The sequence below is a fragment of the Nicotiana tabacum genome, chromosome 17 (genome assembly GCF_000715075.1).
Source record: "Nicotiana tabacum cultivar K326 chromosome 17, ASM71507v2, whole genome shotgun sequence".
Taxonomy (NCBI): Eukaryota; Viridiplantae; Streptophyta; class Magnoliopsida; order Solanales; family Solanaceae; genus Nicotiana; species Nicotiana tabacum.
Genome location: NC_134096.1, coordinates 88151497 through 88267220, shown reverse-complemented (window position 1 = coordinate 88267220; position 115724 = coordinate 88151497). Strand labels below are relative to the sequence as shown.

General features: G+C 39.2%; 1 protein-coding gene across 5 annotated transcripts; it reads right to left on the bottom strand.

The window, feature by feature from the left end:
• Positions 1-7189: 7189 nt before the first annotated feature.
• On the bottom strand, positions 7190-104219 carry LOC107814933 (transportin MOS14). Of its 5 annotated transcripts, none has more exons than XM_075234556.1 (24): positions 103869-104219; positions 91763-91861; positions 91450-91671; positions 91215-91334; positions 82613-82696; positions 82441-82500; positions 81255-81383; positions 81043-81104; positions 77604-77660; positions 77337-77460; positions 54171-54305; positions 53372-53452; positions 47187-47300; positions 46869-46948; positions 43323-43458; positions 42578-42727; positions 41194-41279; positions 40209-40396; positions 27820-27912; positions 27304-27491; positions 24934-25045; positions 13733-13917; positions 13211-13331; positions 7190-7703 (listed from the first exon to the last, which is right to left on the bottom strand). In XM_075234556.1, exons 1-24 carry the CDS (start codon positions 104082-104084, stop codon positions 7684-7686), a joined length of 2862 nt encoding a protein of 953 aa, XP_075090657.1. In that variant the 5' UTR covers positions 104085-104219; the 3' UTR covers positions 7190-7683. The 5 variants fall into 5 exon arrangements, with proteins under 5 accessions (XP_075090657.1, XP_075090660.1, XP_075090659.1 ...); XM_075234559.1 differs by having other exon boundaries at positions 7190-7704; positions 13216-13331; XM_075234558.1 differs by having other exon boundaries at positions 77610-77660; positions 103869-104218.
• Positions 104220-115724: the final 11505 nt, after the last annotated feature.

Here is a 115724-nt window from a genome sequence, read left to right as displayed (position 1 = left end):
TATAATTTTGGATAGTTACCATTATTACTATTTTCGAATATGGTAAATTATACACATAATATGAGAAAGTTTATAAATGAGATTTTCTTTATTGTAAAAATAAAAGTTATTTTCTCACAAAAGAAGGTTATGTTTTTACCATTTTAAGAATTAAGCGTACGCAAATTTGTTCTCTTTATATGAGATTAGGAAAATTAGAAGTTGAGAAAATATATGTATTGTTATATGGATGTTTTAATAAAATAATAGCGTATGTATTGATTTTATATGGTACCACATGACCACGATAGTAGGGTACATATAAAGTGTATTAAAAGTGGGTAGTATTTTAAGTAATTTGAGACAATTCTTAACTATGCGGAAAATTAGTTAATTACTGGGTATCGAGATATTACCTAACTACCTAATAAGTGGATAAAGTTTAAATTTCCCACCCCCACCCCTACGTGGTAGCAAGCCACCTCTTGGGGGAAGTGACACTTAGTCAATTTTCATTAGGTGGCAACTAATGTGTTAGTTACACACTACTTCATTTCTAATAATTTCAATACTACAATCAGATGGGATCACTACTTCATTTCTAACATTTTCAATACTACAATCAGATGGGAGGTTTGGTACCTTAGCAACGAAAGTTCTTACAAAATTCCTACAACCAAAACGTTAGAGATTTCCTACAAACAAAATTCTTGCGATCAAATCGATTCCAACAAGAATTATTAGAACCTTAGCAACGTAAAATTTTGCGGTTCTAAAGGAGTACGGTGCAACCTTTTCCTAAAATATCATACGGAATTTTTTCCTACTCCAGGCATGTTAAGGCTATCCTTCTTTCTTTTGGCATGGTCCAAGTAACGATACGTAAACGTAATGCTATTCCATAAGTGGTTCTACTCTTAACAGTTAATAATGTCTATGTTATTATTCCTGTAAAGTTATATCCAAGTAACGATACGTAAACGAAATGCTATTTCATAAGTGTTTCTACTCTTAACAGTTAAGGATGTCTATGTTAGTTATTCCTGTAAAATGATATTCAAGCATGTCTAAGTATGTTCCTAAGTCCCTATTGAGGCATATGATAGAGATGTTAATGTTTATAATATAGCGATACATACATTTTCATGCATATTTATTTACCACCGTACTACGGTCGGTCGGGCAATTACCACCAGTCGGGCAATTATGTATCATTATTTACCTTCGGTTGGGAAGATATGCATATTCATTTGCCACCGAGCTACGGCCGGTAGGGCAGTTACGCATTTACCACCGAGTTACAGCCGGTTGGGCAGTTATACATCTACCACCGAGCTGCGGCTGGTCAGGCAGTTACCACCGGTTGGGCAGTTATGTATTATTATTTACCACCGGTTGGGAAGTTATGCATTTACCACCGAGCTACGGCCGGTCGGGCAGTTACCACTAATCAGTTGGGCAGTCATGCATCATACGATATGGATAATAGTCTAAAAAAGAAGCATTGTATATATATGAGTATACTAAGTATGTATACACGGTGGCACTTCAGAGATTCAGGTCGATTCTTATATGTCTTTAATTAATGTTGACTTATTGTTATGTTTCAGTTCTTCCTTACATACTTAGTACATTATTCGTACTGGCGTCCTTTTGTTGGGGACGCTGCATTCATGCCTGCAGGTATAGATAATCAGTTTGACGAGCCCTCATAGTAGACGAGATTGGCATTCAGCAAAGGATCAGTAAGACTCCACCTCATTCGGAGTGCAGCCGAGTCTATGAGTCATCGTGTCAGAGTTTTTCTACAGACTTATGGGTAGGCCGGTAACCTGTCCCATTTGATGTCAAATAATCTTAGAGGCTTTGAAGACAGAGGTTCATTTTGTACAGTATGTCAGAGGCCTTGACGGCCCATATGTATTCATATTTTATGAAAGATGATTCATTGATACATCGTTTGCCCACTTATAGTTATACATTATGAGTTGTGGCCATGTTGGCCCTTGATAGTTACAGAAGAAAAAAACAAATGAGTTACAGAGTGGTTTGCTCGGGCTAGTACGGCACCGGGTGCCAGCCACGCCTTCCCAAATTGGGGCGTGACAAAGTGGTATCAGAGCAAGTCGGGTCCTAGGGAGTCTACAAAGTCGTGCCTAGTAGAGTCTCACTTATGGGTGTGTTGCGCGCCACATTTATAACTGAGAGGCTATAGGGCATTTAGGAAATGTTATCCTTCTTCTGTTTCCAGATCGTGCCATAGAGCTAAGTTGTAAGAAGTCAGTATAAAGTTTTCACCGAATTTTGTATGCACTAGAGGTGCTATCACAATAGAGCTTTAAGGCGTAGATGTAATTTCTACTTATGTGGAAGGGAAGTTATGAAAGAAACAGAAGATACGATGCAAGATTAAAAGGTAATTAAGGTAAAGGTGAAGAAGATACGAGATACACAAGTACAAAAGGTTGTGAATAGTCCAGAGCTCAGATAGAGGTTGGGTTTTTAGTTTAGTATACAGAGGAGACGCTACGCGAAAGTTTTCAAAATCTCAAAGAGTTAACATTCGAGGACGAATGTTTCTAAAGGGGGGAAGGATGTTACATCCCGTACCTTAGCATTAGGATATGCCGTAGTAAATCCACATGAGTTCGAAGGGATTATGTCTATTAGGAGGTTATAGAGGGTTTAAGACATTTTTATTATGAGACCCTGTAAGTTTACAACGTTGATACCGTTAGATATTATGTTAGTGTGGTATTTTCTTTCAAGTGGAGTATTTTAGTAAGAGTTTTATAAGTATAATTTTGGATAGTTACCATTATTACTATTTTCGAATATGGTAAATTATACACATAATATGAAAAAGTTTATAAATGAGATTTTCTTTATTGTAAAAATAGAAGTTATTTTCTCACAAAAGAAAGTTATATTTTTACCATTTTAAGAATTAAGCGTACGCAAATTTGTACTCTTTATATGAGATTAGAAAAATTAGAAGTTGAGAAAATATATGTATTGTTACATGAATGTTTTAATAAAATAATAGTGTATGTATTGATTTTATATGGTACCACATGACCACGATAGTAGGGTATATATAAAGTGTATTAAAAGTGGGTAGTATTTTAAGTAATTTGAGACAATTCTTAATTATGCGGGTAATTGATTAATTACTGGGTAACGGAACATTACCTAATTACCTAATAAGTGGATAAAGATTAATAATTCCCACCCCACCCCACGTGGCAGCAAGCCACCTCTTGGAGAAGTGACTTTTAGTCAATTTTCAACTAATGTGTTAGTTACAGTACTTCATTTCTAACAATTTCAATACTACAATCAGATGGGATCACTATTTCATTTCTAACATTTTCAATACTACAATCAGATGGGAGGTTTGGTACTTTAGCAACGAAAGTTCTTACAAAATTCCTACAAAGTTCCTACAACCAGAACGTTAGAGATTTCCTACAAACAAAATTCTTGCGATCAAATCGATTCCAACAAGAATTATTAGAACCTTAGCAACGTAAAATTTTGCGATTCTAAAGGAGTACGGTGCAATATTTTCTAAGAATATCATACGAAATTTTTCCCTACTCCAGGTATGTTAAGGCTATCCCTTCTTTCTTTTGGCATGGTCCAAGTAACGACACGTAAACGTAATGCTATTCCATAAGTGGTTTTACTCTTAACAGTTAAATAATGTCTATGTTATTCATTCCTGTAAAGTTATATCCAAGTAACGATACGTAAACGAAATGCTATTTCATAAGTGTTTCTACTCTTAGCAGTTAAGGACGTCTATGTTAGTTATTCCTGTAAAAGGATATTCAAGCATGTCTAAGTATGTTCCTAAGTCCCTATTGAGGTATATGATAGAGATGTTAATATTTATAATATAGTGATACACGCATCTTCATGCATATTCATTTACCATCGTGCTATGGCCGGTCGGGCAATTACCACCGGTCGGGCAGTTATGTATCATTATTTACCACCGGTTGGCAGACATGCATATTCATTTATCACCGAGCTACGACCGGTAGGGAAGTTACGTATTTACCACCGAGCTACGGCCATCTACCACCGAGCTACGGCCGGTTAGGCAGTTACCACCGGTTGGCCGGTCAGGCAGTTACCACCGGTTGGGCAGTTATGCATTTACCAGCAAGTTACGACCGGTCGGGCAGTTACCACTAATCAGTTGGGCAGTCACGCATCATACGATATGGATAATAGTCTCAAAAAGAAGTATTGTATATATATGAGTATACTAAGTATGTATATACCGTGGCACTTCAGAGATTCAGGTTGATTCTTATATGTCTTTAATTAATGTTGACTTATTGTTATGTTTCAATTCTGCCTTACATACTTAGTACATTATTCGTACTGACGTCCTTTTGTTGGGGACGCTGCATTCATGCATGCAGGTATATATAATCAATTTGACGAGCCCTCATAGTAGACGAGATTGGCATTCAGTAAAGGATCGGTAAGATTCCACCTCATTCTGAGTGCAGCCGAGTCTATGAGTCATCGTGTTAAAATTTTTCTACAGACTTATGGTAGGCCGGTACCCTATCCCATTTGATGTCAAATAATATTAGAGGCTTTGTAGACAGAGGTTCATTTTGTACAGTATGTCAGAGGCCTTGACGGCCCATATGTATTCATATTTTATGAAAGATGATTCATTAATACATCGTTTGCCCACTTATAGTTATACATTATGAGTTGTGGCCATGTTGGCCCTTGATAGTTACAGAAGAAAAAAACAAATGAGTTACAGAGTGGTTCACTCGGGTTAGTATGGCACCGGGTGCCAGCCTCGCCTCCCCAGGTTGGGGCGTGACAGTCGGGTTAGGTCAGATATAGGTGAGTCGAAAATGGATAATGTAAAAACGAATAAAATATTCGGCCTGACTCATATTTAGTACGGATAGAAAATGTATTAACCGACGAATAATATGGATATTCATATTATTCACTTCTTGAATATGGATATTCATATTATTCACTTTTGGGAGAATTTTTAGTCTCTCAAACTTTAGGAATCCTCAATTTAAGTCTTTGCAAATGTAAAAGTTAAACCCATTGGTTATCCATATTTTTTCCATTTTTAAAAATTTCATTATTCAACCCATTTTTTAATAGATAACATGGAATAACTATTTTTTTAATCCATTTTTCCACCACTAAACAGAACGACCAGCTTCAAAGCTTACCTTATCTAATTATGTACTAACAAACCAAAATGTTATAGGGCTGATAAATTGTAGAGCAAAATTTATTTATAGCCACTCGAGCTAAATTTATATCACCTGGTAGCCACAAAATGACCCATACAAGTTATAGCCTAAAAACAATAACAACGGCTAGCAACTGAAAAACCTGAAAGTGGTGCCACTGAGGAAAATTGGAGCCGCCGCGGCGAGAATTATTAAACATAAAGATAATAGAGGCAAGAGAGAAGGAGAAGGAAGCAAATCGGAAGACGATAATCAAAATGTTGAAACGCCGGAGCTTGTGTACGGACACTGTGAGTGAAACTGTGACGGCGACGACGTATCACTATATTCAAGAAACAATGACAGATTGAGAGACTTCATAGTTATATGCAGGTAACAAAATCTTATCTAGTACTCCAAGAAAGATGCACACAACAAAAAAAGGATCTTTTTCTTCCGTTTCCCTTTTGGGATTAGTCTTTTGTTCCAGAAAAATGATGATCAGGCCACAAAAAAAGCTAAAGGAACAAAGAGTTCCTAATCTAATACCAAAGACTGCACCTTTTTCTTTACAAAATTAAAACTTTTTCAAATTTTCATCTTGTAATTCAGTATATGCATCTCAATCTAATTAGACAACAAAACACTCTTTGCCAAGTCCTATTATATAAACTGTACACATAATTCTGAACAAATAAAAATTTCCAAATACTAGGAAAAAAGGGAATTGAAATTTAAAGGGTTTTTTTCAAAAAGAAAATAGAAACTCATCATCTTTTTCTTTTCTTTTTTCTTTATCTTTTAGCAAATTAACGGTGCATTGATAAGTAACAGGAAGAAATGGGAAAGCAAGAATCTTTTAGTGTTGTGTTTCAATGGAGTTGTAGGGTTTTGAGTTGGGAGTTTGAAGTCACGGGAAATAACAGTTTTATGATTGTTCTTTCTTACATAACTATGCATAACATTGAAATATATACAAAATAGACTGTCACTATACAAAATATATACAAAATAGACTGTCACTATACAATTTATATAAAATAGACTGTTACTATACAATATATATACAAAATAGACCGTCACTATACAAAATATATACAAAATAGATTGTCACTATGCAAAATATATACGAAATAGACTGTCACTATATAATTTATATACAATAGACTGACACTATACAAAATAGACTATCACTGTATAATTTATATACAATAGTCTGTCACTATACAAAAAATATACTAAATAGTCTGTAACTATACAAAAAATATACAAAATAGACTGTCAGTTTGTCACTACACAAAAAATATACAAAATAAACTGTCATTATATAAAAAATATATAAAATAGACATTTCGGACTATTAGATGTAATATGTTTGGGCCGGAGGGTTATTTCGTGTCAATGGGGAAAAACATGGACTATCAAAATTTTGAGGGGCCAGGGTAACTTTCTCATAAATTGTTGGTTGCAGTTCATTTTCTTTTGTCAAATCGCTAACAGTCGGAGAAAATCATAAACTCTCTACATTGTTAACTTTTGCGTAGTGGATTATCTTCACATTCATTGGCTTTCTAGAGTTTGATTTAATAAAAATTGAACAAGTAAAAAAGGGGAAGTCATAGCAAAAAATTTACAGATGCAGAAATCATTAGCTGTCCGGTACATTGGCATATACAATATTAGTGACTGGCGCAAAATGCATTAATGTCATCCGAAGAACCAATTATAGTTGTGCCAAAGTCGACAACATTAACACCTGCTGGCTAGATTATGAATTATAACCAAGAAAAAAGGATTTCTTAATGCATACCAATTGTTCTAGACAGTAAAATTAAACTGGACAAAATTTTACCCTAAGTCACCCCTTTACTCTCTCCTCCCACCAATACACCCTTAAAAAGGTGGATCCTTTAGTGCAAATTCAGACATTAGATAAGAAAGTCTTAAAACCAAATAGTTGACCTTGGAAAGTAAAATTTGTGGAATAATTGTTATCCTCCATTTTATCTCTTTTTATGATTCTTTTACCCTACTATCCAATTACCATAAATGGGCCATCAGTGCCTTGTTGATATGTTATATATTACAAAATTAATCTCTATAGTTCAAAATTGGGGATACTGTACATTGGTACAAAGAATTCATAAATTTTCCAAGGACTTGAGACTCGTTGAGAAGGAAGATGGCTGCATTCCAGGACAAAACTCAACTTATATAGAATGAAGGTGCCGCAGTTTCAATATCTTTGACGCAATTGCTCAACTTTCAAGTAAAATTTGGTGAATTGCGATGTCCATCAGCAAATTCTCTGACTAAACGCTTCAGAATTCTCCCCCCTTTACCTTGCATATGCCCATAATCACTTGTTCCCCCAACATTACGTCTGCTCTCGATATAGTCTGAAGCAGCAGCAGCAAGTGCCTTCATCCAAAGAGGAACCAAAGACTCTAGTTCCCCCTGCTTTAGGTACTCAGCTGGTAAACTCTGTACCTGGAAAACGATTATGATCACACAAAAGAATGTCTTGATACAACTTTTCAAAAAACGAATATCTCAATGCAATTCTCCGAACTTACTGAAGTAGCTGGAAATAATACAATATATCTGGAGAAGGAAAAAGAATTAACCTACTAATGGAGTCAAAATAAGTGACAGACCAAGCACACACATATCAACAACAGCAACCTAGTGGAATTCCACATGTGGGGTTTGGGGAGGGTAGTGTGTAGGCAGACATTACCCTTACTCCGGAGGAGTAGAGAGGCTGTTTCTGATAGACCCTCGGTTCAAGAAGATGAAAAGAGACAGTGGAGCAGTAATAGCAGAGGAAGCAAGAAAGATAACACCAGCAACGCAATAACCAGAAAATAGAGAGAAGTAATAACAATAAGCAGTAACAATAACACAGTACTACAGAACACAATGGAGTAATATGGATACAACAAGAGCCACTAACATCCTAAGACACTACACTATCGGACTAGCCTACTACGACCTAGCCTGCAACCCTAATGAAGTAATATGGACGCAATTGAAAAGCCACTAGCAGCGTAAGACAAAACACATTCATGCCTCATACCTCCTAACCTACAACCTTAATGCTCGCCCTCCACAACTTCCTATAAAAGGGTATGTCCTCGGGAATCTGAAACCGCTCCAGGTCCATACTAAGCACACATAATAAAGCTAATATGTAAAATATCATAATAGTTATGGAAGGTCTGAACAATATGGTCAAAACTGCAAAAATCAATGGATGGATTAAAGGCTTTGAGGTATCAAGAATTGGAAACAACAACCTGGAGCTTACATATTAGCTTTATTCTGTGTGCTTAGTCTGGAAACAACAACCTGGAGATTACACATCTTCAATATGCTGGATAGACCCTAATTTTTTATGACGCAAAAGAGGAGCAGTTGAGATATTTGAGAATTATCCTGGTTTTGTTTGAAGGTATCTCAGGACTCCACATCAATTGGAAAAAGAGCCACCTTTTTCCAATTAATGTAGTACCTGAGATGGAGCAACTATCACTAATACTGGGAGGTGTAGTAGGATCCCTTCCTGCTATCTATCTTGGCATGCCTCTAGGTGCTAAGTCTAAGTCCAAGGAGATATGGATGTCATTGAAAAATGTAAGAAGAAGTTATCCAGATGGAAAGCACAATATCTATCTATGGGAGGGAGACTGATTTTGATCAATTCAGTACTTGACTCACTTCCTACATATATGGTGTCACTTTTTCCCATCCCTGAAAGTGTAATTCAGAGACCGAATAGACTCATAAGATCTTTTTTTTTGGCAAGGAAACCAAGAAAAGCTTATGGAGATCTAAGATTACAGAAGTGGTTACTAGTTGGGATGAAGTTGAAACTAGAGCTGGAAACAGAGATAGATGGAGGATTGTCCCTGCATGTATATGGTGGACAATCTGGAAGGAGAGGAACTCTAGGTGTTTTGAAGGCGATAGCAATTCAGTGCAGAAGATCAAACTGAATTGTGTTCTATTTTATTTTTGGTGTAAACAGAAGTGGCCAGAAGATACTGTATCAATCATAGAAGTTTTAGAATACTGCTAGGATTGTAGATCAGTTAGTCTTTCCTTTTGTTTTCTTGTAAGTATGGTTTCAGTACAACCTATGTACTGTTATATATTAATACACACAAATATTACCATCTCAAAAAAAAGAAGCATAAATTATAGAGGACATATTTTTTTCGGTTTCGGTTTTCCGGCTTATTCGGTCGGTTTGCGGTTAATGTTTTCTATAATTTCGGTGTTCGGTTCGGTGCTCGGTTTTACAACTTCGATTTTCGGTTAAACCGAAAAACCGAAGTTTTCATAGAGGACATAGTTTTCTCGATGGGCTACCCACAGATTGGGAGGGGCATATGGACAAAGTGAATCAGCTGCTTTCAAAGATTCCTCATTACAATAAGGAGTCAAGACATTATGAGTTAGATTTTAGAGATAGAGGAAGAGCAGGACTCAGAATCCAGAGCTCAGTTAAGAACTTTCAAAGCTGTGCTGTACACTGTAAATGGAATTTCTGGAGCCTTTTGTTGTTCAACCTCTGAACAGCAAGTCATTGAATTGACTAAGTGTGTTCAGCAAGGCATCACGTGAAGTGGAATAGGAATCATTATTCATTGTTCAAAACCGACCGAATTGAACCGAAAATCGACCAAACCGAATTAGCAAAAACCGAAGAAACCGAACTAATTTTGGTTCGGTTATTGGTGCACCAAATAGAAAACCAAAAATCGAACAAACCGAACCGAACTTCATAAAAACCGAACCGAACCGGCCGACGTCCACCCCTACTTCCTCCCTTCAAGATGGTTTGGGCATACGAAGAGGAGAAACACAGATGCTCCGGTGGGGAGGTATGAGAGGTCGACCTTGGTTGGTCTGAAGAGGGTTAGAGGTAGGCCAAATAAGTACTGTGGAGAGGTAATTAGGCAGGACTTGGCGTTGCTCCAACTCACCGAGGACATGACCCTTGATAGGAAGGTGTGGATGTCGAGAATTAGGGTATAAGTTAGTAGGCACTAGGTAGTCGAGTGTGTCTTCCTCATACCGGTAGTATTAGTAATTAGCCTTATATTCGGTTATTGACAATCTTTATTACTATACATTTTCTTATTATCTTGCTGTTGATACTGCTTGTTCCCTTATTATCTTGATGTTGTTAGTGCTTGTTTTCTTAGTAACACTCTGGAAAATTTCGAAGTACTTAAGTGTAAAGCCCGGTAAAATTTATAAAAAAAATAATGTTTCATGGTGCCGAACTAAGTTTAAGTGTTTGAGGATTATAGCGGCTCGGACGTTTTGGGTTGAACAATGCACCGGAAAGTAAAGGAAAAATTTTGGCGGAAAAACGCGTTTATGCGACCGCATAATCACTCTGCGGGCCGCATAATGGCCGCAGAAGTGAGCAGGAGAGGGCCATTCTGGAAGCAGCTATGCGGTCGACTATGCGACCGCATAACAGTTATGCGGACCGCATACACAGACAGATTTTTGATCATTTTTGTCAGCGATTATGCGACCATATGCAGTCCGCATATCCATTATGCGGTCGCATATGCAACCGCAGAATCGTTCCGGAGCTCCATTTTTTGGGTTTTTAAAACCCGACCCTATTTCGTTAAATACACTCTTTGGGCCATTTTTGAGCTATAATTTGATATTTTAGAGTGAGAGAGAGTGCCCTAGAGTGAGAAGGTGTTCCTCAATAATTGATTATTCAATTCTTGCTCAAGTTTTGGAAGATTAAGAAGGGAAACTCACTAGGTCTTCATCCTAGAGGTAAGATTCTACACCCTAACTCTCAATTTCGAATTTTGTCTAGAAATGGGTAATTAGCAAGAAAATTGTTGGGCATGAGAGTTGTTTATTTTACATGCATGTGATATCAAGGGGTGTAGGAAGATTGTTGAACTAAGCATGGTAAATATTGGGTTGTGGGATGATGGAATTCTTCATAATAGGACCTTGGAACCTTAATGCACACTTAGTGTTTGATAAAATGCTCAAATGAGCTAGAACCATGATCATCTTCCTAATTTTGGTACTATTTGTCATATTTCTAAAATAGATTGAAGTTGCTAAGAATTCTGGAATATTTCAAGTGTAAGGAAGTTCAAGGGAGGTATGTTGGCTAAACTCTTCTTTTAGAATTGGAATTCCCATTGTCCTTGTAAGTTACAAGATGTTGATTACAAATCGAGTATTCCGATAAGTTTTGTGATAAAGATATATGTTCAATTCGTGTTTCAAATGCTCTTTATCATATTGCATTATAAATTGAGGATGTGTTCCAAACTATGGATTGTGTATCCACATGTTATAATTTCAAGTCATGATTTATGTGAAAGTTATTATGCCAAGTTGTGTAGAGATTGTGGTACACCTCCACCCGCATATATTGGGGTGAGGCGGCATGACCGCTTTGTGTGGGGATTATGGTACAGAGATTGTAATTGTGATACATCTCCACCCGCATATATTGGGGTGAGGCGGCATGACCGCTTTGTGTAGGGATTATGGTATTGTGGGACTGCACCTCCACCCGCATACATTGGGGTGAGGCGGTACGACCGCTTTGTGTATAGTTTTGGTATTGTTATGGCACCACCACCCATACATATATATTGGGGTGAGGCGGCATAGCCGCTTTATGTTGGTATTGGTATATGCGATTCATTTCCACCCGCATACATTGGGGGTGAGGCGGTATAGCCGCTTTGTGTAGGTTCTTGGTACTGTGGTTATACATCCACCCGCATACATTGAGGTGAGGCGGCGGGGCCGCTTGAGTAGAGTTGTGGTATTGTACTTACACCTCCACCTGCATACATCGGGTGAGGCGGCGGGGCCGCTTTGTGTGAAGATGGTTACAGAGGATCTCATCTTAAATCATATAAATGATAGCTTGCTCTGGTTTAAACGGTTAGCTATATCATGCTATTGTCGCCCTGATTCATCATATTCATATTGTATTTCTAAATTCTTAAATTGGTGTTTGGTTTTCATACTATTCGACGGTACTAACGTCCCTTTTGCCGGGGGATATAGCCGGAGCCTTGTTGCCGGCATTATCATTGTACTCTTCCTTATCTATAGAGGCTCCGTAGACATAGTGTAGGTTGTATAATGGTGCTGGTGAAGTTAAACTCGTGTGTTGTGCTTGAATTACTATTTCCACTTCAGATTATGAAAAATGTGTTTGGAATTGAGACTTTAAAATAAAGTAACTGATGGTAAGAAATTGGTGTTGCAACATGATCACTATATTGGTTGATTAACGAAAACATATATATTCTCTTTATTCATGAATGAATTTGGGTAGAAGGAAATCTAATAGGCTTGCTCGGCCGGGTTCACTCGGTTGAGCGCCGGTCGCGCTCCTCGGTTTTGGGGCGTGACATTCTTATTATTTTGTTGTTGGTATTGCAGGTTGTTACTGCTTTCTTTTTCTTTCTTTGAGTCGGGGGTTTATCGAAAACAACCTCTCTACCCTCAAGGTATGGGTAAGGTCTGCGTACACACTACCTTCCCCAAACCCCACTCGTGAGATTATACTTGGTTTTTTGTTGTTGTTGTTGTTGCTTCCTTCAAGAAATTTTATTGAAGATCAATGCTCAATTATTGTAGAAGAAATAATTTATTGAGTGCATGAACAGCAGGATCAGTTTTAAGTAACAGACTAGCAAACAGAATAAAGCTAACATGTAGAATATGCATAAATTATAAAAGTAGCAAAAGTGGACCATTTCATTAGCTCATATAAGTGCTGCCAGAATAATAAGCTTCCTTCCTTCAAGGAAGTGTGCAGAAGATCAATGTCTCAATTATTGTAGAAGAAACAATTTATTGAGTGATTAACAGCAGGATCAGTTTTGACAAAATAAATGAGAAGGCACTTCGGGGGGGGGGGGGGAGGGAGTGGGGGGAAAGGGGGGAGGGAGAGGGAGAGAGAGAGAGAGGACTGAGAGAAGAATGAAGCCATCCATGTAAGGAATCCCAGCAAAGATGAGCCTTCCAGGTGGTTCTTTCACTTAAACTGCACATAGCAGCCAATTGCTGCAAAATGGTTGCAGACTTGTGAACCTGTTGAGGGAAACAATAGCGTCAGCAAAAAAGACCATAAAGATCTCCAGAATCATCCTACTGTAGTGTTCGAAGGAAAGTTGTTCATCACTCCTGCTTTCCTTTCAAAATGGCTTGGGATGCTTCACCAATAATACTGAGCTACTCGATCGTCATGATAATATTTCCTAGTAAGAATTAAGAAAGGATCCGATTCTAGCAAAATTGTTTCAATACTAATAAATATAAAGTTTCACTTGCGTATATGACAGCTAAAGATTAATTCAAAGATAAGACTCTAGCAGCCTACGACATACTTGCAAAATAAATGCTTTAGATACAAAGCAAACTGCACCAAACTTGATTGCTAGCACTTCTTTCTATAGTATCTCGAGGAAAAGACATGAGCTGTTTCAATTTACCCTTGACATCGCAGAAACGCCAAGTAAAGCATACATTAGGTTTGACACGAGGCCGTCACCACTGTGAGATATGACTTGTATTGCCATAGCATCAATTGAACTATCAGAAATACCAACTATGCTTTCCAGTTCAGAACCATGTGCAAGGGATTCAACCAAAGCATTTAAGCCTGTCTCCAGGAAACCTGAAGCACAATATCAAGTTAAGAGTTTCTCATTTAGAGTTAAATAACACATCATCAGATGTAAACCGTACTTTACTAAGGTCAGAATCAGAAGAGAACTTCGATATCATGAACAGACCAAGGACTAAAAAAATAGTCTTCAACAGCCGTAACAAATTATAGTTGCACAAGTAGTACATATTTCATGTAAAACAACAACAAACCCAGTAATTTCCCACAAGTGGGATTTGGGGAGGGTAAGATGTACGCAGCCTTACCCCTACCCTTAGAGGCTGTTTCCGATAGATCCTCGGTTGGAGAACGGATGAAAAACGTAATAGCAATAAGTAGGAATAACAACAAGATAAAAATAAAACCGAAGCCAAGAAAACATTTAAACTCTAGGTAGTAATAACAATCTATGAATAAAAGGATATCATACTAACACTAATGCTAGCGAACTGAGTAAGACAGAGAAACGCTCGACTACCTACTAGCCTTCTACCCTAATCTTCATTAAGGTGCACTATTAAATGGACTGCACAAGATTTGGATTACACATAAGGATCTGATCAAGCTATTGCCATGTTCTGTTATGGCTTGCGGTTCTCATTCATAGCAGATTGTATTGGACATACTTAATGTAGCTGTGAGAATGCACGAGAGAAAAATCTATTTTTATTTACAATGATACAATGAGCATTATGTATAAGACATATTACTACTCCTACTACATAAGGGACTAGGACATATTCTACTCCTACAATATATGGGACTAGGATTATTTATACATAACTATCTAACACTCCCCCTCAAGCCGGTGCATACAAATCATATGTACCGAGCTTGTTACATATGTAACTAATACGAGGATCAGTGAGGGTCTTGGTGAAAATATCTGCAAGCTGATCATTCAATTCACTACGAGTCATGCCAAACAACTGGATAACTGTGCTGAACTTACCAAATCAGACTCGGGGAGACTGCTCTAGACCATAAAGTGACCAACGCAAGCGATATACAAGGCCGCTAGACTCCTGCTGAGCAACAAACCAGGTGGTTGCTGATAAACAGAAGTTGGCCGAAAAGTCGCAGGAAAAATTTGAAAATAGTGAGACTAAGCTGAATTCCACACTACAAAATAGGTTCTAAAACACCACCAGAAAATAGAAGCTTTTCTGGAAATCACTGTTCACGTCAGAAAAAAAAAATTCACTGGAAAAAATAAAAGTTAGTCAAAATTTTATGTAATTTATATGGGTAGGCTCGGAATCACTGAACGAGTAAGTTGTCCCGAAGAAGTTGTCAAAAAAGTGGCAGGAAAGGTTACTGTAGCTCGCCGAAACCCTACTTCTGGCGGTGCGTGGATGCGCATGACTTTCTGCCGGAGCGATTGACTAGGGTTTTGTCGCCTGAACAAAATGGTAGTGTTGGTTTTCGCACAATACTTACGGATGAGGAGATAACGCAAATCAATCTTGAGTTCTTGAGTCGTCAACAAGAAAGACGCACGGTGACTGACTTTTCTATTCAGATGGGACTGGAATTTCTAGGGTTTCGGATCTCATGGTGGTACTGGTATATGCACAGTAATACTGTAGCAGTGATGAACCCCGGGAACAAGACAAAGTTGTCGGAAAATTGCACGGCAATGAGATCTTTCTTCCCGGATGTCGTTGGAATGACGCACAACAATAATTTTCTCACTGAAGCTTTGATACCATGTGAGAATGCACGGGAGAAAAATCTATTATTTTAACAATGATATAATGAGCCCTATATATAATACATATTCTACTCCTACTACATATGGGACTAGGACATATTCTACTCCCACTCCATATGAGACTAGGACATATTCTACTCCTTCTACATATGGGACTAGGATTATTTATACATAACTATCTAACAGTAGCAAGTTTCAACATTTAAAGTATTTTTTTGGATCGGTAAGTTTCAACATAGAGGGAGTGTTAGTTTACAGATATGTATAGTGTAGTCTTGTCCCACATTGGAAGAGGAGTAATATCTCCTTGTAGTGTATAGCTATAAATAGGGACCTCTTGTATTGTATTTATCATCTAATATCAATAACATATTTTCTCCCGTGCCGTCTCACATGGTATCAGAGCATTAGTGAGAAAAGATTACTGTGCGTCATTCCAACGTTAACCGGGAAGAAATAACTTAGTCATCGTGCAATTTTTCCGGTGACCTAGGCTTGTCTAAGTGAAAGTCACTTTATGTCGGTGTTGTGCTAAAATCAACAACACCACGAGGTAGATCACCCTCCGACGACCAACCCCTGAAATGTTATCCGGCAGAAAAGCCGCCACGCTCCTCCACGCATCGGCAACAACAACTTTTCCGGCGAGGGTTCCGGCACTTTCCGGCCATTTTTTGGCGAAGTTTCTTCAGGACAGTGTGCTCTCCTCAAAATTTCGAGCCTAACCATCTAATTCAAATCAAATTCTGACCACTTATATATTTTTCCGGCGTGAACAGTGACCTTTCCGGCCATTGTTTGAAAACATTTCTTCAGGACAGCTTGCTCGCAAAGAAATTCCGAGTCTATCCATCCTGGTTACGACAAATTACAACAACTTTGGAATTTTTCGACGAGCTACAGTGTTTCCGGCACAGACCAGTGTTTTATTTTGCAAATCACTTTCTGTTGGTGTTGTGCAAAACACAGAGTGATCAGCCTCGCTACGAGTCATGCCGAACTCCTGAATAATTGTGCTGAACTTACCAAACCAAGCTCGAGGGAATTGTTTCAAACCATATAGTGACCTGCGCAATCTGCACACACAACCATTAAACTTCCTGTGAGCAAAAAAATCAGGTGGTTGCTCCATATAAACTTCTTCCTCAAGATCACCGTGGAGAAAAGCATTCTTAATGTCTAACTGATAAAGAGGCCAATGACGTACAACAACCACGGATAAAAAGAGACGAACAGATGCTACTTTAGCCACGGGAGAGAAAGTATATCCTTTTGCAACAAGACGAGCCTTAAGCCGATCAACCTGGCCATTCGGGCCGACTTTAACTGCATAAACCCAACGACAACCAACAATAGACTTACCTGCAGGAAGAGGAACAAGCTCCCAAGTGCCACTCGCATGTAAATGAGACATTTCGTCAATCATAGCATGTCTCCATCCTGGATGAGATAGTGCCTCACCTGTAGACTTAGGGATAGAAACAGTGGACAAAGAAGATATAAAAGCAAAGTGAGGTGACGACAGACGATGATAACTTAAACCGACATAGTGGGGATTAGGATTAAGTGTGGATCGTACACCTTTGCGGAGTGCAATTGGTTGACTAAGAGGAGACAAGTCCGCAGTAGGTGCAGAAGCTGATGTGGGGCGTGAATCACCTGGTCCTGATGCTGGATGTGGACGACGATGATAAGTCAAGAGTGGTGGAGCTGCAAAAGGTTGAACTGGATTATGCGGAGGAACTGGAGCTATATGTGGTGGAGCTACAACTGGAGCTTTAGGTGGTGGTACTGGAGCTATAGGTGGTGGAGCTACAACTGGAGCTGTAGGTGGTGGCACTGGAGTTATAGGTGGTGGAGCTACAACTGGAGCTGTAGGTGGTGGAGCTGGAGTGACTGAATCTCCAAAAGATGAAACTGGTAGTACCTAAGAAATATCTAAGTGATGACCTGAACCTGTGAAGTATTATTGGGTTTCAAAGAAGGTAACATCAACGGACATAAGGTACCGCTGGAGGTCAGGAGAGTAGCATCGATACCCCTTTTGTGTTCTCGAGAAACCCAGAAATACGCACTTAAGAGCACGAGGAGCTAACTTATCTGTTCCTGGAGTAAGGTTATGGACAAAACAAGTGCTTCCAAAGATACAAGGTGGAAGAGAGAACAAAGGTAAGTGGGGAAACATGACAGAGAATCGAACTTGGTTCTGGATAGCTGAAGATGGCATACGATTAATAAGATAGCAAGATGTAAGAACTGCATCCCCCCAAAAACGCAACGGAGCATGAGATTGTATGAGTAGGGTACGAGCAGTTTCAATAAGATGTCTATTCTTTCTTTCAGTTATCCCATTTTGTTGAGATGTGTACGGACAAGATGTTTGATGAATGATCCCATGAGATTTCATAAACTGCTGAAATGGGGAAGACAAATACTCTCGGGCATTATCACAGAAACCCCAAATTGATTTTGAATTTCAGCGTGGAAGGTCTGGAAAATAGAAAACAGCTCAGATCGATTTTTTATCAAAAATATCCAAGTGCACCTGGAATAATCATCAATGAAACTGACAAAGTAGCGGAATCCCAAGGTGGAACTGACCCGACTAGGACCCCAAACATCTGAATGGAATAAAGTAAAAAGTGACTCTGCTCGATTATCAAGACGCCGAGGGAAATGGGAGCGAGTATGCTTACCGAGCTGACACGACTCACACTCTAGAGCTGACAAGTGAGATAAATCAGATACCATTTTCTGAAGTTTTGACAAACTGGGATGTCCCAACTGTTTATGTAATAAATCTGGTGAATCAGTAACAGGACAAGTTGTAGAAGGAAGACAAGATTTGAGTCCATGTGATTTAGCAAGGATAAGGTAATAAAGTCCGTTTGATTCACACCCGGTACCAATGATCCGCCCCGTACTGCGTTTCTGTATAAAAAACATGATCATCAAGAAATAAAACAGCGCATTTAAGTGATTTCGCTAAGCGACTAACAACTATGAGATTAAAAGGACTATTGGGAACATAAATGACTGAATCTAAAGGTAAGGAAGGAAGTGGGCTTGCTTGACCAATTGCAGTTGCCATGGTTTGAGACCCATTGGCCATTGTGACTTTTGGAAGAGATTGAGAATACGAAATAGTAGTGAAAAGAGATTTGTTCCCAAAAATATAATCTGATGCACCTGAATCAATGATCCAAGACTCAGAGGATGAAGATTGGGAGAAACAAGTCACGCTATTACCTGTGTCAACAACAGAAGCTATCTCAGAAGATGTCTGCTTACATGCTTTGTACTGAAGGAACTCAATATAATCTGCTAAAGAAATCATCCGACTATTCAAAGCATCGGTTCCTATGTCGCTACAATTTGTAGTAGTAGGGTTAACTTGAAATAGTGGAAATAACTCCTGTGAGAAAACTAAAAAAATAGCTTGAAAAACACTGTTTACAGCAGGGAAACACAACACTGTTCACGCCGGAAACACTATAGCTTGCCGGAAAATTCCAGAGTTGTCGGAATTTGTCGTAACAAGGATGGATAGACTCAAAATTCCCTTGCGAACAAGCTGTCCTGAAGAAATATTTTCAAAAAATGGCCGGAAAGGTCACTGTTCACGCCGGAAAAATACAAAAGTGGTCGGAATTTGATTTGAATTAGATGGGCAGGCTCGAAATTTTGAGAACACACTGTCTTGAAGAAGTTTCGCCAAAAAATGGCCGGAAAGTGGCCGGAACCCTCGCCGGAAAAGTTGTTGCCGGTGCGTGGAGGAACGTGGTGGCTATTCTGCCGGATTAAATTTCTGGGGTTGGTCGTCGGAGGGTGATTTACCTCGTGGTGGTGTTGGTTTTAGCACAACACCGACAGAAAGTGACCTTCACTTAGACAAGCCTTAGGTCACCGGAAAAATTGCACGATGACTAAGTTCTTTCTTCCCGGTTAACGCTGGAATGACACACAACGATCTTTTCTCACTAATGCTCTGATACCATGTGAGAAGGCACGGGAGAAAATATGTTATTGATATTGGATGATAAATACAATACAAGAGGTCCCTATTTATAGCTATACACTACAAGTAGATATTACTCCTCTTCCAATGTGGGACAAGACTACACTATACATATCTGTAAACTAACAGAGAGCAACATACTTTGGAGAGAGATGACGGGATGGTGGAATGATTATCCGGTTATGAGCAAGTATAAAGAGCTCCTCGCCAAGATATTGAAATTGTTGAAAGGGGAGGTAAGTGTGTGGAATAAGAAAGTGTTTAGGACGGTTGAGGTGAAAATGCGGGAGATCCTGAATGAACTAAGGGATTCGGAGACGGTTGGAGGGCGGGAAGAGTTGGAGGTAAGAGAGGAAGAGAGAGAAAAGGAATTAAAGAGGGTGTTAGCTACTTTGGCATAGCCCAAGAAACTAGTTGGAGACAAAATTGAGGGCGTTATGGTTGGAGGAGGGGGACCTTAATACTATTTCTTTCATAGGATAGAGGTGAAATAATAGGAGAAATTTTATGGAGACGACGGAGGTAGAGTGGGTGGTGTGAACAGGAGAGACAGTAAAAAAAGGCTATAGCAGGGTTCTACCTAAGTTTATTTAAAGAGATAGGTTGGAGACCAAAGCCAAGAGGAATACAGTTTAAGAAAATTTGGGATAAGAAAAGGGAGTGGCTGGAGAGGGAAAGTGGAAGGAGGAGGTGTGGGGGGCAGTAGAGAGTTATGCAGGTGATAAAGCCCTAGGTCCAGATAGTTTCACATTGGCTTTCTTCCAACAGTTTTGGAGCACGGCCAAGGGGGAGGTGTTGGAGAATGCGACGGTATTCTAAGAGGCCGAAGATTTTGAGAGAAATCTTAATGCATCTTTCATAGCCATCACCCCGAAAAACGAGGAGGTACGAGTATTATAGACCTAGTAGTCTAGTGGGAAGCATTTATAAGATCATTTCTAAGATGCTTTCCAGTAGACTAAAAAAGGTCTTGGATGAGACAGTGTCTACTTCATAGAAAGCTTTTGTGTAAGACATATTCTAGATGTAGCTTTGGTGGCAAATGATGCAGTGGACTCCAAGAAGGAAGCTAGTAGAACTGGGTTTGTTGTGCAAGCTAGATGTTAAGAAAGCATATGATCATATCAACTGGGATTCCTGGACTTCATTATGCTGAGTATGGGCTTCGAGGACAAAGGAGAAATGGATAAGATTTTGCATATCTACAGTCATATGCTTGATATTTGTGAATGACAGGCCTAGTAGATTTTTTGGTTACTCAAGGGGGTTGAGACGGAAATTCATTATCGCCGATGTTGTTCACATTAGTAATGGAAGCAACAAGCAGAATGATGTATTAAGCAGTGATGCAGGTACATTTGAGCGGCTTCTCGGCTATGTTTATAAGTCAAGGCATCATAACTCACCTTTTATTCACGAATGACACTAGTATTTTTTGATGCCGATAGGAATCAATTGGAATAGAGGAAACAACCAAAAATCTGAGAAGTTCTTCCATCTACATTCTTTTTGCAATATCTGCTCCGCCATACACCTAAACGGAACTAGAATAAAAACATATTTCCGGCCATCTCATACATGTTCACCCCCAAAAACAGCTTTTCAAGTAACAAAGGTCCATCTCCTGATGTCTGATAGAGTGGGTCTTTCTGCTACTTGTTGCCCAAAGTACCCAACTATGCACCTTTTTAGCAGACCAGTATCCTTCATGCCAGCTAGCTCCGAGATAACAATATCTCCTTTGACTGTAGTGGTAGCTGATTCTCTGAGAAAGTTTGACTGCCATTTACAGATTTACTCTCTCGTAATGCTTTGGCATAGGGGTAGTTCTCATCAGTAATCCTGGGAGGCTCTGCAATGCTCTGTTGTGAATAGCATTTAATGAACCTTTTTATCTTAAAGGCTATGTCACTCCACCCCGCATTTAAAGCTAATTCAGGAATTATTATAACCAACCTCTCATCTCCCAGAAGTGACAAAATACTCATTTTTCTTCCATGATTGTTGTCCTTCCTAGAGCAGAAATATTCTGTTAGGTGCTTCTTGGTTTTCCATCCCCTAACCATATTCCTCTGATTTTTCGAGGCCTCTTTAAGGATGTTGCAGATCCATTCCATAATCTTTCTGCTTAATGTTGAGCGTCTTATCATATTGCAGCTTCTTTTCACCCAGTCATACCATACGTCTTTGTTGAAAGCCCACCTGGTGACGTCAAAAGTATAAAACCCACATTGAAGTAAATTCTATTTTCCTCCATGGGATCTATAGTAGCAGCTTGGCTAAGTAGTGAAAGAGAAGATGATTTAATCAGTAATCACAGTGGGTGAAAACTGGGTTTCAGAACGAAAGGAAGGAATTCCGGTAAGGAGACACCGGAAAAGGTAGTTCTACAATCCTAAGAAGTAGGAAAGAGAGTTCTCGGGAAAAGTGCCCGGGAGCATTTTATATTATTTTCTTTTTCATTTTTTAAAGTTTATTGTTAAGTTCTCTACTTTTTATGACAATTGTATACTGAGATTTTCCCACAACCACAACAAGAGTATTATCCCACACCGTGGAGTCTGGGGAGGGTAGTGTGTACGCAGATCTTACCCCTACCTTGTGAGGATAGAGAGGCCGTTTTCAATAAACCCTCGGTTCAGGAAAGCATAAGCACCACATTAATGAAAATATAGAAAAGAAGGGGCAATACCAAAAGCCATATAAAAGCAGAATAGAAACAACAAGACAATAAGGTGATCAACAATGAAAGAAAACAACGGCTAGTCATAAAAACCTACTACCAATAGAAAGCGAGACTGCATGCCAATACTACTATTATGAACACTATAGACTACCTACTCTACTACCCTAATCCTCGACCTCCATACCTTCCTATCAAGGGTCATGTCCTCGGTCAGCTAAAGCTGCGCCATGTCTTGCCTAATCACCTCTCCTCACCTTTCTTTGGCCTACCTCTACCTCTCCGTAAGCCCTTCAATGTCAACCTCTCACACCTCCTCACCAGGGCGTCTGTGCTCCTCCACTTCACATGACCAAATCACCTAAGCCGCGCTTCCCGCATCTTGTCCTCAATAGGGGCCACACCCACTTTGTCGCGAATAACCGCATTTCTGATCCTATCTAACCTGGTGTGCCCGCACATCCATCTCAACATCCTATCTCTGCTACCTTCATTTTCTGGACATGAGCGATCTTGACTGGCCAACACTCAACCCCATACAAGATCGTTGGTCTGACCACCACTCTATAGAACTTACCCTTAAGTTTCGGTGGCACCTTCTTGTCACACAAAACACCGGAAGCGAGTCATCCCGCCCCAATACGACGCGTGACATCTTCATCAATCCCCCCATCCCCCCTGAATAATAGACCCAAGGTACTTAAAACTCCCTCTCCTAGGGATGACCTGCGAGTCCAGCCTCACCTCCGCTTCCCCTCCTTGAGTCTCGCCACTGAACTTATACTCCAAGTATTCTGTCGTGGTCCTGCTCAACTTGAAACCTTTAGATTCCAGGGTCTGCCTCCATACCTCTAATTGCACATTCACCCCGTCTTGCGTCTCGTCAATCAATACAATATCATCTGCAAATAGCATGCACCACAACACCTCCCCTTAGATGTGGAGCGTCAGTACGTCCATCACCAGAGCAAACAAAAAGGGCTGAGTGCCGGCCCCTGATGCAACCCCATCATAACCGGAAAATGGTCCGAGTCCCCACCCACCGTCCTCACTCGGGTCTTTACCCCATCATACATGTCCTTAATCAACCTAACGTAGGCAACAAGTACACCTCTAGCCTTCAAACATCTCCACAAAACCTCCAGCGGAACTTTATCGTACGTCTTTTCTAAGTCGATGAACACCATATGCAAGCCCTTCTTTCTCTCCCTATACTGCTCCATCAATCTCCTAACAAGGTGGATGGCTTCTGTAGTCAAACGCCCCGGCATAAACCCAAACTGGTTCTCAAAAATATACTCCTCACCCTAAGCTCTAGCACTCTCTCCCAGACTTTCATAGAATGGCTAAGCAACTTGATACCCCGATAGTTATTGCAATTTTGGATATCACCCTTGTTCTTGTATACAGGAACCATCGTGCTCCACCTCCACTCTTCGGGCATGTTCTTCGTTCTAAAAATAACATTAAGTAACCCATATCAAAATTATTACTTTATTAAAAAAAGGCATTATGTTTGTATAAGTTCTCTACTTTTTATGACATTTTTATACTGAGATGTTTTGACAATATTAACAAAATTATTACTTTGTCAGAAAGAGGTTCATCTATCTTGAGGAAGGGTCATCCCATGATATTATATCACAATAATATGATAAACTAAAATAAGCAGGAACGGTCGCTATGAGTATTGCTGAAGAGATGAGTAAAAAAGAAAATAACATATTAGCTAGGCGGCAACATACACTGGTCGCCATCGCCTACTGGTAGTGAAAGCTAATTTGTGAAAATAGATTCTACGCTAATAAAGTAAGTTAACACTCTATAATTAAATAAAATTATTCGAATATAAATGTTTACTTAAGGTAAAAGTCCTCAAGGGTCAATGACGCACGGTTCGAAACTCGGTGGATAATAGCCCGTCCTCTAACGTGTCCGCTTATAAACCAGTGAGATGTGTCTAACCCACACATCACAAGCTATGCTCTTACTACTGGACCAAAGCCCAGGGTTTCCCAAGATCAATGTTTTTAAAAGCAAAAATTGGAAGGAAAAAAACAAGGTCCATGGGGCTTAAAGCAAAAAGCAAGAAGTGAAGTGCACCATTTACTAGAACTAAAGAATATTAAACATCCATGATTTAGTACAATTAAAATGAAATTGTAATAAAATAACTAATTTTAACATCCAATATACCATAATCGCGATATCCAACCCTCAAAGTTGAAATTCAAAGAAGCGACAAGTTCTCATTAGAGTAACTTTGTGCACCATTGTTTGAGGTACAAACTTCTCTATAGCACATGGCTTTACCCATGAAGCAATAATTCTTCGCTTCGCATCCCTTTATTGCTTTAAGTGACAAAGTGATAGATTTCAGCAATACTGCCCAAGATATCCTATAAAATATTCTATAAACTTTTTCTTATTCAAGTACAACAAATCTAGACATATATGAATCTAAGCACATATTCTCTTGATATTCTAACAAACATCAATAGCATGTAGAAAATCGGGTGCCACAAAATGCAAAAAGTTAATGAATTGTGAGACAAAGTTAAAGCAGGATATCTGATGGGTGGGGGGCTTCAACTCATTTTCCTGACTTACATGACATAAAAGACATTGCTGCTAGTGCTGCGCCACGATGCATAGCAGTGCAACATATAGCTGCCTTTTGAAATGATAATTCGAGGATGGAGCCAGAAACTACTAACACTTCCTGAGCACATCCAGAAAGAAGGTGTCAAATTCACAAGTTGTTTTTTCAATTATGAAAACAAAATAACAAAGTTCGTGCTCTCTCATCTTTTTAATTTTAATTTTTTTGAAATAAGCACCTGCATGCAGGTAAACAATAATGGAAAGACCACAAATATTGCTGCCATATTGGCATGAATAGGAAGAGAAGAAAAACAGATAAGATAGACGAAGAATTTTCAAATAGCTAGTAATCATTAGGTTTAATCAAAATTTGTGGTTTTCTCTAAGCTAGTACGTCTTGTGCTTGATCAATTTGGACAAATAAAGTTTACTTTGGTTTGCCATGGTAAGGAAGCAGCACAGCTGGGTAAACAAGTGGAAGAAGGAAAAAGGACTTTCATAAAAAACCAAGACATTAGCATTGCAATCATAACTAGACATAATACAAGATCCTGCGGATTCCAGGAAAAATAATTGGGTCTGGAGACTAGCCAAGGAGTTGGAACACGCTGGTTTGCCTACATCTACAGGAATTATATCCGTCAAATGGATAACACAACTGCACCGTAAAAGCTGCCTAGATTCCTAAATGGCTGATAATCATACTCAATATCCATCAGGTGAAGGAGGTGACATGGGGCATAGAGAGAAAGGATACAATGTTCCACCTACAAAGACGTACTAATTTGACTAACGTTATACCTAGATTGGGAATACCCTAGTAGAAGAGAACACGGATATAATCGAGTGCGGTTCAATTTGAAGTGTGCACTTTGCTTCTTCACTTAAGGCCCAGTTTTATCCTTGTTTTTCTCCTTTATTCAGCTTTTAAGTCAAATTTAAAAGTGACTGCTGCTTACTCGGAGCGCTTTGAGCCTTTACTGAACGAAACAGACGCTGCTCTGAAGCTGTTCCGTTGACACCTATGTGAAGCGAGGACCCGTTGCTCTTATTTGCAGAATAGCTGTATACAACAGCGAGATTGCTTTTAATAACACAGTTTGATATCAAAGGTCCAGGCTCCTCCCCTGAATTATCCAGTAACTTTTGACACTTTTATCGATGGCGAATATGAAGTTGAAGCATCTGATCAAGGGGGAACAATTCCGGCAAGAACAATGGTAGTTGCTTTGCCTCAATATAACAGGAAGCACGATCATTTGACGAGAAAGAAAGGGGCGGATGAAGAGGAAAACGATCTGGAGCATATGCATGAAGTGCAAAACTCGAGATTGAAGAAAATGAAACCCCAGTAAACAGAATTATGCAATGTCTCGAATATGAAACTGCATGTACCAGGTCAAATAAGTGGGAAATGGTCCATATGTTTAATCTTAATCTATATTGATAAGCAAACTGGAGTTACCTGGAACTACCTAGAAGGGTCCAGTAGGGAGCTTTAATCACGTGGGAAGGTTGTTCTCAAAGCCAGAAAGAGTCTGAATTAGATGGAGTCTTGGGAAATAGTTTCTGTTTGCGGGGAGGAAGTTGGGAAGTGGAAATTTGCTTTTACAAGGTGTTAGAGACTGGAAATTGGAGGAATGTCAAAGTGGACGAGGAAGGAAATTCTCGAATTTGTATTACTTTTTAGAGTGTCTTTCATAGGTTTGCGGAAAGAGTTATTGAGGTACTGTAGGACATAGAACAAAAATAAATGTAAGCAATGATGAGAAAGGAAGACATTTTTGGGAGGCGAGAAACACGAAGCACAAAACAAGCAACGGACCTACAGTTAAGGTTAAATGACTTGTTTGAAAAAGATCATGGGCAAAGGTAAAAATGGGTTGAATTTCCCTTGCACTTTGTGACTGAAGTCTAAGTTTGTTCTTTAGCTGCTGCAGTAAGCCCATAAAGGCAAAAACGAGTCACTTTGGTAAAGACGGGGTCGGAACGAGACACTTAACCGAGGACAAACTTGTTCCATTTTGCATAGTCGAGGGACACTTTTGACTCTTTACCCATTAATAAAAGTATAAGGGTGATATAGGAATAAAAAACTAAAACACTAAAATGTTAAATCATCAGATATTAACATGTAACAAAAACATGCAGGTGGTTGGGATCTTTTAACCCGAAGGAATGATTTTTCTCATATTTCAGTGTTATGTGAGAACTAACTTTTTAATTAAACCTAGATTTTTCAAAGAGCATGTCTGGTTTCATTATGTTCCTGATTTAAGCATTTTTCCTATATATGTTTAAACCTTGAACAAATATGATTTTTTCATTAATTTTGTTATCATATCTATACAAACATAGGAAAGAGGTAACCAAAACCTTTGGAGAGCAGCGGACAAAAATAGATGTGAAATTAGCAAAGGCCTCGACCATATCAGGCTCTTGATCACATATATATGAGGAAGTAAGAGCCATAATTGATGTCGACTTGGAAAATCTTTCAAAGATGCTGACAAAAAGATGTCTGTATTCTTCTCTACTGCCAAATTCCTCAATGAGAACAGAAGCTGCAAAAGTTATTGATCAGCTGAAACAAAGGTAGTTGTATTGGAACTCAGCTAAGTTGCCAGTTGGCAACTCTTACGACTATCAAAAGAAGAAAAACAGATTCAAGCAGACAAAGCCACAATGACCTAAAACCATTTCCTGGTATAAATTTCCGCAGCAAAAAGACTAGTTAAAGCCATTGCTTCATTATTGAAATTGAGACTTGTTTTAAGAAAATTTCAGAGATACAATGATACTGCTTCTGCAGAAGGGCACAAGGGAAGTAAATACATCTAAGAACGAAGAATTGTACATGTCAAAGCTTTGAAGCAATTAATAACACTCTACCTGCTCTTATGTAGCAATCATGACTTTGGAATGATACAAAGTTAGTCGACAAACAATTTAGCACTCTTGGCAAAACAAACGTGAAGTGCTGACCTGCAAATGTAATGCACTCAAGCAGTAAGGAATTATGTGATCAAGGTCTCAAAGTTCTCTAGAAAAGTACTACCTACAAGAGAATACTTCAGTAAATAACTTGTCCTTGTATAGGTTCGGAAACCTATAATACACCCCCCCCCCCCCCCCAAAATTTAAATTGCTTATATGTGTACTTGTTAATATGTGCGGATGTGTGATAGAGTGGGGGTGGGGGATTTTTGAGGTTTTGGTGGTTGGAACTTATATTTCTTGACTAGAATTAATTGGTTATCTCGTACTGATGTTAAATTGACAAGATACTACCGTGGGTGACGACACTTGACGTTTTGATGCCGTAACTGAGGTTTAAGGTGAGTGGGAACCCTCTCTTTGGGTTGTTTTTCTGGGATTAATTGTGCTATATGTAAATATGATCCTATTTGTTGTGTGGGGACATGCTTGTATATGCATTTGACTAGTTTTAAATGTACATGAGACTAAACATATGTGGTAATTATATCACCAATTACTTTTGAAAGAATGTGGCTTGGCAATTGTAGTTCTCAACAAGTTTCTAATGGAGGAAATCACATAGGATTTTGGCACATAAGAAGGATATATAGAGATGAAAACATGGCTCCGGAAGTGTTCATGTCTTTTATTTTTTTTGATAAGGTAAATTGTATTAATCAAAAGGGAGAAAAAAACTCCCGCATACAAGAAGTATACAAAAAGTAGAGAATTTACATCAGAACATGATTCCCTACAAATGACGCCCAATCTTCTACACAAGTAGGGGCTACATGTGTGCACCAAAAAGCGATCAGAGATAAAAGACTATTCTTAAGATGTGAAAAAGGAGACTCAATCCCATCAAAAGCTCTCCTATTTCTCTCCCCCCAAACTATCCACATGAGAGCTAGCGGGGCGAACTTCCACGCCTTTTGCTTTCTTCTTCTGCGAGAACCGGCCCAGCTATGTAGCATTTCCTTTACAGTGCTTGGCATCACCCATTGAACACCAAAAAGATTCAGGATTGCCCTCCACAAGCCCGAGGACACAGGGCAATGCAACAAAAGATGATTAACTTCTTCCCCTGAGCTTTTACACATGTAGCACCAACTAACAAGTGTAATTCCTCGCTTTCGCAGATTTTCCGCAGTTAAAGATCACTCCCCTCGCCGCTAACCATGCAAAGAAACGCACCATCGCGGGCGCTTTAGGAATCCAGATCGAGGAGTATGGAAAAGTGGCCTCCTCTCTCACCAACATACTCTGGTAAAAGGACTTTACGGTGAACAAACCATCGCCACGTAGCCCCCATCTCCAAGAATCACAAGGTGGCTGGGGCTTGTCTTGCCCATATAGCAGTAACAACAAATCTTGGAGCTTCGCAATCTCCCAATCTTGCATGTTCCTTCTAAATGAGAGGTCCAATACTACCCCCCTTCGTGCTCCTTGCGAATCTGTTGGACCATCAGTTCCTTCTGATTTGAAACTCTGAATACGTAGGGAAAGAGACTCTCAGAGTAACCTCTCCACACCACCTGTAATTCCAGAAGCTGATTCTCCGTCCATCTCCCACCCTGTAAGTGATGTTGCCATTAAAGGCTTCCCAATTCTTCATGATGCTCCTCCACATGCCACACCCAAAAGGAGCTGTTATTGCCTTAGTCCTCCAACCCCCTCCTGTGGAATCGTACTTTTCTACTATGACCTCCCTCCATACAGTATGCTCTTCTACCCCGAATCTCCATAGCCACTTCCCCAACAACGCTCTGTTGAATACCCTAAGAGCTTTTACTCCAAGTCCACCCCACTTCTTTGGGGAAGTGATTGTGTGTCAATTCACTAGATGAAACTTTCTAGTTCCATCCACCGCATCCCAAAGGAAATTCCTTTGTAGCCGCTCCAGTTTTTCTGTGATGATCGCGGGAGCTTGCAACAGGGACATGTAATAGGTGGGCATACTCAATAAAGTGCTTTTAATAAGCACTTCCTTGCCGCCTTTTGACAAGTACCGTTTCTGCCAGCCTGCTAATCGTTTTTCAACCCTTTCGATCACTGGGTTCCAAACCGTAGTATCCTTATGCGACGCGCCCAATGGGAGACCCAGGTAAGTAGTGGGAAGAGAGCCCGTCTTACATCTGAGAACATAAGACAAATCATCAATGTTAGCAACCTCACCCACCGGGAAAACCTCACACTTGCCGAGGTTGATTTTGAGCCCTGATATTATCTTAAACCACTGCATGACCTGCTTCAGGTAGGTCAACTGATCCATATCGGCATCACAGAAAACTAGGGTGTCATCCGCAAATAGCAAATGGGACTCTTTGGGCACTGAACACTCCGATCGGAGCTGCGAATCCTCTCAAGAAGCCTCCGCCCGCCGCACGATCCATCATTTTACTGTTAGTTTACATATATGTATAGTGTAGTCTTGTCTCACATTGGAAGGGGAGTAATATCTCCTTGTAGTGTATAGCTATAAATAGGGACCTTTTGTATTATATTTATTATCTAATATCAATAACATATTTTTTCCCGTGCCTTCTCACATGGTATCAGAGCATTAGTGAGATATCCGTCGTTGTGCATCATTCCAGCGACTTCCGGGAAGAAAGACCTCTTCGCCGTGCAATTTTCTGGCGACTTAGAAGGCTGTCCGTAAGCAAATCACTTTTTGTTGGTGTTGTGCAAAAACCAACACCACCACAAGACTCCTCAGGCTCCAACGACCAAACCCCAGTCAACCCCACCGGAAAACACACGTCCACACGCCCTCACGGGCCTGGAAAAGAAAAAAATTTCCGGCGGGATATGACCAATGCGCCGGCGCGTGAGCACTGTTCCGGCCAGATTTTGAAAACGTTCCAGTTGAACAGTAGGATTGCCCGGTAATTCCGATCCTACCCTCACTGGTTTTGTTTCATTCCGACCACTTTGAGTTTTTTCCGTCAGCTACAGTAATTCCGGCGCAGAACAATGTTCTGTTTTCCTGCTGTAATCAGTGTTTTTCAAGGTATTTCTTCAGTTTTCTCACCGAAGTTACTTATTTTCACTATTTCAAGCTAAACCTACTACTACAAATTATAGCGACATGGGAACCGATGCTTTGAATAGTCGGATGGTTTCTTTAGCAGATTATATTAAGTTCCTTCAGTACAAAGCATGTAAGCAGACATCTTCTGAGATAGCTTCTGTTGTTCAAACAGGTAATAGCGTGACTTGCTTCTCCCAATCTTCATCCTCTGAGTCTTGGGTCATTGATTCAGGTATATCAGATCATATTTTTGGTAACAAATCTTTTTTCACTACTATTTCGTATTCTCAATCTCTTCCAAATGTTACAATGGCCAATGGGTCTCAAACCATGGCAACTGCAATAGGTCAAGCAAGCCCACTTCCTTCCTTACCTTTAGATTCAGTCCTTTATGTTCCCAATAGTCCTTTTAATCTCATAGTTGTTAGTCGCTTAGTCAAATCATTTAAATGCGCTGTTTTATTTCTTGATGACCATGTTTTTATACAGGAACACAGTACGGGGCGGATCATTGGTACCGGGTGTGAATCAAACGGACTTTATTACCTTATCCTTGCTAAATCACATGGACTCACATCTTGTCTTCCTTCTACAACTTGTCCTGTTACTGATTCACCAGATTTATTACATAAACGGTTGGGACATCCCAGTTTGTCAAAACTTAAGAAAATGATATTCGGTTTATCTCACTTGTCAGCTCTAGAGTGTGAGTCATGTCAGCTTGGTAAGTATACCCGCTCCCATTTCCCTCGGCGTCTTGATAATCGAGCAGAGTCACCTTTTACTTTAGTCCATTCAGATGTTTGGGTTCTTAGTCGGGTCAGTTCCACCTTGGGATTCCGCTACTTTGTCAGTTTCATTGATAATTATTCCAGGTGCACTTGGATATTTTTGATAAAAAATCGATCTGAGTTGTTTTCTATTTTCAAGACTTTCCACGCTGAAATTCAAAATCAATTTGGGGTTTCTATTCGCACATTTCGTAGTGATAATGCCCGGGAGTATTTGTCTTCCCCATTTCATCAGTTTATGAAATCTCATGGGATTATTCATCAAACATCTTGTCCGTACACATCTCAACAAAATGGGGTAGCTGAAAGAAAGAATAGACATCTTATTGAAACTGCTCGTACCCTACTCATACAATCTCATGCTCCGTTGCGTTTTTGGGGGATGCAGTTCTTACATCTTGCTATCTTATTAATCGTATGCCATCTTCAGCTATCCAGAACCAAGTTCCATTCTCTGTCATGTTTCCCCACTTACCTTTGTTCTCTCTTCCACCTTGTATCTTTGGAAGCACTTGTTTTGTCCATAACCTTATTCCAGGAACAGATAAGTTCGCTCCTCGTGCTCTTAAGTGCGTATTTCTGGGTTTCTCGAGAACACAAAAGGGGTATCGATGCTACTCTCCTGACCTCCAGCGGTACCTTATGTCCGCTGATGTTACCTTCTTTGAAACCCAATCATACTTCACATGTTCAGGTCATCACTTAGATATTTCTAAGGTACTACCAGTTTCATCTTTTGGAGATTCAGTCACTCCAGCTCCACCACTTATAGCTCCAGTTGTAGCTCCACCACCTACAGCTCCAGTTGCAGCTCCACCACCTATGGCTCCAGTTCCTCCACATAATCCAGTGCAACCTTCTGCAGCTCCACTACTCTTGACTTATCATCGTCGTCCACATCCAGCATCAGGCCCAGGTGATTCACGCCCCGCATCAGATTCTGCACCTACTGCGGACTTGTCTCCTCTTAGTCAACAAATTGCACTCCGCAAAGGTGTACGATCCACACTTAATCCTAATCCCCACTATGTCGGTTTAAGTTATCATCGCCTGCCGTCACCTCATTATGCTTTTATATCTTCTTTGTCTACTGTTTCTATCCCTAAGTCTACAGGTGAGGCACTATCTCATCCAGGATGGCGACATGCTATGATTGACGAGATGTCTGCTTTACATGCGAGTGACACTTGGGAGCTTGTTCCTCTTCCTGCAGGTAAGTCTACTGTTGGTTGTCGTTGGGTTTATGCAGTCAAAGTCGGCCCGGATGGCCAGGTTGATCGGCTTAAGGCTCGTCTTGTTGCAAAAGGATATACTCAGATTTTTGGGCTTGATTATAGTGATACTTTCTCTCCCGTGGCTAAAGTAGCATCTGTTCGTCTCTTTTTGTCCATGGCTGTTGTACGTCATTGGCCTCTTTATCAGTTAGACATTAAGAATGTTTTTCTCCACGGTGATCTTGAGGAAGAAGTTTATATGGAGCAACCACCTGGTTTTGTTGCTCAGGGGGAGTTTAATGGTTGTGTGTGCAGATTGCGCAGGTCACTATATGGTTTGAAACAGTCCCCTCGAGCTTGGTTTGGTAAGTTCAGCACAATTATTCAGGAGTTCGGCATGACTCGTAGTGAGGCTGATCACTCTGTGTTTTATCGGCATTCTGCTCCTAATCTGTGTATTTATCTAGTGGTTTATGTTGATGATATTGTTATTACTGGTAATGATCAAGATGATATTACTAATCTGAAGCAACATCTCTTTCAGCACTTTCAGACTAAGGATCTGGGCAGATTGAAGTATTATCTAGGTATTAAGGTCGCTCAGTCTAGCTCAAGTATTGTTATTTCACAGCGGAAGTATGCCTTAGACATTCTTGAGGAGACTGGAATGATGGGTTGCAGACCTATTGACTCTCCTATGCAGTTGCTCAAGGAGTTAACGTTCGGAGAAATCAGTAAGATGGAACTAGTGTGTGATAACCAAGCTGCTCTTTATATTGCGTCAAATTCGGTGTTCCATGAGAGGACTAAACACATTGAGATCGACTGTCACTTTGTCAGAGAAAAAATACTTTCAGGAGATATTGTTACAAAGTTTGTAAAGTCGAATGATCAACTAGCAGATATTTTCACTAAGTCTCTTACTGGTTCTCGTATTAGCTACATGTGTAACAAGCTCGGTATATATGATCTGTATGTACCGGCTTGAAGGGGAGTGTTAGTTTACAGATATGTATAGTGTAGTCTTGTCCCACATTGGAAGAGGAGTAATATCTCCTTGTAGTGTATAGCTATAAATAGGGACATCTTGTATTGTATTTATTATCTAATATCAATAACATATTTTCTTCCGTGCCTTCTCACAACTTAGAGCATCCATCACTAGAATGAATAGCATGGGGGATAGGGGGTCACCTTGCCTGAGACCCCTGGAGCTGCCAAAGAAACCACACGAGCTACCATTAACCAGGACAGAGAATCTGACTGAGGAAATATAGAACTTGATCCACCCCCTCCATCTTACCCCAAACCCCATCCGCATCATAATGAAATCCAGGAACTCCCAATTTACATAGTCGAAAGCCTTCGCAAGGTCCAACTTGCATAGTAAGCCAGATTCCCTATTTTTTCTTCTGGAGTCTACAAGTTCATTTGCCACCAAAGCAGCGTCCAGGATTTGCCTACCTTCCACAAACGCATTCTGGGAGGACGAAATAGACACGTCAAGAACCTTCTTGAGTCTAATGGAGAGCACTTTAGAAATGATCTTGTAAATGCTCCCCACGAGACTAATAGCTCTGTAGTCTCTGATAGAAGATGCACCTTCTTTCTTAGGCACAATAGTAATAAAAGAAGCATTGATACTTCTCTCGAAAACACCATTCACGTGTAAGTATTCAATAGCTTCAATCAACTCTCCCTTAATGGTGTCCCAACAGAGCTCGAAGAAGGCCAAGGAGAAACCATCCGTCCCAGGGGCCTTATCACCAGCACAACTCGACACAGCCTCATGCACCTCCTCCTCTTAGAAAGCCCTTTCTAGCCACTCACTGTCTCCCTCCCCTATGTGGTTGAACTCTATTCCCTCCAAAGTAGGCCTCCAACTAACTTCCTCTTTGTATAAGTTCTCATAAAACCCACTATCGCCCTTTTTACCTCCTGTTCTCCCTCAATCCTCACCCCATCCACAACTAAGGACTCTATAAAGTTTCTCCTTCGATTTGCAACCGCAACCCTGTGGAAAATTTGGTATTCGAATCCCCCTCCTTTAACCAGAGCGCCCTCGATTTTTGCCGCCAACTAGTCTCCTAAGCTATTGCTAACCCGACTATTTCCCTCTTAACCTCTCCCAATCTCGCTTTCTCGGATTCATCTAGCTCTCTCGCCCCTTACCCTCTCTCTAATTCCCCCAATTCATGTATAAGCTCCCTCATTTTAACTTCTACCCTCCCAAAAACCTCCTTATTCCACCTAATAATATCTCCATTGAGCAATTTAAGTTTCTTCGAAAGGCGGAATGAAGGTGTCCCTGATACCCCGTAACTTGTCCACCATTCTTTCACTTTGTCACCAAATCCTGGCACTTTCAACCACATGTTCTCGAATCGGAAAGGAGCACGCACCCCCCTCCCTCTGCTTCCATCTAGCAAGATAGGCAAATGATCCGAAGTCAGCCTAGGTAAAGGAATTTGCAGCACATTCGGCACCCGCTCATCACAGGAAGGCGATATAAGAAATCTATCAAGTCTAGACCTTGAGTTGGAATCCTTCGCCCTGGCCTAAGTAAACCTTTCCCCTGACAGAGGAAGGTCAATGCGAAAGTGATCGTTGATGAAGTCAGAGAACTCCTCCATGGCCCTCGAAATCAGGCTACACCCTAATCTCTCCTCCGGGAATCTAATAGTGATAAAATCTCCCCTAGAACCCATGGAATGACCCATTCCCCCATAACATTGGCCAGTTCCTCCCAGAAAGCCACCTTGGACCCTTCTCCTACCGGTCCGTACACTCCCCCAAATCCCCACTCCACCCCACTCATTCTATCTTTGACAAGAGCTGCTAAAGAAAAAACTCCCTTCTTGATCTCATTTACCTCCAAGCTTCTATCATCCAACATAAGAAGAATGCCCCCGACACTTCCCGCTGCTGGGACCCAGTCATATTTCAACCAACTACCTCCCCGGACACTCCTCACAATCGCATCCGACAAAACTTCCATTTTGGTCTCCTGAAAAAACAAACTAGGTTGGCAACCCACTCTCTAACTCCCCACTTTGATGATGGCCCTTTTGTTTGGGTCATTCATCCCCTCACATTCCATGAAAGAATCTTAACTTCCATAAGTAACAATAACCCCCTTTTCCCCATCCCCCCTAGCCGAGCTCCCTTCCACCCTGTCACACACCCGACCCCTTCTCTGGTACACCACTACATCCCCTAAATTTTTTTGCTTATCACCTTGTCCCAACTCACTCTCTGCACCATCATGAAAAGAGTGTTGCTCAATCTCCCTCAACAGTTCTAACACACTATCTTCCTTCCCTTCAAAAGAAACACCTAAAAACTTTCCAAAGTTTAATAGTTTTTCCTCCATCCAAAAGGACATATCCCCTCCTCCAATCCGCGACGAAATTGGACTGGCGTCTTCTATATGTACCTTTTTCTTGCTCCTACTGGAGGAATACAAGACCATAGCATTGCTAGCAATAGAGACTTTAGGTGCCAGAAGGATTTCACCATTTCCTTGAGAGGCACCTTGGTGAAGAAATACCACTGTGTGAAACACCGTTGTCAGAAGAAGAAGGAGCGACTGTTCCCATGTGCTTAGGAGCCTTATCAGACGCAACTTGAAATAATCTGGGCCCCTTAGGATCAATTCTAATAGAATTGGGAAATGTTGTTGGGCCCATGTGTGGAGGCCCAGGCCTATACTTGCTGAAAATTTTGTCGGACCTATGATAAGAGGACCGGCCCATTCTGCCTTTCCAGCACGCATCAGTAATCCAGGGGCATTCACGTCTTTTCCTCCTGATAAAATTTTGTCTTCTTCTCCCAAATTCAAACCCCCCGTCTCTTCTCGATCTAACGTCTGATTCCGACTTAATCCACTGACCCGGAGAGTCCTCCCCTCCCTTTAGAGACTGATTTCCCCTCCTCTCCCTTCTATTTGACCTTTCCTTTTCTTTCGCCACTACCACAGGCATAAAGATAGAGCGAAATTTAGGGTTCAATCAAACCCTATAGTTCAAGTAGCCATCTTCAACCACAGTGGAGACAGGGATTCTGCCCCCTTTCCTCACCACTATCCTCACTCACGAGAGATCGTGTAGGCTGCAAGTGACATCAATAAAACCCTCACAGATTTTTCCAATCTTCTTGAATAGGTCAAGACACCAAAAGATGCACCGGGAGACCCACCATATTGACCATCAATGTTTCGCCAGAGAAGTAAGGGTCGAGACACCCATCGTGCTCCACCCATCTATCTAGCTTTAAGAAGTTCCCGTCGAACCACATATTTCCTCTGACAAGAATTTCTGAAGCTTGAGACTCGTCGACAAATCGAAAGAGATATTGCGTGTTCCTTAGTTGCGATATTTTCAGCCCGTCTTTGACGTTCCATGCCTCTGCTGCCCAGTTCCTAACAGCTTCTGGAGAACCAACCCATTTGGAGAAAGACCCAATCAAACAAGAGTCCAAGAAACCTTTACGCCTGAGAGTGTGCTCCTCGGACAACGAGAAGTGTGGCTCCTGCCCTACGTCAAGCTTTCGCTGGCATCTTCCCCCAAGTTCGAGGGCTGGCCAAGATGCAGCTTTACTAAAAGACATGCTTTCCAGCTTTCTAAATTCTAGGGAGAAGTAGGAGCTTCTCTCTCTAGAGTCTATCATATCTAAATTCGGTTGTCCCAAAATACTATTTGTAGCTCCGGTGCTGCATGATGCCGGAAAAATCATTGAAGGTCGCCGGAATCTGAAGATTTTCGCCGGAAAATAGAAAATATCTTCTGTTTTTGGAGGAACTGGGATGGGTAGGCTCGGAAAAGCCTCGCGAAGAGGCAGGCTGAAGAAGTATTGAGACCTAGTCGGAAAGAAGCCTCACACCTCGCCGGAAAATAGTGAAAGTCGTCGGATTTTGGAGATTTTTGAATGGGAAGGCTCGGAACAGCTTCGCGGCGAGGCTGTCTGAAGAAGAAAAGTTGAGATCTGGCCGAGATAACCCTCGCGCGCTGGCGCGTGGCTGAGAGGTCGCCAGAACTGGGCCGCGCGTGAGGGCGCGTGAGTTGTCGTACGCCGGAGATTCTAGCTAGGTTTTGGTCGCGGTAGGCTTGTCTCTTGGAGGGTGGTGGTACAATCCTAGGATTCATGAAAGAGAAAAGTCTTGGCCTAAGTGCCCGAGAGCATTCTCCGGCGTTATCATAATCTTTATATCTCTTAAACGAAAAGCTTTTGGGCAAAAAGGAGTCAGTTTTTCCATCTCTCGATGGATTCCGAGGGTAACGTGAACAATGTGCTCTCTAACTTGGCTAGGTGCGACGGGAGGGGGGTGATCCGATGACTTACGAATTTGAGGAAGAGGAAGATTACATGTGCCAGTTGGTGCTTCATGTGTAAAAGCTTGGACAAGACGTGAATCGCCTCCTTTTACATTGCCTAATAGCGCCTCGCTAGTGGTTGGAAATACTGACATGGTTAAGGCTTGAGCTGGTGATTCTATGCCCTCCAATAATAAAATTTATCACTCTATATTAAAAAACATATGTTTTTGTAAGGTTTTCTACTTTTTGGTTTAGTCCTTGTATATGGGTGTTTCCATGCCCTTTAATAATAAATTTTTATTACTTTATATAAAATAAAATAAAAAGAAATGGGTCACCTGTACTAGCAAAACCGTGAGGCTACTACTTGAATTAATACATAGACAGATTAATCGCTCGTGTGTGGTGGAGCTTACTCCTATCCAATCGTTCTAGAAGTTGGAGTCGGTAGCGTATAAGCGTCCCTAGCTAGAAGGGGATTAGGAAAGCAGTTACTAGTTAAAAAACTTTTAATGGACCCTATTGCTACGTTATAGACAATGTGTACCGAAAGTACCGTACTCGTAATTATATTTGTTTATCTATGGAACTATGTGCTTTAGTATTTTCGAACCTGTGTGTCGCCTATCCGCCTTGGATGGAGTAACCATTTATTGAATCAGTAGACTCACCCCTCTTGTTATATTTTACATACGTTGAATTGGGTTACTGTTGAATTGATAATTAACAACTGGTTTTGACATGTCTTTCGCGAAATCCGTCGGATAACAATATTGCATAGTCCCTTGCTTATGCAACAATATTGGAGATGTATACTTAGGTTTACAATCGAATTAGGCCTACTAGTTGATACAGGGACTAGGATGGCTCCGAGAATAGGGTAGACTCGGTTCTACTTACAGAAAAACTTGGGAAGGTCATGCTTGGGACAAATCCCTAGGCGCGGATCATGACCTCGATTTGGATCATGACAAAATCTGTTCCTTTTCCTTCTGGTTTTGATTTCTTGTCCTTTACTTCGTTATATACTACTTAGCATGAAAAGATGCCATTTTTTCAATGACACATGAAAATGAAAATTTTTAGATACAACAACAACAACCCAGTATAATCCCACTAGTGGGGTCTGGGGAGGGTAGTGTGTACGTAGACCTTACCCCGGCCCTAAGGTAGAGAGGCTGTTTCCAATAGACTCTCGGCTCCCTCCCTCCAAGAACTCCCCACCTTGTTCTTGGGGTGATTCGAACTCACAACCTCTTGGTTGGAAGTGGAGGGTGCTCACCACTAGAGCAACATCTAAAAACTATGTTGTGGTGCAGAAGGTGACAAAAATTACTTGTATAAATATAGAAAAGGATAGGTAACAATTGGTAAGCCTCCTATATCTTGGAAAATTTTCAATTTCATCAAAGGAGAGGTAGAGGTGTGAGAGGTTGGCGTTGGAGGGCCTAAGGAGGGATAGAGGTAGGCCGAAGAAGTATTGGGAAGAGGTGATTAGGCAAGACATGGAGATGCTCTAACTTACCGACGACATGATTCTTGATAGAAAAGTGTGAAGGTCGAGGATTAGAGTAGAAGGTTAGGTAGCCTAGTGTTTTCCTTGTTCATACCAGTAGTATTCTCGTATTTTATTGGTCTTGGGTTTCTATTACTACCTGTTGTTTCTTTCATTTCAGTCATCTTACTATCTTGTTCTTATTAATGCTTCTTTTCCATGGCTTCTTACTGTTGTTTCTTGCCGTTTTTCTTTTCATTACTGTTGTGCTTATGCTTTCTAAGCCGAAGGTCTCTATTGGAAACAACCTCTCTATCTCCACAAGGTAGGGGTAAGGTCTGCGTACCCACTACCCTCCCTAGACCCTACTATGTGGGATTATACTGGGTATATTATTGTTTGTTGTATCAAAGGTTTTAAAGAATTAAAAAAAAAAAATCAGAAAAGAAGTACCCGATGACTGAATTGCTTGCGAAAGAGCTCTGCATGCTGCCATAGATAGAACAGCATTTCCAATGTGTTCCGACTGAAAAAGTTTTTCTAACATTTGCCAGAACACTCCTAGAAGCGGAATAAGAGGATCATCCAAATCCGAACCAGTAGAAGACTCTGTTACCAGATGGCTGAATACAGTTCCCAACCTGACCAATTAGCCAACGGCTTCGCTTAGAAAGGTATACGAATGAAAAGTATTGACCAGCAGGTTATTCATAGAAGTCCTTTACAGAAGGGGAAAAACAAAAATTCAGACTCCTACTGACCTTCATAGAAAAAGTGGTTTTGCAGAATGTACACCAAACACCTTCTTTTAGACTCTTTGTGGTAATTAAGACAGACTTCACAGAGAACAAAATGGAAAAACGTATAGCAGCAAATAGTACACGTGATGATACAAATAATGCAGAATACATTCGAAAAAAATAAAAAGAAAACTGAAAAATTAAGTTGTTATTCTACAGAAGGGTTCTCAACAAAAACATTATTCATCTTTAGGGATTAGGGAACACAACGGAAATCATAATATCACTTCTGATATCTTTCTTTTGAATCAGTCATGTGGAGGGTATTGGTTCACTTTCAAAGTAAATGCTATGTAATGACTCAATTTTGTGCTAGGTTTTGTGCTTTCGGGAAGAAAAGAAGGTAAGGTTTTATCTCCCTCCTTTTACGAATGACATACTACCAGGAAATTCTCAGATGAGGTATTGGTCCAACAACGGCAGAAATTTTCAAAATTGGCAATGTGCTGTCCGGTGATAGTCTTGCACAGAAACTAGAGAGCAGAATAACATAGAACAAGAATTTTGTAAATGTTACATGTCAATTACTCTCACCAGCAACGGCATGCAAACCTTACTAATAAAAAATATTAAGAATGGAAAAATATTTAAAATGCAGATGCAAACAATAATATTGCCCAGTAGCAATTGGTTCAAACCTATGTAAACCCCTTCTTGCGCCATTCACAAACTGAGAATAAGAAGCAGGATTATGCCTTAAAGAGTGGTCTTGATTTTCATCAATCTGAAACAAAGAATTTAATTCCCAGTTAGGTAAGCTTAGAGGACAGTTAATAAACAATTTTCAGTACTATGCATCATGTGCTTTCGAAATGATCCATTTCCACCACTGACGCTGATTCTGGAGAAAGGTGAAACTAAAGGGATAGGGAACAAGGGGGACCGAGCTCAGAGAATGAATGTAGAGAGCAGAACTCGATGGCGTGCGGAGGTGGTCCAGCTGAACCTTGAACTCTAAACCATGGACTACACAACAAACAAAATAATTGCAATAACACTTTATTTAGAAGAGGAAAAAGGAACAGTAACAACACACAGAATGATGAAGAACCTCATAGCTTGCTTGAACTCCTCTACAAGCAGAAGATTGCATTCACACGTAAGGATACACGGAAATGGACTCCTTTAGAGTAAAACCATGTTATCAACATTTTGCTTAGAAGGGAGACCAGGAATTTTCCTCACCGCTGTGAATCTCTAGAGCGCAAAAGAAAAGTTTGTTTCCACGTTTCGCAGCTAGAAAAGCTACTTAACGTGTAGAGCTCGAGGGAAAGAACAAATACATAATTTGTCATTTTATGTGAAGGGGGAGAGGGAAAGACCTTAATCAACTAATAATTCACTGCCTGATTGAATATCGATTATAGGGCACAGTATGGAACATGTATGAGTTGAATGGTTTGTGCTTGCCAGTGTTAAAGAAATGCTCATGTGGTGAAAATTCAAAAGAGAAGAGTGTAGAAATACTGAAATAGAGCACAGAGCATAGAGCATGAGGCGTAGCACTTTTGGTGCTAATGTGCACTATTCGAAAAGAAAGAAACTGAAACAATACAACATAATTATTTTCGCAAATGTTAGAAGCACCTGTGAAATACCAGTTAAATAAAAGAATGAGTGTTTTTTTCCTGTAGAATCATGTTTTTCTATGTTATTTTAAGATCTTGTATACTCTTTGATTATGCAGGGACTATTTCCCTTTCATTTTATTTTCTGAGAAGGAACTACTTCCCTTTCATTTTATAAAACTATAAAATTCATTTTATAAAATATTAGAGCTGATAATTGGTCCATACATAGCATTCACAGCAATAAGACGCAATTTTAGGTGGCATTTAAGGAGACTATCTGACTATGTGACACAGCTCAAAAAAGATTATCTAATACGAAATGTTGAAAGAATTTCAGAAAAGCATTCGGGAAAAGAGAGAGAACAGTCTTTGTAGAACCACAATATAGTTATATAATATTATAAGTTCATGACATGACAGAGACACAAGAAAGGAAAGAAGATGAACTTACTAGTTTGCCAATAGCTTCATAGCAAGGGGAGACCAATCTAGCTAACAAATTATTCTTCAGCTCCTTGTTAGGTAGGGAACCAAGTAATAAAGCGATCGCGCTGACTACTTTTTCTTCATCCTCTAGAGGCAAATGCCTCTCATCCAAACTCTAAGAAAAGTATGTCAAACAAAAGGAACAAGAGAAACAAAACAATTACACTTTAATTATCACTCCAATAAAAGATAAACCAAAACTTACCGATCAAAGAAACAAGAGAAATATCTATACTTATTACTAAAAGGTGAGCAAGACAGTGCAACTGAATTATTATGTTTATCAACTTTTTGTCCTAAAATATCCCTCCAATCACCCCTACTATCAAGAAAAAGAAAAAAGGTGATAAGATCATAATATTGAAATGAATAGTTATTTTCTTTTTGATTGTTAAAATGGATAGTTATATTTTCAACTCCACTCACTTTCTATATCAACTATCTTATGCTCTTTTTTCTATTTCCATTTTAAATTTTCATTAAATTTCAATAAACTATGAACATATATACACTACAAGTACGTGACGTCCAGTTAATAATATTGGACCATCATTTCAAACCATTGACTTAATAACCAAAGCTGGGTTTTTTCACCTGAGAATGATACTGCAATACAAAACTGATGCAGCAGCATATACTCAAAAAACAAAGACCTAACACCTTCAGGTAAAAAAGATTTTGAGACACCATATGGTTTATATAGGACAAACCTCTGCAATCCAAAGTAAGATCTCCAAACTTGAATGCTCATGCATAGGTGCAGTGGCATCTTCACATAACTTGAGCAAAGCACTGGCACAAGCAGCCGAACATAAAGGTTCTGAGATGCCCGTTGCAAGAAATAATCTGAAAATAACATATAGATATTCATGGACAAGGTACAATAAACCACCCAAAAACAAGGGGAAAAAAGAGAGATGTGGTTGATAGTGGGCAAAAGAATTAGTTTTCACCTTCAGAAATAGAATGAAAACTTTGCAGAAGCAATGAGTCGGGAGGATAGTGTTTGAGGAAGTGTAGGAGGAGGAGAAGGCAATTCATGGTATTATACAAACAACTGTAGAAAAAGTACGTTGTGAAAAACAGGATGCGGGGAATCAATTTTAACCAAATAGGAGAGGTGGTTCTCAAAAGAGAAAGTTTGGGAGCAGGCAAAACTTATGCTGTGGGGAAAGGATAAATCCCCAGCCCCATTCGGTGAAGCTTTCTTCTAGCAGGTAGGAGCACAGTAAAGACAAATTACATAGTACTCACTTCATTCATTTTATATCCCTTAAGAAGTTGATAAGAGCAACAATATTGTTTTGCTTTGCAATTATAACAAAGAAAGAAGGGGATTCTCCATTAGAGCATTTGACCTGTAAGTTCTATAGAAAAATAACAAAAAATGTAGTTTTGTAGTAAAATGTATCTAGATTCATTATGTTTCAACATTGTATTCTAATAATGTAACGACCCAACCAGTCGTTTTGAGTCCTAGCGTCCCGTTGTGCGATTTGAGACCTTGAATAGGTTCATATGATGTTTTATGACTTGCATGTATGATTGGTTCGGGTCCCGAGAGGTTCAGAAGTAATTTGGAGTACTTAGTTCCTAATTAGAGACTTTAAGTTAAGAGAGATACCAAAGTCAACATTTTGAGTAAACAAGCTTAGACTCGGGATGGTTTGGATGGGACCCGCAGGGCTCGAGTGGGTTTCAGCGCGTTTGGAGTAAGTTTTTATAGATTTGAAGTGTTGAAACGTGGTTTTCTGCACTTGACTTGACTTCAGAAGAGAACTGCTCCTAATGTATAAAGAATTTGGTGAAGATACCTCGATGAGAGTTGTAGCCCTTTGAATCTAATTTCCAGAAATTTAAACCGTTCGTCATTCCGACATCTGTACAAAAAGTTTTGACTGTTATTCTAAAAATCTATATTGAAAATTTCAGCACTTGTGTATATAACCCCGTTTCGTACTTGGACTTTATTTTATCACTTTGAAGCTAGTGAGCATGAACTGAGGCGATTTTCGAAGCGATTTTCACCTAAGACGATGGGGCGAGTGATTCTCACTCAAATCTAAGATTATAACATGAATCTATCATTGGTTTTGCCTTCGAATCAAGGATTCAAAAGAGAAAAAGAGGATTTTCGAATGGAAAGTTAAGAAAGTGTATTTTGGGGTTTTGATCACCGATTTGTACTCGATTTGGAAATTAATCACATATTTGGACTCGTAAGGTTATGGGTTAGGTATCTGACTTTTATTTTGGAATTTGACCATATGAGCATGGGCTGACTTTTTGTTGACTTTTGCGATTTTGTTAAAGATAGAAGCTTTGACAATTGGAATTGATTTGACTTCCCTAAGTATTCTTTGAGCTACATTGGGCTCGTTTGACAGATTTAGATCGACAAAAGGCGAATTTTGAAGAATAAAGCTCGCCCGGGATAAAGGTAAGTATCTTGCTTAACCTCGACTTGAGAGAATATTCCAACCGAATGGCTTATGTGCTACATGCTATGTGTTTGGGGGTAACATATACAAGGTGACGAGCGTATATGCTGATACAAGGTTTTCCATGCTTGGAGCAGAATTTAGGCTTCTTTATGCCTTGTTTTGGTACATGCTCTACTTGTGATAGGCTTTAATTGTTGGTATGACTACTTAGAGCTTCTTATTCGTGTTAAAGATCATGTCTAGGCTTTTGATGCTTTATTTGGACATGATGGCTATTTGTATGTTGGATTACATGTTGGATCCATAGTCATACATTATACATATGTATACATCATGCATAGTGATTATCTCTTGTGCACATGCATACATCCCTAAATGTTTATTTCTCTGGTCCATATGGATCATAGATATTTATCTCTTTTGTTCATATGTTTATACTGGGTTGTTGTTGTTGTTCATATGTATATATCTTTGCATATGGTTATATGGACTGAGGTTATGGCACGATGGTTTGTGTCATGCCGGTTAATATGCTTATGGCACGATGGTTCATTTCGTGCGGTTGATATGATTATGACTCTTGTACGGTCTGTTCGGTTAAATATGATTTTGGCACAATGGGACATGGATTGATGATTGATTGTGGAGTTAAAATGATCAGGCACATGGATTTGGATACATCCCTATGGGGTCAAGTGATCATCCATTTCACCTTGGGTCGTGTGTTGCGCAGTGTTATTGGACATCAGGGAGGTGTCAGACACATGGAAGGTATCTGTTGATGTTGAGTTTTGAGTCTTTATTATGCATTGGACATTCTAGACTCATGTATACATGATCACCCATTTTACCTTGGGTCGTGTGTGCGCAGTGTTATTGGCCACCGAGGAGGTGTCAATTGATGTAGAATTTGAGTCTTTATCATGCATGGACATTCTAGACTCATGTAGAAACATCCATGCATATCATCTACATATGCATATTCATGCATTTTACACATGCATAGGACTTGTTAGCTGGTTGTTGGACACTTGGAGGGTATCGGATTGATGTAAAGTTTGAGTTTTTATCACGCATAGACATTCTAGGCTCATGTAGAAGAATTTGAATTAATGCTACTTGTTGCATATCTAAGGGTTTAAAGAGCTAAGAGTCTCTAATAAGGTTGTACTAGGAAGTGTATTTGGAGAACCAAACACTTGGGGAAGAGTCGTAGCAAGCAACTGTGAGAATAAACGTGTTAAAGTTTGAGGGAGGATGTGGACCATCCATTGCTGCACTCAGCCACAAACAAGGGACATTGGTTGACCTGCTTAGAATTCATGGGTGATGGATGCCATGGACTATTAGAGACTTCATTTTGAGCTGGAAATCTAGGAGAAAAAAGAAAAGTATGGGGAGTGGCATGATGATGACTTGGTGCAATTTGCATGTAAAACTATCCCAAAGGAAGAAAAAAAGAAAGTGAAGCAGAATCAAGCTGGTTTAAACAAAGCAAAACTCCAGAAAGAAAGCCACCAGCAATTGTTTTTCGAGAGAAATCTCCAAAAAGCTAATTAAAAACGATAAGACCTCAATATAGGACCCTACCAAAAACTATAGCTGAAGTTTCCAAATTACCCTTACTATTAGTTTTAAACAGTTTTGCAATTAGAGTAATGCAAAAAGGTTCAAAACCAACCCTACAGCTTAAAAATACATCAGAAACTAAAACAAAACCTAAACTGATAAGACATGGCCTGCTTCCGCACTGTATCAGCATATGTTTTGGTTTCTATCTTATTTGAAAGAACATGGAAAGAGAATTCTTACAGCAAAGATCTGGTATTAGTTTGACAAGAAGATATCCACTTTGAATACGAAGCAACAACCTCTGCAGCTGATTTGTATACCTGGAACAGCAAACAAGAAAAAAAGGGAACATAATTAAAGAAAGGAGGAGGTCAATCAAAAGGTACTAAACATTGCCATAACTCAAACCTAATGAAGCAAATAGTTAGCCCAGAATCATTGTCTACAAAATTTTCAGTATGTTTATCTTTCTTCCTAACAATTTCATCAGTTCTTGCAATCCCCTTTTGTCTTTACAAGGATAAGTGAAACAAGAAAAATTGATAAGATAACACATACAAGTCTCATGAAGCCCTTAGCATCGTCACGTGGCCTACTAGATAAAATTGTGACCAAGTGAATAACAAAAGAGAAATCAATCTCTTGGGCTTCCGTGATATTAACTTCAGCTATCTGAAACAGAAAAGAAATCACACAGTGAACTTCCTAGAATAATCAAGTTTGTATCATTCTCATAAATGAACCGTAAGCAAAAACATAATCCGTAAAGTGACCATTAACAGAGAAACAACATGATTTGAGAATGCAAACCATATGTGAAGCCAAAAAAGAGCGCAGAAGGCATGACACACTGATGTCAAATTACCAGCTCTTTTACAATCAAATCATGCAGGACAGTTAAAGAGAATTGCTGAAAACAGCAAGAGCTCGAAAAAAGAAAGAAGGTCTCTACAGAAAATATGAGTACATGATCACAAACTATGGCTGAAAAATCATGTATGTACTCAAACAAAACAAAAGAATGTAAAGAAGGATTTGCTTAGAGATCAGTGTTTTAAAAGGCGTGGGCGTAAGGCGACGCGTTTTACATATGCCTCAGCGATGCGTAAGCCCCATAGGTATTTAATTTTTAATATTTTATAAAATAATATAATTACAGTAAATATTTATAAACAGGTAAAATTGCATAAAAATTGAAGAAAACTATAAATATGTGAAATATATATATGTGCTCCATCCCCACAAAAAACTAGTCAAAATAATCTATTATACGCTACTTACAAGCACAAGTAACTTGAGTCTAAAAGAATAAAGTTTTCTACATGGAGGAACAAAAAGGATGACTAACCTGCAAGGCTGCAATTTGAAGTTTGAACTTGCTGCTATGAAGGAGAATGGAGTTCTCTTTGTATTTGTAAAAAAATTAATTGAATATTCGTTGCTTTTAGGAGATATTAGCAAACTAGTGGACAAGATAAAGAATTGGGAAAGACCATGAATTAGGGCTTCAATCAATAAAAAAGGTCTTTGACTTTTAAATTTAATACATTTCAATTCCGTTTTAAAACTTTTGAGTAATTACCAAGTTGACTTTTGAGAATGTGGGTATTATATGAAGGACTTATTCAACAGATTTTGTTTTAATTTGAAAAAAGTCTCTGGGGCTTACGCCTCACTAAAAAAACGCGCCCCGAACGCCTGGGCGTACGCCTCTTGAGACTTTCACCCCACACCATCACCTCGGGGAGTTTTTGGTGCACCTCGCCCCCCAAAAACGCCTTTTAAAACACTGTTAGAGATATCTCGAAGAAGCAATGTGATCACAAAAGCGCGTAAAAGGAAGGAGTGACTTCAATCACTTACTATTACATTGCAAGATTGTTCAATGTTGGGGAATTTAATGGCTGGAAGCCTGGCACTTGCAGAGATCTGATGCAGAGCAGGAGAGAAGAGAGCATGGCAGTAGCATCTCAAGCAAATAGTGATTGTATGGATTTGTATCTCTAATTCGTTAGAATTTTTCTTTTTAATCCGAATTAGTTAGAAATATTCTATGAAAAGAACTATGAATATACATTTACGATTTTTTTATGACGGTGGCACCCAGGCCAGCTTGCGCACCTAGCATGCTCTGTATTAGTTTCACAAAATGGAAGAAAGTAAAAATAAGTTCTGTGATTCCAACAATGACAAACTGCTGAACATAAAATTAGATTTAAACAAAAGATTTGGTTTGTTAAGTATCTTTGGGAATTGAAATCACAAGGCGCAAGAAAAGTACCTTTTCATTTAAGAGGAATAATCTCCTGAATTTATTGGTTGAAATAGAAAAATCAGGTGATAAGCCTTGAGGTGCACAAGTGACTACAAACATAAAAATTATGACAGAGGGAGTTCATTGTTTAAAGATCTTGAGATGCACAGGAGATAAGCTGGGAAGTTAAAACCATCTTACAGGACGTGACCTGACACTGTTACTTGGGTAGTGTAGTATGAAATTCATGTCTACTCCAACTAGTAATCATTGGGTGATTTTGGGCCAAATCTTGTGTCACTTGGAAGGAGCACCTGCCGCAGTCTGCTCTATATTAACCACTTACGTGTTTCAGATGCAGAATGGGGTTCTAAAGCTGCCTGGAGGACAAGAGGATACAGGTCTTGCTGGAGATGGAGTAGTAGAAAAGGTAAAAAGTAGTGGCAGTCCCCCGATCTAGTGTTGAACCAAGGTAATGAGCTACGCACAATCCATGTGCGAGGTAATGCAGATATGCAGTTGATAGATGAGGTTTGGTCTTAAGACCACTCAACCTGCTAAGTTGTGGTGTGATAATCATCATGCTCTTTATATTGTTTCTAACTTAGCATTTCATGAGCGAACTGAACATATAAAGATTGATTGGTTGTTGAAGTGTGTGACCATCTCATCTAAAAGTTTAAGTTGTTAGAGAGAGCACACTTTTATTTACTGATGTCTTGAACATACCCCCTCATATGCGGGCATGATTCTTTTTCATGGGCCAAGCACGTGGAAGTTCTTTTTGATAATAGGTGACAGTAAGACTCGAACCAAGGACCTTTGCCTTTTCTAATACCATGTTGAAGTGTGTGATCATCTCATCTAAAAGCTTAAGCTGTTAGATAGAGCACACTTTTATTTACTTAATTATGTCTTCATCAGTCGTTTTGTTTACAAAAAGATTTAACAGAAGATTATCTCGATAAGGCATATCATGATAGGAGAAAAGTTAGGTGATATCTTCACAAAAAATCTGAATAGAGCTCCAACCTGACAGTGTTGTAAAAAGTCAACCAATTACGCATATAATCAATCAATGTATTTTGCAGTGGTAATAAGTTAGAGTAATTATAGGTACTTATATTGCAGGATAGATTCTAGGGACTCATATCCCATTAGTTAAGAGATATACTAGGAAGAGCCGTACACGTAATCTTCCATTCTACCAAATGAGGGTGTGAAAAAAAAACCCTTTTATGGCATAATCTATATACTAGATGTGAATATTGTGTTTACACAAATATACGTGATCATGACATCTAGTGCATGTACAGAACATATATAGTTACACCGCAATTGGAGATGATAGGATAGAATGGCAAGGAGATACTAAGCGATATTTACAGTACAAATGTATTGCGTAAGGCGATATGGAAGTTTGACGCACCAACAAAAGTCTCTTGTTTCACATTGAGTGAAATTTACAATGCAATCTCCAAGCTGGGAAATCTTAGAGAAAGGAAACCTATTTATGTAAGTTCGTGTAGTGGAGCACTTATTCTTACATTGTTGAACGGATAGATGGCATTAGGCAGTGGGCCAACTGGGCTCTTCCAGAGAAAGTATCAGAAGCTACTATAAGTTGAAGGGTCGAGCAGCTTGGGAACTGAGGGCATGGAAATCAAGCCGGTAGTCATTTTACGGACAGTTTGATGAAAGGAGTAGGTGGATGTTTCATGGCAATGAGATGAATTTAAGAAACATCAAGAGCTCATTTTTGTTTCATTTACAATTTTATCGTAAAGTGTTGAAGACATAATTAAGCAAATGGATCATTATCAAAAGAAGTTCCACGTGCTTGACCCATGAAAAAGAATCAGATCGCACATGAGAAGACATGTCGAAGACATATTTAAGAGGGTGTTTGGATTGTCTTAAAAGCTGGTCAAACCAGCTTAAAAACATTGTTTGGCTTATTTTGGAGTTTGTCGAACACCAAAAGTGCTTTTAAGCCAGTGTGCGCCTAAGTCCTGAAGCTCAGAAAAGCTCAAGGAGGGCGCTTCGCCTCGCTTAAGTTGCACTTCAGTGTAAGGCAAGGTACTAAGGCATGCCCCTTATTGCCCATGAGTTCTCTCTTGAATCAAGCGGCACTAACAATAACGATAATCGGAAATAAGTGTATTAGCTGCTAAGGGAAACATTATGAATGAATTTGTTACTTTGTTCTTGAATTACATATAAGTTTTTTTTTTTCTTCATTGCGCCTTTTTTAACTAAAGCCCACACTTTAAGTGCGCTATGCGCTTAAAGCCCAAATAGACCTAGAGCATTTTTTAGAGCTTTTCGCCTTTGACAACAATGTTTTAAGCCAAAATAAGTCAAAAGCAACAAGTTGGACATACCAGCTTATAGCTTGTTAGCTTAAAAGCTTTATAAATTTGACCAAGTCTTTTAAGTTATTATTCTTTACATTCTTTTACAATCTCCAAATAGTACTCTTAGGGAATTACAAGAAACTGGACTTGTTTTACATTACAGACTCATCACATTTAACAAGTCCAACAAATCAGAAAAGTTTAATACACTGTTTCCACTTTGCCAATAGTACAAGTTTTGGAGACATCTGAACTTGAACAAGGATAAATACTCTTTTTTGCCTTCAAAGCACCTCATATTCTTTCCATCCAAACAGTCCAAGCAATGCATAAGGGAATAGCCCTCCAAACATTTCTACTACTTGCTTCTACCATTCTCTCTTATTTGAATTTCACTCATAACCAATTTTGAACAAAGTGAAAGGTGGTTGTACCAATTAATGTGTAAACAATACTTCTGGGATCTGGTACCTGAAACCGTAAAGAATTTGGCATCTGAACTTGACAATATCAGCAAGAAACGAATTTGAAAGCCATCCTCATCTATTACGTTTGTGGGGGAATATCAAATTTACAAATTGATCATTTATGGAATATAATCCTCAACTATTACTTTTTACAAAAATGATGTTTTAGTTAAATTTTGTCGGCTCTGGCTATCTGAATGCTTTGAATTTTTATATGAATATTTTGCACTATTTAACTTTGCTTTTCACTTACAAATTTTAATCAAATTATTAAATATTAAAGATTATATGTTATTTAAATAAATAAATTATATTTATTAAAAATAAATTTATATACATTTGATAACTTAAAGTTAATTGAGACACAAATCAATTTGTATTTGAACTAATTTAAACTTAAAATATTGCAAAAATAAGCTCAGTTTTCCTATTGACAGTTTTAAGGATATTTCAATCATTTTAACAGAAAAAATGCTTGTCATTACCTTTTTATCAAACATATCAACAACTTATTTCAGTTTTAGCACTTCATCCAAACACGTAATTGTTTATTCATAAATTCAGCTCCGACACTTAATAATTGTTCCTCAACACTTGGTGCTTGAAAGCTACTTAAATTCAGCTAAACCAAACAGGCTCTAAGTAATTAAAAGTGTGCTTTCTCTAATAGCTTAAACTTTTTGATAAGATGGTCACAAATTTAACATAAAGAAAGAATTGTTTTTTGTATAGATAGATGGGTAGCTTACATTCATGATGATATAAACGTTTTGGCACCATTTGGTGAATTGGAAAACTTACATCGAATTACAACAACAACAACATACCCAGTATATTCCCAAATACATTTGGACATTTACTTGGGGTTTTATCAAGGAAAAATTCAAACACCTAACCTAAGATGAAGTAAATATTTTGACAGAGATTTTAATAAGTGGAATTTTATTGTCAAAACGCCATAGGAATAGATCATGACCTTATATCTATCAAACATATTTGTGAGGATACCTTAAATGCAACTTCTAATTATTATTTAGTTCAGCTTTGGATTTTGAAAACATTATTTTATCTCTTCCAAACATCTAAATAAAGGGTTCATAATTTTGATTAACAACAGTTTAAGTATACGAGCTCTATAGCCAGATATAAGTGCATTGGTGCAATTAAAACTAGGTGTTAACTACAGCAATTGAGCCTCTGCCTCTCGCACACAGCTGCGTGAGTTCATAGTGCAGCTAAAATAGAGTCGATGGTCTATGCTATTAAGTACTGAACGTTCTCACTGTTCTGAAACACTTTTACCTCACAACGCTACACATATCAGTAACAGGAGTATAGACAATCATCCAGCGGGTATTGTCGCATTGGAATCATGCTTCCACCTCTACCAAGAAATTGATGGCTAAAACTATCCACGGTTTATTGCTGCAGCAGCAGTTATAAAAGTAAAATATGATGTTCTTCCTGTGTTTTTGGAAAAAGAACTTTATGATTTATTTTCTCTTCTGTTTGTCCTTTATGTTTTTCTTTTCATTTTCTGCTTTAGATTCTGACCTTTATCCCAACGCTAGACCACCAAGAATTCAGTATATAATGCAGCATCAAGTAGGAGATGAGCACAAAAATGCATATGTTACTGCCAAGGTTTTGGTTCACAGTACTAACCGCATTAAGTGCAAACATTTTGGCTTCCACCTCCTTCCAAGGAATATGTAAGCTGTTACTGGTCCAACCTCCAAGGAAGATCTGATATTTAATACAAAAGCAAAAGTCATTTGACTAATAGTAGAAGTTAGATAATAAAGTTGCTAACTTAAAAATAAGTTCCAGAAGTATTTAAAAGACTGTCAAAAGATGAAAAGAAAAAGAATTTTAAACAGGGAAATAACCAAATAAGATCATTATTTAGCAGTAACCGCAAAATATGATAAGGAAATACTGGCTAGGAAACTAGATATGAATAGTGGTTGCATCTTTCTGTTAAAGATGAGAGGGTAAATGGATGGTGCCAGGTACTGATAGGACGAGAAGGAAGAGAGGTGACAAACTTGAGCAACCAAGAAAATAAAAATCTGAAGCAAAAAACATGTCCAGTCATTGAAAGATGACGAACTTGAAAGGAAATCATTTGCTTCTCGGGTTAGGCTCAAATTACAGTACATATGTCTGGAATTATCTGGTCTAGTTTTCTGAGTCAAGAATGGAAACTAAGGAAAAACCTGTGTAGGAATTTCCAGGATTACACTATGGCTGCTACTCAAAAGTATTGTAGAAATCAGAAAAACTATTTAGAGAACTTCATAGAAGATTGGGTGTCTTTCGTAAAGAGCCATACTTTTTCTGAGGCTTCTATTTTTTTTTCCTGGTATACTGGTTGCATAAGGGTATTTATACCCTTATAATGAAATCTTATAACTTTATCAAAAAATAAAATTAATTACCAAACTTTTGGGCTAAATGATACCTTCTGGATAAATGCTGTAGAACCTAAAAGCTGACAAACATCCACTAGAAGCTCTGTCAGGTTCATCCTGAATTGTTCAAGGCTGTCAGGCAGGTCTACCATTACTCCATCACCATAAAAGGTAGAATCATCCACCTGTTTAAATCGAGACCCATAACCCAAAATAAATAAATAATACAGTAAAAGACTAAGAAAAAGATAGAATTAGTTTGGGGTTACTTTTATGCACGAGAACAATTAACAGTAAGTACACGGAAGGTTACTAAAAGCTAGCCAAGGTAATTATTTCGAACCTAGTTTATCAAAATGATTTACAGCTTACATTAAAGATTAGTCTACCACAAGACTCAGGTGAGGACATTGGGAGGAGATTCGGATAATTTTCCGCTTGTGATGGGGTAACACCAAGGGTCTGCGCTCAGCTCGTTCTTATATGCCTTTGCGATGGACGCACTGACGCACCATATTCAAGGGGATGTGCCATGGTGTATGTTATTCGGTGATGATAAAGTACTGATTGATGAGACGCGAGGCAGTGTTAACGAGAAGTTGGAGGTTTGGAGACAGACACTAACGGTTTTAACTTCAAGTTGAGCAGGACCAAGACAGAATACTTGGAGTGCAAGTTCAGCGACGTGACGGGGAAGACGACATGGACGTGAGGCTTGATTCACAAGTCATCCCCAAGAGAGGAAGTTCCACGTATCTTGGGTCAGTCATCCAAGGGAATGGAAGATTAATGAGGATATCACACACCGTATAAGGACGGGGTGGATGAAATGGAGATTAACATCTGGTGTCTTGTGTGACAAGAATGTGCCACCAATTCTACATAATGGTAATTAGACCGACTATGTTGTATGGGATAGAATGCTGACCAGTCAAGAACTCCCACATCCAGAAGATGAAAGTAGCATAAATGAGGATGTTGAGATGGATGTACGGGCATACTAGGTTAGATAAGATCAGGAATAAAGATATCCGGGTGAAGGTGGGCGTGACCCCCATGGAGGGAAGCGAGACTTAGATAGTTCAGGCATGTGAAGATGAGAAGCTTAGATGCCTCAGTAAGGAGGTGTAAGCAGTTGGCTTTGGTGGGTATGAGACGGGGTAGAGGGCGGCCTAAGAAGTATTGGGGAGAGGTGATCTGGCAGGAGATAACGCGGCTTCAACTTACCGATGATATGACCCTTGATAGGAAGGTGTGGAGGTCGAAAATTGGGGTAAAAGGTTAGTAAGTAGTCGAGCGTTTTTCTGTTCCGTATCGGGCTTTTTAGGGCTAGTATGTTGTTCTTAGATTACTAGTATTACATGCTATTTTCTTACTATCTTCCACTTCGATTTCCTAGTATCTTGCCGTTGTTACTACTTGTTATTGCTTTCTACCATCTTTTTTTTGGCTCTTAGATTGATGTCATTATCTTTCTGGCCATTGTTGTTGTTATTGCTTGTTTCTATTGTTCTTTTATCTTCCTGAGCCGAGGGTCAATCGGAAACAGCCTCTCTACCTCCCAAGGGTAGGGGTAAGGTTTGCATACACACTACCCTCCCCAGACCTACTAGTGGGACTCCATTAGGTTTGCCGTTGTTGTTGCTACCACTGTAGTACAATATGTTTATATTTACTGAAATATTAACGCATGAGCAAAAATTTTACCTGTCTACCAATCAAATTTTAGAGGCAGCCTCTAAGGACTAAATGATTATAGAACACCAAACAAGCTTGTGAGAAAAGAGAGAATTAAAAATTGAGATGAGAGAAGACAAAAACAACTAACAATCCCTTAGTGCAGGACAAAATAAGATAAGAGTCTTCAAGATTGGATGGTAAATTATGTCAGCCATCCTATGACATTATTGCTGGTAAATTCATGGGTTTAGGGGACAAATGGAGGAGATTAGGGGTGGGCATAATACCGACCGAACCGAAAAACCCGACCGAACTGTAAACTTTGGTTCATTCGGTTTTGGTTTTTCGACTTATTCGGTCGGTTTGCGGTTTATGTATTCCATAATTTTGGTGTTTGGTTCGGTGCTCGATTTTGCAACTTCGATTTTCGGTTAAACCGAAAAACCGAAGTTTTCTAAAATGGGTCCTAGCCTAAGTTGCTCTGACACGGCAGTTTAGGTGTCGTACCCGTGTCGACACGACACTAGTATGGGTGTGGGTATGGAATCTGTACCGGATTTGGTCAAACAATTATGGGTACTTTGACCGCGATGGACGGGTAAATTCGAGATGAGATACAATTTGATTTTCGAAATCAGAACCAAAACTAGGGTAAATTTGAAGAAAATAGCATACATATCTAGGAAATCAATCATTTACTTATCTACAAGTTGAGAATAAAAAATAAATCCACACTTTACAAGCTATACATAAGTATTCCACAAAATTTCTCATAATTTAGATATTTTTTTTATTTTTTTGAATTATTTTTAGTCGGATCCCTGCACCCGTATTCGTACTAGGATCCATGTCATCGAAAAAATTTACATCTCGAAGGTCCGACCTCTAGATCTGCACCCATGTCGGACACCCGCACCCGTGTCCGAGCAACTTAGGTCCTAGCCTCTGGACTCCTCTTAAGTTGTCTAGACCAACTTTTTCACATATTTACATTATAAAATTTGAAGCCCAAACCCAAATAAAGTCCCACACTCTAAAAATTATCCCTTTTTGTTTGCCAATGCATCTTTCATCTTTGTTTGCTTGTGCGTCGCTGATGTTGTCTACGAGATAATTATATTGCAAGTAATATTTGTCAAATAAATTTATATTTCCTACATCAACTAAATGATTTGGCTAATCATATTATAAAAGTATCGCGTTTTCGAGTTTTAGTTGCACTAAAACATGAAATTAGTCATATTTTTTAGTAGAAAAAGTCCGATTTAAAAGCTCAATACGATAAGACCAAACCGACCGAATTGAATCGAAAATTGACCGAACCGAACTAGCAAAAACCGAAGAAACCGAACTAATTTTGGTTCGGTTATTGGTGCACCAAATAGAAAACCGAAAACCGAACAAACCGAACCGAACTTCATGAAAACCGAACCGAATCAACCGACGCCCACCCCTAGAGGAGATGGAACAAATTATGCATTTCTACTGCTACGTTCTCTATTCTGGTGAATGGGAGTCCATGTTTTTTCTTTGGGAGTTCGAGAGGGAGTGAGACAGGAAGATCTATTATCTCCCATGTTATTTATATTAATGATGGAAGCGTAAAGCAAAATGATGGATATGGCGGTCTCTTGAAGTCTTTTGAGGGGTTTCTTAGCTTCGTTTAGAGGGCATAGCAACATGATGGTCACTCATGACTCACCTTTTATTTGCAAACGACATTCTGGTTTTTTGTAATGCAGAAGTTTCCCAGATACCATATTTAAGGCAGATTCTTATCTGGTTCCACGTTGTCTCGAGACTCAAGATTACCCCTAGTAAGTGTGAGATCAGTCTTGTAGGAGCAGTGGACAGTATTGAAAAGATTGCACAGGTGATGAACTGCAAGGTGGGTATTTTACCTATTACCTATGCTAGATAATTAATATAATGGTAAATAAGTATAGTTACACATGAAATAAGATTAGTGTATGTATTGTGTAGTGTTATAAATAGGGGTCGATTAGTGTATATATTGTGTATTGTTATAAATATGATTCCTTGTATTATAGTTAAACGCATCAACAATATATTTTTACTCTGATATTTCTCACATGGTATCAGAGCGGCAGTGAGAAATATCAGGGATAGAAAAAAAATCAGTCACTGTGCGTCTTTCCGGTGACTCCTCAGATCTGATCTGCGTAAACACACATTCGATGAGTGTTGTGCAAAAACCAACACCATCATTAGGTTCAGAAAGCACCGACGACCAAACCCCAGTCAACCTCTCCGGCAGCAGGCCCCTCACGCGCTGGCAAAAGCTAGGGTTCCGGCGAGTGCGTGAGTTCACGCGCCGGCGAGTGCAAACTTTTCCGGCCACATTTTGACAAAGCTCATTCAAGACAGTTTGATAGTCCACTAATTCCGAGCCTACTCATACCTTTTTTTTTATTCCGATCACTTTGAGATTTTTCCGGCGGCTACAATGATTTTTCCGACGAAGCTTCTTTTTGACAGATTACTCACGAGGTTATTCCAAGTCTGTCCATTCAAGTCTCATCAAATTCCGACAACCTTTTTTATTTTTCGACAAGACCTGTGCAAATTACGGCGACTGATCAGTTTCTGACGAACCACGGTGTTCTTTTCCTCACTGTTTCTATGAGTTATTATTGTTCTTGATTGTTTCTGCTATTTTTTCCAACAATGTCTTTGGGCCTAGATGTTTTTGGTTCTAAAAGCACGGGTTCTGGAAAGTCAAGTTTGATGATTACTTCGGAATCCTTAATGGGAAGTTCAAACTACTTAACCTGGGTTTCTTCTGTTGAGTTGTAGTGCAAGGGTCAAGGTATTCAAGATCACCTATCCAAGAAGGCTAGTAAAGGAGATGAAAAGGTCAAAGCGCAGTGGGAAAAGATCGATGCTTAGTTATGTAGTATCCTATGGCGATCTATTGATTCCAAGTTGATGCCTTTGTTTCATCCATTCCAGACATGTCATTTAGTTTCGGAAAAGACTCGCACTTCATACACTAATGATATATCTCGTTTCTATGATGTGATATCGCGAATGACAAACTTGAAGAAAAACTAATTTGATATGCCTACTTACTTGGGACAAGTACAGCAGTCATAGAGGAAATTGAGAAATTGATGCCAGTTTCGGCTAGTATTGAAAAGCAACAAGAGATGTTTCTAGTTGTTACACTTGCTAGACCTCCTAATGACCTTGATTGATTCAGTATGTGACCAGATTTTGGCTAGTCCGACTATCCCTACAGTTGATGAATTATTCTAATACTTCGCCTTGCTGCAGCACCCAGTCACCCAGTGATCTCATCACTAATCACACAGACAGTTGACTCCTCTATTCTCACATCAGAAACAATGAAAAATTGGGTATCTCAAACTATGGAGAATAGACGATGAGGAGGTCGTTTTGAAAGATCTCGACCCAAGTGCTCTTATTAGGGGTGGGCATAAAATCCGAAAAATCGAATTCCGAACCGAACCGAATTAATTTGGTATTTCGGTTTCGTTTTTTTCGGTATTTCGGTATACTTCGGTACAGAAATTTCGGTATTTCGATACGGTATTCGGTATTGAGTTTTTGATATACCGAAATATTTAAGTCCAAGCCCACCTATATTTCTATTTTCCAGCCCAATAAGCCTAAGCCCAACACCCCAAGTCCCATAAATCCTAATTCCCTAATCCCTTAGCGGGCCTAGCAGCCTCCTTAGGCTTAGAGACTTACGGACAGTAATTTGAGCATTTAAAGAATCACTGTTTTTAGGGAATATACACCATCAATTCCATTTCTCTTCTCTGATTTGGCAATCAAAACAGTGGCAACGAACTAATTATTCTTGAAAAAATGGCTTTGAGTTTGCCTTTGAGTGGTTGAATTATCAGCAGAAGTCATAAGAGACGTTAGGCAATAGGCAATAGGCAATAGGCAATTAGGCATAGCATAATCTTGGGAGATTTGAAAGACTTTGGTATAATACCGAAATCATACCGAAACCGCACCAAACCAAATAAGAAAATACCGAACCGTATCGAACTACTTTGGTACGGTATTTGGTATGCACAATTGATATACCGAATACCGAAATACCGAACCGTAATTATTAAATACCGTACCGAAATACCGAACGCCCACCCCTAGCTCTTATAGTAATAAACTTGGACACTCTCGTGAACTGTGCTATTCTTTGCATGGTCAACCACCAGAAATGCTCATGTTGCTTCGATCAAGACTACAGGCAACCAGGGATTTTCTTTATCCAGAAGGGAAATATAATGAGTTCCTTCAGTATCGAGCAAGTAAGAAGACATCTCCACAAGTAGCCTCGATGCTCAGTCCAATACTTTTGTTGCTGTTAATTCTTTTACTTGTGTTTCTCGGTTTAGTACTCTTGGACCGTAGGTCATGGACTCAGGCGTTTCTGATCATATCTCTGGTAATAAATAATATTTGTCAAATCAGTGTTATAAATAGCGCTCGCCTCAGCGCTAATAGCGTGAGGCGAGGCGAGGCGAGACAGTGTCGCTACAGACCATCTGTTGCGATGCGTTTCAAAATAGCGCTCGCCTCTGCCTGTGTGGCGAGAGGCGACAGTGTCGCGAGAAGCGACCGTAGCGTCGCCTTTTTTTTTTTTTAAAAGGCAAAGACTTAACAAAAGGGGTCGCGATTATGGCTTGACAACAGAGCTTCTTCAACTTGAACAAAACAACAGAGCTTCTTGATGTTCTGAACTCGCGATTAGGGTTCTGCCATCGTCTTCTTCTTTCAGAAGCTTGAGGTTCCTGCCATTGAAAGACCAGGTATGCTTCTTCTTCTTTCTTCTTTCTCCTTCTTCTCTTCTTCTTTCTATATTTTTTCCTCTGTTTTTTGTCGAAAAGAACAGAAACAGAGGTCTGTTTTGTGCTCTATTTTTCGAGCAAAAACAGAGGTTTTTCTTCTTCTCTTAACAGAAACAGAGGTTTGTTTTTGTGCTCTATTTTTTTTGGTTCTGTTTTGGCAAAATAACAGAGGCTGCTTCTTCTCTTAACAAACGCTCTGTTTTTTTCAAGCCCTGTTTTGTTTGCCTTTTTTTCAATTATTGACTTATGACTATAGAGTAGAATTAATTGCATATTGACTTGATAATTTTTTTTCTATAAAACAGCTTTGAAATGGCGTCATCCGATAGTAATAAATGAAATGATATAGCTTGGAATTATGCTATACAAGGCTCATCAAGATCCGCAATTAAATGTGTTTTGTGAAAAAAACATATCATGGTGGGATAACTCGTCACAAGCAACATTTGATAGGTGGATTTAAAAATGTAGTACAATGTCCCCTTTGTCCGCCCGAGGTTAGGGAGGAAGTAAAAGCGTTTGTTGATAAGAAAAAAGTGACAAGAACTCAAATGAATTTTGAAGCATCGGTGAATCTAATTGATGAAGATGATGAAATGGATGAAGATGGTGAAATGAGACCTCCCCCCCCCCCCCAAAAAAAACTCATAAGATATCTTCAAATAGTTCTAGTGGGTCATCCACGACGGCACGTACAGTGACAAAAGGTCCTCTCAATCTTTATTTCTTGGCAAAACAACAAGAAAAGGGAAAAGGTGAAGAAGGTCCAGGTATAGAAGCCAAGAAGATTTTGAGAGACCGCGCCGTAAGTGCCTTTGCAGCATGGATGTATCAGTGTTTAGAAAAGCGATCGCTTCGTCGCTTTAAGCGCGAAGCGACCCAGTGTCGCTTCTAGCTGCCTGAGGCAACTCGACCGAGGGAAGCGCACGCTTCAATGGAGGAATCGACGAAGCGACGAAGCGAGTAAAGCGATGAAGCGATCGCTTCTGTTAAAAAAGCGCAGAGGGCCCTTTATAAAATTAAAAAAAAAAACTTTGGGTCTGTTTTTTTATTATACAAAACAGACCCTAAATCGACAAAAATTGGCCATTTCTTCTTCTCTCTTCTTCGATCGACGTCGACCAAAGCCTAGGGTTCAACTTCATCGACATTGCTGACCAGTCCAGGTAATTTTCTTCTTCTCCTTTCTTCTTCTCTTTTTTTTCTTTCTTCTTTCTTTCTTCTTCTTGTTCCCGTCAGATTCTGCTTTTTTTTCTTTCTTTTTCCTTCTTTCTTCCTTCTTCTTCTTCGTATATCTATGACAGTCCAGTTTGCACTGTTCAGACTTCAGCGTCTTCTTCTTCCTTTTATCTCTAACCCGTCCAGATTTTGTTTTTTCCCCCCTTTTATTCTTCTTATTTATTAATTTTAATATGTATTTTAGTTTATAAAATTAATTATTATTTATATATGTTATATTTTTCAGTTTATTTGATTTTTTTAATGTATATTTCAGCATATAAAATTAATTATTATTTATATATGTTATATTTTTCAGTTTATTTGATTTTTTAATGTATATTTCAGTATATAATATTAATTATTATTTATATATGTTATATTTTCAGTTTATTTGATTAATTTTATATGTATTTCATTTTAGAAAATTAATTATTATATATATATGTTATATTTTAGTTTATTTGATTTTTTAATGTATATTTCAGTATATAAAATTAATTATTATTTATATATGTTATATTTTTCAGTTTATTTGATTTTTTAATGTATATTTCAGTATATAAAATTAATTATTATATATGTTATATTTTCAGTTTATTTGATTAATTTTATATGTATTTCATTTTAGAAAATTAATTTTAGAAAATTAATTATTATATATATATATATATGTTATATTTTAGTTTATTTGATTTTTTTAATGTATATTTCAGTATATAAAATTAATTATTATTTATATATGTTATATTTTTCAGTTTATTTGATTTTCTTAATGTATTTTTCAGTATATAAAATTAATTATTATATATATGTTATGTTTTCAGTTTATTTGATTAATTTTATATGTATTTCATTTTAGAAAATTATATATGTTATATTTTAGTTTATTTGATTTTTTTAATGTGTATTTCGGTTTATAAAATTAATTATTATATATATTATATGTATTTTCAGTTTATTTGATTATGTATATTCTTATATCTTAATAGGAATTTCAAAATGTCTTAAAGATCGAAAGATAAAGACCCGGCTTGGCGATATGACGATAGAGTTAATGAGAAGAATACAAATATTGTATGCAAGTTTTGTAACAAGATTACAACGGGTGGAATTTATCGCTTTAAATTCCATCTTATTGGTGGCGATAGAAACGTCACAAGTTGTCCGAAATGCCCACCGGAGGTGAGGGATGAAATAAAGAATTTTGTTGAGAAGAAGAAGGAGCAAAAAAATAAAATGAGTCATCAACCATTGGTGAAAAATCTTGATGATGATGATATTGAAGAATTGTCACTTCCAACAAAACGGGGAAGAGATGCAATCTCTTCAAGTCATGGATCAACGGGTACGAGTAGGACTAAAGGTCCTATAGATTGCTATTTCCCAAAGAAGCCGGAAGGAAAGAGCGGTGGAAAAGATGTACAAAAAATTGCTAAGGACATTTTGAGGGATCGTGCAGTTAGAGCTTTTGCACGATGGGTCTATGATGCTGGGCTCCCCTTCAATTGTGTCAACTATACTGACACTTTTGGAGACTTTATTGAGGTCGTTGGTCAATACGGACCTGGAATGAAGCCTCCCACTTATCATGAAATTAGAGGTCCTTATCTTAATAAGGAAGTGGAGGAGACTAATAAAATTGTGGAGGAACATAAAGTTGCGGGGAACAAGTATGGCTGCTCCATTATGATGGAAAAGTGGACGGAAAGAACTGGGAAAATGATTATTAACGTGTTGGTGAATTCTCCCAAGGGAAGTTTGTTTCTTGAGTTCATTGATGCTAGCGACTCATCCACTGACCACATCAAAATGTTCACCTTGTTTCAGAACACCATTGAAAAGATTGGCCCAAGCAAAGTTGTTCAAGTGGTCACTGATAATGCGAGTGAAAATGTGAAAGCGGGTGGCATGGTGGAAGGAGCGTACAAGAATGTCTATTGGACTCCATGTGCGGCTCATTGTATCAACTTAATCTTCGGGGACATTTTCAAGGAAAAACCCTTCTCTACAGTTTTTGGCCAGGGCGTTAGGGTACATTCTTATATTTCTCAGCGGCCCTTGTTATTGAATATGATGAGAAGATTCACCAGACAAAAATTTGGTGAAACCGGGCAAGACAAGATTCGCCACTGCTTTCTTGATTTTACATAGTATCCACTTGCAAAAATCCAATTTGAGAAAGTTGTTCACTTCAGAGGAATGGAGCAAGAGTAAATTTGCAAAGGAAAGTGCAGGGAAAGATGTTGCACGCATTATTCTTTCTTATTTTTTTTGGGAATAATGTCCTTCATGCTCTTAAAATTGGTGGCCCTTTGGTTAAAGTACTCCGTTTGGTGGATGGGGAGCAAAAACCACCAATGGGCTACCTCTATGAAGCTATGGATAGGGCCAAGGAGGCTATTCAAGCATCATTCACTGATGAGCAGAAATATGCAAAGGTCTTTCAGATCATTGATGCAAGATGGAGTGAGCAACTTCATAGACCTTTGCATGCAGCTCGACTTATTCTGAACCCGTCATTCTTTTATGATCAGCATGAGAATAATTCATTGGCTAGAGAAGTGTGGACAGGATTCCATGAGGTTGTTATCAAGTTGACCCCAGATGAAGACTTGCAAGAAAAGATAGTAGATCAGCTTGCTATTTACAAGGCAGCTGAGGGACTTTTTAAGCTCCGACTTGCTATTAAACAAAGAAAGACGAAGTCGCCAGGTGGCCAAGTGCTTCTATATTTTATAGCTCTAACTTTAATGTATTTTTTATACTTATTAACTCTTGAATATTTTTTTTCACTTCTATGGTTGAGTGGTGGGACCAATATGGTGTAGAGACTCCGGATTTACAGACTTTCGCCATCAGAGTTCTAAGTTTAACTTGTAGCTCATCCGGATATGAAAGGAACTGGAGCGTTTTTGAACACGTGAGAAATAAAAAGAATTATTTCGTGTTTTGAGATAAAGTAAATTATATCTCAATTGTCCCAACTCCTACTAATTAGTTGACACATCTTGTTTGCAGATTCATACAAAGAAGAGGAATCGACTAACCTTGAAGCGCCTCCATAATCTAGTGTTCATAAAATACAATAGAGCATTGAGGCGTCGCTACAACCACCGCAATCTAAAAGTGCTTATAAGTTAAGTGCTTATAAGCCAAATATAAGCCATAAGCCATAAGTTGGTCTCCCCAACTTATCAAATTTCAGCTTATAAGCACTTTAGGTTTGACCAAAATATTTACTATTCTATCCCTAAAATACTTCTTTTTAAAACAAAACTCTTCGTATAGTTTTACTCTATCCCGATTCTTCATAAAACCTAAACAGTTGTTGCCTCTCCAGCCGTGCCATTGCTTCCTTTACGTGCTTCTTTCGTTCTTCTCTGCAACTATCAGACAAATTGCAGGTAATTTTTTTATGTTTTAAACACTCTATCAAGATATGTGTACAAATCCTCCTATGTGTTTCTATCAAGACAAGATGTGACTAAGATGAAAAGAATTGAAAGCTAAATGAATCCAATTTTTGGTTTTGGGGTCCAAATCATAAGCTACTTTTGTCCCTTTCATCCCATATGTTTTAAACTTTACTGAGTATTTGTTGTTTGTCAAATTTATATTTCTCGGGCAGTATTTTTCTGCGTGTAATCAAAGTGACGGTACAAAACAGGTCAGCCTTTCGCTTTTACGCACGGATTTTCTTGTCTTGTATATTTTTTTTTCTCATGACTTCTTGTTTAGAGTTGAGTATATTATTAATGTTATAAGGAGGTAGGCTACACGTATCCCCTTCTTCATGCATTGATGAAGACCAGCAAACACATTTTGGATGTAATACGAAAGATACCTAGTTATACATAAAGTTTCTTGTTTGTGAAATTTATTCACGGTCACAACTCATGAGGAGAAAGAAGGAGTCGAGTAGGAACATAAATTTATTGGAAGTTACAACCCTCTGAAGCTCAAATATAACAACACATGCTTTCTCTTGTTTTGTTAGTCACTAGAAGTTTAAGACAGTTGGTCTCATTATAATATTGAATATTATTTATACTTCAAAAGTATGTGACATACAAAAATAAGAAGGCGTTCTTTTGAACTTGTTTATTTTGAGTTGTGCATAAATATTATTATATGTGTACGTTTATAGCTAAATCTTGTAATTTCTTCAGATTGTTAACATTCAATTATGAGAGAACGACATAATGCTAAGTGGGACGAATATGCACATATTAAATTCATTGAATTGTGTGAGCAAGAAGTTAGAAAAGGAAATAGGCCAAACACTTACTTGTCTAAAGATGGATGGAAGAATATGATAAATGAGTTCAATAAGAAGACGAGACTAGAATATACTAGAAAATAAATGAAAAATCATTGGGATCACATGAAAGCAGAGTGGACTCTTTTTAAGCAGTTGATGAGAGGTGAGACAGGTCTAGGATGAGATCCCAAAAGAAAAACAATTATTGCAGATGATGATTGGTGGGAGCAAAAAATTAAGGTACATTCCTTGCCCTTTTCTATAATTATTTCATAACTCTATTAATTGTTAGTTTCATTTGTTTGCTTAGATTAATTTTAAATTCTTTTTTACAGGAGAATTCTAAATACAAAAAATTTAGGAACAAAGACCTTTCGCTGATATGGTTTCGTTACGATGCTTTATTTACGGATATCATTGCCACCGGAGAGAGAGCACGTGCAGCAAATCAAGAACAAGAGTCGGAAGTTGGGTTAGATCAAGATGATGATGGAACAAATGATGTTTATGATAATGACATAGAACAATGGAATGATGAAAGAAGCGATGAAAGTCATGACTTGCAGAATATGGATTCAATTACGTTTCCTGAGCCATCGCTTAGAAAGCGAAAGTCAATAGATGGCAGTGGCAGTAGCAGTCAAGTGAAAAAGCGCAAGACAAAAAATAATTCATTGTCACTAAAAGAGGAGATACACTCCCTTATTGAGTTCATATCTAACAACAGCACATCTAAGTCTTCAGAGCCCACCATTGAGAAGTGCATGGATATTTTAGAAAATATTCCTGGTATTCTTGAAGGGAGTGATATTTTTAATTGTGCTGTGAACTTGTTGACACAGAAAGAGATGCGACATGCATTTTTGAAGTTGTCTACCGATGAAGCTAGGAAATCTTGATTGGAGTACAACCACCGACGATCCTTCGTGCCGAATAATCCATCTAATCCAATCTGAGAAGTTGTTGATGATGCCTTACCCATATTACATTAGCATTAGACGTTTTAACTTGTCCTTTAAAGTATGTGCAGAAGGTTACATTTTCTTAATGTTTTGTTTCCTGTTTATACATAATGGTGGTTTAATTATTTCTTGTTTAGACATTACGCGTTTTATTTTAATAGATGACTATACTATCAACTTTGAAGTTAGCATTTGTCATTTTTAATTCGTAACAGTTTGTATGTCTGTTTCATTTCAGTTTAATGGAATGCTGGAACAATGACTTGTTAAATGACGAAAATGAAGAAGAGGAAACTCAAGAAAATAAGGAACGGATGGCACTATGTCGAATAATATGTAAGAGTATATTGATATATTATGAGAAATACATTTGTAAGGAACCATGTCGTACACCTAAACGCATTATATACATTTGTAAGGTCCTTATTTATAGCTATACTATACAAGGGCATACTACTCTTCTACCAATGTGGGACAATACTACACTATATACATGCTGTAAACTAACACTCCCCCTCAAGCAGGTGCATACAAATCATATGTACCGAGCTTGTTACATATATAACCAATACGAGGACCAGTGAGAGACTTGGTGAAAATATCTGCAAGTTGATCATTCGACCTCACAAATTTTGTAGCAATCTCTCCTGAAAATATCTTTTCTCTGACGAAGTGACAATCAATCTCAATGTGTTTAGTTCTCTCATGGAACACCGAATTTGATGCAATATGAAGGGCAGCTTGATTATCGCACACAAGTTCCATCCGACTGATTTCACCAAATTTCAACTCCTTGAGCAATTGTTTGGTCCAGACTAGCTCACATGTTGCCATAGCCATTGCTCGATATTCTGCTTCTGCACTAGACCGAGCAACTACATTCTGTTTCTTGCTCTTCCAGGACACCAAATTTCCTCCTAAAACACAATATCCAGACGTAGAACGTCTATCAGAAGGTGATCCTGCCCAATCAGCATCTGAGTATCCAATGATCTGCTCATGACCTCGATCCTCAAAGAGTAACCCTTTGCCTGGAGCCGATTTTATATATCGAATAATGCGGACAACTGCATCCCAATGACCATCACAGGGAGAATTCATAAACTGACTTACAACACTCACAGGATAAGAAATGTCGGGTCTAGTCACTGTGAGATAATTTAATTTTCCAACTAGCCGCCTATAGCTTACAGGATCGCTAAGCGGCTCCCCCTGTCCTGGCATAAGTTTAGAATTCGGATCCATCGGAGTGTCAACAGGTCTGCAACCTATCATCCTCGTCTCCTCAAGAATGTCTAAAGCATATTTTCTTTGAGAAATAACAATACCTGAGCTAGACTGGGCAACCTCAATACCTAGAACGTACTTCAATCTGCCTAGATCCTTAGTTTGGAAGTACTGGAAGAGATGCTGCTTCAGATTGGTAATACCATCCTGATCATTGCCAGTAATAACAATATCATCAGCATATACTACCAGATAAATACACAGACTTGAAGCAGAGTGCTGATAAAACACAGAGTGATCAGCTTTACTACGAATCATGCCAAACTCCTGGATAACCGTGCTGAACTTACCAAACCAGGCTCGAGGAGACTGCTTTAGACCATAAAGTGACCGACGCAAGCGACATACAAGGCCACGAGACTCCCCCTGAGCAACAAAACCAGGTGGTTGCTCCATATAAACCTCATCCTCAAGATCACCGTGAAGAAAGGCATTTTTAATGTCCAGCTGATAGAGGGGCCAATGACGAACCGCAACCATGGATAGAAAAAGGCGGACTGAAGCCACTTTAGCCACGGGAGAGAAGGTATCACTGTAATCGAGCCCAAATATCTGAGTATATCCTTTGGCAACAAGACGGGCCTTAAGTCGATCAATCTGTCCATCGGGACCAACTTTGACTGCATAAACCCAACGACAACCAACAGTAGATTTACCTGAGGGAAGAGGAACAAGCTCCCAAGTACCACTTGTATGTAAAGCAGACATCTCGTCATTCATAGCCTGTCGCCATCCTGGATGAGACAACGCTTCACCTGTAGACTTAGGGATGGAAACCAAGGACAAAAAAGATATAAAAGCATAATGGGGAGATGACAGACGATGATAGCTCAAACCGACATAATGAGGATTAGGGTTAAGTGTGGTCCGTATATCTTTCCGAAGTGCAATCGGTGTACTAGGAGCAGGGTCCGCGGCAGGAGCAGGGTCAGGTGCAGGACAAGAACCAGTTGGGCCTGATGGAAGACGCAAACGACGATGATAAGTCAAGAGTGGTGTTCCTGTGGCTGGGGAACTAGGGGGAACAACACTAGACTCCTCAACGGTTAGTATGGATGAAACCTCTGTGGTCGAAGGTGGAGGAGGAGCTATAGTAAACTCCTCAAAGGTCGGTATAGGTAAGACCTCAGATATATCATGGTGGTCAGCAGAGGTAAAGAAAGGTTTAGACTCAAAAAATATGACGTCAGCTGACATAAGGAACCTACGAAGATCTGGAGAATAACAACGATATCCCTTCTGAACACGAGAATAACCAAGGAAGACACACTTGAGAGCACGAGGAGCTAACTTATTTTTCCTAGGGGCTAAGTTATGAACAAAACACGTGCTCCCAAAAACACGAGGTGGAAGAGAGTATAAGGGTGACTGGGGAAACAATACTGAATGCGGAATCTGATTCTTGATGGGAGATGAAGGCATCCGATTAATCAAATAACAAGCTATGAGAACTGCATCGCCCCAAAAACGCAACGGAACACGAGATTCAATTAGAAGTGTGCGAGCAGTCTCAATAAGGTGCCTATTCTTTCTCTCAGCAACCCCATTTTGCTAAGGGGTATAGGGACAAGATGTCTGATGAATAATTCCCTGAGAAGTCATAAACTGGTGAAATTGAGAAGATAAATATTCTAAGGCATTATCACTGCGAAAAATGCGAATACAAACACCAAATTGGTTTTTGATTTCAGCACAGAAACTCTGGAATATAGAAAATAACTCAGAACGATCTTTCATTAAGAAAAGCCAAGTACATCTTGAATAATCATCAATGAAACAGACAAAATAACGAAATCCCAAGGATGAACTGACTCTACTAGGACCCCATATATCAGAATGAACTAAGGAGAAGACAGACTCTGCATGACTCTCAACACTACGCGAAAAGGAGGCTCGGGTATGTTTCCCAAGTTGACACGACTCACAATCTAATGTAGACAAACTAGATAAACTAGGCACCATCTTCTGAAGTTTGGATAAACTCGGATGTCCTAAACGTCTGTGGATTAGATCTGGAGGATCTGTAACTAGACATGTTTTGGAAGGACTGAGTGAGTTAAGATAGTAAAGGCCTTCTGATTCACGTCCTGTACCAATTGTCTGTCCCGTACTGCGGTCCTGCATAATAAAAGAATCGTCAATAAAATATATACCACAATGGAGGGCACGAGTCAAACGACTAACAGATGCAAGACTAAAAGGACAGCCAGGGACATAAAGAACGGAATCTAGGGTGATAGAAGACAAGGGATTAGCTTGTCCAACTCCTTTTGCCTTAGTTTGACATCCATTGGCTAAAGTAACAGTGGGAAGAGACTGTGAATATACAATATTTGACAAAAGTGATATATTACCAGAGATGTGATCAGAAGCGCCGGAGTCCATGACCCATGGGCCAAGAGTGCTAGACTGGGAAACACAAGCAAAAGAATTACCAGAAACAGAAGTATCAGTCTGAGCAACTGAGGCTACTTGTGGAGATGTCTGCTTACTTGCTCGATACTGAAGGAGCTCATTATATTCTTCTTTAGATAAAGAAAATCCTTGGTTACCTGGAGTCTCGGTCTGAGCAATGTAAGCATTTTTGGGTGGACGACCATGTAAGGAATAGCACATTTCACGAGTGTGTCCAAGTTTGTGACAATAAGAACACTTGGGTCTAGATCTTCCAAAACGACCTCCTCCTCGTCTATGCTCCATAGTTTTAGATGCCCGAACATCCATTGTCTGGGATGCAAGAACAGAGGAATCAAGTATCTGTGATGAGATCACTGGTGGACTTGGTGCTGCAGCAAGGCGGAGTAATCGAGAGAATAATTCATCAACTGTCGGGACAGACGGACTAGCCAAAATCTGGTCGCGTACTGAATCAAGATCATTAGGAAGTCCAGCGAGGGTAAGAACGAGAAACATCTTTTGTCGCTGTTCTTGTTGTTTTTCCACACTAGCAGAAACTGGCATCAATTTCTCAAATTCCTCCATGACTGTCTGTACTTGACCCAAGTAAGTAGACATCCAATTCCTGCTTCTTTAAGTTTGTCATCCGTGATATCACATCATAGAAACGAGATATGTCATTAGTGTATAAGGTGCGTGCCTTTGCCCAAACCAAATAACATGTCTGGAATGGACGAAACAAGGGCATCAACTTTGAATCAATAGATCGCCACAAGATGCTACATAACTGAGCATCGATTTTTGCCCAAAGTGCTATTGACTTTTCATCTCCATCGCTAGACTGTTTGATTAGATGATCTTGAACACCTTGACCTCTACACCATAACTCGACAGATGAAGCCCAAGCTAAGTAGTTTGAACCTCCCATTAAAGGTTCCGAGGTAATAATAGCACTAGAGCTTCCAGAACTCATGTTTCTAGACCCAAAAGCATCAAATCCCAAAGACATTGTTGCAAATTATTACCAAATAGGAGAAAGAATAAACTGTAATCCAATAAAACAGTGTACGGAAACACAGAAACAGAATACTGAAAAACTGTAGCTGCCGGAATCTACTGTAGCTGTCGGAATAGTACTGTAGTTGTCGGAATAGTACTGTAGCTGCCGGAAAAAACTCAAAGTTGTCGGAATGAAATGAAAACAGTAGGGGTAGGATCGGAATTACCAGGCGACCCAACTGTTCTGAAGGAAGATTTTCAAAAAATGGCCGGAAGTGGTCGTACGCGCCGGCGCGTGAGCTTCTGGTGGCGTGTGGAGGCACGTGAGGAGGCTGCTGCCGGAGTTTTTCACTGGGGTTTGGTCGCCGGACAGTGACGACTCTTGTGGTAGTGTTGGATTTTGCACAACACTGACAGAAATGAAGCAGATAGAAAATAGCCTTAAAAAATACTGATTTCTCTTTCCCAGAATCGCTGGAATTTATGCACAGCGATAAGACTCTCACAATTGCTCTGATACCATGTGAGAAGGCACGGGAGAAAATATGTTATTGATATTGGATGAACAATACAATACAAGAGGTCCTTATTTATAGCTATACTATACAAGGGCATACTACTCTTCTACCAATGTGGGACAATACTACACTATATACATGCTGTAAACTAACATTTAGTTTGATTGATGATTTTTCAAGATGTACTTGGCTTTTTTTAAATGAAAGACGGTTCTAAGTTATTTTTTATATTCCATAGTTATTGTGCTGATGACATAGTTCTGATTGATGAGTCCCGAGTCGGTGTTAACGAGAGGCTAGAGGTTTGGAGACAGGCTCTTGAGTCTAAGGGTTTCAAGCTGGGCAGGACGAAGACGGAATACCTGGAGTGTAAGTTCAGCGTTGAGCCGAGGGAAGTGGGCGTGGATGTGAGGCTTGAATCACAGGTCATTCCAAGTAGAGGCAGTTTTAAGTACCTCGGGTTGGTTATCCAGGGGGGAGGGGAGATTGACTAGGATGTCACACACCGTATTGGGGTGGGATGGATGAAGTGGAGGTTAGCATCTGGAGTCCTGTGTGACAAGAGAGTGTCATTGATACTCAAAGGTAAGTTCTATAAAGCGATGGTTAGACCGACCATGATGTATGGGGCTGAGTGTTGGCCTGTTAAGAACTCACATATCCAGAAGATGAAAGTAGCAGAAATGAAGATGTTGAGGTGGATGTGCGGGCACACTAGGATGAACAAGATTAGGAATGATGATATTCGGGAGAAGGTGGGCGTGGCTCACATTGATGACAAGATGCGGGAAGCGAGGCTCAGATGGTTCGGGCATGTACAGAGGAGAAGCCCAGATGCTCCGGTAAGGAGGTGTGAGCGGCTGGATGTGGAGGGCACGAGAAGAGGTAGAGGGTAGCCTAGGAAGTATTGGGAAGAGGTGATCAGGCAGGACATGGCTAAGCTTCAGATTTCCGAGGACATGGCCCTTAATAAGAAGCTGTGTAGGTCGAGTATTACGGTTGTAGGTTAGGAGATAGTTGAGTCTTGCCTTACTCCATACCTTTGTGAGACTAGTCTGGTAGGACTTTCGTCTAAGATAGCTAGTGGTAATGTTGTGTCTTACTACTCTTTCGTTTCTCATAGTGTCGGGTCTAATTACTGGCTATCGCTTTTGCTTTGCCTCTATCTTCTAGCTTTCATGTTGTTATTTTTCCTATGATCTCTGTGGTGGTATTGATATTGTATCCTTTTGTCTTCTTGAGCCGACGGTCTTTCGGAAACAGCCTCTTTACTCGTTCGGGGTAGAGGTAAGGTCTGCGCAGACACTACCCTCCCTAAACCCCACTAGTGGGATTTTACTGGGTCGTAGTTGTTGTATTGTGCTGAAATTAAAAAATCACTTTGGTGTTTCTATTCGCACTTTTCGCAGTGATAATGTCTTAGAACATTTATCCTCTCAGTTTCAGTTGTTTATGACTTCTCAAAGAATTATTCATCAGACATTTTGTCCTTATATACCCCTTAAAATAATGGGGTTGCAGAGAGAAAGAATAGGTAACTCATTGAGACTGCTTGCACACTTCTCATTGAATCTCATATTCCGTTGCATTTTTGGGCAATTCAGTTCTCACAGCTTGTTATTTGATTAATCGGATGCTTTCATCTTCCATCCAGAATCAGATTCCGCATTGTATTATTTCCCCAGTCACCCTTATACTCCTCTTCCTCCTCGTATTTTTGGGAGCACATATTTCATTCATAACTTAGCCCAACTTAGCCCATGGGAAAGATAAGTTAGCTCCCCGTGCTCTAAAGTGTGTCTTCCTTGGTTATTCTCGTGTTCAGAAAGCAGGGGCGGAGGCAGAAGCCACGCTACGGGTTCGACCGAACCCAGTAGCTTTTGCTCAAACAGGATATTTGTGTTAAAAAAATCTATTAAATATATACAAATATTAAATTTAGAACCCAGTCATTAGCGCTTGAAGCCATTGCTCTAAAATGCAGAACCCATAAGGTTGAAATCTTAGCTCCGCCTTTGTCCTAAAGGATATTGTTGTTACTCACCTGATCTCCGTAGGTACCTTATGTCAGCTAATGTCACATTTTCTGAGTCTAGAGCTTACTTTACCTCTTCTGACCACCTTAATATATCTGAGGTCTTACCTATACCGACTTTTGAGGAGTTTACTATAGCTCCTCCTACACCCTCAGCCACAGAATTCTTACCGATACCAACCGTTGAGGAGTTTAGTATTGCTCCTTCTAGATTCCTAGCCACTCTTGACTTATCACTGTCGGCCACGCCCAGTTGATTCACGCCCTACACCTGACCCTGCTCCTACTACGGACTTTTCTCTTCCTAGTCCACCGATTGCACTTTGAAAAAGTATACAGACCACAATTAATCCTAATCCCTATTATGTCAGTTTAACTTGTCATTGTCCGTCATCACCCATTATGTTTTTGTATCTTCTTTGTCCTTTATTTTCATCCCTAAGTCTACAAGTGAAGCAATGTCTCATCCAGGATGGCGATAGGCTATGATTGACAAGACATCTGTTTTACATACGAGTGGTACTTGGGAGCTTGTTCCTCTTCCTTCAAGTAAATCTATTGTTGGTTGTCATTGGGTTTATGCAGTCAAAGTTGGTCCGGATGGCCAGGTTGATCGACTTAAGGCTCGTCTTGTTGCCAAAGAATATACTCAGATATTTGGGCTCGATTACAGTGATACTTTCTCTCCCATGGCTAAAATAGCATTAGTTCGCCTTTTTCTATCCATAGCTTCTATTCGCCATTGGCCTCTCTATCAGTTGGACATTAAGAATGTTTTTTTTTCACAGTGACCTTAAGGATGAAGTTTATATCACCTGGTTTTGTTGCTCATAGGGAGTCTAGTGGCCTTGAATGTCGCTTGCGCCGGTTACTTTATGGTCTAAAGCAGTCTCCTCGAACCTGGTTTGGTAAGTTCAGTCAATTAGTGTATGTATTGTATTTTGTTATAAACAGGGGTCCTTGTATTATTGTTAAACACATCAATAATATATTTTTGCCGTGATATTTCTCACAACCTATTTGGGTCTACCGTTGGCAGCTTTAGAAAAAGAATATTGCAGTGTGGAATCAAGTGATTGAAAGAGTAGAGAAACAGTTAGCAAGATCGCAAAAGAGGTACTTGTCGAAAGAAGGAAGGAAGTTTTAATAAAAAGCACTTTGTCTAGCATCCCTACATATTTCATATCACTTCTGCATGCTCCTAGTAATGTGACGGAAAGATTGGAAAGACTTCGGCGTAACTTTTTGTAGGATACAATAGAGGGTATAAAAATTCCATTTAGTGAATTGGAAAGTTGTCACATCTTCAAAAAAAGGGACTTGGAGTGAAAGATCTTTAGTTTTTCAATAGATCTCTGTTAGGGAAGTGGATTTGAAGATCTAGGATGGAGAAGAATGCCCTTTGGATGGGGGTGGTTGCTGAAAAATATGGTACTATGAAGGGGGATGGCGGACTAGGAACATCAGAGTCCATTTGTGTGAAGATTATGGAGGGGTATTATGAAGGGGTGGGAAGATTTTACTGGAAATTTGCGGTGGGGGATGGAAGCAAGGTTAGTTTTGAGAGCACAAGTGGTGTGGAGAGGATGACTTGAGGGTAGATTTTCCCAACATATATAGAGTTTCGGGCCAAAAAGAGCTGATAGTCCAACAAATTTATATGGTTCATGAGGTGGAAGTTCACTGGGATTTGAGATTTAGGAGGAACTACAGGACTAGGAGATGGGGAATATCATAACTTGGTTGAGCTTTTGTACAGGAAGAACATACTGCAAGCTGTCTACGTTTGATGGAAATTGCATGATAGAGGGACGGCTTGTTCAATATCAATTCTTATACAAGAGGTTATTAGGGAGAGGGGAATCTGCATTTCCATTCCATTCTATTTGGTTCCCAGAGCACCTAGGTTTGCTTCTTTGTGTGGTTGGCAACGAAGGGAGTAATTTTGACAGCAGAAAATCTAAGAAAGAGGAGGATCACCTAGGTTAGTTGGTGCTTCATGTGTAAAGGCTCGGGCGAAGATGTCGATCATCTCCTTCTTTGTGTGGTTGGCAACGCAGGGAGTAATTTTGATAACAGAAAATCTAAGGAAGAGGAGGATCACCTAGGTTAGTTGGTGCTTCATGTGTAAAGGCTCGGGCGAAGATGTTGATCATCTCCTTCTACATTGTAAAGTGGCTACAAGATTGTGGACAGCAGTTCTTAATTGGTTAGGTTTGCAATGGGTGATGCCAGGCACAAAAGGAGGCATTGCATAGTTGGACCTTCATGAGGAGAAAGAGAAGTCTAAGGGCTTGGAATGGTGCTCCTTTAGCTATTATGTGGTTTATGTGGAAAGAGAGAAATAGGAGAGCTTTTGAAAGAATTGACCAAAACTTTGTAAAGTTACAAAATAGTTCTCTCTAGTTTCCTTGTGGTGTATCTTTGAGGTAAACTATTTTTATAGAGGATTGGTTTCCTTGGTTGAGAATCATATTCGGTGTAGGTTCTCTTCTTTTTGGTATACTGCTCAAGAAAAAAAAGGTTAAAAGGGGAGATAAAAGTACATGCAAGGGCTATCAGGTTATTCCATCACCCAACATAGGTTAGTAGTCTTAGATGTAAAGCTTAAGAGTAAGAGTGAGAAATGACACGACTTGCAAACAACCGTGATACCTCAGCCAAGGGGCATATTTTCCCTCCAATTTCCAGATGATCACAACGAAAGTAGCACCTAAATGAAAGATGAAACCAGGGAAAAGGAATAATTTGGAAAATATCCCCATATGTGATACCTTAGGAAACCTTGTTGAGTGATAAGTCTATAAGCACAATATTCTTTCAATTATCACAGATACACTCCCCGTGAAGAATAGAAGTTGCCATATAACATTATTGTAAAATCCAACAAATCCACATGCTAGTTAATGAAAAGAGAGGTCAATAGAGCAATTTGTGGGATGGAAATAAACATAAGCAGAATAAAGAAACAATATGCACTACAAATGCATGCAAATAGAAGCTAACCTGAGAACGCAACAGAAGGGCATCCAACAACACCGAGAAAACAGGAAAAAATAAGACCTTGACGCTCTTAACATTTTCTCCACTATCTACATCCAGGCCCAGGATGAAGCTGGCAAGACTGCACCTGCAAAGCGAGAGTGTTCTTGGATAGGGGAACCGTTTGAACTACACATTTCATTTCAGCAATCTGCTCTGGACCCTGTCAATAGCTAAGTAACAGGTCCCAGTTTGTACAAAAGTAACTTTATCAGGAAAAGGTAAAAGCACCAGAACTGCAAAGTCGAGTCTGCAATCTCCCAATCTTCACTTGGAAATGAAACACAACTGCCATCATACAGGACATGTCAGATACTGAGATGTATTAGAACTGCATTTTTTTTAAATAAGTAAAAGATGCTTTATTAATGTTTTATTGATGTTTTATTAGATGGGCCATGAAGGTCCCAAAAATTATGTACATCAAAATAGAACTTCCCTATCCCCCATGATTGAAGGGATTCTAAGAAATTTACAAAAACATCAACATCATCTTGTAGCTTCATATTACATCAGGTATTATATGTGAAAACTAGACCTAAAGACAATCATATGTTGTGTATTTGTCTTCAAAGCATCTCCTGCTTCTTTCTGTCCAAATTATCCAAAAAATGAAAATAGGAATTGTGTTCCAGATCTGCCGGAGGTGCTTCCTGACATTATGGCCTTCCATGCCAACACAGCTTCTTTAATAAATTGAGGCATCACTCACTGAATCCCAAAATATTAATAGATTTAAGGCACCATGCCTACAATGTGTATGTACAACGAAGGAGAATATGATTAGTAGATGACTAGATTCAATCTCGTTGTGCACATGTAGCGCCTAGTACAGATAATGCACCCTTTTTCTTGTATGTCTTGAGTTAAACATGCTTCTGACATTGCTAACCAGCCAAAACAGGCTGCTCTTAGGGAGGCTTTCATCTTCCAAGTCAACCTCCATGGCCACCTGTAATCCTGCTGGTTTGCATAAAATTTTAGCAAGACTTCACCGTAAACTTTCATTTGCTATCAGCTTTCCAAAATAAATGTCCTGCTCTTGTGCTAATAAAAGGAAGCTGTCAAGTTGCAAAAACGATTGAGCCAGCCTTTCTATTTCCCAGTCGAAACAATTTCTTCTGAGCACTAAATTCCATCCATCTCCAAGTCTATCTGCCACTATGGCTTGTAGTTTCGGAACTAAGCTGTGCAAATCTGGGAAGGAAATCATTATGGGGATTCCTCCAGCCAAGGATCCTATTCCTCCCACATTTATTTCTTCCTCACATCACCAGCTGATATCACTGTCAATAATTTAAATTCTCCCCATAAGTTTCTTCTTTGTTTCCGTAGTGCAAACCCATAGGAACATATCACTTGTTTGGTACACCAACAGTTTACCGTTCCATATTTTGTAGCGAAAACTTTTTTCATAAAACATCTTGATCACTGCTAAACCTCCACAACCATTTAAAAGCTTTGTGATTTAGTTTCAAGTCCCTTGCCCTATTTCACCACATTGTTTAGGAGTGGTGACTGTGGACCACTTCACTAGATCAAATTTATGGCTCTCTGAATTCCCTGACCATAGGAAATCCCTCCTTAGCTTGTCAAGCCGATTTGCAATTTTTTAGGGTAATACATGTAGAGACAAGCAATATGTCGGAATCCCGTCTAATATGTCGGTATCCTTTCAAGATTACTCCTTGTCTATGTTGAGGCCCCGGTGGTAAACCAAGGTAAGTAGCAGGAAAATGTTACATTTACATACTAGTATTGCAGCCAGGGATTGAATGTTGTTCACTATGTTCACTGGAAACAGGCAGCTCTTGGACAGATTTACGGGAAGCACCAATAGTATCAAGGTATCATTTGCGTACAGCAAATGTGAAAGCTCCAGCTGATTATTACCCCCATTTCCCACTCTAAACTCTTTGATCCAGCCTTTTCTGCCTGTGATTTTTAACATCTTGCTCAAAGCTCCCAATACTTACCGTAACGAGAGATGAGATCCCCTTGCCTTATGCCTCTTTTTGATGGGAAGTAGCCCACTGGTCTGCCATTAATGGGGATAGAGAACATCACAGAGGCAATGCAATCTTTCATTTAATTTACCCATACAAAATCCCATGTGTACCAACAATTTCAACAGAAAAGACCTGTTTACGTGGTCTTAGGCCTTTTCCAAGTCTAATTTACAAACTATTCCAGCTTCTCCTTACCTCATTCTTGAGTCTAAACACTCATTGGCAACTAATTGCATCCTCTGCCATGGATAAATGCATCTGTGTGCCTGAGATCAATCTGCCCATTACACTTTTTAGCCTCTCAATGAGGACTTTAGCTATGATCTTTTTAGACACTGCCTAAAAGGCATATTGTCTAAAATCCCAATGCTATGTAGCCTCTTTCTTTTTTGGAGATAATACAATGAAGGTTGCATTTAGACTACAACAACAACAACAACAAAAAACCCAGTATAGTCCCACAAGTGGCAGAAGGTTGCATTTAGACTCTTTTCAAAATTCTCTTCCAAGTGTAAATATTCAAAAGTTTCCATCAGATTTCAGGAGCTTTATCTCCTGCCCTGTTTCTTAAGGTCATGAGAACTTCTTCCTCTGGAAAGGATCTCAGCAGCCATTCCCTGTCTGGCTCTGAAATTTTTCTCAAATCTTGGTCCATCCAATCTGGGCTCCAACTTTCTGCTTCATGGAACATATTTTTGTAATAACTCAAGATTTCCCCTTTTATTGCATCTGGATCCTCAGTTTATGTTCCATTAACCAGCAGTTTATCAAAAAATGTCTGGATTTTTCCCTCCAAGATGTCTCTTCAACTTTACCAGTCACTTCCAATTCTTTTTCCAGTGTGTTCCTTGTAGCTATTTCCTCCTCTTTCAGATTTCTCTCTTCTGTAACTCTGTCAAACAAATAATAACTACGCCTCAATCTCAAACAAGATTGAGGTTGGTTATATGAACCCTCATTGACCATGTTTCTACTGTAACTCTGTCCAGTTGATATAGTTTTTACAGAATAGCTGTTTCTTGACTTCAATTCTGCCAAACACCTCAGAGTTACATTTTTTTATATCATTCTTTAATATTCTCAGTTTACTGGCCAATACCTGGGTTCTAGAGATCCCTGCACCTTATAGAAGTTCCACCATTTTTCACTCAGATCCACAAAACCTTCAACTTCAAGCCACATGATCTCAAAATTAAATTAAAACTGTATTTAAATGGGGAAAAGTACACAGAAAATGCTAACGGCAGTGAAATAGAAAAGAAGCTTCACAACTTCTAGATAATAGCAAAAACAATGTTGACAGCATCCCCAATAATCTACTCTAAGATTGATTCTCAAACAGCCTATTCCTTACAAAATACAACTGGAGAACATATCAGGATAGACAGTGTCAACTAGATAAAGGAGCATTAACTTCACTTGGGACCATACAGATTCTTCTACTTTATATCTCAATTGAATTCATTAATGCAAGCGCCTCTCTTGGTGAAAGAAGCCAGCAATAGGGGCAGTATAAAGAAAGCTTCAGATTTACAGTCAACTATGCTTACAATGGAGTCAACCAACGATGATAGAACCAGGATTTTATGCTTTCATACTTTGAACCTATGTAAATGAGTTGCTTGCAACACATAAAGCAAATATAAGAAATGGCATCTGACCTCAAGAGTGCATCAGTCAATACAAATGCTTCAGGACTTGCTTCAGCAATCAAAGACGGAGCCTATTATACAAGGAAAAAATAGCTAATTAGTTTCGCAGATCCTTGATGCTAAGTTTTTGAAGCATAGGTAGGACTCATTTAGTCTATTTGGCTGCAAGAATCAATAGAGTAAAAGACCCTTTTCCAGCTCGGAAGTTTGAAAATACTTACAGCATGACCAATTTCTGACAGAAAACAAGCAAGACCACTTATCACAGTCTCGTCTCCACTGCTAAGAGCTGGGAGAAGAAGTATATCTCTAAGAAATCCAACTTTGCATAACAAAACTTGTGGTATACACTGCAAACGCAAAAGTACAAGAGGTTCGTTTAAAATCCAAAGAAGAGAACTAACTTGGGCCAATTTTGTTTGGTGTAAATCTTCCAGATGGATCCCATATTAATTACTTTTTGATGAAATAAGTAATTTTATTGTTTGAAAGGGAGAATCCCCCATACAATATGCACAACAAAAGTAGAAAATATTAACAAGTATGATTCGCTACTAATAGCACTCAATCATGCACATATATTTTCAATTCTTCAAATGCGCTTCTCTTTCCTTCCATATAGTTCACATGATTTCCAACAGAGCTATCTCCCACGCTCTTCCCATTATTTCTTTCTCCAGGACTTACACCCTCCAAACATATATCTAATACTTTTTGGTATTATTTTTTCCACCCCAAATATGTTTCATATGGTACACCACAACCAGTACGCTATCGGGCAATGGAGCAGCAAATGATTCACATCTTCCCTGCATCCTTACACATAAGAGTACCAATCAGGGGCGGTCTACATAGAGAGGAGCGGTGCATCGCCACCCACAAACCTCGGTCTAGACAGTGTATGTGTATGTAGATATATAGAAGAAATAGTATAATTATATTAAAGAGGCACCCACATTTCGAATCGCTCAGGGCACCGCCAGTCGCAAAGGGCCAAATGTTTAACCTAAGCTGCTGGAATTCGACTCCAGCTAGCTACTAGCAACTTTAATCTTTTTATTTGCTGCAACAATTAGTTACAGAGACATCCGAGTTCACCTATAACCTCGAAATTGAATCACAACGTGAGGATGTTAGCTTAAATACGTCTGAGTTATAAGCCACTTTACATATAGTTTTAAGGATTTGGGTTGGATATTTTTTAACATCGTCAGAGCCGGACTCATCTTCGTAATTGGTCCTTCCAATGTTGGAACACCCATGATATGTTACTTCACGCTCCAAATGTCCAATTCATGGGGAGAGTATATGTATTTTCCCATCCCTTTTCTCTGTTTTCTTAAAATAAATAAAGAAACCAGTGGAGAATCTCACATAATTTACTATAGAAGAAGATGAATCTTTTACCTCATGTCGACTCACAAGTTCAGTGAGAACTTCAATGGCTAGATCAAATGAAGACGAAACCTGTTAGCCATTTAAGTAGGTAAATGGGTATTAATAACTTCTGAACTTGAAGCAACTTGAAGAAACCATTAGACCATTACCAATGCATGTTAGGTTTAGCAATACATATTACCTGTAAAGAGTTGAAAACGAAACTCAGAAGTGGATGTCCAGCCAAAGAGCTAGGGGGAATCTCCGAGAAACAACCAGCTCGAACCTATTAAACAGAGGTAGGCATTAGAGACATTTAAGAGAATACAGGAAATACCTCTGTACCTAATTCTGGTACCACTCCCACTCAATGACAAAATGTTGTTAGATAGTTTATGTATATATTAGTATGCTTAGTCCCACATTGGAATAGGAGTAGTATGTATTTTTAGAATATAGATATAAATAGACTCCTTGTATTATAGTATATAAACATAACAACAATAACAACAACGACCCAGTGAAATCCCACTAGTGGGGTCCGGGGAGGGTTGTGTGTACGCAGACCTTACTCTTACCCCGAGGGAGTAGAGAGGCTGTTTCCGAAAGACCCTCGGCTCAAGAATACGAAAAGAGACTATATCAGTATCACCAATAGAAACCATAGAAAAAATAACATCATGGAAATGAGAAAGTAGATGCAAAGCAAACGCAATAGACAGTACATAGACCAGGCACTATCGTAAACGAAGGAGTAGTAAGACACAACATTGCCACTAGCTGACATCGACAAAAACCCTACCAGCCTAGCCTCACAAAGGTACGAAGGGAGACTCAACTATCTCCTAACCTACAACCCTAATACTCGACCTCCACAACTTCCTATCAAGAGTCATGTCCTCAGAAATCTGAAGTCTCGCCATGTCCTGCCTGATAACTTCTCCCCAATACTTCTTAGGTCGTCCTCTACCTTTTCTCGTGCACTCCAAAGCCAGTCGCTCACACCTCCTTACCGGAGCATCTGGGCTTCTCCTTTGTACGTGTCCGAACCATCTGAGTCTCGCTTCCCGCATCTTGTCATCAATGGGAGTCATGCCCACATTCTCCCGAATATCTTCATTCCTAATCTTATCCATCCTAGTGTGACCACACATCCACCTCAACATCCTCATTTCTGCTACTTTCATCTTCTGGATATGTGAGTTATTAACAGGCCAACACTCAACCCCATACATCATGGCCGGTCTAACCACCGCTTTGTAAAACTTACCTTTGAGCATCGGTGGCACTCTCTTATCACACAAGACTCCAGATGCTAACCTCCACTTCATCCACCCCACCCCAATACGGTGTGTGACATCCTCGTCAATCTCCCCTCTGGATAACCGACCCAAGGTACTTGAAATTGCCACTACTTGGTATGACCTGTGATTCAAGCCTCACTTCCACGCCCACTTCCCTCGGTTCAGTGCTGAACTTACACTCCAGGTATTCCGTCTTCGTCCTGCTCAGCTTGAAACCCTTAGACTCAAGGGCCTGTCTCCGGACCTCCAACCTCTCGTTAACACTGGTTCGCGACTCATCAATCAGAACTATGTCATCAGCGAATAACATACATCATGGCACCTCCCCTTGAATATGGTGTGTTAACGCGTCCATCATCGGGGTAAATAAGAACGGGCTAAGCGCAGAACCTTGATATAACCCCATAACAACTGGAAACTGCTCAGGGTCGCCTCCTACCGTCCTAACCCGAGTCTTAACCCCATCATACATGTCCTTAATTGCCCAAATGTAGGCAGCCGGCACGTCTTTTGCCTCTAAGCATCTCCAGAGAACTTCTCTAGGAACCTTGTCGTACGCTTTCTCTAAATCAATAAACACCATGTGCATATCCTTCTTCCTCTCCCTGTACCGTTCCACCAACCTCCTAATAAGGTGTATAGCTTCCATAGTAGAACGACCCGGCATGAACCCCATCTGGTTGTCGGATACAGACACTGTCCTCCTCACCCTCGCTTCAACCACCCTCTCCCAAAATTTCATGGTATGACTTAATAATTTGATACCCCTATAATTGCTAAAGCTCTGGATATCACCTTTGTTTTTATACAACGGGACCACCGTACTCCACCTCCACTCTTCCGGCATCCTCTTCGTCCTAAAAATAATATTAAACAGCCCAGTCAACCACTCCAAGCCTGCTCTGCCCACACACTTCCAAAATTCAATCAGAATTTTGTCTGGCCCGGTCGCTCTGCCCCTACTCATCTTAAGCATAACTCCAACGACCTCCTCAACCTCGATGCGCCTGCCGTCCCCAAAGTCACGGTGACTCTCGGAATGCTCCAGTTCACCTAGCACAATATCTCGATCCCATTTTTCATTCAGAAGTTCATGAAAGTAAGTCTGTCATCTCCTCTTAATCTGAGCATCTTCCATCAATACTCTACCATCGTCGTCCTTGATGCATATCACTTGGTCCAAATCCCGGCCCTTCCTCTCTCTCGTCTTCGTATATAAACATGAATAATATATATTTTCCGTGCTATTTCTCACATGCTATCAGAGCAGCCAGAGATTCATCGTTGTGCATTAATACCAGCGATTCCGGGAAGAATGAATCAGTTAACCGGAAAATTCTGCAGTCAATTCCGGTGACCGCAGGTCTGTCCGCGTGAAAGTTCATTTCCGTCAGAGTAGTGCAAAAACCAACACTACCAAGAGGTAGATCGGCTTCCGGCGACTAAACTGTAAATTTTATCCAGCAGAACCCCTCTCACGCGCCCTCACGCGGCAGAATATTTTCCGGCGAAATTCCAACTCACGCGCCGGCACGTGAAGCTTTTTCCGGTCACTTTTTGGCAAAACTTCATTAGGAGAGCTTATTCAGGAGGTGATTTCGAGCCTACCCTCACCAACCCTACCCATCCAGATTACACCAAATTTCAACCACTTTTTTATTTTCTAGCGGAGATTTCCAGATTCCGGCGACTACTATTTTTTCTTCACTGTCCGAGCCTACTCACTCGGTAACAGTGAACAATGTTTTCTAGTGAACAGTGCTTTTTTATTTTTCCCAAACGTCAATAGTGCTTGCTGCTTGAACAGTGTTTTCCGGTGTGAACAATAGTTTTTCATATTCTTTGGGATTCAGCTAGGACTCACAGGTTAGATCTGAGAATTTGAAGAAAATCAGAATTTTCCAGCAACATATTCCAGCAAGTTCAATCATCTTCCAGTTTTTTGCAAGTGCTTTCTGGCCACATTCTCTCTGGACATCGTACTTGTCTATACTCGGAAGTAATTTGAATTTGATCGTAACAAAATGGGAACTAATACTTTGAATAGTTGGATGGTTTCTTTACCGAATTATATTGAGTTCCTTCATTACAAAGCAGGTAAGCATACATCTTCTGAGATAGCTTCCGTTGTACAAACAGGTAATGGTGTGACTTGTGTCTCTCAATCTTCTTCATCTGACTCTTGGTTCATTGATTCGGGTGCATCTGATCACATTTCTAGTAACAAATCCTTTTTCATTAATATTTCGTATTCTCAATCTTTCCAATCGTCACAATGGCCAAAGGGTCTCAAACCATGGCAAATGGAATAGGTCAAGCAAGTTCATTTACTTCCTTACCTTTGGATTCAGTTCTTTATGTTCCTGGTAGTCCTTTTAATCTCATAGTCGTTAGTCGCTTAGCCAAATCACTTAAATACTCAGTTTTATTTCTTGATAACCTTGTTTTTATACAGGAACGCATGACGAGGCGGATTATTAGTACCGGCATAAATCAAATGGACTTTATTACCTTATCATTGCTGAATCACATGGACTCAACAACTTGTACAGCTACTGATTCACCAGATTTATTACATAAACGGTTGGGACATCCCAATTTATCAAAACTTCAAAAAATAGCACCTGGTTTATCTTACTTGTTCACTCTAAAATGTGAGTCAAGTCAGCTCGGTAAGCATACTCGCTCCCATTTCCCTAGAGTATTTGTCTTCCCTATTTTAACGGTTTATGAACTCTCATGGGATCATTTATCAAACATTTTGTCCATACACATCTCAACAAAATGGGGTAGCTGAAAGAAATAATAGGCATCTCATTGAAACTGCTCGTACCCTACTCATACAATCTGTTACGCGGCGCATTCCTGAGATTTCTTGTAAGGACAACGCAAGGCTAAGCAACTGATGTTAGTGTGGTTACTTTCCACCAACCTGGGTCCCCTCCGTATGCTAGACGAGACTGTCAGTGTCGTACGGAAAAATCGATGTCAAAAACAATTGAGAGAACAGAAAAAAGAATGAGAATGAAAGAAAGCTTGATTGCATTAATGAAAGCTATTACAGAAAGGCAACACGGTGTCGAGGGGAAGAGACACCAATACAGAGAATTGTTTACTTGCTTGAAAGTTTGACTACTTGATCCCCTTAATAATGCTTAAAAAAATTAACCAAAGTTGCAGGACTAAACATAAATAAGCTAGAGAATCATAATGAAAATACAGTAAGTAAAACTACTCTATATTTACAACAAAAGGGACCTAGATTCCTACAAGGTAAAAGCAAGTCCACTGCGGAACTTGGAGGGGCTGCAACATTAGCTTTAGCATCAGGGTTTGGGCGCGCGAGTTTGGCCACAGGGCATGGGTTGATTGCGCTGATAACGGGCGCGCGCCAGGGCGCAGCCTGCCGAGGGGCGTTGTTGGCATGCAGTTGGGCGCTGGCGAGAGCTATTTATGGGGCGACATATGCACAGGCGCACTTGTCACTTAGCGCGACCAAGACCACAGGGCCCCGTCCATGGCGCTAGGCGTTGGAAGGCTTGCTAGGATGCCATGGGGTGCGTCCAAGGGGTCATGGGGCATGGCGGGAAAGCTTGTCTCCCTTCAACAGCTTGTCATGGATTTATTACATAAACAGTTGGGACATCCCAATTTATCAAAACTTCAAAAAATGGTACCTGGTTTGTCTCACTTATTCACTCTAGAGTGCGAGTCAAGTCAGCTCGATAAGCATACTCGCTCCCATTTCCCTAGAGTATTTATCTTCCCTATTTCAACGGTTTATGAACTCTCATCGGATCATTTATCAAACATTTTGTCCATATATATCTCAACAAAATGGGATAGTTGAAAGAAAGAATAGGCATCTCATTGAAACTGCTCGTACCCTACTCATATAATGTCATGTTCCGTTGCGTTTTTTTTTTTTAATTTTATTGCGTTTTGGGGGGATGCAGTTCTCACATCTTATTATCTTATTAATCGTATGTCATCCCCAGCGATACAGAATCAAATTCCATTATTTGTCTTGTTTCCCCACCCACCTTTGTTCTCTTTTCCACCGTGTTTTTTGGAGTACATGTTTTGTTCATAACCTTACTTCAGGAAAAGATAAGTTGGCTCCTTGTGCTCTTAAGTGCGTATTTCTGGGTTACTCGAGAACGCAAAAGGTATATCGATGCTATTCACCTGACCTCCAGCGGTGTCTTATGTTTGCTGATGTTACCTTCTTTGAAACCCAGCCATATTTCACATATCCAGCAGTCCAGGTGATCATTTAGATATTTCTGAGGTGTTACCAGTTCCATCTTTTGGAGATTCAATCACTATCTCCCATTCATCTTCCTCCACAACTCCAGCTCCAACACCTACAGCTTCAATTCCATCAATTACAGCTCTAATTCCAGCTCCACCACCTATAGCTCCAGTTCTATCACCTATAGCTCCAGTTCCATCATCTAGTCCTGACTTATCATCGTCTTCAACGTCTAGCATCAAGTCCTAATGATTCACGTCATGTATCGGATCCTTCACCTACTGTGGACTTGTCTCCTTCTAGTCTACCGATCACACTTCGGAAAGGTATTAGATCCATTCTTAATCTCAATCCCTATTATATTGGTTTGAGTTATTATCGTTTATCATCACCCCATTATGCCTTTGTGTCATCTTGGTGCTCTATTTTTATCCCTAAGTCCACAAGTGAAGCGTTATCTCATCCTGGATGGAGACAGATTATGATCGAAGAGATGACTTCTTTACATGCTAATGGTAAATGAGAGCTTGTTTCTTTACCTTTAGGTAAATCTATTGTTGGTTGCCGGTGGGTGTATGCAGTCAAAGTTGGTCCAAATGATCAAATTGATCGCCTTACAGCTCGCCTCATTGCCAAAGGTTATACTCAAATATTTAGGCTTAATTACAGTGATACTTTATCTCCCGTGGCTAAAGTAGCATTTGTCCGCCTTTTTCTATCCATGGTTGTTGTTCGCCATTGGCCTCTCTATCAGTTGGACATTAAGAATATTTTTCTCCACGGTGACCTTCAAAATGAAGTTTATATGGAACAACCACCTAGTTTGTTGATCAGGGAGTCTAGTGGCCTTGTAGGTTGGTTGTGTTGGTCACTCTGGTTTGAAACAGTTTGCTCGAGCATGGTATGGTAAGTTTTAACACAATTGTTCAGGAATTTGGAATGACTCGTAGTAAAGCTAAATAGCTAATCATTCTGCGTTTTATCGGCATTCTTCTCAAACTTTGTGTATTTATTTGAAGGTTTATGTTGACGATATAGTTATTACAGGGAATAATCACGATAGTATCACTAGTTTGAAGCAACATCTCTTTCAGCACTTCCAGAATAAGGATCTAGGCACATTGAAGTATTTTCTAAGTATTAAGGTCACTCAATCAAGCTCAGGTATTGTTATTTCACTGCGGAAGTATCCATTAGACATTTTTGAGGAGACAGGAATGACAGGTTGTAGACCCATTGACACTCCTCTGGATCCGAATGCTAAACTTCTATCAGGACAAGGGGAGCCTCTTAGTGATCCTGCAAGATATAGGCGGCTCATTAGTAAGTTGAATTACCTCACAGTTTATGGATTCTCTCTGTGATAGTTAGTGGGATACAGTTATAAAATCAGCCCCAAGCAAAGGACTATTGTTCGAGAATCGAGGATCGAGGTCATGAGCAGATCGTGGGCTATATAGATGTTGATTGGGCAGGATCAACTTTCGTAGACGTTCAACGTTTGGATATTGTGTTTTAGTATGAGGTAATTTGGTGTCTTGGAAAAGCAAGAAACATAATTTGGTTGCTCGGTCTAGTGCAGAAGCAGAATATCGAGCAATGGTTATGGCAACATGTGAGCTAGTTTGGATCAAACAGTTGCTCAAAGAATTGAAATTTGGTGAAATCGACCATATGAAACTTGTGTGTGATAATCAAGCTGCCCTTAATATTGCATCAAATCCAATGTTCCATGAGAGGACTAAACATATTCAAATTGACTGTCACTTCATCAGAGAAAAGATACTCTCAGGAGATATTGCTATAACGTTTGTGAAGTCGAATGATCAGCTTGCAGATATTTTCATCAAGTCCCTCACTGATCCTCGTATTAGTTACATATGTAACAAGCTCGGTACATATGATTTGTATGCACCAGCTTGAGGGGGAGTGTTAGAAAGTTAATATAATTGTAAATAAGTATAGTCCCACATGGAATATGATTAGTATATGTATTGTATGTTGTTATAAATAGGGGTTGATTAATGTATTTATTATGTATTGTTATAAATAGGGGTCGATTAGTGTATGTATTGTGTATTGTAAAGGCTCGGGTAAAGACGTTGATCATCGCTTTTTGCATTGTAGAGTGGCTTCACGACTAGGGATGATGGTCCTTAATTGGTTTGGTTCACATTGGGTGATGTCGGGCACAATGACCTCAATCTCAGAGACATTCCAATACAAAAAGCTAATATGGGACACCCCACAGAATTTTATAACTCCAAGCAGTTTCTCCATTATTGTATAAAAAATATTTTTGTCAAAAGCAAATACTCCATCCGTTTCAATTTATGTGAACTTATTTCCTTTTCGGTCTGTGCCAAAAAGAATGACCACTTTCCCTATTTGGAAATAATTTACCTTTACGCAATGATTTATAGCCACACAAAATATATGTGCCTCATTTTACACCACAAGTTCAAAAGTCTTCTCTCTTTTCTTAAACTCCGTACCCAGTCAAATGGGTTCACATAAATTGAAACGGATGGAGTATAAGTGTTCTTATGAGGTCGAAATAACTCAGAACAGGCATAAGGTTAAGCATGACCCTCAAACCAAAGAAGGCAAACCATACTGCGAGTCGGTCAGAATGTGATAACTCTCTTGGTGATCCAGTAGTTCAATGAACTGAAAGACCTTGCTCAGGCCAGGATTTACCTGCACCAGGTTTTCTATTAACCTAGGTTGACAATCAGGTTTTGCATAGTTGCGAGAGTTCCCTTTTGCAAGGAAATTAGAATATTGGGTTTCTCCGCACCACTATACAGAGTACAGACTACACCTGAATCTAGGTCAGTGCAAAGAGATAGAGAAGGAGGATCAATAAGTAGATTTTTTTATGCCACTAATCAGATATATGTGAATCAAATCCTTTTAAAATTTTAAAAGAGAGAGAGAGAGAGAGAGAGAAGATAAATTAAATACTCAAGAACAAGTAAGATTTGCAGAATCTAGTTGCCGTTGAAGAGTTAATGACAATTATTGATTAATAGAGCCACATGCCAGTGTTTATCATCATATTATTAGCATTTTTAACTGGATTTGTTGTTGTTGTCATTGTTGTATATCAGGTCGTCATATCTTAACCTTTTCCGTAAAACGACTTTGTTTGGGGGTTTGAAACAGTCATTGCTTATTCTTTTCTAGTTATTGATTGACCACCGAAAGACCTGGGTTAATGTATTTAGTCAAGATGAACTTACCCAACTTAACAAACAACGCAAAATTTTTCTGTGCCTGCCCTGGAGTTGAATGCTACTGTCAAAACTCTTATCACTCTGACGATGAAGGAACTCAAGAACCACGGAAGTATGCGAGAGAAGCTGCTCCTTACAGAAAAATATACGTGTAAGTAATAGAAGCTGGAAAAAGTGCACCAGTGCATTCCAAAGGATCAACTTTTCCAAAAAATGTGCAGCTCTAAAGAGAGTTCTAAACCTCTCGACCATACTCGCGTCGCTGAGCCGAACTAGTTCTGTGATCAGTATTCTGATCTTCCACAACTTCTGGAAGGACTGTCAGCATTTCCAAGACAGCAATGGTGCCTTCATCATGGTTTTCCAAACTTTGGAGACTGCAAAAGAGTTTCTCAATTGGTTTGCCATGCTCTACAGCGTGAAGCATGAGCGCAGAGAGAGCAAGACAAATTTGAGTCAACAGCTGTTTCCAACAAAATAAACATCTCAGCCAAAGCAAATAATTAATATTTTTAACAACAATAAAATTTTGAGCAAGCAGACAGTTGAATCACCTGCGGAGGGCCTAAACTAAATTTCTTAGCAGCCAATAGAAGAGCATTTAGCAGAGCATCCTTTGCTCCCATTTGCAAGTAGCTTCCTTCATTTTGTATCTGTAAGCAATAAGGTATGAGCAACCTCAAAAAGCAGAAATAAGAGACATGACTCTTCCTTTCCTAAATCCAGCACAGTACCAACATAATGAAAGTATGATCAGGTGCCATTCTGAAATATGACAAGTTAAGAGGCTATTCTTTACCAGCCAACGTCACAATGAAACTTATTAACAAGACGCTAAATAACACTGAAGAAACAATGTAAGCAGCTTATGGCTAATGTACTGATGTCACTTATAGCAAGTCAGAGATCCGCAGAATAACGATACAGTTCTACTCATAATCACACAATCTAAGTTACAGAAACTAGGGTTAGAAGCAGCATGTGTTAAGTCTTCCCCCACCATAGTGTTACCCCGCCCCACCCTACGTATCTCGTCATTTACATTTTCAGGTTTTCTTTATTTTTTAACAAATTAAAAATAATCCTTTTATCCATTTTTATACATTTAAAATCATCTCCAATTTACTTTACATTTTTTAATTTATTATTTTGTGATTTTTCATTATTGCTCCTTTAAATTGCAACCAAAATAACTTGAAAAGAGTAAAATCTTGATTATTCTATCGAGCTTGGAAATTTCTAGTAATTATGAGTGTATACAACTTTGTTAAATTACTGATTCTAGGCAAGATCTCATCTACTTTCCAAACCAAACCATACCTAATCAAATCGAATTGACCCTAATTAATGTAAATCTTGTTCAAATCTCGAAGCTACCCATAAAGTTGTAGCACACACAAGTTTGTTATAAATGTATTCAGCTCGAGGTCTTCAAAGGGATTTAATAAGAACATCTGCTAAAGTTTATTTGAGTTTGTAAAGTTTGTGGCAATGTGTATGAACTTAATGTTTACCTAATAATATAGCAATACACCTCCATATGTTTATCCTTTCATGAAAAACTGCATTCATATTACTTTATCAAAAAAAAGAATGAAAAACTGCATTCTTGGCTATGTATAGGGAAGCTTGATTGTCACATATTACCTTCATCTATTTAACTTCAATGCACATTAACTCTAGGAGAACTTGTTTTAACCAGATAAGCTCACAGGTTACAAAGATCATAGCTCCATGTCCTGCGTTTTACAAAGCGCTAACACTTTGTTTTTTTACTTTTCTAAGAGTTCGGGTTTCCTCCATCATCACACCGTATCAAGAAGTAGAACGTCTATCTGATAGAGAATTATCAGAATGCCCAACATCTAATTGCCCATGGTCAGACCATATTCAGGTGTGAATTATTTTGTCCCAATGACCACTATACGGAGCTTGTAGAAGCCAATTGACCATACTTACTGCAATGAAATTTTTGTTTCGTGTTCTATAGAAGCCAATGACCATACTTACTGCAAAGAAATGGGATGTCATCATTTAAAGGGGATAGATTACTCCAACTAAATAGATTCTTAAGACATTTGGTTTTCAGGGAACTACTGGGAGTTGAAATGCCATCAAAGTATCTACGATTTTTTTCTGTCCAAGAACACCAAAATATACATGCTGGGGACATCGGTTAGATCTTGTTGATGGTTCTGTCAACTTTCCAATAGCTCCAACTTTCAACTGCTCCTTTATCTCTTGGGGGATTGTCCAAATAAATGCCAAAAACTGAAAGGAACATGTGCCGCAGAACAGAAGCCACTTTACAATGTAGGAATAACTTGTTCTATTGATTCTGAACTATCCAGGCACAGCTAGCCTCTCTTCACCACCTGAAAATTCCTTCTACATAGGTTGTCTTGGGTCAAAATAGCACATTTGAGGGTTGTCTATGGGAAGCACAAGACCTTTATAGGGAGTTTTGTCTTCCCTATAAGCTTCCATGGCCAAAGCTCAATTACTTCATTAAGTGCACACAGTTTGTTGTATCCTGCCCTCACTGAATAAGAGCCACCACTAAGGCCTCTCAGAAATAATTTATTTTACCTATCAAAAAAAATGAGCTACCACTGAGGTTGCCCCACCTTAGGTTGTCTTAGGTTTGTGTGCTCATTTGGAAGCTTTACAGAACTTTGAGTAGATCAAAGAGTTCACCAAGTTCGCGTTTCTGCCAGTGTTGTCAAAGGCGCACTTAAGACCTAAAGCGAGGCTCAAAACATGTTGAGCGTTTCGCCTCGCTTTGCGGGCGCTTCAATGTCTCATCAAGGCTCTAAGGCATACTTTCCTTGCCCATGAGTGTAATCCTGGAAATGCGACACTGAACAATTGATATTTCACTTTATCGTTATTTTTTCTTCAACTTTTTTTGTCCATATATTTGTTATTCATGCTTATAATTATTGGTCTTGGACGACATATACATATTTTTACTTTTTCCTCCGGTTGCGCCTTTTTTCATTAAAGCCCACGCTTTATTTTCCCTTTGCGCTTAAAGCCCCAACGGGCCTTAGAGCTTTTTTGCGCTTTTCGCCTTTGATAACACTGGTTTCTGCATGTTTCTCCTGAAGTGCAGATCCCCATATGTTCCTTGATCTATATTGAGCTATCTGGGAGTAAGATCAACTACTATCTGATAAAGGGAAGGATCAGAGTCTTTTAGGGGCTGAATGTGAAGTCACTTGTCCTTCCAAAATTTAACTAGGGTGCCATTTCCAACCCTGAAGGACACATCATGAAAAAATTCATCTTTCAAACGGTAGATATGCTTCCAGAGACCAACTCCGTGTGGGAATCTGTTCTGTTTGGTACACCAACGGTCTTTCTTCATGTATTTAGCATTCATTATTTTCTTCCATAAACGTGTTCCTTCCTAGCCATATCTCCACCACCACTTCATGAGCAAACTCTTATTGTGTTTGGCCAAGTCTCTAACACCCAGTCCACACCTTGCTTCTTAGGAAGAATTACCCTTAACAACTTCACTAGGAGAAATTTGTGGTTTGCATTATTTCCTTTCTATAGAAAATATCTTCTAATTTTGTCCAGTTGCCTTTGGACCTTGCTTGGCATAGGGAAGGGAGGGTAACAAGATTTATGTAGGTAAACTATCCACGACACTATTGATTAATGCCAGTCTTCTACTCATTGAGAGGTAGTGTATTTTCCATGTTGCCAATCTTTTCTCCACCTTCTCAATAACTCCATTCTAAACTTTAGATGCTTTGCACTTGGCTTCCAGCGGAAGGCATGGAAAAGAGCCAATTTTACAGACTATGATTTCAGCCGTTAGGCACTATATTCACAGGATATATCATGCCCTTCTGCATATTAATGTCCATTCCTGAGATGACTTCAAAAATTAGTAATGTCAGATTCAGATATTACATCTGTAATTTTTCTACCCCACAGAAGATTAAAGACTCATCTGCGTAGAATAAATAAGACACTAATTGAGTTTACTGTGTTACCGCCCACCTTGAATCATTCAATGCACTTTGTCTGCTTTGCTTGTCTAACATTTGCTCAAACCTTCCATGGCAAGGATAAAAAAGGGGGAAAGGGGATCTCCTCGTCAGATTCCTTTCTGTGGGGAAAAAAATCCAACTGAAGTTATGTTCATTATGATAGTGACAGTAATGAGGCTGAATTTAATCTATCTGACCCATCTATCACCAAACCCTATTCCCTCAGTAATGACAGTAGATAGGACCAACTTATTTGATCAAAGGCTTTCTCTATATTCAGCTTGCAAAGGATGCCAGAAAGACCACTTTTTAATCTCCCATCTAGTATCTCATTTGCTATAACTGTTGCATCTGTAATCTGTCTATTCTTCAAAAAAAGCAATTTGCTCTTCTCAAACTAGTTTCCCAGATATTTTTTTTTTGATAAGGTAAATTGTATTAATCAAAAGGGAGAGAACTCCCGTGTACACAAAGTATACCAAAGACGTAGAGAATTTATATCAGAACATGATTTTCTACAAAAGACGCCCAATCTTCTATACAAGTAGGGGCTAAGTGAGTGCACCAAAAAGCGATCAAAGATAAAAGGCTATTCTTAAGATGTGAAAAAGGAGCCTCAATCTCCTCAAAAGCTCTCCTATTTCTCTCCCCCCATACTACCCACATGAGAGCTAACGGAGCGAATTTCCACGCCTTTTGCTTTCTTCTTCTACGGAAACCGCCCCAGCTATATAACATTTCCTTTACAGTGCTTGGCATCACCCATTGAACACCAAAGATATTCAGGATTGCCCTCCACAAAGCTGAGGACACATGGCAATGCAACATAAGGTGATCAACTTCTTCTCCTGAGCTTTTACACATGTAGCACCAACTAACAAGTGTAATTTCCCTCTTTCGGAGATTTTCAGCAGTCAAAATCACTCCTCTTGCCGCTAGCCATGCAAAAAAGCACACCTTCGTGGGCGCCCTAGGAATCCAGATCGAGGAGTATGGAAAAGTGGTCTCCTCTCTCACCAACATACTCTGGTAAAATGACTTTACGGTGAACAAACCATCGCCACGCAAGCCCCATCTCCAAGAGTCGCAGGATGGCTGGAGCATGTCTTGCCCGTATAGCAGTGCCAACAAAACTTGAAGCTCCGCAATCTCCCAATCTTGCATGTTCCTCCTGAATGAGAGGTCCCATACTACCCCCTTCATGCTCCTTGCAAATCTGTTGGACCATCAGTTCCTTCTGGTTTGAAACTCTGAAGACGTGGGGGAAGGAGACCCTCAAAGGATCCTCTCCACACCACCTATGATTCCAAAAGCTGATTCTCCTTCCATCCCCCACCCTGTAAGTGATTTTGCCACTGAATGCTTCCCAATTCTTCATGATACTCCTCCACATGCCACACCCGAAAGGTGTTGTGATCGCCTTGGTCCTCCAACCCCCTCCCGTTGAATCATACTTTTCTACTATGACCTCCCTCCATAGAGCATGCTCTTCTACCCCGAATCTCCACAGCCACTTTCCCATTAAAGCTCTGTTAAATACTCTAAGATCTTTCACTCCAAGTCCACCCCACTTCTTTGGGGAAGTGACTGTTTGCCAATTCACTAGATGAAACTTTCTAGTTCCATCCGCCGCATCCCAAAGGAAGTTACTTTGGAGTCGCTCCAGTTTTTCTGTGATGCTCACCGGTGCTTGCAACAGGGATAAGTAATAGGTTGGCATACTCGATAAAGTGTTTTATCTAGTGCACAAGATTTGATTGTTGCCAGCACCTCTTCCCCTCAAATGCTCTCTCTAACCATGCTTTCTCAGTTAGTGTTATGCTAACCAAATTTTCAAAGTTAGCATCAGGCCTCATTCTCATTGTAAAGACCTTGATAGAACCTCAATACTTCTGTCTTGGTGGCATCTTTGTCTTCACTGATTTCTTCACCTATGTTTAATTTATCTATACAGTTGTTTCTTCTGTAAAAATTGGCCATTTTCTGAAAGTACTTAGTGTCTTGTCTCCTTCTTTGAGCTAGAGGCACCTGAATTTTCGCCTCAATGCCATTTGTTGTAATTCAAATTTCAATTGCATTGGTTACTCCTTTTCTGCTTCAGTCAAAGAACTACTCTCAGTTGCTTGTTCCAGTAATGCAAGATCCTCAAGTAACGTATGCTTTTGTGCTTCCAATTACCAAAGGTCTCTCTATTCTAAACAGTGATGCCCATTTTCAAACTTCTCAGTTTTTGTATTAAAGTGAAGTCTAGATTGCCCCCAATTGTGTAGTAGCTCTGCCACCCCATTTTGAAAAGGTTTGATGGTTGGAAATTGTCATTACACTCGGGGAATATTAGGAATCTGTCTATTCTTGAAGCTTGCAGATGTTGCAGCAGCCGATAAAACAGTAAAAGAAAGGGATAGAAAGCTAAGCTAAGCTAAGAAAACAAAATTAGGGCAAAGAAAATAATTTTAATTGATGATGCCAACTCTGCAGATACAAGGACCTATATGCTCCAATCTTTACTAAAGGACAAAACCGGATAACTAACTCTGTAGGACTAAAAGTAAATGTCAAGGACTAATTACATGGGTCCAATTGTAAATACATAAAGGTATAAAATAAACTAGAAGAGGGACTAAGGTGTCGCACCCCAAAACTTATAACCTCCCATCTGTTTAACTAATTTTAACGGCTAGGTACAACTCCGCAAGCCCAACGTACAACCTTCTGAGCTTCTTCTTTTCTACTGCATATCAGTTCCCTCCTGTTGAAATCTTCCTTGTCCTCAAGGAAGGAAAGATGGAAAACGTATCTTTAGAGCTGAATAGTCCTCCCATGTTGCCAACTCTGATGGTAACTCCTTCCATTTAACCAACACCTGCGCCACTGCTTTGTTTCCCTTTTGAATCATCCTTTTATCCATTATTTTCTCTGGTTGTGGGCAGTAAGGGCTAGACAACTCGATGACAGGAGGGTGTGTTATAGTAGGAGGCAATTCATGACAGATCTTCAGCTGGGAAACATGAAAGGTTGGGTGCAGCAAGAGCTGGTCAGGAAGGGACAACTTGTATGCCACTGGTCCTATCTTCTGTAACACCTGGTAAGGGCCATAGTATCTTGCTGATAACTTAGTAAAATGCCTGCCCGACATGGAAAGTTGCCTGTACGGTTGGATTTTGAGGTAAACCCAACCTCCCTCCTTGAATTGTCTGTCAGACCTATGTTTGTTGGCTTGTTCTTCCATCCTTTGTTGGGCTCTTTTGAGGTGATACTTCAACAATTGTGTCTTGAACTCTCTAGTCAATAGGCTTCTGTCCACTTCTTCTACCTGAGAATCTCCAGCCATGTACGGTAAGTGGAATGGGGGTGGTTGTCCATAGAGGGCTTCATATGGTGTGCTCTGTATAGAGGTATGGAAAGTTGTATTGTACCACCATTCTGCAGATGCTAAGAATTGGGACCAATCTGATTGTGAGTCTGAACAAAAGCACCTTAAGTAGGTCTCTAGGCACCTGTTCACTATCTATGTTTGCCCATATGTTTGAGGATAATAAGCAGTAGAGGTATTGAGTGTTACTCCCACTAGGGAGAACAATTCCTGCCAAACTTTACTGGTAAAGATTAGATCTCTATCACTAATGATATCCTCAGGTACCCCATGTAACTTATAGATGTTTTCCATAAAGAGTTTTGCAACATCATTGGCAGAATAAGGATGGGAGACAGCAGTGAAATGAGCATATTTGGTGAGTCGATCCACCACCACCCAGATCACTGTTTTTCCTTTAGATTTAGGCAGTCCATCTATGAAATCCATGTTAATACTGCTCCATGCTGCTACTGGTATTTTGAGTGGTTGCAGCAACCCAGGGTAAGGGGCATTGTCATATTTGTGCCTCTGGCAAACATCACATGCCTTGACCAGTTCTTGGACTTCCTGCTTCATGTTCTTCCAATAGAAAAGAGCAGCTACTTTCCTCTAAGTGTTATATATCCCTGAATGTCCTCCCACTGTTGAACTATGCCACATTTGTAGGATATCTTTTCTAAGTTGAAGATTATGTCCTACCACTAACTTCCCTTTCTTTCTGAGTTGGCCATGGATAAAGGTGTACCCTTTTGTATCAGTTTCTCCCTGTTGTATTGATTGAATGACTGCCCTCAGTTCTTCATCTAGCTCCCAGCTTTGCATAATCATTTCTAGCAAATCAGTTCTCACAGTGGATAGTGTCATTGCAACAAGTTGGATCAATGGAATTCTAGACAAGGCATCTGCTGCCTTGTTTTCCTTTCCCTTCTTATACTCAATTTCAAAGTCATATTGCATCAGCTTAGTGATCCATTTGAGTTGAGTTCCAGTGTGTAGCTTCTGTTCTAAGAGGAATTTTAGGGCTCTCTGGTCTGTTGCCATCACTAATGCCAACAATCCCTTGCTGAGAAAGGCAATAGGCTGCCCTTTCTGCATCAACACAGCTCCAATGCCTACATTACAAGCATCAGTCTCAACCACAAAAGCTAAGGAGAAGTCAGGAAGGGCTAATATAGGTGTTGTGGTGAGGGGAACTTTAAGTTGGCTGAAGGCTTCAGTCCATGTGAAACCATCTTTTTTAAGCATATTAGTAAGAGGTTTACTGATCACCCCATAGCCTTTTATGAACCTCCTATAATACCCTGCTAGCCCCAGAAAACCTCTTAATTGTGTCACAGATTGAGGCTTAGGCCAGGATTGTACAGCCTCAACCTTCTTAGGATCTTTAGATACCCCTTGAGATGAAATGTAATGACCTAAGTATTCCACCCTCTTTGCAGCAAAAACACACTTACTTCTCTTTGCCAATAACTGGTGTTGGAGTAGTAAGTCAAAGACTCTTCTTAAGTGCTGCAAATGTTCTTCCAAGCTCCTGCTATAAACTAGGATATCATCAAAGAAAACTAGAATGAATTTCCTGAGATATTCTTGGAAAATGTGGTTCATCAAACTCTGAAAGCTGGAGGGTGCATTGGTCAACCCAAAGGGCATGACCAGGTACTCATAGTGCCCAGAATGAGTTTTGAATGATGTCTTATGAACATCATCTGGTGCCATTCTGATCTGATGGTACCCTGCCCTTAGGTCTATCTTGGAGTAAATCTGTGATCCACCCAGTTCATCTAGGAGTTCTTCAATGATGGGTATGGGAAATTTGTCCTTGATGGTCACCTTGTTGAGAGCTCTGTAGTCAACACACAGCCTCCAAGATCCATCATTCTTGCTCACTAGCACCACTGGAGAGGCATAGGAACTAGAACTATATTGTATGATGCCTTGGTTCATCATTTCCCTAACCATTGTCTCAATGACATCCTTCTGCACCGGTGAGTATCTATAAGGTCTTGAGTTAACTGGTAGACTGCCCTCCATCAAAGGAATATGGTGATCAAACACCCCTCTTGAGGGGAGTAACTGTGTAGGCTCACCAAATATCCTAGCATACTCATCAAGAACCTGCTTTAGCTCCACGGGCTCTTCAACTCCTTCAGGTTCTGTTACTTCCACCTCTTTGCATTCTGCCTCTCTTACCTTGACCATGAAGAACTGGGATCCTTCAATGGCCATTTTGTTCATTGATTTTGCTTGGATTGTTTTAAATTTAGGCTGGATTCCTTGCAATGTGAGCAGCTCCCACTTATACTCAAATTCAATCATGAGCTTCTTGAAATTGAACTTGATATCTTCTAAGGGGTAGAGTCACTGTATTCCCAGCACTATGTCATTTTTGCCAATTGGGAATACAAGAAAATCGTCCTGAAATACAGCCCCTTGCATTAACCACTGGAATCCCTTACAGATACTGTTTGTTGGCACTTCCCTACCATTAACAACTTGTACCAACTGAGGTTTAGTTTTACTTATTCGGCACCCCAACCTTTTTTGTTGTTTCTTCATTTATGAAGTTGTGTGTAGAGCCACAATCAATGAAAATTTCCAATGGTCTTTGCTTTGTGAACCCTCTCAACCTCAAGGTCTGATAACCTAAGGTTCCATTTAAAGTTTGTAGGGAAATGGCACAGTTCTCAGGGAATTCCTTGGCTATATCTTCTCCTTCTTCTTCCATTTGGATCTCTTCCTCCTCCTCTATTGGTACCTCACCTGCTTCCAGTTCTAGGGAAAACAATTGCCTCTTAGCCTGGCATTTGTGACCAGGCACAAACTTCTCATCACAAAAGAAACACAATCCTTGAGCCCTCTTCTCTTCCATTTCTGTTGGACTCAACCTCCTTTTTCTATTGTTATCAAATTTAGCTGTGATTGGTTTCTTGAGTGCATTCAAGTTGCTCCTGGGCCAATTGTTCTGACCATGACTCATGTTTCCTCTATTCACAAATGACAGAGTTGCCAATTTTTATAGCCTTACTCTGAGCTGCAAAACTGGATTCATGCAGCCGGGCTAAATAGAAAGCATGGGGTAATGTACAAGGATTTCCAATTCTCACTGCATGGCTAAGTTCTGGCTTGAGGTTGTTTAAAAATATGCTAATAGCATGTTCTACTGGAACAGTATATTCAGCCCCAAAAGTGTCACACAAAGCCCAGATATACTCCTCCCAAGTAGGAAGTGGTAATTGTCCCCTGCTCCTCATATAGCCTAAGTGTCATTGAAGGGCATCACCCTCAAAATGAAGAGAGACCAGCTTCATTTTCTGTTGAATGGTGACATCCTCCTCAGCAAAGAATTGCTCCACCTTATACAACCAAGTTCTCAAATCTTCACCATCAAACTTAGGAAATTCAACTTTGGTGTACTTGGTAAAAGGCAGGTTAGGATAGGCTACATTTTGTGTGTTTGGTTGGTTTGTGTTTATGGGGTTGTTTTGATAAGGTATATGTGCAGGGGTAGGATGAAGAGGTGTCTGGATATATGGTGTTTGGTGATACAGGGGTGGTGAAATGTGTGTAGGTTGTGGGTAATATGTTGGTGGATAAGACATGCCATGATTATAAGAGCCATATGACACTGCCATGTTCTGGGCAGAGTAGTAGGGTCTATTGGCACCATGAGGAGTAAGAAAAGGTTGGTGCTGGAAGGTGGTAAATCTGGGTTGAAGGGAGAAGCTTTGCTGCATTGGTTGGTTTTGGAACTGGTTGAACTGAGCTATGGAGGCTCGACCCAGTGTTATAGGAGCTTGGGGTTGAGAGAAGGTGCTTACAGGAAGTAGGAGAAGGTTAAGATTAGCAGGAATAATAGGTGGAGGCAACTGAGAGTTAGGGATTTGGTTGCTCGCAGTCAATGGAACAGTGTTACTACTTGTTCCTATAGAGACTGAATTGTTAACACAAACAGAAGGAGTAGCTACCTCACCTAGGTCGAGTGGCTTATCACTTGACGAATATAGCTCCCCTCCACTCTGGTTGAGGTCCTTGTCTCTCTCAGGTCTCTTTACGCCATGGATGACCTCGTTTAGCACCTCTCTGATTTCACTCAAGGCTTCCTCTTGATTTCTGCATGCTTGTTCATGGCCAGCTTCAAGCTCGTCTTGTCTAGCTGTAAAACGCGTCATCTCTGCAGAGATTTTGTGTAGCATATTCATCACTTCATTTAATTCCGCCATTAATCCACAGAGCCGAGGACTTGCTCTGATACCACTGTTGCAGCAGCCGATAAAACAGTAAAAGAAAGGGATAGAAAGCTAAGGTAAGAAAACAAAATTAGGGCAAAGAAAATAATTTTAATTGATGATGCCAACTCTGCAGATACAAGGACCTATATGCTCCACTCTTCACTAAAGGACAAAACCGGATAACTAACTCGATAGGACTAAAAGTAAATGTCAAGGACTAATTACATGGGTCCAATTGTAAATACATAAAGGTATAAAATAAACTGGAAGAGGGACTAAGGTGTCGCACCCCAAAACTTATAACCTCCCATCTGTTTAACTAATTTTAACAGCTAGTTACAACTCCGCAAGCCCGCCGTACAACCTTCTAAGCTTCTTCTTTTCTACTGCATATCACATGGAGTCTTCCCCATGTGTAACGAGCTCCTTGAAGAGGAAGATCAATGATGCACAGGTCTTGAATAGTGTCAGAGAATGATTTCATTGCCCTGAACCCTAAGTAGTGTAATTCTTGCAATAATCTCAATAAACCTGATATAATCACACATCGTGACCTTGCAATGTACGAAAAATGATAGACAAACCCAAGTTTGTCACCAAATGTTAAGCATAGAATTCAAAGACAATAATTAAAATGCATCAAACAACACTACGACAGACATCAACAATCTGCAAGTTTGAGATAATCGCAATCGCATTATCTCCCTGCCAAAAATAAAAGGAAGAAGAACAAGGAAAATTTGATAACTTAACCGAGATACTCAAAATCAAAATGCAATTGTTTCACAACCATTACATTCCCTCTCTGCTATCAGAAGAATTACATGACCATCAATGAAGATACAGAAAAGGAGATACTATCGAGTGTACTGGGTATCCGCCCCATTACAACTTTACAAACAATAAGGTGTGCCCCTTTTGAAGTGTTTCCCTACCCCGTCCGGATAAGATTTCGCCCCGCTTGCTGTCCAATTGGGAAACACCAACCTTAATGCATATAAATGAGGAGAAGGGTTCATATGCAAAATAGAAAGTGAAGGGGGAGTAGAAGAATCTATTGGCCTCTGACCTTTCGCTTGAGAATCTGAGCGGCAAAAAATTCGACTTCAAAGTCAGAAACAAATTGTTGATGATAATTAGATGTCAGGATGGACGTGGCGACTTCCCAAGCAGCATCGGTCTGCTGAAACTGTACTAGCCATTGATTAGCAGCAACACGGTTGCACGATTGGCTATCGTGATTTAGCACGTGAACAGCTTGCGCGACCTTCATTTGCAGCTCCATTTGTCTTCGTCTCCAACTCTAAGAAAGCAACGGACATGACTCAATCATCAAAAACCAACGGCGACAGAACGATACCTAACAGGGTCACAAGTCTCGGAAGCCCAAAACCCATTTCAAGTATCGCGCTGTGCCCTTATTTTTTAATGGGTTAATATTTTTAATATTTTTAGCGTTAAACTCATAAAAAAAATTATGCGTTCAAATATAATATTTGTTAATATTTTAGCAGATTTTTATATATAAATTGATATTCATATCCTAAATTATGGGTTCAGTTGAACCCATAGGCGAAAGACTTCATACGCCCCTCGTCTCATTATTACCTTATTTTTTCTTCTCAACTTTCCCTTCTTTATTATTAAATAATTCTATTTTATCATTTATCTTACTTTTTTTCATAATTATTATACCTTACTTTTTCTTTGTAATATTGCAAGTTATTCTTCATATTATTGGTGTATGATATCATAATTTATTTTTTTTTAAGTGACTTACCAAGGACAATAAATACAAGTCCAAGTCAATCAAGAAAAATCAAGAGTACAAATGACTAAGGTAGCGTTTGTTAAAAAGTGTAAAAACTAAATTATTACTTGGTGTTTGGTTGAGAACAAAATTTTGCAAACAATTTTTTTCTTTATTTTTATTTTTTTATTATGCAAAAACTCTACTTTAATGGAAGCAAATGCTACCTAAAGAATTAGGAGCGAATCTACAGAATTAGATGTGGATTTTTAGGAATCCAATAGCTTTGCCCTAGTCCTCTAATGACCTGATCGATCGTTTTGAGTGTTAGAACCATGTTCCACTATTTGATACTCCTCTTATGTTTGTTTAATATTTTATGATTTGCGGGGATGGGTGATTTAATTTTTATGGGGTTCAGGAGTACTTTGGAACACTTAGTTTTATTTTGGAAGCATTAAGTTTGAAGAGTTGACTAAGGTTTGACTTTTGTGCAAACGGTACTGGATTGGTAATTCGAGGGTCCCAATAGGTTCATATGATGATTTTGGACTTGGGCGTATGTTCGGATTTGGTTTAAGATTTTGACTCTATTTGCCAAAAGTTGTCAATTTAAAGAATTTGAGAGTTATTAAGCTTGATCGATGTTTGATTTTGAGGATATTGGGCCCTGAATATTATTTCGGGACTAAGGATAAGCTCATTTTGTTGAATGGAACTTATATGCAAAGTTTGGTTGTGATCTGAAGTGTTTAAGCATGAATCGGATGCTTGGTTGGAAGTCTGGAAATTTATGAACGTAAGAGAGCTTAATGTGTGGTTTGACCTTTGATCCTTAGATGTTATGATTTTGTATGTGTTTGAAGGCTTTGTATAGGTCTGAGAAGTATTGATGGACTTTCTTATATAACTAGATGAAGTTTTGGGGGACTCGAGTGAGTTTTGGATAACCCGGAGCATGTTTGGTGTTGGAAGATTTTCTGGTGCCTCGTGTCCACCGTGTTCACGAGGAGTGCATTGCGTTTGCGAGGGTGCATCGAATTCGCGTTGAAGGTTTTGGGATATGAGTTATTTCTCTTTGCGTTCGCAAAGAGGGAGTCGCGTCCGCGAAGGCTAGAAATGACTAAGGTAGCGCTTGTTAAAAAGTGTAAAAACTAAATTCTTACTTGGTGTTTGGTTGAGAACAAAATTTTGCAAACAAATTTTTTCTTTATTTTTATTTATTTATTATTTATTTTGCGAAAACTCTACTTTAATTGAAGCAAATGCTACCTAAAGAATTAGGGGCGGATCTACAGTATTAGATGTGGATTTTTAGGAATCCAATAGCTTTTGCCCTAGTCCTCTAATGACCTGATTGATCGTTTTGAGTGTTAGAACCATGTTCCACTATTTGATACTTCTCTTATGTTTGTTTAATATTTTATGATTTGCGGGGATAGGTGATTTGATTTTTATGGGGTTCAGGAGTACTTTGGAATACTTAGTTTTATTTTGGAAGCATTAAGTTTGAAGAGTTGACCAAGGTTTGACTTTTGTGTAAACGGTACTGGATTGGTAATTTGAGGGTCCCAGTAGGTTCATATGATGATTTTGGACTTGGGCGTATGTTCGGATTTGGTTTAAGATTTTGACTCTATTTGCCAAAAGTTGTCAATTTAAAGAATTTGAGAGTTATTAAGCTTGATCGATGTTTGATTTTGAGGATATTGGGCCCTGAATATTATTTCGGGACTAAGGATAAGCTCATTTTGTTGAATGGAACTTATATGCAAAGTTTGGTTGTGATCTGAAGTGTTTAAGCATGAATCAGATGCTTGGTTGGAAGTCTGAAAGTTTATGAACGTAAGAGAGCTTAATGTGTGGTTTGACCTTTGATCCTTAGATGTTATGATTTTGTATGTGTTTGAAGGCTTTGTATAGGTCTGAGTAGTATTGATGGACTTTTTTATATAACTAGACGAAGTTTCGGGGGACTCGAGTGAGTTTTGGATAACCCGGAGCATGTTTGGTGTTGGCAGATTTTCTGGTGCCTCGTGTCCACCGTGTTCGCGAGGAGTGCATCGCGTTTGCGAGGGTGCATCGAATTCGCGATGAAGGTTTTGGGATATGAGTTATTTCTCTTTGCGTTCGCAAAGAGGGAGTCGCGTCCGCGAAGGCTAGAAATGACTAAGGTAGCGTTTGTTAAAAAGTGTAAAAACTAAATTCTTACTCGGTGTTTGGTTGAGAACAAAATTTTGCCAACAAATTTTTTCTTTATTTTTATTTATTTATTATTTATTTTGCGAAAACTCTACTTTAATGGAAGAAAATTCTACCTAAAGAATTAGGGTCGGATCTACAGTATTAGATGTGGATTTTTAGGAATCCAATAGCTTTTGCCCTAGTCCTCTAATGACCTGATCGATCGTTTTGAGTGTTAGAACCATGTTTCACTATTTGATACTTCTCTTATGTTTGTTTAATATTTTATGATTTGCGGGGATGGGTGATTTGATTTTTATGGGGTTCAGGAGTACTTTGGAACACTTAGTTTTATTTTGGAAGCATTAAGTTTGAAGAGTTGACCAAGGTTTGACTTTTGTGTAAATGGTACTGGATTGGTAATTCGAGGGTCCCAATAGGTTCATATAATAATTTTGGACTTGGGCGTATGTTCGGATTTGGTTTAAGATTTTGACTCTATTTGCCAAAAGTTGTCAATTTAAAGAATTTGAGAGTTATTAAGCTTGATCGATGTTTGATTTTGAGGATATTGGGCCCTGAATATTATTCTGGGACTAAGGATAAGCTCATTTTGTTGAATGGAACTTATATGCAAAGTTTGGTTGTGATCTGAAGTGTTTAAGCATGAATCGGATGCTTGGTTGGAAGTCTGGAAGTTTATGAACGTAAGAGAGCTTAATGTGTGGTTTGACCTTTGATCCTTAGATGTTATGATTTTGTATGTGTTTGAAGGCTTTGTATAGGTCTGAGTAGTATTGATGGACTTTTTTATATAACTAGACGAAGTTTCGGGGGACTCGAGTGAGTTTTGGATAACCCGGAGCATGTTTGGTGTTGGCAGATTTTCTGGTGCCTCGTGTCCACCGTGTTCGCGAGCAGTGCATCGCATTTGCGAGGGTGCATCGAATTCGCGATGAAGGTTTTGGGATATGAGTTATTTCTCTTTGCGTTCGCAAAGAGGGAGTCGCATCCGCGAAGGCTAGAAATGACTAAGGTAGCGTTTGTTAAAAAGTGTAAAAACTAAATTCTTACTTGGTGTTTGGTTGAGAACAAAATTTTGCAAACAAATTTTTTCTTTATTTTTATTTATTTATTATTTATTTTGCGAAAACTCTACTTTAATGGAAGCAAATGCTACCTAAAGAATTAGGGGCGGATCTACAGTATTAGATGTGGATTTTTAGGAATCCAATAGCTTTTGCCCTAGTCCTCTAATGACCTGATCGATCGTTTAGAGTGTTAGAACCATGTTCTACTATATGATACTTCTCTTATGTTTGTTTAATATTTTATGATTTGCGGGGATGGGTGATTTGATTTTTATGGGGTTCAGGAGTACTTTGGAATAGTTAGTTTTATTTTGGAAGCATTAAGTTTGAAGAGCTGACCAAGGTTTGACTTTTGTGTAAACGGTACTGGATTGGTAATTCGAGGGTCCCAATAGGTTCATATAATGATTTTGGACTTGGATGTATGTTCGGATTTGGTTTATGATTTTGACTCTATTTGCCAAAAGTTGTCAATTTAAAGAATTTGAGAGTTATTAAGCTTGATCGATGTTTGATTTTGAGGATATTGGGACCTGAATGTTATTTCGGGACTAAGGATAAGCTCGTTTTGTTGAATGGAACTTATATGCAAAGTTTGGTTGTGATCTGAAGTGTTTAAGCATGAATCGGATGCTTGGTTGGAAGTCTGGAATTTATGAACGTAAGAGAGCTTAATGTGTGGTTTGACCTTTGATCCTTAGATGTTATGATTTTGTATGTGTTTGAAGGCTTTGTATAGGTCTGAGTAGTATTGATGGACTTTTTTATATAACAAGACGAAGTTTCGGGGGACTCGAGTGAGTTTTGGATAACCCGGAGCATGTTTAGTGTTGGCAGATTTTCTGGTGCCTCGTGTCCTCCGTGTTCGCGAGGAGTGCATCGCGTTTGCGAGGGTGCATCGAATTCGCGTTGAAGGTTTTGGGATATGAGTTATTTCTCTTTGCGTTCGCAAAGAGGGAGTCGCGTCCGCGAAGGCTAGAAATGACTAAGGTAGCGTTTGTTAAAAAGTGTAAAAACTAAATTCTTACTTGGTGTTTGGTTGAGAACAAAATTTTGCCAACAAATGTTTTCTTTATTTTTATTTATTTATTATTTATTTTGCGAAAACTCTACTTTAATGGAAGAAAATTCTACCTAAAGAATTAGGGTCGGATCTACAGTATTAGATGTGGATTTTTAGGAATCCAATAGCTTTTGCCCTAGTCCTCTAATGACCTGATCGATCGTTTTGAGTGTTAGAACCATGTTTCACTATTTGATACTTCTCTTATGTTTGTTTAATATTTTATGATTTGCGGGGATGGGTGATTTGATTTTTATGGGGTTCAGGACTACTTTGGAACACTTAGTTTTATTTTGGAAGCATTAAGTTTGAAGAGTTGACCAAGGTTTGACTTTTGTGTAAATGGTACTGGATTGGTAATTCGAGGGTCCCAATAGGTTCATATAATAATTTTGGACTTGGGCGTATGTTCGGATTTGGTTTAAGATTTTGACTCTATTTGCCAAAAGTTGTCAATTTAAAGAATTTGAGAGTTATTAAGCTTGGTCGATGTTTGATTTTGAGGATATTGGGCCCTGAATATTATTCTGGGACTAAGGATAAGCTCATTTTGTTGAATGGAACTTATATGCAAAGTTTGGTTGTGATCTGAAGTGTTTAAGCATGAATCGGATGTTTGGTTGGAAGTCTGGAAGTTTATGAACGTAAGAGAGCTTAATGTGTGGTTTGACCTTTGATCCTTAGATGTTATGATTTTGTATGTGTTTGAAGGCTTTGTATAGGTCTGAGTAGTATTGATGGACTTTTTTATATAACTAGACGAAGTTTCGGGGGACTCGAGTGAGTTTTGGATAACCCGGAGCATGTTTGGTGTTGGCAGATTTTCTGGTGCCTCGTGTCCACCGTGTTCGCGAGCAGTGCATCGCATTTGCGAGGGTGCATCGAATTCGCGATGAAGGTTTTGGGATATGAGTTATTTCTCTTTGCGTTCGCAAAGAGGGAGTCGCATCTGCGAAGGCTAGAAATGACTAAGGTAGCGTTTGTTAAAAAGTGTAAAAACTAAATTCTTACTTGGTGTTTGGTTGAGAACAAAATTTTGCAAACAAATTTTTTCTTTATTTTTATTTATTTATTATTTATTTTGCGAAAACTCTACTTTAATGGAAGCAAATGCTACCTAAAGAATTAGGGGCGGATCTACAGTATTAGATGTGGATTTTTAGGAATCCAATAGCTTTTGCCCTAGTCCTCTAATGACCTGATCGATCGTTTAGAGTGTTAGAACCATGTTCTACTATATGATACTTCTCTTATGTTTGTTTAATATTTTATGATTTGCGGGGATGGGTGATTTGATTTTTATGGGGTTCAGGAGTACTTTGGAATAGTTAGTTTTATTTTGGAAGCATTAAGTTTGAAGAGCTGACCAAGGTTTGACTTTTGTGTAAACGGTACTAGATTGGTAATTCGAGGGTCCCAATAGGTTCATATAATGATTTTGGACTTGGATGTATGTTCGGATTTGGTTTATGATTTTGACTCTATTTGCCAAAAGTTGTCAATTTAAAGAATTTGAGAGTTATTAAGCTTGATCGATGTTTGATTTTGAGGATATTGGGACCTGAATGTTATTTCGGGACTAAGGATAAGCTCGTTTTGTTGAATGGAACTTATATGCAAAGTTTGGTTGTGATCTGAAGTGTTTAAGCATGAATCGGATGCTTGGTTGGAAGTCTGGAATTTATGAACGTAAGAGAGCTTAATGTGTGGTTTGACCTTTGATCCTTAGATGTTATGATTTTGTATGTGTTTGAAGGCTTTGTATAGGTCTGAGTAGTATTGATGGACTTTTTTATATAACAAGACGAAGTTTCGGGGGACTCGAGTGAGTTTTGGATAACCCGGAGCATGTTTAGTGTTGGCAGATTTTCTGGTGCCTCGTGTCCACCGTGTTCGCGAGGAGTGCATCGCGTTTGCGAGGGTGCATCGAATTCGCGTTGAAGGTTTTGGGATATGAGTTATTTCTCTTTGCGTTCGCAAAGAGGGAGTCGCGTCCGCGAAGGCTAGAAATGACTAAGGTAGCGCTTGTTAAAAAGTGTAAAAACTAAATTCTTACTTGGTGTTTGGTTGAGAACAAAATTTTGCAAACAAATTTTTTCTTTATTTTTATTTATTTATTATTTATTTTGCGAAAACTCTACTTTAATTGAAGCAAATGCTACCTAAAGAATTAGGGGCGGATCTACAGTATTAGATGTGGATTTTTAGGAATCCAATAGCTTTTGCCCTAGTCCTCTAATGACCTGATTGATCGTTTTGAGTGTTAGAACCATGTTCCACTATTTGATACTTCTCTTATGTTTGTTTAATATTTTATGATTTGCGGGGATGGGTGATTTGATTTTTATGGGGTTCAGGAGTACTTTGGAATAGTTAGTTTTATTTTGGAAGCATTAAGTTTGAAGAGCTGACCAAGGTTTGACTTTTGTGTAAACGGTACTGGATTGGTAATTCGAGGGTCCCAATAGGTTCATATAATGATTTTGGACTTGGATGTATGTTCGGATTTGGTTTATGATTTTGACTCTATTTGCCAAAAGTTGTCAATTTAAAGAATTTGAGAGTTATTAAGCTTGATCGATGTTTGATTTTGAGGATATTGGGACCTGAATGTTATTTCGGGACTAAGGATAAGCTCGTTTTGTTGAATGGAACTTATATGCAAAGTTTGGTTGTGATCTGAAGTGTTTAAGCATGAATCGGATGCTTGGTTGGAAGTCTGGAATTTATGAACGTAAGAGAGCTTAATGTGTGGTTTGACCTTTGATCCTTAGATGTTATGATTTTGTATGTGTTTGAAGGCTTTGTATAGGTCTGAGTAGTATTGATGGACTTTTTTATATAACTAGACGAAGTTTCGGGGGACTCGAGTGAGTTTTGGATAACCCGGAGCATGTTTAGTGTTGGCAGATTTTCTGGTGCCTCGTGTCCACCGTGTTCGCGAGGAGTGCATCGCGTTTGCGAGGGTGCATCGAATTCGCGATGAAGGTTTTGGGATATGAGTTATTTCTCTTTGCGTTCGCAAAGAGGGAGTCGTGTCCGCGAAGGCTAGAAATGACTAAGGTAGCGCTTGTTAAAAAGTGTAAAAACTAAATTCTTACTTGGTGTTTGGTTGAGAACAAAATTTTGCAAACAAATTTTTTCTTTATTTTTTTTTATTTAATATTTATTTTGCGAAAACTCTACTTTAATTGAAGCAAATGCTACCTAAAGAATTAGGGGCGGATCTACAGTATTAGATGTGGATTTTTAGGAATCCAATAGCTTTTGCCCTAGTCCTCTAATGACCTGATCGATCGTTTTGAGTGTTAGAACCATGTTCCACTATTTGATACTTCTCTTATGTTTGTTTAATATTTTATGATTTGCGGGGATGGGTGATTTGATTTTTATGGGGTTCAGGAGTACTTTGGAATAGTTAGTTTTATTTTGGAAGCATTAAGTTTGAAGAGCTGACCGAGGTTTGACTTTTGTGTAAACGGTACTGGATTGGTAATTCGAGGGTCCCAATAAGTTCATATAATGATTTTGGACTTGGATGTATGTTCGGATTTGGTTTAAGATTTTGACTCTATTTGCCAAAGTTGTCAATTTAAAGAATTTGAGAGTTATTAAGCTTGATCGATGTTTGATTTTGAGGATATTGGGACCTGAATGTTATTTCGGGACTAAGGATAAGCTCGTTTTGTTGAATGAAACTTATATGCAAAGTTTGGTTGTGATCTGAAGTGTTTAAGCATGAATCGGATGCTTGGTTGGAAGTCTGGAATTTATGAACGTAAGAGAGCTTAATGTGTGGTTTGACCTTTGATCCTTAGATGTTATGATTTTGTATGTGTTTGAAGGCTTTGTATAGGTCTGAGTAGTATTGATGGACTTTTTTATATAACTAGACGAAGTTTCGGGGGACTCGAGTGAGTTTTGGATAACCCGGAGCATGTTTAGTGTTGGCAGATTTTCTGGTGCCTCGTGTCCACCGTGTTCGCGAGGAGTGCATCGCGTTTGCGAGGGTGCATCGAATTCGCGATGAAAGTTTTGGGATATGAGTTATTTCTCTTTGCGTTCGCAAAGAGGGAGTCGTGTCCGCGAAGGCTAGAAATGACTAAGGTAGCACTTGTTAAAAAGTGTAAAAACTAAATTCTTACTTGGTGTTTGGTTGAGAACAAAATTTTGCAAACAAATTTTTTCTTTATTTTTATTTATTTATTATTTATTTTGCGAAAACTCTACTTTAATTGAAGCAAATGCTACCTAAAGAATTAGGGGCGGATCTACAGTATTAGATGTGGATTTTTAGGAATCCAATAGCTTTTGCCCTAGTCCTTTAATGACCTGATCGATCGTTTTGAGTATTAGAACCATGTTCCACTATTTGATACTTCTCTTATGTTTGTTTAATATTTTATGATTTGCGGGGATGGGTGATTTGATTTTTATGGGGTTCAGGAGTACTTTGGAACAGTTAGTTTTATTTTGGAAGCATTAAGTTTGAAGAGCTGACCAATGTTTGACTTTTATGTAAACGGTACTGGATTGGTAATTCGAGGGTCCCAATAGGTTCATATAATGATTTTGGACTTGGACGTATGTTCGAATTTTGTTTAAGATTTTGACTCTATTTGCCAAAAGTTGTCAATTTAAAGAATTTGAGAGTTATTAAGCTTGATCGATGTTTGATTTTGAGGATATTGGGACCTGAATGTTATTTCGGGACTAAGGATAAGATCGTTTTGTTGAATGGAACTTATATGCAAAGTTTGGTTGTGATCTGAAGTGTTTAAGCATGAATCGGATGCTTGGTTGGAAGTCTGGAATTTATGAACGTTAGAGAGCTTAATGTGTGGTTTGACCTTTGATCCTTAGATGTTGTGATTTTGTATGTGTTTGAAGGCTTTGTATAGGTCTGAGTAGTATTGATGGACTTTTTTATATAACTAGACGAAGTTTCGGGGGACTCGAGTGAGTTTTGGATAACCCGGAGCATGTTTGGTGTTGGCAGATTTTCTGGTGCCTCGTGTCCACCGTGTTCGCGAGGAGTGCATCGTGTTTGCGAGGGTGCATCGAATTTGCGATGAAGGTTTTGGGATATGAGTTATTTCTCTTTGCGTTCGCAAAGAGGGAGTCGCGTCCGCGAAGGCTAGAGGTCGTAGGGCATCGCGTTCGCACTAGTTGGACCATATTCGTGAAAAAAGAAAGTTGGTCCTGAGGTTTGGCCTTTGCGTTAGTGAGAGGCATCTCGTGTTCGCGGAGGGAGGCTGATCAGTGGCCTTCGAGTTCGCGGTTCTCACGACCCAAACCGATGGGCTGCGACGGGCACCCGGTACCTTACTCAACCGATTACCAACATAACGTATCTTTCGTATCATTTTATCATAGATAACTGAGCCGGAGAGGCTGCAATGAGATAAGTAGAATACAACATGAAATATTAACTTATGCATAAGACATACGGGCCTATAAGACCAAAATAATCACTCGTACACTGTACATAGGCCGACAAAGCCATACAATCTTTTACGTACATGATATATGTCTACAAGCCTCTAAGAATACATATTTGTCATAAAGGTCGGGACAGAGTCCCGCCATACTAAACAATACACGTCTAAATCATACTGACCAAACAAGTAACTCCGAATCAAATGGAGCGCACCAACATCTTTCGCTAAACTGATAGCCTACTTGGAGGACTCTCGACCTATCTATCGGGACCTGCGGGCATGAAATGCAATGTCCCCCAGCAAAAGGATGTCAGTACAAATAATGTACCGAGTATGTAAGGAATAAAAATCAGTTAATAATAGACATGAGAGAAATATGGAGTAAAAGACTCGATATGTACGTTTGTGCTATGTGAATCATTTCATTTTTTTATAATGCCATACATATGCGTATAAATGTCATACCATGCATAGGTATATGCGTTCATAACATCATCAAGCCTCTGAGGACATCCCATCATATCATTTCGGCCACTGTGGGCAAATCATCAACGCATACCAGATGATCAGGCGGTGGTATGTATATAACGCCATAACCTTTTCTTATATCCCATATACATATAATATACGCGTATATAACGACATGGTCATGAGTCAATGTACATGTATAAATGCATGAAATGCATAAGAAATATGTTAATAAGATTTTCTCACAATGTCATAAAAATAATATGCTTGTCGGATAAATATTTTCAAATACGTATTTTTGTAAGACCCGTGAACAGAAGATATAATAATAATTCACATGGGAAATCAAGAATATAGACACCCCTAATATTTCTATGAATATAGTCATTTATGGAAATTGTGCATTTGCTCGTTTCGTTCGTGTCATATAGATCATGCCAAAAGAAAGAAGGAATAACTTTAACATACCTGATCCGATTCTCTTGACAATCCTTCTAACACACGCCAATTTTGACAACACGTAACGGTGGATCGAAGTAGGGGGAAATCCGTATGATGTTCTTGAGAAAGATTACACCGTACTCCCTTAATATTGCAAAATCTCACGTTAATTAAGGTGCTCTGAAATCTCGGGTTTTGAAGTGTTGGAGACATTATGGGACATCATATTTTGAATTCCTTAAGATTTTTGAAATCTCACGTCAATTAAAAATGGAGATGTGATTCTTATGTCTTTAAGACATATAGTGGTTCTCTTTTTCCAAAGTGATATATGACTCACTTTATAAGACTTGTCCAATTCTCACATTCTAGTCTTGCCACGTATTTTGATGAGTTAAGAGTCATACATGGGGATGGAGGGGGCTTCCACGTAATTGGTCATAAGACTTATCAAAAAGTCATCCATTTAATTCCTTAATCACTTCAT

Excerpts from the sequence above, each read along its gene's own strand:
- LOC107814933 (XM_075234559.1), bottom strand. The coding sequence starts at position 104,084 with ATGGAGCTGCAAATGAAGGTCGCGCAAGCTGTTCACGTGCTAAATCAC. Across the intron at positions 82,697-91,214 it reads TGCGTTGTTTGTTAAGTTGG|GTTCGAGCTGGTTGTTTCTC; the intron begins GTAAGTTCATCT and ends TCTGTTTAATAG. Across the intron at positions 82,501-82,612 it reads TCGTTTTCAACTCTTTACAG|GTTTCGTCTTCATTTGATCT; the intron begins GTAATATGTATT and ends AATGGCTAACAG.